Raw genomic sequence first — 144,179 nt, 5'->3', positions numbered from 1 at the left:
CTCTTGTTGTTTAATGGCAAAGGATCAAAGAGGGGAGTGTTCTTTACTTGAAGAGCAAATGCCTTGACTTTTCCTATGATAGGGATTAATGGGGAACAGAATCTTTTGCTAGCAGGCCAGCCTCATTATCAAAAGCACAGTCCAGATAAGAACCAACAAGTGGTCATTTCTGTAACTCTGTTTCTTGTCACATATGTCCATTTTGGCTTACTGTTGGTCATGGTAATAACTCTTGCCACATATTATCACTTGTAATCAGTCACTCTGATGGAGCATTGCTGTATATAGCCCCTGGCAGTAGACGGTACAAAGGAAAAAGCATGCAAAGCTATATAGGAGGAGAGAGTTCTTTCTTCCAGAAGCCTTGTGGGAAGAAAACAAATCTACAGAGAGCATTTTAAATGGAAGCTCTTGACTTGACTTTATAGTCTGTATTCTCTAAAGATTCCCATACAGTTATCTTTAGTTTAGTTCTCAGCTGTGATTATGAGCCCAGACCTGTTCACATCGAAGTCCATGTTAACTTCTTATGTTGAATTTCTTTCAATTGCTTCTATTCAGAGAGAGAAATCAGCCCAGGATCACAGACAGATGCAACACAGGGAGCATCTTTATTGAACTAACACTAAAAAACTAGGCAGGACTGACTGAGCTATCTCCTAATAGTCTAACTCTATTGCTATGGCAACAAGCTAAGCTCTTATGCTGCGGCAACCTAGGCAATTAGGCAAGACACAAAATACACAACATATTCCTCCCCCCTTAATGAAAAGCCCATTTAACAGAACAATCGCTAACCTAGGGAATGAGGGTAGACTGCCTCATTTCCCAGCTAAACCCTGGGGATTATTCTGCCCTGTACTGTGAGTTTTCCCTAGCTAAAGATTCAGCCGTTGAGGAGGCCTTCTCTCTCTAGGTGGATTATAGTGGATTTCTGGTGTTCTTGCACCAGAAGGTGTTATTTCTGAGGGCCTAACAATGGGCTCAGGATTCATACTCGAACAGGTGAGGATGTTGTATCTGCTTGAACAGAGGAGGGGGCTGTATCTGCTGCAGAGGTGGATAGAGAAGGGGAGTCAGGAACAGGTGTTTCTTGACTCGATGATGTCTCACCTGTAATGGTGAGGTCAGGCAGTTCAACTAGAGATGTGTCTTTGGGACATGTATGACCTGGCAACAACTGATCTGCATGCCGCTGCCAGGTGAGATCATTTGCAGTCTGTACAGTGTAGGAAACAGGTCCTGTTTGGACAATGACTGTAGCAGGGACCCAGTTAGCTCCGGAAGCATAGTTCTGAGCTAGGACAGGTTGTCCAGGGACTAAAGGCCCGGTCTTTTGCTCTGTGTGCACATCTGATGACTTGGTTTTGCTGTTGACGTTGCACAACTTGTCGTGCTTTGACGGATTCCAGCAGATCAAAGCAAGTGTGAAGCTGTCGTCCCATCATTAGAAAGGCCGGGGATGCTTTAGTCATAGCATGAGGTGTGTGTCTGTAGGATAGTAAGAAGGTGTCCAGATGCTTTTGAATGGATGAATATCCCCTTGCAGATCTTAAAGCTTGTTTAATGGTCTGCACAAACCTTTCAGATCATCCATTGGTGGATGGATGATATGGTGCTGAGGTGATGTGATGTATCCCATTTGCTTTCATAACATTTTCAAACTCCTGAGAGACGAACTGCAGCCGTTGTCGCTCACAAGTTGTTCTGGCAGACCGAAACGACAAAAGATTTCACGCAGTTTCTGAATAGTACTTCCAGCAGCAGTGGACGGCATTACAGAGACTTCTGGCCATTTAGAGTGGACGTCTACAACCAGTAACATGCTTCCTTCAAATGGGCCAGCAAAATCAACGTGAATACGCTGCCACGGGCTTTCAAGCCAGTCCCATGGGTGAAGGGGCCCCAACTGAGGTGCGTTCCTCACACTCTGACATGAAGTACAAGCTCTTACCTTCTTTTCAAAAAACCTGAGCTATCCCTTAATAATGTAACTCTATTGCTATGGCAACAAGCTAAGCTCTGTTGCTATGGCAACCTAGGCAATTAGGCAAGACACAAAATACATGACATAACTAGTTACAGTTAGTCTCTGATACCCTTACTTGTACTGTGTGGCACCTTATTCCACTAATGATCTGTGAATAAACAATTTCATTCCTTCCAAGCTGTCAGTTTCTCTGGCATTTTTCCACCAGCACCAAATTTATCCACAGAAAAAACATAAGGGTGGAAATACATAAATAAAAAGTAAGTCACAGATGTTTTTGAATTGGTATCTTCCTCATTACTGATTCTGGGAAACAGCAGCACTGGTTCCTGCTTAGACATGACTTTAGTTGCTATGGATAGTGCAAGCTTTCTATGCTTTTACTAATTCAACAATGGGCTTGGAAACTCACACAAACCTCCATTTCCTTTCTTTTATTTGTAAATGGCTTTCCTTTAAGAACACTGTTATTTAATAGATTGGATATGATGTCAAACCCTTTAATAAGCAGTATGCTTTTTCCTCTACGGTTTTTGTTTTTATTCTAACCAAGATTTTTTTTTTCTAAACAGACATGATTCTATGAAAAAAAAACAACCCAAACATGATTAGTGAAGACCTTTTTTGTTATGGAAAAATTATAATGTGACGTTTCTTTTTCTTTTTTTCTCTCTTCCTGTTTTTGGTAAAGAGAGAATTTTTATTGTTCTTACATGGTAATCCTAGCTTTATGTTAAAATTCTGCAAGTTTTTTGGTGTTTATGGGTTGGTTTTTTTTTGTTTTTGGTTTGATTCTCTGGTTTGTAGCCTGACTGGAACTAAACCAAGCATTGAAAAAGCTTGCCACATACTGTCAGAAACGGCATTGCTTTACTTCATATAGCAGTGTGCATAGTACATCAGTTAATCCGTATGCAATGGATACATTAGAATGCATTCCATAAAACCTTTTTACAGTATGTATCTAAATTGTGGGCTAAATTCTGGTTTTGATTATACTGGTGTAAATATGGAGTAATTTCACTGAAATCACAGGAATTACTCCTGATTTACAAGGATGTAAATGAGAGCAGAATTAGTGTACAAAGTGTCGTACACATGTTTATTAAAAAAAGCCCACGGATTGGAAGGTGAATACCGAACTGACACTAGAAATGATCAAAATTTTTCTATCTGAACTTTTGGCTGATAAACAAATGGACTACCTTAAAAATGGAAATTTTTGTGGAAAATTTGTGTATCCTTTGCAATTTTCCATTTTTTTCCAACATATTTATGTTTTTTTGTTTTAATTTTTGTTTTTTTGTGGCAAAACTGGAAAGTTTTGCCCTCTGTTTTTAAGTGAATTTTTCTGCTTCTCTTGAAGTTTTGCACAGGAAATGTTTGCCATTTTCTGACCAGCTTAACTGATACATTGGCTGGTTACAGCTATACATGGTGTTGTCCAAGTTCATCTTCATTTTCCTTCTTCTGCACAAACTGCCCCTTGGATATTTTAGGCTGGGCTTAGTTTGCAAGCTTGTTGGGACCAGGATGGTCTTTTTTTTTTCTGTGTTTGTACAGTGCCTAGAACAGTGGAGGCCTGCCCATGCCTGCTGCTCCTAAGTGTTACCACAATATAAATAAATAATAATAATAAATAATAATAACAATAATAATGTTCAAGGAGTGAAATAGAAATACATGCCCAGATCCTTACACTTCTGTGAAAATCTCAGTCTTAATGAATGAAAACATTAGAATGAAAAAACAAAACAACCCTTCCAAACAAATCACCTAGAGATAACATTTTCCCCACCTTAAGAATTAAAAGGCAATTAGTGACAACACTGGAGAGCAAAAATTTGTGTTCAGTAACTGCAGGGAGCTGTGATTACATATTGCTGAAGCATTATCTTTATCCACAGATAGACACAGTGCTACTCTCCTCGGCAGTTCAAGGGGCACAAAGGTTTGAGGAACAAGCGTTGGTAGATTTCCATTTCACACAATCTCTTAACATTACTCAAATCCCTCCTCCCCGGCTTGTCATGACCAGCTCAGAATATGAACTAAACAGCATGAGGAAAATGGATTGGAGCACTGAAAATTGCTTTTCCATTAGTCTGTACCCGTACATGATAATACCGAGAGGAAACAATTAAAAATAATGTCTTTTTTTATTATAACTGAGAGTAAAGCCTTTCAACACAACGACTCCAGCAAGACTTGGAGAGACATCCAACAGACCAATAAAATAGCCTTAAATTTCAGTTTTGAAAGTTAATTCATTTGGAGCCATACTTTTTTGCCAAAAGAGGAACTATTTTTTTTTTCTGCAAATGTTTGCCGATTTCTTCAAACGAGTGGAATAACGTCACAGCTCCAAAGTCTTCTGGAAGTTGTCAATACCTAATTTGCCACTTTAGCCTTCCCATTCACCCCATAAATGAGCTATGCAAGTAGATCCTTTGTGGTGGGAGAACAGCAAAGCTCGCATGCACAGTCGGAGCTCTTTGGGAAACGGGGTGGAAAGGTTCAGTCTTTTTGCTTCATCTTCTGTTGTTTCTCTCTTCCTCCCCCCCAGACAAATCCATAGCAGCTTTGCTGACTTTCATGACCAACAAACACTTTTAAATCAGCACAAATAACATTTCCAGGGCTCGGTATTTTAGATTGAAAGCATATTTTTCTTGGAGCCTTCTCTCCTGGGTGGGATCTTTTCATGTTTTTTTGCCATTGTGTTAGTGTCTTCCTTGTTTTCTTGCCGAAAGGTCTGAAATGACTTACACTTAAAAAAAATTTTTTTAACAACTTTCTCCTGCTGCTTTGATACCACAAATTTTAAGATTTGGTATGATCACCTACTGCTTCATTCTCATCTTGACAGGTTCCTATTTCCCAGCAGGAACCTTGGACATCGAGGACCAGATCTTTAGCTGATGTATAGAGACGTAGCTCTCCTGACTTCAACAAAGCTGCACCGATTTACACCCGCTGAGGATATGGACAAGGAACACACATGTTCACCCTGGACCAGATTCTGTTCTCAGTTACATTGCTATAAATCAGTAGCTGCTCTTTTGACTTCAGAAGTGTGACTCAGAACTTATACTAATACATCTGAGAACAGAATCTAGTCAATCAACTAAAGGTGATAATGACCAGTCAGTCCATAACTGGAGCTAGGCCCCAACCACAAAATGCTGACCAGATTTTTGAAGTGTGGTAGTCTTGGGATTTGGGAGCCTGGTTTTACCCATTATAGAAATATACCCTAACCATGACCGTCACACATGGGTCTGGGAGAGTTTTGTCTGTCATTTCAGCACCGCATGTTATCCAGATAGCGTATGCACTCCACACTGGCCCACTGACCAAAGGGTTAATACAGGCACTGCAGGCCCTGCGGCTGACTGGAAGCCTCACAGCAGCAGGGAGGATAAAAGGGCTGGGAAGCAGAGGGGGTGGGGTGGCTACCAGAGGAGCGAGCAGGCTGGAGAAAGGAACTCCTGCCAACAAGCTACTAAAGAGCTGCAAGTCCAAGACAGGGAGATCGTGGCAAGCCAAAACCCTGAGGATCCTGCCTTTACAGGGTCCTTTGGTGAGGTGATCTGTTTTCAATGGGGGCAGGAAGGACATATCAAAAAGGATTGCCCAACCATGGAGTGTAATTATGGGGCTGGTTCAACCTCTCCCCGTCTCGAGCAAATGCCAGAAAACCTCAAATTGACCACCACGGTATACATCAGTGGCCTGGAGGGGCAAGCCCTGGTGGACTCGGGTTGCGAGCAGACACTAGTAAGAGAAGACCTGCTGAGGGAGGCAGAGGTCCATTCAGAAGGCACCATGTCCCTGATGTGCTTCCATAGGGATAAGAAGGGCTATCCCTGCGTCAAGATCTGCCTGATGGCCAGTGGGCAAGCAACCACCCCCACGGTAGGCCTAGTACATAAATTGCCTTACCCAGTTCTGTTAGGAGGGACTGGCCCCACTTTAAGATGCTGCTACAGGCCCTGTTACAGGGCCGAACGGAGGCAACTGGAGGAGTCAAACAGACCCTAGGTGACCTCTCTCCTTTCAAGGATGAAAACCTCTTTTTATCCCAGATCAAGGCCTGGAGGATCAGGCACAAGAATTGCACTGCTAGATGTGAAGGTCAAGACTTATGGAAGGTGGGAGTCGGGGCTGTTGCTTAGGCGAAACAGACAATCCCACTGAGACAGAGTCCCCTATGGCCCTGAACCCTGAACAAGACCCATTGGGAGGCTATTGAAATCAACTTGTGGGTCGAACAGCAAAGGGAGGATTCCTTCCAGCAGGTCTATGAGGAAGGCATAGCCCTCATAGACGGGGAAGTGGTGAGACCTGAGATAGCCACCCATTTACCTCGTTTTGAGTTATGGGGGGATCTGCTCTATTACCTGGCACTAGGCCCACTAGAGGGAGAACAATATGCCCATCTCTTCATACCCCATACATTCCGACAAGAGATACTCAAGTTGGCTCATAAGATGCTAATAGCAGGCCACCTGGGCCAGGAGAAAACCTTGGTCTATCTGTTACCCTGCTTCTTTTGGCCAGGCATTCACAAAGAAGTGAAAGGCTATTGTACTTCCTGCTCAGATTGCCAATTGGTAGCCCCTAAACGGCGACCAGTCCCTCTGGTTCCCCTTCCAGTGGTAGAAGTCCCATCTGAGCGGATGGGGTGGACCTTGTAGGACCCATAGAAAGGAGCTCTGCTGGCTACCAGCATATACTGGTTGTCATTGACTATGCCACCCGCTACCCCGAGTCAGTTCCCCTGTGGACAATCATGGCCTTGGTAATGGCTACGGAACTGTTAAAAATCTTTGCAAGGGACAAATTTCACCTCTAAGCTGATAAGAGAGTTAAAGGATGTCTTTTTGGAAGTGCCAGGTCAAATAGCCATGATGTTCCGCTATATTGAGACAGAGCCAAGGAAGGTGGTGGGAGATTCCTTATGGCCCATACCGAAAAAGATGCAAGTAATAGTTAGAGAGGACAAGGAAGCTGAGAGTCATTATGGAGTCTTAAAGCACGTGGTGCAGCCTGACAGTTCTGGTTCCCAAGCCTGATGGTTCGGTCAAGTTTTGTATAGACTTTCACAAAGTGAACAAGATCTTGGACTTGTTGCCTATCCAATGCCTCACGTAGACGACCTCCTCTAGTGACTAGGACAAATACAGTATATAACGACCTTAGAGCTAACCAAGGTGTATTGGCATATCCCCCTGAGAAGAACATCCTGGGACAAGACTGCTTTCTCCATGCCATGGGGACCCTTCCATTTCCGAGCCAGGCCCTTCGACCTGCATGAGGTGGCAGCCACCTTTCAGCACCTAAAGGACAAGATCCGGGAGCCACATAATGATTATGCAGCCGCTTATGTAGGTAACATGGTGATCTTCAGCCAGGACTGGGAGACCTACATACAGCAAGCGATGGCAGTACTACATGCTTTAAAAGCCAGCAGCTTAATAGCAAACCCCGTCAAATGGGCTGTTGGGGAAAGGGAGACACAGAACCTGGGATATCTGCTGGGAGTGGGGAGAGGGATGATCAAACCCTTAGTTGATAAAGAACAAGATTTGAGGGACTGCCCAATCCCTGAGACCAAAAACCAAGTCTGATCCTTTTTTTGCCTAGCCAGCTATTACAGAAAGTATGTGCCTATTGTTTGCAAAGCTGGTGGCACCCCTAACTGAGCTAACGAAGGTCCCAGACCTCCAGAAAGTGTGGTGGACTACTGAATGCCAGGAGGCCTTCCAGGAGAACAAGGAGACCAAACGGTACTGTGAACCTCCGACTTTGAAAGGCCCTTCATACTCCAGAAGTCGCCATAGGCATAGTACTATCCCAGAAACATGACAGCAAAGAACATACAGTATTGTATTTGAGCCACAAGTTGCTCCTCTGTGAAAAAGCAGGTGCCATAATTGAAAAGGAATGCCTTGAGGTGAACTAGGCTATTGAGACACTTTGATATTATCTGCTAGGCAACCACTTCATGCTGGGGACTGACCATGCCCCCCTAAAATGGCTGAATTGCACGAAAAAGAGGAATGCATGATTAATGAGATGGTATCTCAGTCTATAGCCTTATTCTTTTGCAGTAGAACATCACCTTGGCCACCAAAACAGGAGCGCGGGTTTCTTCCCCAGACAAGGGGGAGGGGGCATCGCTTCTGTAGAGAACAATCCTGTTTCTGCCCAAAGAGGGGAAGTCTGTCACGGGGTATATGTACCGCCATGCTGGCTTTGTGACCAAAGGGTTAATACAGGCACTGATGGCTGCGGCTGACTGGAAACCTCACAGTAGCAGGGAGGATAAAAGGGGTGAGAAGCAGAGGGGCGGGGTGGCTACCAAAGCAGTGAGCAGACTGGAGAAAGGAACTCCAGCCAGCAAGCTGCTAAAGAGCTGCCCAGAGGTAACAGCCCAGGAAGGGACGAACTGACCAATAGACTGGAGAGCCTGCAGAGATCCAGGGGAAGGGAGGAAGGAGCTTAGGGCACTGTCAGAGTTGAAGAACCCTGACCCTGCTTACCTAACTGGAGGGCCCTGAGCTGGAAACCCGTGGAGTGGGTGGGCCTGGGTTCCCCGATCAACCTCCTGATGGACTGGGGAGTGGAGAAAGGGTTTCCAAGCTCCTGGGACCAGGAATAGCCTGACAGCCCTCATGTGAGCTCAGGGGCTGTGCCACACTTGGCCTTCGCACCGACACACCACCCCACAGACAGACACTAACTGTGATATTCCAGTCCAAATACAGGTCCAGGTGTCGTATTTCTCAAAATGTGGAGGTTTTCGAGTTCAGGATTCGGGCTCATATGCTATCTCTGTTTATAATACAGCCTAACCCGGGAGTAGCTGGCTCGTAGGCAACTAGTTCATAAGTAGCACGGTGTGCTATGAACCCCATTCAGACAGCACTTCGTCTCTCTCTGCTTTAATATGTATGGGTATTTTCCTGTTGGGGTGTAGTTATTCAGAAAATCAGCACATAAATCACACAGTTTAAAACCCAGGGACAAATCTGAAAATGTGGTATTTTAAAGGTGGTTGTTTTCTTTTTTCTTTTCTTTTTCTTTTTTTTTTTTAAATGAAGGAAAAGCAAGAGGATGGGGTTGGAATTTTATGATGTGCAACAGAGGTTGTAACCACAGAAAAATCTGCAGCCAAAAGCCAAACATTATTCATTTTGGTGGAATGCACTGTTAAAATAGCTCAGCCTTTTAGGAAGAAAAAGACTTATGTAAAGCATCCAATTTACTTCTATCTGGAACAGAGAGAAAGTTTCAAAAGCCTTTTAAAAATGATTGACTATGTATATGTACAGTATCTTCCTTCTTTACTGACATACTTAACAAGGAGCTGTTCTCTTCAATGGACTCATACAGTGTATTAAAGAAAAGACACATTGCTGGAGGTAAGGCTAATAATAGAGGGAAGTCAATTCTTTGTCTCATGCCAATTCACTAATACCATTAATAATAACCAAAGGCTCCAATGTCTTCATAATAATCCAGTACATTTACATAGACTGCAAGAGCTCTGCAAATTTCAGCTGAACGGTGCAGTAAGGACTGAAAGACTGAGACTATCATTTGGCCACTGTTCACTTAATTGAAATGGGAGTTGGTGAAGCTCAGGTTGTAGTCAACAGGTGTCTCCACAAAAAAAAATAAGAGCTCATTGAAATTGCCTGATGAGTGGGTTTTGAAATCATTGCCTTGCTCACCAAAGTTTCACTTTCATATTGTCAGTTGTTTACTGGTTTTAAATTATGGCAATTAACATTTTTGACATCTATTTGGATTTGCAGCATCTGTGTGTGTGTGTGTGTGTATGCCTTAACTAGTAATTTCTTTTTAATATGATTGTATTCATTCACCTCCACCATAAATATATTTTACAGTGGTTCCATCTGCCCACTGTAACCGATATATCCTGTTTATGCAGGAGCATGGGCCCTGTTTAATCTTTACTGAGCTTTCAAAGTCAGTGCGTTTAGCACTTGATTTCCAGATGCTGATAAATCCCAAGAAACCCACAAATGAAAGGCCTTGACTTAGATTGCATGGGTACAGTTTCATTCATGTTTAAGGAACCTCTCTTTATAGATTCTCTTTTCCCCATGGAATCTTCTCCATGGGGCCAAAGGGGGAAGCAGGATGGGGACCACACAGGGAAGATGGCCTGATTGGGGATGCTTTTGTTACTTCTCCCTTCCTCTGCACACATGCCCCGTGAAAAATCCAGCAGACAGCTAATGCATCCTGAGAGTGTGGCCTACAAAACCTCCTATAAGGGGTAACCCCAGGGACAGGAATCACAGGTGCAGTCCCATGGAGCTGCACTGTTGGTGAGCCATAGGAAGGCCAGGAAGTGGAGCTAATGTGGAGGCCCAGGTACTCTCCTGAGCTTTTGTAGATCCCTTGTATTCATGCCTTTTTGGTGCAGAACCTCTGGTCATTGCATGGCAATGGGGGATGCAAACCCCACTCTTCCAGCACAGTGATCCTGGGAAATCTCCATGAGGGCTCCCCTTGGCCCTGGCCTGTGGATATTTTCCCTGGCTTTCTCACTATTGTTCCTGTTGAAAGTAAAGACCTGTAAGACTATATTTTACTGGGCTCAGTTCTGCTCTCACATACCTTAGCATGTCATGCTGTTTTTTTCCCAGAGTGGCTGCCTCTACAACCCTTATTTGCCTTTTCCAGTTGCTGCTTATCACAGCAAAGCTGGTGAGTCTCACTACATTCCTTTGCTGAATCAGAGAGGAGAGATGAGTAGAAAAGATGATTTGACAGATTATGTAGTACCCAGGGGATCTGATTCTCTTCTCAGTAACACTGAGGTAAATTAGGAGCAACTCCACTCATATCAATGGAATTGCACAGGAGTAAAAGTGGTGTCAGGGCAGACTCTGGGTCCACATGTGCTTGAAAGGAAAATTGAGCCCTTAAAGTAAGTCCATTATAATAATTAACATTCATGGAAATTATAATAATTCTATTTTTATATAGTGCTTTTTGTCATTATCTCCATTTGACAGATGGGGAAACTGAGGCAAAAGGAAGGGAAGTACATGCCCAAGGTCACCCAGCAGGCCAGTTGCAGAGCTGGGAATAGATCCCAGGTCTCCTGAGTCTCATTCTGGTGCTCTATTCACTAGGAAATACTGCCTCAAAAGGGACTAAACCAAGTGTTGTCATGACACGCTGTTATTTTCATTGGGGCTTATTCCCCATGTTCCCTCTTCCCTACAGTTGCCCTTATTCAGTCTGACTTACTCAGTGACCAGCCTGTCTCAGAGTTTGCTTCATACACACCCCAAACACAAGAGCGGATCCCGTTGAAAAGCAGATGGACTCATCCTGTACATGCACGTTGTTGTTTGGTTCTCTCTCTCTAGTCCCCTGCTGATCATATACCCCCCCCCCCCAAACAAGAGGTCTCAAACTCATCCATATTTTTAATCATCCAGTCGATCATCCATTTTTTCCATTTAAATAAAAGACTGAAGCTTGGTGATGCTTTACCTGGAACTAATTGTAATTTTCCATAATGCAATTTAATAACTGCCTTGGCTGCGATCAGTGGGGGGAAACAAAATATAAGGGAACAAGTAAGAGAGGGGTAATTGTGTTCAGATGCTCTGGTTATTGTCCATAAAATTTACAGTATGTGAAAACTGTGCGTGTGGCTCTCAAGTCTCTAAAACATACGACTGACTTTTCAAATCTGAATTGGATGGAACTTTTTCTTTCTTTCTTTCTTTCTTTCTTTCTGATTTGTTTCTCTCCCTCTAATGGTAATTCTCTGATGCAGTAAAATGCACAGCTTATTTGTCATGACACTTTCTAATGCCTAAATAAAATAAACCCATGTGACCTAACCCTGTTGGGATTCATCAATTCAGTCCAACCATTGGAGGTCCCAGCTCCATGGTCTCGGGTAGTGTGTCATGCTGGAGTAAAGTCGGGGAGGTGCACACATAAGTAGAACTCATCGATGGTCCAGAAGGAGTGAAAAGGCTTCAGCCATCAGGAGAAGTAGACAGCTCTGTGCTCTTGGAGCTTCCTTATCCAGATCTGTACTTGCCTGACCACATGACATAATGTTTGTAGTGTAGTTGGAGCCGTGTTGGTCCCAGGATATTAGAGAGACAAGGTGGGTGAGGTAATATCTTTTATTGGACCAACTTCTGTAGGTGAGAGAGACATGCTTTCCAGCTTACACAGAGCTCTTCACCTGAAGATCAGTGTGGAAGACCTTGACCTGAATAAGATCTTGGGATGATGGACCCAGAATGGCATTCTCACTCTGCTGTCAGCTTGAATAAAATGGTTTACGAGCAGGGGGATGTTGCCGAAAAATACGAAACATTTTTTTTAAATTACAGAAATGTGAGTTATAATAATCTCTAATAGGAAGCGAACAGCTGCCAGACTTCTGCAGACTGTCTGCTTTGGGGAATATTATTAATTTTGACATTGGAGAAACAAAATACCTTGGATGGATGGATAAGTTTGGAAGTTTGTAACCAATGTGCCTTAGACTTTGTAAATATTTCCCTCTTCTTATGTGCCAAATGATTTCTCCTACTTCCTTCAAGTCCCTCTTAAAACACTTCCTCCTCAAGCCTTCCCAGCAACACTGTCTCCTGAATAACCCTATGGCTTCACATTTCCAGTAGTCCTCAGAGTCTTCAATTTCTTTCATTTGTACTGCTAGTATCTGAATTATATGGAATTATATCTGAATTATATTTCTAGGACAAATGACTATGTCTTATTGGCACATACAGAGCTGGGGTCCAATAGTAATAATAACAATTCATAATCAATACTGAAATATCTTGTTTTGGAGTTGAATCGGTTTTGAACAATCATTTTCACTTTTCCACTTGCTTGGGCCAATACCGGAGCATGATTGAAGCCAATGCTGAAGAACAGAGACATAAGGGATTCTATTTAGCATCAGCCTAATGATCCATTTAGTTCACAATCCTGTCTCTGAGGGCTAGTCTACACTTTGGATAATGCATGCTACAGGGGTGGGATTTCTAAAGCACACTGACATGTTGCATGCCAATTGTTCTGGTAGACCCTGCTGATGCCACTAAAAGTTCCCTAGTGAGCTTTACAGGACTATGTTAATCACGCTTGGGAACCTTTAGTTCACACCATCGGGGTCTACATGGACCTATTAATGTGCGACATTAATTTAGAAATCACCCTCCCCCGCAATATGCGCTACCCCACCGTATAGGCAAGCCCGGACAATCCCAGTTCTAGACGTTTCTGAGGACGATGCAAGAAACCCTGCAGTAGGAAAGTAGAGAAAAACAGGCCCACAGAGGAAGTTTATTCCTAAGCCCCATCAGCTAGTGGTTGTTGTATGCCCCAAAACAAAAAGATTTCCAACCCTTATGTATAATTTGTTTTTAATTCATCTAAGGTGGAAGTTCTTATTATCCATTTATATGAAAGCTGGTTGAAACATGGAGAAAGGGGAGGGGTTTTCATGGCAAATGTAAATGTTGGGCAGAAATTCAAATACTGATGAATTTTGGCTGAAAATGAATAATAACAATTCATCTAACAGCTGAAATTTCAGTTTGGAAATGCTGCCACAGTACCGCATCAGAACTGCAGTTCAAGTATGTCCAGCATCCACTCGCCTCTATATTGAACTCCCATTGCAGATAACGGGTCTTAAACACTACTTTAGCACATGGTTTACTTTAAGTATGTTTCCTGAATCGGGATTGCTGAAAGCATATGGATGTGAACTATAGTGTATGGATAGTTTCTGGCCTCACAGCACGGGCTACAGCTCTCATGATACACCACGGTCTCACTTCTTGGAGAGAGAAGCTGTGCATCATCAGGAATCTCTGGTCCTATTTTGTCATGGGTCATGTACTTTGTCTAGGGAGCCCATCCCATAAAGGAGAATGGGGATATGGGGCAATTGAAATACAACTCCCATAAGACATTTTTCCATGGGAAGCAGGCATTTTTCATGAAAAACTGGATTTACATTCCACTGAAAACCCAATTTGCTGTCAAAAACCAGTTTCAATGGAAAACTTTCAGCCCACCCTCATTTACATATCTAATCCCCATTTGAATTCTGCTAAGCTCTTATGCCAACAGGCTGCAAAGATTAATTGTGCATTGTGTCAAATGCTCACCATTTCTTTTTATCAGTTTGAAAGGCAACAAACCTAAATCACATTGAATAGTAAGAAAGCAGCTGAAAAATTTCAGGTAGTCAGACATGGCAGTTTAAATCCTGAAGGGTCCTTCTACTTGCTCGCACTTTCTCTCTCTCTCACACAAACTATTGATATACTGTGGTCCAAATTCAAGAAAACACACAGGCATATGCTTAAAGCCATCCCTATCCCTATTCAGGAAATTACTTAAACATATACTTAAGTAAATCGTGCTAAAGTCCCATTATCTGCAATGAGACTTAAAGATGTGCTTAAAGTTAAGCACACGCTTAAGGGTGCTTTCCTGAATAAGGATGCTTTTGTGAATCAGAACCTAACCGCTTTACCCTGCAGCCAACTAAATGCAATTATGCTTTGAAAGCCAGCAGTAGTGTGGAGATTAAATATTAATTTATCTCTTTTTGTTCCTTGATTTTTGTCCCATGTGGCTATGGGGGAAAGGACAGGGGAGGGGATGGATGAGAAGCTAAAATAAGATGATTTACTTCACTGTTGAATTCTGGCAAGTTCAAAAGCATTTAAAATAAGGGACAAACTTGCTACTGTGGTTTTCGTGTACTGTGTGTTTTGTGATTTGCATATTTCAGCTTCTCTCACCCCAGCTGCTCTTTATCCCTACGAGTCACATAGTTTTTCATCCCTTTTGATTGTTGCTGAGAAGCGGATGAAATACTATGGCCTCTTTTCTTGGCAAGGAGGAATTACAAGTGTGCAGTAAAGAAAACCCCCTATTATCACCCTAGGAGGTACTCATATGAAGCCCTGCTTTATTGATGGCAAAAGAGAGAATGACAGATCCCTACATAGGTACATTTCTGCATAGTGGGTAAAAGTGATACAGAATTAATGGGCCAGATCCTCAACTGGTGTAAATCAGGATAGCCACTTCGAAGTCAGTGAAGCTATGCTGATTTACACCACCTGGGAAAATGTACATGAAGGGAGAATCAAAAAATATTCAGAAGCTTTTCTAAGGGTCAGTATCAGAAAAAACTTCCTGACTATGAGATGTAACAGGCTGTGAGGAGGGAAGCTATGTAAGTGCACAGGTACAATGGTGATGGACTACCTTACCAAAACCTAGATAGATGGCATTGAAAAGCCGATTGGACAAAACACTGGAGAACAAAAATCAATCCAGCATTGTCAGCGGGATAGACCACCTGATTATACCACCCTGACAAATGCCAAATGGCATGCAAGGATTGCAGTACTGGACTAAACAGAGTAAGGTGCTATTCTGTAACCAGGGCAGAAGCAAGCCACGAACAAGACCCCTTCTAGCTCTAACTTTTCAGATTCCATGAGGCAGATTCAATTTAAGATACAGATATAAGAATTTAGGGGAGAAATCTTGACTGCGTTGATGTCAACAACAACCTCCTCCCATTGACATCAATGGGGCACACCTTCACTCCGGATGGTTTTCTGAGTTGTTTGAACCACATGGTTCTGTGAAGCCGAGCTGGAAATCTCGTATGGAGTAGCTTTTTCTGGCGAGGGTTTTAATTATTCCAAGTTATGGTCCCAGCTGAAAATGATATTTTAATATTTGATATTTATCTTTCTTGTCCTGTCTGGAACTTGGGAGTACAACGAAAGATAAAACAGTTCATCGAACTTGATCAAAGAGCAAAGACAGTTGAAGTAGGGAGAAAGCGTCTCATTTTATCAAATATTTTTGCCTCAATCCTGAGAATCTATAGGCCCAATCCTGCAAGGTTCTGAAGGATTTTGATTTCCATTGGCCGAGCTCCTCACCGGGGGTACGTCAGAGTAGCACCATTCACTTCAGCAGAGCTATGCTGATCTACAGCGGCTGACAATATAACCCATTGGCTTCAATCATAGTTGGAGGGACTTGGCAACTTGCAAGATGAGGAGATTTGTGACTGTGTCTGTAGGCCATTTTGGCACATGTGGGTCCTCCTCCAGCAGACAGTGGATGTTAGCAGTTTTATCACAGGAAAAAGAAGGCCTTTGATAATACAATACCCCATCATTATCTCATTTGGGGGCATTCTATATATTTTCCTAAACAAATTCCATGGAAAAAACTTACGTAGAAAACCATAACTTGTTTCAAACCCACAGATTTAATCTTTTTTTTTTTTCTTTTTTTTCTTAATAGGTCAAAGCAGGGACAAAAAATTACTTAACTGAGACGGGCCTAGCTTGAAAAAGAACAGCTGGATAAAGGAAGAGATTTCCCCCCCTGTTCTGTGTAGGTCTAGGGTAACTTCTTGGAAGAAAAAAGCATTCTTTAAACTCCTCTTCGCCACGAAACCTGGAAAAAAACCTTGGCAATGGTTAGGCAGCAGGTGTGCTCAGACCACTGCTCATCCTGTTGACCAATAATGTCTCACCGTTTCTGTGTGATCCCCTGATGGTCTGTCTGTATCCATCTGTTGTCTCCTCTTATACTTTTCTTGTAGGCCCTTTGGGACAGGGATTGTCTTTTTGTTCTGTTTCTACAACACTTAGCACAATGGGGTCATGGTCTATGACTGGGGCTCCTAAAGTGCTAGTGCAATATAAACAAAGAAAGAGAGAACAAGAAGAGTATACTCCTTCTATCGATATCTGGACATACTTTACATTTCTGTAAATTTTTTAAGGCAAAAGCTGTGCTAATGTTCTTTCGTTTGAATTGTAGCAGGTGTCAAATATTTATTGTTGTCCAGAAATACTGTACAGGGGGTTGTTCTCACTTCTGACCCAACTGAACCACAAAGCACTGAAAATCCATAGTTCAGATAAGTTTCAAGGGGCTGCTAGTCCTGTGTCCCACTGGAGCCACTAACAAAGTTCTTCTGGCTATGTGTACTGACGGGCTGCAATATCTGGAGTGCTTGAAGGTGGTGTTATCCAGAGAACCTTAATACAAGTATTTGCCCAACTCCCGTTGAAGCAGAGTCCCATCAAAACTTAATGGGATTTTGGTTCCTCACTCCCTTTTGCTCCTTAAAAACTTCCATTGAGTTCAACTGGACCAGAATTTCACTTAAGATTTGTGTTGTGTTGAGACATGATATTTCCTTGTGTTCCCACAGGCTAAAGTAAGTTGAAGTGGGTGTATAGCAGCATCTCACACCATGGACGGAGCTTGTATTCATACCAAGGATAACTTAGCATTCACAGTACACAAAAGTTAGCAGCCTGCAACTTGGAACTCTCTGATAACCAGTTCCTAGTGGTTTCTAATTTAGGCTCAGCCTCAACCACAACTAAATTAAAACAAAAAAAGAAACAAAAGAGTGGAAAAAAGTCTTTTACAGCCAACTTTACAGCCATTCATTCTCAACACAGCTGCTCAGTTTAATAATTCCCCTCTCCCACCACTTACACGTTAAATTGTTGGTAAAAGATCCTTATTTAAAATGTAAGGCATCATTTAAAATAGCAAATACTGCCTTATAAAATGTTGTTAAGGATGATCCTAGAAATTAAGGCCCTGATTCAGGAAAACAGCTCTTCTGGAAAGCACTTAGTGGGATTTTCAACAGCATCTTGGCACCCTAACATACATTTTAGATGTCCTAAATACTTTTTAAAATCTGGCTCTTAAGAACTTGCTTAATTTTAAGCACATACTTAAGTTTCAGTAGGGAGGTAAGCATGCAGGTGAGTGTTTTCCTGAATCAGGGCACGATGACCATTACTTTGGTAATTGGAAATGTACTGCAGCTGTTTAGAGCAGATTAATTTTTTTAAATAAACATTTCTGTTGTGACAAAAATTGGCCTTTAAAATATCTACAGAGTGAGGGTTCTTTTTGGATAAACATTTCAATTTTGTTCTCTAAATTTTCTGTTTTCCAAAAAATTTCAAGATGTTAAACCTGTTTGTTTTAGGTCATGTTGGAGTTTTTTGAGTGGTGGGGGAGAAGTTTTATTTTTATTCTTATTTTAGTCTTTCCAATACTGCCAATTTTGATTGGTCAGCTTTTTTCATTAAAAAAATCAGATAATTTGGAAATTGGGCTATAATGATAAACAGTGGACTTGAAATATACTTATGATTTTGCTGAAGTTATAATATATTTTTCTATATTCTGCTATTCTACTGGTGGTGCTCTGCAATCTATGTCTTGTGCATCCATGACTGATAATCATATAGTATATTGTACACTTTCTGCCCCACAAAATTATAGATTTTTTAAAATTAGGATTAATTTAAGTGGCCTTTAAAAAAATAATCACCCACCTCACTCCAAATGCTCACCCATTTCTGAAACTAAATCTGTAATGTAGAGAAAAAATTTCTTATGCCCAGTTTCCATCCAGAAATGGAGCTAGAAATGCCAAAAAAATTAGCACACCAGAGTCTAAAAACTTTGCAACTATCACAGTGTGCTAATGTCACTGCGTTTTAAGGTGATAGTTGAAAATGATTCAAATTTACTCATATATCAGTAATTTAGATCTATTGCTTTAAGTGCATCAATTCTCTTCCCTATGGAATTATTAGCATAATTGCATGGTGTCTGATCTTCTAGAAACCCTTACAAACAATAACCATGAGGATGCTGGCCTTATTTCAGTAGACAGCCACAAATACGGGCCTTTATTTCTTCTTAAAATAAATCAACCCTTGGTGGATTTCCTTGTCCTCCATTGTGTAGTATTTGCCCAACTTCAGTGAACTGTCCACAGTTTCAACTGAATCATTGTGCAGACAGATGGCAGATAATTTAGATCCCATCAATATGTCTGGCACAGATTTGCATTTCCTTGCATGTGCCTATACTGAATTTTCTCTTACAAAGATGTGGATTAATTATTACTTACATTACAATCATCCCCAGCAGCTCCAATATAGATTAGGAGCTAGGCACTGTACAGACAGAAAAAGAGAGAGTCTGTACCCTCATGATCTTATCTTCCACTTCGTTGCTCAATTATCGAGTTTTGGTAGGTGCTTTTGAAGTTCCTCCTTAACACTGAGGTGACTCAGATGTTTCCTTATGTTTAGGGATGGCAGAATTCAATTTTGATCTTTTTATAATTTTGAAGAGAATGTCAATGTTTATTTTAAAGCATTTTTTCAGTTTTTATCAATTTAAATTTTCACAGTTGTGGGAAACTATTGGTGAGATTGTCAGGCATATGAAGGGGTCAGACAATAATTATCAAATGATAGTAGATACTGAGATTCAAAAAGTTAAAGCTTTGTAGCTGTTAAAACACAAATTGTCAACATCAATGTCAAAATATACATACTAAATATGCTTAAATTAAACTCAAAAGTTCTCAAGCCATGTTTTTCTCACTTTGCCTATCTGCACATTTTGATTATTGTCAATGGAAATATTTTTTCATCAGTTTGTGCGTGTCTAGGGAAATCGATGTTTAATGACATTTACCAGTACAAACGTAATCTTTCCAAGCCTTTATTTAGCATGTCAGTTACCTGTGATATCTTTACAGAATAGACAAAGACATGCCACAAAGATCTTACAGTCAAAGTAAGAATGAGACCAACAAGAGGAATGACACAGGAATGGGACATGGAAGGAGAGGGACAAAGATGAGGCCAACATCATTGTATGGACACTTGGTATCCATCCATCCAACCTCTCCTTTCCTCTCACTTGGAAGTCAATGCAGAATTCTAAAGGTTAAAGAGAATCTCTTCCCCTCAAGAACAAGAGAAAAGATCTGAGAAAAGAAGTGCAAAGTGACAATATGTAGTTATTTCATGGAGCCTGAGAACTAGCAGGGACAGCATGGCCTGAAGAACTTTGCTTGGCTATAAGAACATCATCCAGGGATTTATATTTGCCTTGGGTGGAAATAGAGTGCTCCATAGCAGACTGACATTGGGCAAACATTAATTATGCTAATTCAGGCATTAATTGTATTGATATTGATTAGTCAGTGCTAAACTCCCTGCACTGTACGCTACATGTATGGCAAATGAAGAGTGGCCATGGAATACTCAGCTCGTTAGCAAGTTTATTTGGTACATCATGTCCCATCCAGTCCTAGTGACCTAGGCAGCTTTGTACATTATTATATTTCTTTTTTAAAATAAAACCCATTTGCTAAAAGCTATATTGAAAGTCAGCTCTGCAGAAGCCAACACAACTGGCTGTCATTAAGGAATACTTAATTCAAAAAGCATCTTCCAAAGGAAAAAAAAAATGCTAACAGAAGTGCATAAATAGCTTGGTCAGAAGAGGTATGTTTTAAAAAGCTTCCTTCTATTTATGTGTATTTTTCTTCATATTAAAAAGCTCCTTCCTCAATAAGAACATTTAATGAGTTTGGGGTGAGTATAAGGATAATGAGCATCATTTATTGAAAGAACTTTTTGACATCCACATCCCAAACATTTCCCCGTATATTTTTAGCCCACCCATCCTACTGCTCTTTTCTCAGGCAAATATTACTCACAACCGGTGTTTCTGACCATTTTTCAGTCTGGTATAATTGGCTACAAGGTTTCCCATAACAAGATGTGATGACACTGGTTATGGTCATATCTTCTCCATCCCATGGAAAAAACATTCAGATTGTGTGTCTCCTATAAGCTGTTGCATCAGCTCTGCCTCCCAAAATGGCAGTTCCCGCGACAAAGAAAGGACAAAGTCCAGTGTGTTACCGGAGTGCTTTGTACCTGTAAATATGTTAATATTTAATAGATAAAGGGCCAGTAGATGGCAATCACACATATGCCGCATGCTTTCTGGGTTTTGTGGGACAATAAAATTTGTTGTTGTGAACTGCAAATGACTTCCTCTGGTCGCTTTTGACATCAGTTCTTAACATAGCATCAGAAGTAAAACAATTTTAATGTCTTTAATCCTTTGTTGTGGTTAACTGGATGCAGTGAATCACTTCCACAAAGGCTGCAAACAACTTTACACTCCCTGATGTGATGCAAATGCATGAGAATGGCTGTGAAAATGTGCTAGCTTCTGCAGGCCTACAAATGACTTACTCTGGGTAGCTCTTTACATCAACTCTTAACACAGTTACAGAAATCAAAATAATACACTATAGCTGTATTATTAAATAGCTGTAACTAAACCCAGCCAGTTATTGTTCTTCAGTGTTGTTCCATTTGTATTCTGAAGAATTTAATTTACCCTATGGCTTGCCATTCAGACATCAGAATTCAGGTTGCATTTTCTTCGTTGCGATTGGGCACACAAGTCCCATGGTATTTCTGCTCCTGTGATTGTACAGGTATAATGCTTATAAACAGGTCTCTTGCGTGAACATCGGTGGAAAGCAAATTTAAAATTCACTTTTAGAGAGTCTCCAAGTAAACAACCTAACATGCACTTTTTCCTTAAGCAACCATTCTAGTCACACTCTGTCATGTTTTTTCATCAATTCATAGATTCCAAGGCCAGAAGTGACCATTGTGGGGATTAGTCTGACCTCCTGTTTACCACAGGCCAAAATAATTTCCCCAAGATAATTCCTAGCACAGATATTTTAGAGAAACATCCAAACTTGATTTCAAAATTGTCAGTGGTGGAGAATCCACTATGATTCCTGAGTGGTGTTCCAATGGTTAATTATGCTCACAGTTAAAAATTTACACTTTATTTCCAATCTGAATTTATCTAGTTCCAACTTCCAGCCATTGGATCACGTTAGACCTTTCTCTGCAAGATGAAAGAGCCTTTTATTAAATATTTGTTCCCTATGTAGGTACTTATCGACTGTAATCAAGTCATTCCTTAACCTTCCTCTTTGTTGAGCTAAATAGATTGAGCTCTTTGTATCTATCACTGTAAGGCATGTTTTTTAATCCTTCAGTCATTTTCGTGGCTTTTCTCTGAACTAATTTATCAACATCCTTCTTGAACTGTGGCCTCCAGAACTGGACACAATAATCCATCAGCGATTGCACCAGCGCCAAATATAGAGCTACAATCACCTCTCTACTCCTACTTGAGATTCCCTTGTTTATCCATCCCAGGATCACACCAGTTCTTTTGGTGATAATATCCTACCGGGAGCTCATGTTCAGCTAATTATCCACCAGGACTCCCAAATCTCTTTCAAAGTCACAGCTTCCCAGGATAGAGTCCCCCATTGTGTATGTGTGACCTACATGGCCACACATTTTCAGGCCCAAACCAATTTTTTTTTTTTTTTTTTTTTTTTTAAATCTGAAAATAGAAAACTTCTGGTTTTCAGCCAAAATGTGAAAATTCTGTTTTTGGCTGATAATTCAAGGTTTTTTCCAACAAAACTATTTTGTTAAAAAAAAAAAAAAAATTTTTCGTCGGAAACCTTCCCCACCATTTTCTGACCAGCTCTGTCTTTTTGGTATAGTATTTACACAGCTCTAGCCTGGAGTAAATCAGATAATCTGCATTACAAAGCACGGTAGCTGGAGCCATATTTAAAATGATCTTAACATGGTTCCTAAATATGGATAAAAGCCCAGTATAACTGGAAATGATGATAGGGGAGGGTGCGAGTGAAAATAGTATAGCAATATCCAGCCCCAAAGCTACTGTTACCAAGGATTCTTCACTACTGTGCTAATCCATTAAGAAAACTCTGAGGTTTCATAATCAGGATTAATTAGGTCATCATGGTTCATGGTCATTTAATGTTCTATAAATACTTATATGGAAGTGTTTTTCTCTGCTCCTTTTAAAAATCATTATGAAGAAAAGCATCCACTGACTGGTCCCACCTGGATGGGACTAGGATAGCTGTCCAGATCTCCTCCGTTCCAACAGAGGCAATAAAATAAATAAATTCACCTGTGGACAAGGTATTAGTTGTACTCAGATAAAGGGAAATTGTGCTCTTTAAGTAGCTATGGCATAAAGACTTACTGTCAATTTATTATTAACTGTAGTCATAGAAAAACAACCCTATGTACTCATCCTACAAGTATGTGTGTGTGTAGATGTCCCCCACTCTATCCTGTGTGTGTGTGTGTCTGCATTTATGTATGGTAATGCCACACGGATATCCCTTTCTGGACAAGAGAAGAGCTCATTGTGGAGACTGAGACGGATGTTTCCATCCGCTAACAGGACATGGGTAGACTGATTCTCGGAACTCCTTGGTGCAAAGAGGCTACGTTTCTGCTGCTACTCCTGGGACCCTCCATGTGGCTAGCCAACTCCTCAGCATTGGTCATGGTTCCACCTCCATCCCTGTGCTTCCATGGGTGCTGGTACTGCAATTCTGTTTGGCCTGTATGTGGACTACACTAGGGGGTGAAGAGGGGGCCTGTCGGCAATTCCTTAGCACTCCTCTGGCATCAGGTCATGGCATCACAGTGGACTTCATCTCTAATGCCCGCTGTCGACCATTTTCTTGGCTCTGGGATGGCCTGCCTCTATCCAGGCCTTTCATGGCTAAGTTACTTAAAAGTTCAGTCCGCTTCTGGGGTAACAAAAAGTCCAAATGATTGAAATGCACAGTCCCTCTTGGACTATCCTGAAGTTTTCTGCTGTTTTGTCCCTACACTTGCAGAATTTCTGCGAGGCTACTTTTGCCCAGCAGGTTTCCCCCACTGCATCTCCTCCCGAGGATCTCTGGCAGCCTAACTCAGGGCTCCCTGGCACCTGCTCCTTATGGGTCTCTTCCAGCCTAACTTCCCCAGGCCCTTCCTAGAGAGGGAACGCTCCTTGCACCTCTCTTCTGAGTCTCCTCCCGCAGGCTGAATTCACAGTTCCCTTTAAATACTCCTCTCTCTGATCCCCCACAGCTGCAGTCAGTCATCATAATTAAGTGGTCAACACACTCGGCAGGGGGATAGTTGTCTGGTCATTGGCAAGGCTGAGTGTTCCCCCCCAGGCTGTGACAGGGCCGCTTGTGCACCCCCTACCTACTGTACACCTATGTAAGGGCCAGGCAGAATCTGACCCAACAATAGCAATAAATAAAAAAAAGGCTTGGAGGATGAGGGTGATTCTAAGGTCATAGAGTCACATAGGTGAGTGATACATAAATATTGAGTATTACGTGGGAGATGGATTGGGCTGTTTTTTGTTTATTTATCTGTTTAATTCTAGGCTGGAGTTTGTGGGTTTCCTTCCCGTGATGCAGTTTGAGAAGGATAAAGTGCCCGTGTTTGGACCACTACTGGCGAATACTGTCACGTGGCATTTTGTTTAATAAGAGGTACGTTCCCAGGATGAAGTCACACATGATCCTTAGACTGCCCTCCACTTTCCTTCTTGCCTTTCCTTCCAAGTCTTCTCAGGTAATATTCAGTCTCTTCCCAAAACATGTTCTTTCAACTGTGTATTTCAATCAGATTTTTACTGGGACCGGAGTGAACTGTAATCACAGTAAACGGCTAGAGATCACTGCTTTCACCCAATACTTTTAATGCAGAATTCACTGTCGGAAACTATTTTTAATCTATGACTCTTTAATATTTCAACCAGCTCATAAAGCAGCTTTTGGGACATGACGCAAACCGGCAGTTTAAAGCCAGAGATCCTTCTAGTTAATCTATAAGATTAAGCACCTCACACCCACTAGAAAGTGTTCCTTGGAACTACGGTATTATGGGCCCTGGATAAATCTGATTTTATAATCCTGCTTAGTCTACATTGATCTGGATAAACGGAGACTCATCATTTGAGAATGAAGCTCAGAAAGCATGATTTAGGCAAAAGGTGAAGAATATGAACACGCATTTTCAACAAGGACAGGAAAGTTGGCATAGGATATTACACCACATTAACAGACAGCACATAATCACCATTGCCCTTTACAATGACACTTCAAATAGAGTCACCTTACTATCGAAACCTCTGATCAGCCATGAGGATGAGTAAGGGAGGTTGTAATGGTGAGCTGATGGTAGCATGGTAGGAAGGTGGCACAGAGTACTGTGCATCAAGTGGAAAGCCATTATTTGTATATAAGGCAGAGAAACGTCAGCTTTGAACACGGTCCCTGCCAATGCGCCATTTTGAGGGTAACACTGTAGCATACATCACTTTTCAGCATGAGCAGAGGTGAGTGAGCGGTATAAAATTAAATTCATCTGCAAATATTCATTAGAATTTTTAAACAAAATTAAAGTACCCCATGACACCCTTTGTGTGTTCTCCTCGTATGAATGTTTGAGTGCCAGATGTTTAGCTGTCAGAAATATTTGCCCAAAGTGGGTGTCAAAGTCACATGTGCATATGTTCACACTGGAAGTTCTTGCACCCTCATCCAGTCATGAAAAGAGAAACAACGGCATGTGTTTTAGCTGATAAATTTCCAGTGTGTAGATTGTTGTGAATTGTTCCTTTTAAACCTACACTCTTTGTTATTCATGATTAAATCTGTCTGGAAAATCAGAATTCCTATTCCACAGCCTGACATTTGTTTTCATCCTGAAATGGGTTAAAAATGTAAAACACCAAAAGTTTTTGATGGGAAAAAAAACATTCTGAAGAATTTCTATTCAGAAAAGTCATTTGCAAATGTCAGCATTTAAAAAGATTGATTCGAAATGAAACATTTATTTTGAATTTTACCACTGAAAACATCAGAAAGTGTTGTCAAAACTGACATTTTCCTGAGAAAAATGCTGATTTCTATGAAATCTCATATTCCGGTGAGAAAGAATTTCCATTGACAATTTCCCCCAGCTCTCTTTGTGGGTATGAAATTAGGTCACTCACATCAATTGATGGTATTTCTTCTCTGTGACTAGATAACTGTAACTTTTGGAACACAGGAGTAAGGAATGACTGATAGTAAAGAGCATGTGATAGGCACTGAGTAGGAATACATTTGTCAATGCATTGACTACCTTTGGCTGCAGCCAATATGGATGTTCATGCAAACAAAAGCCGTTTCCTTAATATTTATGCAAATAAAAACCAGTTTATGCAAATATTTGTGAATAGTAAATCAAAAGGGGTGAATAAGTCTTAATCAAAACTGGATTTTGTTCTAAAAGGCATGATAGAGCACGAACAGAAGTTATGGGCTTGATGCAAGAATTACTGACTGAGGTTCTCTGGCCTGTGTTATGTAGGAGCTTAGCCTATATTTTTGTAATGCTCTCTATGGCCTTAAATCTATAATTGTCTTTTTGTTATGTGTTTGTACAGGACTAGCACAATGGGGTCCTGGAGTCCTAAGCACTTTAATGATGATCATAGTAATAAATAACAACCTATGAATATTCTGGCACTGAAGAGCCATTTGTACAATAGATAATTATTAGTAAACACAGATTTTGCAGTGTCTGACCAGAGCTAGAAAGCATGGATTTTATTCTTAATAGAGGTTTGTAATTAATCTGTATTGAGTTAATGGTTGTTTGGGGGGTAGAGATAGAGAGCCTGGAAAGACAGTGTGTAGAAAGTTAAATCAGGAGCTCCTATTTCTCCTTAGTCATAATACCACAACAATGGAACCTTCAAAGAACATGAAAAGCATCAAATTTAGAACAGATAAAAGGATTTTTTTTAAAAACAATGCAATCTGTAGAACTCATTGCCACTAGATATTATTTATTGATATCACCATCGTGTCTAGGAGCCCCGGTCATGGTCTGAGCCCTACTATGCTCGGCACTGTAGAAACACAGAAGAAAAATACTGTCCCTGTGTCCAAGAGATTAGCAGGATTAAGGAAAGGATTAGTCACGTATCTGGATAATGAGATACTTTAAATAGAATATTAAAAAATTTTTTTCATGCCACTAGCTAATAGATATTTGGAAGAAAACCACTATGGGCAGATTATATTATATTTATCTTCTACAAAGTGTCTTGCCCTTTTTTCTGAAGAATCTGGTAGGGGTCACTTTCAGAGACAGCCTACTGGACTAGATAGACTGTTCTCATCCAGTATGGCAATTCCTATGCTTCTGCTACAGAGAGAAATACTAAATGGGAAATATAGTAGAAGCACAGAAAGTAGCTCGGGAATCTAAACATAGCAGGATGTCTGTTGGAAAGGATAGTTTGGTTTCAAAATTATAAAAATAATTTCTTTTCAGTTTTATTAGAAATGCTTTTGATATGGACATATGCTAATTAGAAATGTAAAAGACTTCACAGATTCATAGATTCTAAGGCCAAAAAGGAATATTGTGATCATCTAGTCTGATCTAATGTACAGCACAGGCCATAGAGCTTCCCTGAAATAATTCCTAGAACATATCTTTTAGGAAAATATCCAATCTTGATTTAAAAATGATTCATGATGGAGAATCCACCACGACCCTGGGTAAATTGTTTCAGTGGTTAATTACTCTCCCTGTTAAAAATTGTTCTGATGTTTTGAAAATATTTTTGCTTTAAATACACATGACATTATTTTTATCCAATAGATATTTTGGTTGCCTTTTCCAAAGGAAAAGGACATTTTTTTCATTTATGTTTGGCAGTTAAAAAACAAAAAAGCTGGTCTATGCTAAACAAAACAAAAACATAAAATCCAGACTCCGAGTCAACCTGAACGTTTAGAGTTTCAGCTCCTCTCTCAATAATTCCGAGTTCCGTTCTGACACCAGGCTCTTTTCACGCTGAGCAGCATTAACTCACGCAAGTATTTCCATTTCTTTACTCATGTGAGGAAGATCTTATTCAGTGTGAGCCAGTGCAGCAGAATCAGGTGCTTGACTGCCATGGCATTTTGCAATGATGCAATCCTGAAAAGCATGGATGGAGAGGGAACGGGGAAGGACCCTCCTAGCTGGCCATGGGGGGATGAAGGTGTTCTCCTGGCTAGGAGGCCTGTGGTGGGGGGGAAGGGGGCGGTGAAGGAGGTGCCACTCCCGGAGCAAGAGAGGCGAGCCGGGCGCACAGGTGGCATAGGAAGATCTAGCTCCGGTCTGACTCCGGGAGTGCCAGTGACATACTGAAGGGAGAACAGGCCTCCGAGCGCCGGCCTGTGGGGAGGCGCTAGGCCAGCCCTTCCCTGACATACAGGAGGCTCTGAGGGGTGCCCCTCAGTGCCTTCTTCTCCCCCCCCCCTCCACACGCACATCATGAAGGGTCAATCTGCCTCCCCGCCACCCAGACCAGGGTGGGTGAGGCTGCCCTATCTGAGCCAGCACCGGGCTGCAGCGGGAGAGGCAGGCACTGCACGGCGGGTAAGTGCGGGGAGGGGAGGCGGCGGAGCCAAGCCTGAATTTGCGCCCCTGCAGGGGGCAGCACCAGGACCCCTCCTGCCCTGGGCCAGGGTGGGGGGTGTGAGGTCTGGGGGAGGGGCGCAAATGTAGGCTTGGGCCCCAGGCGCCAGAGACCCTCCGTACGCGACTGATCAGGACTGGCATTTGAGTAATGCAGACATGCAAACAAAAGGAAATATCTCAGTATTTGTGTTAATGACTGGACTTTCTTTTTGGCTCAGGTAGCTTACTGTGGGGCCAAAATAATGCGAGATCTGATCTTCTAACATAATCGCCACTATCCAGGCACTGAAATACCAGGGGAGCCCTGCTCTGAAGTCCCCTCGTGTTATGGCAGCACGAATTTGGCCCCATATCTCTCAGCATTTCACCCCCCGGGTTAAAAAGCCCACATTAAATGCAAACACAAATGAACATGCAAATGAATCCAAATCATAGGCGCCCCACCCACTCCTGACCCCACAAGCTACCCGAGTGCCAGACTCTGCCGACCTTGCGATCTCAGTGAGGTTACGTGTGGAGTAAGGCGTGTCATGAGCACAAGTGGCTGACTCCGGCCCATATAATTACTAGAGTCTCCACATTGTTCCACAGATGAATCTGGCCTTAAATCAGAGGATTCTTGCGCTCTGTTTGGGACATACTGGGAGGTTGCACGAGGACAAAGAAAAGAATGAGATGTCATAAAAGCATTAAGTTTCTGAGTGCAGGCAGAACTTGCTGCTTCTCTTGGGTCCAGTGGGGTAGCTAATTGCAATCATTCTGAACTCTGGCACGCAGCTGCTTTTTCACAAGGGTAACATCAATCTCTCTCCAATTAAAAACCACAAGAATGAAATGAAGACGCCGTAAGGAATCTGCTGTCATAGAGCTTCACTCCTTAGCCTGAGTGCTTGTTTCTTAGTACTAAAATACAAACCACCCAGCTGAGTCTCTCTCTTCTTTTGCCTGTATTTTTCGCAGCAACGTAGCCGTTGACACGGTTCCATAGTGGGAGATGGAACTCACCACAAGATGCCAGCAAGGTACAAACATAGAACTTTCAGGAGCCAATCACAAAACCGCATCACTTGAGTGAAAGGAGCTACTTCATTTGCTAGTAGCAACAGTAAGCTATTATCCAATTTGTGAATTAGCCACTAGAGAAAGTTGCAACACACTTTACAGGCATGTTATATCAGCAGCCATAACTATCACTGGCTTCAGTTATAATTGCTCCCCATTCACCCCTGAGGCTGAACGTTGTCAGCTATGAAAGTTGGACCCATTACAAAGATGACATATACAAGAGTATAAATTGCATGTAATCAAGTGGGCGTAAATGAGTGTACTTTACACAGTGAAGGATAGAAAGAGGAACAAGTTACATAACTTAAATTCTCCTCTGAATTTGTGGGAGAGAGAGTTTTAGCAAGGGACTACAGTTCTTAGAGGACAATACAACACAATTCAATTCTAATTTCTTTATCAAATGGATCCCACAGCATGTCATGAAAGAGAAAACAAAAGAAAGACAAAATGTTTTGGCAGAGAGCCAATGAAGTAGGGAGATAAAGACATCTAGCCTGAAAACCAGAATGAAGAAATACCCATGTTCTGCCTTAAAGCTCGATTTCCTCTCCAGCTCGCCCATTCCCAAACACACAGGGAAAAAGCTACAAGTTTTGCTGAATGCCCTTCAACTTTCAGCTATTTTGGATCAAGAGTGGGATGGGACAGAACCACAATTTCCACCTCTGTTCAGGCCGTTTGTCCAGCTCTGAGGGCTCTGTGGTGTCAGAAGGAGAGGCCCTGTTTGTGTTCCACTAACTTTTTACCTTTTGCTCGTTCCCTGTTAGATGGAAATGTTTGGGGTTGTGTTTCTCCCTTCTTTGTTACATTCCATTTTTGGTAGCTTCTTCAGATTGTTGGATGTTTAAACTCTGGAAAAGGACACCCCTCCATCAGCCTCACACCCACATTTACTCCTACAAACACATTGTATAGCAAGAAGGAAAGAACATGTTTTGTGCTAACTTGTTAAATTGAACTAAAAGTAGAAGCTGAATGCTAGGAATTAGCAATCATCAAGAAGAAGGGAACAGTTTCCAAGTCAGCATTCAAGCTGATTTACTCTAGTTTTTTTTTTTTTTAAATCAGCAGGCTGTGTGGCTTCTTTCTGCTCCAACATCTCTTCTTTGAGGCTCTGAAACATTGTTCATTATTATCAGAAGCTGGGAGAGCTAAGCACAATAATAATGCTAAAACAGAGCTGTCTTCTTTCACACACATCCTGGTTAGAACCTTAATACATGAGCCAATTGAAACCAACAGAATGACTTGAATAGTGAGGTACTGCCCAGCGTCAGAGTGGCAGAATTGGGCTCTAAATAAATACTGAGATGCTAGGTTCTAAAGTGCTATGAGGCTTCTCATGTCCTCTGTCAGAGTCCGTGTAGGGATCACACAGTAATTCCATGACGTTTTGAAATTGAGATACATTTTTTCCTTCAGAAAACAAAACTTCTAGTGCATTGTAAAACAACAAAGGGGAGGTGCAGTATCTGCCAATGCACAGTTGTCTTTGGGATTACATTAATGGGTGACTTTTACTGCACTCACAAGGAAGTTGTTATTGTAACTGCTCCAGCATGATAAATTGCTATAAAATTTAGGGATTTGTTTTTATTGAAAACCAGTTAATTGCCTTTATAAAAGTCTATTGCCCTCTATACAGGTAATTTCCTTGTAGACGCAAGTTTTGTGGATGATTCCACATAGACCGTGTATTGTGCTGCTTGCTGGAATGTTGTGGCATTATCCTTTTAGACACTTGGCTGAGCCGGTTGCATTTTAGTTGAAAAAACTTATGATGTCCATTAACTAACTTTACTGGACCTAACTTTATTGGAAGGGTGGTCAAATATAAAGCATGTTGCCAAATGGCAGCAATAGAAACATGTAGATTTAATCAACTCAGGGAATTGAATACATTTCAGAATGCAAGAAATATTAAAGCACACAGTCACAAGCCAGCAGTTAATCAGTCAATAGCAGGAAAACTAAATCAAATCATTAAAAATTGAGCAAGCATAATTTTCCTAGGAAAACTAAATCAAACCATTAAAAACCAAACAAACAAAGAACAAGAGCAGGTGCTGATGGAGAATCTGAAAGAGATACAGGCGTGAGGACAAGGCACTTGTAATGATCATTGTAACCAGAAGGAAGGTGAAATGTATTTAAATAAATCTAATCCTTGCTGATTGAATGGGAAATCTTTCCACTGATTTTAGAGGGCTTCAGAACAGGTGCCCTATTTGGAGAAAGTTCTAAGAGAATAAATGTGCACCTGGTCTGTGGTTTTATAAAATTCAGTATCATTATCAATCAATCAATATTATATTCTATTATATTCTGTTACATTCTATTATACTCAGAGTGACTCAGATGACTTTCTTATCTGGAGAGCACTTCATTTGATCACGTACTCCTCATTTCACCCACTGATTTGAATACCTGATAAGAGATGGGAGGATGGATGAGAGGGAAATTACTATATCATTTACTTCCGATCATTATTTCTCTTGGCCCTGCAGAAAAGAATTATGGTTCATCTAGATGAATTGAAGCAGTCTACTAGGTATCAATTTAGTTTATTGATGAAAGGATATCATTGGCCTCCCAAGGTGAGACATTTTTGAAGTGCCTAAACCGGATTCTTCAAGATTTCCTTCTCATCACTTAGTATTATGAATGTTAAATAGATGTATAAGTATAAATGTGAGAAGAAAGAGAAAGGGAAATGTGGGCATAGTATTAGAAAGGAATAAGGACACATTGTCTACCAGAAATTTGTGATAGAAATCATTAGTGATCCCAGAACACCTTGACTTGCTGTACATCATAGTTTAAAACATGATCTTATTGGTAATGGGATAACCACATACAGGATGAAATTCACCCCTAGTGGAAATGCACCATTAAGTTCTACTTAAACCCGATATTGATGGCTTATTTGATGCACAGGTTTTGTGCTAGCTCACTGTACAGAGGTGAATGTCATCCAAAGAAAAGAGTTCAGTTTGGGAACATATCCAGAAGATTGGACTCTTAATAAAAGCTTATCTCAACTATTCTACCCAAACCTCCTGGGTCTACACAATGGGCTGAAATGTCTCATGAGAACAGGTTCCCTTGTGGTTTCAACTCTACTGACACCAGTCCTGGCTGGTTGTCCTAAGGGGGGAAAAGTGAAAAACTAAAGTTATTTCAACTTTTCATGCAAGTTCACATCCAAAACTGAGCCAGAGAAGAGAGATTCTTATTGTGTTAGAGTAGTTGGTCAATCCCTAGATTTTAGAGAGAAGAGAAGAGTTTTTAAACCTCAGGGAGAGCAAAAAAAGGAGGGGCTGGAAGAAGGAAGAATAAAAGGAAACAAAAGACATTTATTTAAGAATAACCTTTCATAGTGCTGCATTATGTGTGTGTGTGTTTGTCTGTTGGTAGATACAGATTCATAGGATACATTATTTTCCTCTATTTTATTCTATTTGACTCATATTCGGACTAAAATATTCTTGAATAAACCTCAGTTAAGATTCTTCAACTGAAATGTATTTTGTTGCTTCCTGGAAAATGTCAGATAAGTACAATATTAGGTGAGCAAGCTTTCTCTTCTCCCACTTTCTGTTGTTTGCTTTTTGGCTCTGAGCACATATCCCTAACTTTTTTCCATCTTTATTTTTAAAGTTGAATCATCCTGTGGATGATTCTGCTGGAGGAAAATACATTTTGCCAGGAGACCCAGGCAATCTGCTGCCTTTGGGGAAAACAGGGTTGAAGCTCCGCTTGGTTTAAATGAAAATGGACAAGAGATGCCTTTGAATTTCTTTAGCAAATCATGAAAGAGACAAAATTTTGAGACAAATTCTTTCTTGGAAAGGAAGAGAGACACTTTGCTTAAATCTAGGGCCTGATTGTACTCCCATAGAATTCAATGGCAAAACTCGCATAGACTTCAATGGGACCAGGACTGAAAACTTTAGCATCAATTCATGTTAAGCTAAGTAAGTGCTAAACACTATTAAATCATAGAAGAAAGATTCCTCAGTGGTTAGGGCACTCACCAAGAATTTAGGAGACCTGGCTTCAAGTCCCTGTTCTGCCACAGACTTCCTGTGTGACCATGAACAAGTTACGTAGCATCTCTGCATCTTTAAACTGGGGATAATAGCACTGTCTTATCTCATAGGGGTCCTGTGAGGCTATACACTAACAATTACAAGGATCTCAATGTACCAATATATTTTAATGGGGATCAGAATTCATCTACAATGTTTAAAAATTCTTACCATGCCGGCTGGAGGCTGGGGAGGGAGAGGAGGGCGAAGGAAAGGAATTTGGCAGTTTTTGAAGAAGTCTGACGATTTGCATTTCTGCCTGGGATGTTTGTATTTTCTAGCCAAAGAAAAAGTAATAATTACAAATGAAAAGTTTTCATTTCGATGAGAAAATATGCCAAGTTTATGTGTGGATATGGCTAGTGTTTGCCCGTTGGGTGAAATTTGACAATTTTCCCTGGGAAAAAAAATAAAGGAAACACTGCTTTTGCTGGTCGAAATTTGACATTTTCCTTTAAATTAAATTAACAGTTTCTCAGAAACACTCATGGAAATATTAGATTTTGCAAGAGATAGCTGGCAGATGTCAACACACTTGGCCTCCTACTCCAAAAAGAATTGACCTTGGTCAGTTTTTCTAATGTAGCCTTTTCTTTTCCTGTAGTAACTGCTTTTACTTTCTCTTACATTGAGCATTGACGGTACCTCAGTGTCACAGACAGCTGAAAATGCCAAATGTCATTATTACTTAAAATGTTTTTAGACACATTTCAGAGTTTTATTGGTGGTGAGTTCGTAACCCCCCTCAGCTCTTTCACTTCAGAGAGTGAGAGTTCTTGTACATTTTGAGCTGAAAACAGCTGTTTTGACACAATACTGATTGGCAAAAACTATCAAAAGGTTTGTTTTCATTCCAATGCAAAACAAAAACGAATTCTGAAACCTCCAAAACTGGCAGAAAATGGAACTGTTGTGTTCCGACCAGCTCTATTCCCGGGTTTGTAGAAATGGTAAAACTCACAGTTGGGCACTGCAGATGGCTTGCTTTGGGCAGCTGTTTGCGCAGAGCTCTTAACACAGTTCCTCAGTTTCCCTCAGAAGTTAGAAAAGACTGTGCACAAAGAATCAAAGCCCATTGGTCCCAAGATGGGCCATTGAGTCACTTATGAGGGAAGAACACACAGGGTCTACCACTCATGGGTAGCATGGGTGCTCGAGGAGGGTATTACATATACTATGAGTAAGAATACACAGGTATAGTTAGGCTGAGCAAAGCACATGGCATTTTGCTTGAAGCTTTTGAATTTTAATAAAGGAACATTATTTTAAGCAAAATAGAAAGGAATTTCAGTCTAGTGCGGAGCCGTTCTAACCTGGCACTGGGTAAAAATGTAATGAGAGGCTGTGAGTGTGTGTGCGTGTGTGTATGTGTGAGGAAAAATTGATGCTGCCACCCCAAACTAACAATTCCAGCTGCTCTTAAAGTCAGTAAAGGGACTGCTGAGAAAGGAGGAAATATCTATGGGAACTATCAAGATGTTCTTCTGATAAGTACAATAAAAAATCAAATCAGCATGAAAATGGAGTCAGGTTTTTTGGGGCAAGCAGGTTCTTCTCACTTTTTCAAGGGGATTCATACTCTAATCTAACCTCAAAAGCTCTGATATTAAGACCTTTAAAGAGCACATTGATTATTTTTATATAGAGATGTGCAAAATATTCACAACCCAATCCAAAGATATCAACAGTTCCATGTCTTTCTTTTGCATGTTATTAACTCCAAATAATCATATTTCTATGGAAAAACCCCTCTAACTATGCATATTTTATGTACAAAATCAGGTCCAAAGAAAAAGTTTTGAGCAAACATGAGCACAATCATGAGTATATATTGATCCACTCCAATGTAAAAACGGCTTTGTACTAATAATGTGGACATTTGCATTTTATTATCTTTTCAACATGAAAAATAATAATTTTGCTGAAATTTTTCACAAAGTGCCATTTGGCTGGTGTAAAATAGAGCAAAACAATGTGACAACATTTTTCTCATTGAATTCTCTGAAACAAATATTTTGAATTTCACACAGCAATAATTTTAAGCACTTTTTCCTCATATCCCTTGCAGATTTCAAATCTCATTCTAGATTACATAAGAAAATCTAAACCTTTCTCCAATATATATCTTACCATGCTTCTGTTTTTTTATTTCTTGGTTTGGCAGATGGATTCTTGTATTTTTTCTTCACAGATCAAATCAAATAAAAAACTGCAAATACAGAGCCCATTTCTACTACACTTACCCCGAGTAGTAACTTACTCCACAAGTAGTCCCCGTGATTTAACAAATAAAACAAAGATAATATGGTATTCAGGACACATTTGTTTAAGGATTTGCCAGCGACAGTGAGAACTTTGGGCTTGCCAGAGGCTGGGACAAATTCTGCTCACAGATAGGCATGTGCAATTTCACACAGATTGTGATCCACACTGTCACTTTTGTAAGTGATTCACTGCACAGGGCATGGGAACAGGAATCAAGGGGCCTTGGGCTGGATTCGCCTTGCATGTAAGTCATCGGAGCTCCTTTCCCTGGTGCTATCCCAATTTATACCAGCTGAGGATCCAGGCCCAAAGTTCTATTCAAGGCTTGGCTAGTGACACACTGTAGTAGCGACCTTCATTAGGTCAGCTTTAACCTCGTGGGGCCTCAGTTTCCCTATCTGTGAAATAGGAATTATGATATTTGCTTTTCTTTGCAAAGCACTCGATTTCCGCAGCTGAAAGGAGCTATATAAACGCTAGGTGAAGGTTGCTTAGTTTTGCTTGTCGTTTGATGTGTAAGATATGTTGCAATACACTTTTACAATGGAAATGAGAATATCAGGCTTGACATGGTTCTGTATAGGCAGGCCCTCTCTCTGTCTGAAAGGGAAGTTTCCCAAGGGGTATTATTTATGTGTTAGAGCCTGATACTAACTGGCAAGTTTAATCATGCCCTAGAAGCTTGCACTTTGAATTGGCTCTAGAATGACTTTTTAAGAATCCTTTAACTATAGCCTGGATCCTGCAAAGACTTACATGTATGCTGAACTTTACACATGGGAGTAGCCTCCATTGACTTGAATGGGACAACTCATGTGCAAAGTTAACGGCAGGCACTTAAGCGCTTGCAGCGTCAAGGCACATGTTTGTAAATAAACCTGTGATCTTTCACTAAATGTGTTTTCAATGGGAAAGACTGGAGAAGAGAAAGGGAGGGTACAGGAATAGAAACAGTGGTCTCCTGCCAATGTTACAGTACAGTCTGTGCTACATGTGTAAGTCAGCTGGGACAAAGAGCAAGCACGGTCAATTGTTTTCCTGCATTTTTCTAGAAGAGTCACATTGAACAACAAATCTTGTCAAGAAGTCCAAACATCCTCAGTTTGCGAGGAGCACAATTTTGCCTTTGTGATGTTTTTTGTTATTTCTGCTGAGGCGCTCAATGATTTACCTTTACCATATTTTTTATCTTTAGCAGTAATCTTATTTTCATAGAGTCACAGATTTTAAGACCAGAAGGGACTATCTCAACTGGCCTCCTGTGTAGCATAGGCCACTAAACACCGCCCAGCACCGACATGTGAAGCCCAATAACCAGACTTAGACCAAAATCATTACAGCTCTCAGGAGACTGAGGCCTGTTCTATACTTATGGGGAAATTCGGCAGCAGTCGATGGGAGTTACACTAGCTACAGAGAGTAGCTTGCATAACTTGCATCGACTTCCTAAATTCTCTTCCGCACGCTGTCTCCACTACGCTGTGCTGACGGAAAATGCTACGCCTTTTGGGGAGGTGGTTTTATTAAATTGACTTCTGGTTCAATTGAGCGGGTCTTCACTTCTGCTCAATTGATCCGGATAAATCAATCTGACAGCGGTACATACCCTAAACTATTGTGTGTCACAGGGGGAGAACAGGAGGGGCTAATATGAATCAATGCCTGAGGCCCCTGCTGAGACAGGGAATTGATTAAGGGTACGTTTACACTGACAGCGGCAAAGTTGCCAACATCAGATCAATCTTTCTGGATTGATTGAGCGGTCAGTGAAGACCCGCTCAATCGATTAGGAAGCCGACCTAGTAAAACCACCTCCTCAAGCGGCGTAGTGCTGCATCGACACAGTTCCTGTCAGCGCAATGCAGTGAAGATGCCGTGCAGAATGGAAATACAGCAGTCAATGGGAGTTATGCCAGCTACTCTGTGTAGCTTGCGTAACTCCTGTCGACTGCCGCCGAATTTCCAGGTAAGTGTAGACCAGGCCTAAGTGAGATTGATCCTGGCAAGTGACCTGCTTGTCATGTTGCAGAGGAATGCAAAAAATCTTGGCGCTTCTTGGCATGATCTGCTCTCAGACTGGTGTAAATAAGAAGTCAGTCCTGGACCCTGTGGAATTACACTAGTGTAAAACTGATGGCCTTCTCATTTATGGAAATTGTAGGTCATAACATGATTAATATTATCAATGACAGTCATAATGCATCATTTGTTACCATTTAATTACATGGTAAGAACATCCTGATTAGTTAATATCTTAGATTGGTTAATAATTAAATCACACAGTGTTCAATATCCTGTGCTGCAAAGAGCCGCAGGAAACACATTAAAGAGCCACTTGTGACTTGTGAGTATCAATCTGAGTATCACTGATCCAGGTAATCCCAGGTGTCTTTAGTTCCAATCCACTAGACCATGATAATTAGATAATTTCCATAATACAGGGCTTCCCTCTCCACCCCGACTAAATATTGGTTGGTAGATTGTTAGCTCCTCCACAGATTTCACTGCAGTCCTTGAAAGTTATTCTACCTTATCAGGACTATTGTGTTTCTTAGTTGATTTGTTAATATTTGACTCCATCTGTTACTGCACATCTGATCAGACCAAAATTAACTTGATGTTTCAGCATGTACATACGGTGCATGACACATTGGCTTGTTGCTTTTTTCTTTCCTTTTTTTTTTTTTAAACTTCCTTTGTACATCAATCTCAACTGGTCATTAAGGTTGTGCCTTTATTCCAGTAAAGTTATTTAAGTTTTTGGCGTCATCTTTCAAGGTGAACAGTACTTTGCACTGGACTATTTACTCTTGTGTAGTAAATCTGCCTGCTGCTTTCTATAAAAACAGGAAAACAGCTGCAAGTTTTATAGGTGAGAATGAAGGTTTGTCCCTGCAGGACATACTGTCACTAGGAAGTTAAAGGTAATCTCGGAAGGAAAGAGAAAAAGCACTCACGTGGCATTACTTGCTTGAATTTTATCTTTATTCCTCCAGCTGATTTTAAACAAAATGGATCAAAGCCAGTGAGACATTTTATTTATCATTATTTATTACTTGTTTGATTGTTGCATACAAAGGAAGAAATAATCCTTGCCTCGTGAAACTTACCATTAATTTCTAGGTGGTGATTTCACTTTAATATGTTTCATTAAATAGCCAATCTTATATACATTCCCTTTGGTTCTTAGCCTTTTAGATATAATAACCATATCCTCATGTGGTAAAAAGTTGGTGTTTCTTCATTGAAGCCAATGGAATTATGCCCAATATAGGACACAAAATATCTATCTAGCTCTTACTGCAGTGTTGCCAACTTTTATGATTTTATCATAAGCCTCATGATATTGAGTGTTATTCTTAAAGCAGACAGGTAATTACGTGAAAATCACAGCTTTCATTGAAACAAAAATGTTTTTAAGTCTGATCCTTTAAGGTTCATATTTTCAGACTTTTCTCCACAACTGACAAAGACAAAAAGCACATAAAAAGAAACCCACATTTATTATTGTTTTAATATTGTGATTCTTCAGCTAATCTCATGATTTTGGGGAGCCTGAGACATGATTTTGGAACACTTGGGGTTGGCATTATTGCATCGTTTGCAGTGGTTTCCGAGTGTCTCCCTCTCTCCAATGCAGTAGTGCTGCATATAATACAATTAAATATGTGTTTTAGTACATATGTTTGCACGTAGGCATATATTCATGCATGTGCATGCATGTTCAGTGCAGGTATTTTGTTTGGACTTGTGTTTAAAAAGAAACATGTTATTTGGCATATAATCAAGCCTTTGACTATCCCACAATGTTTTAGGGGAACTCATGATTCCATATCTGTTTTCAGTTTTAAGTATTTATTGTAACTGTCTCATCCCCATCCACTGGCATCCAAAATGAAACGTGTGAATTAGCAAATAAAGGCCTACTGGGCGGAAGTCTGGGACAATGTGTGTCATTAATTCCCTTGTAAAAATGATTGTTGCATGATATTTCTCCACCATCTCTGTCTGGTATAGAGAGAGCAGATGCATATTTCTCAGGTCATCTACATTATTAAATATTTCCCATTATCAATGCCAGCTCGGACTTTTGAGAACTTCAAGTTAAATTCCATCTTTGCTTTTCTGTTAGCCATCCAATTGCCCAATCCTTGTTATCAAACAGCCTTTGATGAATTTTGGCTCCACTCTTAAGAATGGGTAATTTCTTAGACATACATTTCTTTGTTCTAAATCTCAACCTTAAAAACCAGATTGTGCCTGGCCTTACATGGATAGCCTCTGCGCCTTTGTGGGGTAGACATACAGAACCTCCTTCCCTTTCTTCCCCACATTTCTACATGGCTCACATAGGGACCAGACAGAATCACCCCCTCTTCACTCTGAAGCGTGTGGGGCTGCTCCATCTCTAATTCCCTCAGAACACAGAATAGCCCAAGGGGCCATGGCCCCACCCTATGTCCTAGCTATGGTGTGGGGAAATAAGCTGCACCTGAGAGACAGGTGTGACAGTGACAGACAGCTGCTGCATGCCTGTGAGATGCAGGAAGCACCCTTCCCAAGGAAGGGCCATGCCTAAATGGGACAATTCGTGGCCTAAATGACTTTCAATTTTGCTAACACATGGACACAAACATTTTAAAACATGAATGCCTAAAGTTAGGCACCTGAGCAAGGGGCCTCTTCTTCAGAGGTGCTGAGACTCAAGCTCGTATTGAATATTTCTGGCCATGGAAGTAGATGCCTAAATATGGACATAGGGTGCTTGGCTTTAGGTACCTACATCTGACACCTCTGGGCCATCATAATTTGCCAATTCTGCAGTTAGATGAAGACACAGAGACAACTCGTGTGGTGTTTTGGCCTTGAGTCCTCTCCTCGGAGAGCTGTAATGTGCGTGAGCCAGCCTGCCACATTTTGTATTGAATGCCACCAATGCTCAGGGTGCAGAAAGCAGCTACATGTTTGTTGACTGATCAGCTGTTGACTGATTACACAGAACTGGTGTGCTGCCATGCAGGGCAGTCCAAACTCAGCCACCCGGGGGGGCTAGGAGCGCTGCAAAAACAACATGCAAAAATTTACCATGTACATAAAACACACCATGAGTCACATGCACTGAGGGTATGATTACAATAAAGAACGGGTCATGTCTGGGTTTAATAGTTTTCTTTGCATTTGCCATGCCAGGACTGGTTTGGTATAGAGGATTTCCAGACACCGTTCTTGATAGAGACAGTTATTACTAAAATGTGTATCTAATTAGCACTAGAAATAGGATAAATATTTTTAGTTGTGGTTTTTTTTTTTCTTTTCCTTTTGGAAATGTGAATGATGCAGCTAAAAAAACAAACAAACAAAAAAAGCTGTACATGCTATTTACACTTACCCCTTACGCAAGGCAATATGGCATTTGTAAATAACACACATTTCCTTCCAAGTGCCTCCAGCACTTAATGCACTTAGCATATTGATGCTTTCGGTCAGCTGAAAAGACGTTCCGAATGGCCGATTTCTTTGTTTATGCAGAAAGTTCTGACCATCAGGATCTATCTTTCTATTTGTATTGATGCTCATGAATGAAAATCCCTTGCTCAGCCAGAGGAGAATTAGTACTTTAGATCCTATCTATCAATCCATCCAGATTTTTATACTGTGCCTTCACTGTGGTATCTGAACACTTAGAAGAACAGCCTGTAGTCCCATGCTAATAGCTACAGTGTGAATGTGATTTTCAGTGAGGCCACCTGTTCAGACTCCCATGCTTCAAATTAAAGATCTGAAATCAGATTCTTTGGATGTCCAGCCACCACGCTCTGCACCACTCCTGTTGTATAAAATGGCTGCAGATGGCCAGGAGAATTCTTGCTTAGGAAGCTATGCATAATTTAAAGCTGCTTTGGAGCCAACCTACTGCTCAGAATCAGCAAGCCATAGTCATCCTCCTGCTGCCCACATACTCTCTTCTGCACCAGGCAGAGATCTGATGGGAGAGAAAATCTCCTCCATTTCCATTTTTTAGCCAGAGTCCCTTCAGAGTTTCATTGACTCACCACAGATTTTTCTTGATGATCATATAGCATCCTTAAGGTACTTGGATTCTGCATCCCAGAAGCACCTATAAACCCCACTGTCCTCAAGTGGTGGGAAAACACATGGGAAGAGGCAGTCCCTGCCCTGAAGAGCTTAGAATCTAAATAGACAAGCAGACAAAGAATGGGAAACAGGCGGCATTAATATCCCCATTTTCACAGGAGAGGAACTGAAGCATAGAAAGACTAAGGGCTAGATTCACAATAGGATTTAGGTGCCACTTCAAGTGCCTAAATCTCAGGATCAGGCACCACTCGGATTCACAAACCCTTCACTCAGCTGCCGCTGAATGTGGTAGGCACCTAAAACATACTGCAAAAACATGGGTAAGAGTTTTCTAGGTGCCCATGTTTCTGCCTCTGAGCAGGAGCCCTGCAGCCCCAGCAGGGCCCAAGCATAATTTTTTCTGGCCCAGTACAAACGTGTAACATAGGCCCCCTCCCACACACATACCACAGTCCCTCATCCCACACATACAATCTCATGAGCCAGGAAAGAAGTTTGAATTCTGAAATTACGGTTATATATTCAACATTTCTGAAAAATGGCCCCTCCCCTTTGCTATTTTGTTGAACATAACACCCAGCCTGAGACTCCTACAAGTTTGCTGACTATTTTGTAACTTTTTGGTCATTATAAAGGTATTACATCCTGTCAGTGTCTTGATTTTTTTATTCTAATGGACCAATGTGACTGCAAACATTTTATAATTAGGCCAATTAACTTTAAAGCTTTATTTTTCTGGCCTTTTTCATTGCAAAATCATGAAGTAGCCCCCCAAAGTCAATTTCTCTTGCAAGTTTACACTCAATAGACAAGATAGCTAGGTGGCTTAACTGCTCTTGCCCCATTGTAAAACGCCTACATTTTTTGATGAGTGCTAGCTTGCTGAAGCTTTTTTCAACTTCTGCCACAGTCATTGGCAGTGTGCAAAAAAAAAAAAAAAAAAAAGTGATGCATGTTCTGGCAGCTTTTCTTTGTCATCAATTGCAAGTGCCACAGACACAGTCTCTACATTAAAATCATTTTCATCTTGATTTTGTTCATCTGCTTCCCTAGTTAGTATATTCCTGACTACAGAAAGGCCTCGTCTGGTTTGAAAAACTGGAGGATAGATTGATGTCCTTTAGCTTCTTTCAGTTCCCTTTCTTTTACCTCCTTACGTTTCTGGCTGCCTGATTTGTATTTATAGCCACCACCAGACATGGCAGTATGGGGTGGGTGTGTGACGGTGAGCGAATTAGAGACATTTACTCACATATATTTTAGGCCTGCAAACCTTACCAGAAGAAGCAGCAGCCCTGGCTCCCACTCTCTTATAGTGCTTTGCTTTGCCCCTCCCACCAGCTGTCCCTCCCTCCTGCCTATGCACAAGGAACTCTGGGACTGGTAGTTCTTGATCTTGATATGCTAGACCGTGTCACAGAGAGGAGCACAAATCTCTCTGTCTCTCAGTCTCAAACTACAAGTCCTAGTTTAACTGCACAAGAGCACACTCGCTATTCTAGAGAAGGGCCTGGGCTGGGCCAGGACGTCCAGCAACTCAATGGCTGGAAAGTTGCTTGAGACTGCTCTAACACTGCTTCTGATTGGCTCCAGCGAATCTCACAAGATCTGGACAATAAATGCAGGGAAATAAGTTTCTATAAATATCCTCAGGCATGATCTACAATTTAGCCTCAATTTTTTCCTTATGGTAATGGGGGTTGCAGCCTGGGCCGGGCCCCCCAAGGCTTCCAGTAAAGTGGGCCCTGAGTTCCACACCAGGCATCCAGACACCTAAGCCACAGTGCAATTCACAAACCAAGGGAAGATAGGTGTTCCTCTGCCAAACTCACCGTCTGATCAGGATGCTCAGACCTTGCCTATCAGATTGGGCCCTATGGGCGAGCTTATACAGAACAGCTGTGGAAGAAAGCATCCCTCATAACATTTAGGCCATTGGTTAGAGATGTTGGAGACCCCCACCTTAAATCCACACACTGCATGAGAAGGGAGAAAGGATTTGGACAAGGACTTGCCCCCTTTCAGCTGCAGGCCCTAACCACTCAACGATGGGCTATTCTGATTTGGGAATTTCTCAGTCTCTCCTATTGAAACGGTCTTTCCCCACAAAGTGGAAGGGGATAGTTAGAGACCAGCTAAACAAGGGAAGGGTGAACTTGTTTGGAACAGCCCGAAAATTTGCTCAGGTCCAGCGGTTCTCAAACCCGCAGCCTGCCCAATCAGCACACAGCTGACTCCATGTGACATCCTCAGGCCTATACAGGTAGTATATATATTGTGTGGATGTGGCCCACATAACACAGAGAGAGCTGCGTACACAGACCACAATGGTAAATAGGTTGAGAACCATGGCTCTAGTCCTATGTAGCGTGGAGAGCTGAGCTTCATTACAAGTTCTCTGTGTGGGAAAGCTTGCACATCACTCACCTTTTTTAAGATTCTTCTTTTTTAATGATAGGTGCGCTAATACATTGTAACCAAAGGCATTCTCATATGATTTCCCTGATGAAATGTGGCGATTGCCATGTGTACATCTGCCCTATATACACTGTAATGTGTGTGTGTGCGCTTAGATAAAGAACATTTGGAAAAGAAAGGTTAGTTTGTACTGCTTTCTGTAGCTAGGCTGACACTCTAAATCTTGTCCATCTTGCTATACATTGAGAATGGATACATACTACAGGAGCATTGAATAGGCTTTAGAATTCGCCTCTGTATTAGCAGCACAGCAATGGAACGGTCACCTGAGACACGTATTTGAAGCATTTTCCTTCAGCAAATATGTCCTTGTGGGGGGGAGATCCATTAGTAACTGAGTGGCTGTGTCTTGTCAGAACCGGATTTTAATGGCTGTTTGAATTTTAACTATTGTTTGCTAGCAATTCCTGTTCAAACCAACACTGACTGTCGTAAAGATCCATTAAGTAGCAAGTAACTGGCTCCAAATGTAGCTTTAGGGCATAACCTTGAGTCGGATCTTAATTTATGTGCTATAAGGCAATAAAACAATGTTACCAGCAAAGACTACTGCGTCCCTTGTAACCTCTCAAGATGAAAGCAAATGTTGTTCACAGAAAGCTGCCTAGAACAAGGGACAATGATATAATTACACTTCAGCTCCTTTGGAAAAGACCATGGGCAGCTTGAAAGTAATTTGACGAATTGTAGCCCTATCTCTGCTTTTTACACATTGAAGAAAGAGGCCATAAGGTATTTGGCCCTGTCTTTATACAGAATATTGGACACAATGTAATACAGTTGTTCAAATCAGTGGAAAAAGCATGCTGTGTACAAGGGCACTGTTTTCTTTTTAAATAACATCGAAAATGGAACACATCCCGAAAAATAATAATGATGTTCTTGCCAGATGTCATGCATGAACAGGGTAGATGAGTAGAACTGAACGCTGGATCCTTCTGTCCTCTCAAGATTCCTATTATTATTATCATTTATATCTTGTAATTGAGATCAGGGGCCTAGTTTGGTAGGCACTGTATAAACATATCCCTCCCTCAGTTAGTTTGCAATCTAAATAGACAAGACAGACAGATGTCAGGAGAAAGAAAGTATTATTATCCCAGTTTTACAGATGGGGAACTGAGGCAGAGAGTAATTAAATGACTCATCCAAGGCTTCACAGGGACTGAGCTTAGATGAATCCAGATACCATGAGTCACCATCTTCTTTCCTTTCAAAACCACTGTACATAACAATCTCTTTCTGCCTTCCCCCATGCATTCAATTGTTGTTTCCCAATCAGCGTTTATCATGGTAATAGATTAGCACATAGGCCAAATGTTCATGTATAATGGTGTAATAGCTCAGTATACAAAAGACTCATGGCATAGGCTGATTAATTCAGTAGATAAAATATTGCTCAGATATCACCCGTGAGTGCCTGTGCTGGAATCTACCATCCAGACAAGGCAGGCAGTAGGGCACAAAAAGTGTGCAGTCAGGTGTATGAATATAAAATTGTTTGCATACCAGTAGAAGCCAGAGTGTAGTGAATTCCCTTTGAAATTCAAGCTTCTGCGCTGCCATACTGTTAACAGACTTTTTACAAAGGTCTAGGCTCCTACCTGACCAGTAGCACTCTTTATACTTATGCAAGAGATGAGAGTTATAAGAATTTGTTGTATTGTTAATTGCTATTTTTGAGCACCCAAAATATGGTAGAAACTGTACAGAGACAAGCAGAGACATTGTCTCTAGCCCAAGGAGCTTGCAATCTAAATTCAGATGTGATGTAACAGGTGAGGATATAAATAAATGCAGAGAAGGAGAGAGACAGGACAAAGGTTATGATAATGAAATTACTCAGTTACTCACTTATGACCTGATCTAAAGCCGTTGAAGTAAATGGAAAGTCTCCCATTGAATTCAGTGGGTTTGGATCATGCTGTTAAGGCAGTTGCACATCTTAATGATTGTTGATGTGCCCAGTACAGAACACAGAGTAAAAATAAACATCTCCTTAACTCAGATTGACCACAATAGGGAGCTCTCACAATAATTGCTCCATGCAAAGTCCTCAATACACACAAACAAACCTAAAAAAAACCTCTTGGCTAGAAAGACGAACTTTCCACTATGTTCTAAATGGTACCAAAGCCAGGAGAAGCTCCACAGCGGGAGACTGTAAGGGACCTAGGATTTTTAGGAAAAGCATGCTCTGTTGACGAGTAGTGCTTCCTTTTTTGCAGAACACTGAAAATGGAACATATTATCCCACAAAATAGCATTGAACTACACCAATTGAAACCAGCACAGGAGCTAGACCACATTATTTAGCTCAATATCACATAGAAGCCACTATCCAGTGGCTTTAGGTATTTTTGTAGACAGTTATCAGCAAGACAGGAAGTAAGCTAAGGTTTCCTTCCAACACTTCTTTGTTTTTACGTACATTAGCTATCATATTCACTATAACACCATAATGTTATGTAATTACATGCAACCAAAAACCTAACAATAACATGGGAAAGTCCTAACAAGCTCACAGAAAACTAGTTTTGTTTCTGTGATTGAGTAAAGTGAGCTAGTTCTCATTTAATCCAAGGAAAGCATTGGATGGTAGCTAATCACAGCTACTCAGCAGTGGTTTTCACAGAATTATATTAAAGTGCCTGAGTGACAAGACTAATTTGCTTCTAACCATGTTTCTTTTTATTAGACTCAGTACAAAAGGTTGTATGATTTCAGTGATCTTTGATGGGGATTAGTCTAAACTGAAAATATGTTTTCTATTTAAGCAAGTGAGACACAACAGGGAGTACAGTGCTGAGGATTATTGAAAGCCTTGGGTGGTGTGATGAGGCCAAAGGCCGAGTGACTTCATCATTCATTGAAGTGCAATAATCCCCTAGAAATGCAAGGTCTGGTGTGTTTTATTGCAATTATGGAATGGAAATTGTAATATAATTCTGACCTGTGTATTATTTACTGTGTATCGTTAACATGGGTATGACCTAATTGACAGGCTGTCAAACAGCTCCAGTTGAGTCCGGAATGAATTAAAAAATAATTTGCACTATTTAGTCTAATTTTTCCTACTTCATTACACTGGGCTGTCTCTTATTGAGCTCAATAGCAGCGTAACCATAGTGAGGGGTAGGGAAAGCAATTGTCAAACTTATTCTTTGCTTCATGGGAGGTTACTCATTTTTTTCCCCACCACAGAATATTTACACTGTAAATTATTATAACAAAGGGCTGCTATTTGGAGGATTAGAGAGGCTAAACTGTTAATAGTTTTTGGTGATCGTGTGGAATATGCTGAATTTTTATGGACCTATTAAAGGCTTGTTAGCAAGAGAGTGCATGGGACTGCTATTGTATTCTTTTCATTGTTTTCTAAAGCAAAGTATTGTTGCACTTGCTACCAAAGATTTTGTTCTTGTTGCATTGTTTGCCTTGCTTGGTGTGTCAGCAGGTAGATGGATGGACACTCAGCAAGCCAATGTTTGTCCACGTACCATTTGTACAGCATTACCTGAGTACATTTGACACTCTTGAGACAACACCTTTTCATGCCATCCATGAAAGGACTCATTGTTTGCCCTGCCATAACCATGCTTTTCATTTTTGCCATGGGTACCATGATTACACACTATTAATGATAAAATATCCATGTTCACATTGACACATATCATTTTATACTATTTGCTAGTTGCAGTGGATTTGAAGGTCAAAGTGACCTTCTGAAAGCATTAACTTCATTATTAAACAGATAATAAACAGTTCCGTAAACAATGACTTTCCTCACCTGAAATTCTTGAAATATTTTCCACTAGTAATAATTCTTGTATGAGCATAAGATCTCTCTCTCATTTATATACTGAATAAATATCATAGGGACACATATGTAAGCGTAATATTTTGGCGCCAAATAACTTGTGTATAAAACACATAGAAGTAATTGTGGAACTATCAGTGCAGTATATACCTGGCGTATCCTCATCTCAGGCCAGCTGGATTACTCCCTAAGCATTAGAGAAGTTCAGATTTAGATAGGAAACTGAACTTTTTCAAATTCACCAGCTTGTTATGGAGATGGAGACAGATGTTAAGCTCTGAACTAGGAGTTATATATTCAAAAAACGGAAGGGGTTTTTGCATCCACAGTTTTTCCACCCTATTTCTAATCAAAATCAACATCCCTCGGTGACAGAGCCTTTGGCTGTTTTACACCTCTAGGCAGTGAAATATGTATTTAAGAATACTTTGCAGTCTTTATGCCTCAATCTGTGGTTATTTCCATGCATAGTCAAACCATCCACTCCAGTTAATGCACATGCTCCCTCCCCATGCATGGTTCTGGCTCTTATTGTGTTTTTTTTTCTTCTTATGTGAATACATTACTCTGCAATAAGATGACTATAAAACTGATGCTGATTGTCATGCTGTGTAAACTCTGTGACACAAGATGGTTTTATAATGACTTCTGCAGGTGGCAATCTCTGCCAGTTTGTTAGGAACCACTTTAATCATAAAACATTATAATTACCAGAGGTTACTTTGTACATGGATGTTTTCAGAATGCTACTTGTTTTTGCCTGTTAGCATTATTGAGAACATAAGGTTAAGGCAAAGTGCAGTTTGGAGAACAAGGCTTGTTCGTGTCTACTTGAAATTCTTATAAATGTGCGCAGTAATGTGGAGTTATATTTCCATAAAAATAAAGTATCAGGAGTTCTTCAGGCCCTTACTTGAGACTTTCAGACACAGGGCATGTCTTCACTGCAAAAAAGCTGCGTTCCTAACTGGGGTTAAAATAGCAATGAAGACTTGGCAACCTAGCTTTTAACTGGTTAGCAGCTTGAATTAAAGCCTATAGGGGTGCTTCCAGTTGAATTTAAGCCACTAACAGTTAAAAGCACATTTTATTTGCATTGAAATAAAATCAATAGTCCTGATAATTCATAGAAATCATGCACAAATAGCCACTGTTTTGAGAATATAGGAGTAACACTGGACTACAAATTAGATGCGAGTTTGCAGTGCTGTATGGCAATTAAGAGGCCACTGCAATTTTTAGATGCCTACCCAGGGGTATTTCATCATGGCCCATAGACTAAATAGTCTTTCTGCCTGTGACACTGAAATACTGACATATTGCATTTAGTTCTTAGCAACGTTGTGCCAGAATGGTACTGACAAATTGGGAAGCATTCAGAAATGGTCAACATAAGCGAACAGGAGTTGCAGGGACCGATTTATAAGGAAAGATTAGGAGTTTAGTTTAGCTGACGCTAGTTTGGCTAAGTGATGACTAAAGGAGGAACATGGTAACTGACATCAACGATAGAAAGTGATCATTTAGTGTGGCACATGGAGGAATAACTACAAACAATGGGATGAAATTAAGACGAGGAAGATTTAGGCTGGATAGCAGGGAAAGCTTCCTGACAGTGAGATCTATTAGGCTGCAAAATAGTCTGCCAAAGGAAGTGGTGGAAGCCACATCACTTGGAACATTTAAAACTAGCCTAAGCAAAGCACTGGCAATTGTAGTGTAGGGAACAATCCCGACTTGGCAAGGAAAAGGGTGAGATGACTAAATAGGTCTTTTCTAGTGCTGTGGAGGGGCTGTTGCAGGGGGAAGAAACTATTAGTGTCTTTCACTACAAGCGTTCAATGACTCTATTATTTCCCAGTTGCCCATGCATAAGAGGTAAATGTTTCCTGTGGAGTAAAATCTATTCTCCAAAACGAAGAACCAACTGGAGAAAAATGCTGGTGTTACATTCCAGTGCTTCACTCTTTATTGTACTTGGCATGTCGCTTCCTCTGTTCTACACAATAATTGGTCCATAGCAGGAGTAAACCGAACTAGACTGCTCTGCTGAATAAAATTTTATTGCTTTGCTTTTCAAAGGAACAACTCCTATCCTGGCACTTTGAAAACCCAGGCACACAGGCATGAAAAAAAATACACACAACTCATTAAGGTAATTGGACTAGTTCCTTAAGAAAGCCCAATAATAAAGCAGGATTTATTATTTCAATTTTAGCCAACTGATTTTTCATGGAAAAAAACCCCCAGACTGTTTCATTTGGATGAAACTGAAATATAGAAATAATTAAATCGTATTATCTGTTTAACAAGCCAACCCGTTTCATTTTTTCAATGAACTTCTCAGATTCGCTTTTTTTTTTTCCTGCCTGTTCTGCTTGGTTAAATTCCAGTTAGGAGGAAGAGAGGAACTGGTAAAGCCACCATGTTCCCTAGCATTGCAAGAACCTGAGGCTGATTTTTTTCCTGGATGTCAGTAACACTTGTACAGTCTTGGCCCTTTGAAAACCCGCTCTACCACTGACTGAGTCTGTGCCATTTTTGATGAGGCTGATTTTTAGAATCAGATCAGTGACTTTGGATTTCCACTTTGGATTTAGACTAAGCACGAACAGAATATGGGTACGAATTTCTCTCTGTCACTAACAAACTGCAGGGACTATTCACCATAACCTGGCTGTAATTTCAGGTTAAGAAATCGAAATTATTTCTAAACAGATTCAATTTTGAGTCAGGGTGACTTTAAAGTTTTGGAGAAGGACACTGCAATGGCTCTATGAAGTCACCAACATGCTCCCCAAACAGCTGCCCAAGACTGATCTTTGTGCCCTGCAAAGCCTCTGACTATGTGGTCGACATTAAATGTCAGTGTTAATTGGAGTTTCTCACTCAAGTGATTGCAACCTTCAAAATATAAACTAATTGCTAGGGCTGAAAATTTGGGATGGTGGTTCTCCCTCACCTAAAAATCACAGGACTCCAACACTTTTTTGAACTTTAACTCTGAGGACCCCGGAGTGTGTCCAGTGATTTCTTAAACTAGAGACATGCAGCATGAAGTGAAGACATTTATTAGAATAATGAACAGGTTGTTCGGCTAATTCCTGAGGATACGTTAGTGTTTTCTGCATAGTCAAGCTCTTGTAAAATTGTGTCTGTTTGAACACATAGCGGGTTCTAACAAGGAATAGCGAAACATGCAGTATAATGTAACCTTCACTCTGTTGCTGACTCTCATTCTACCTGTGTAGTCCACCCCAGATACTTCTGTCCTAGTCATTTTTTTTATACTTTATTTCCATTTGTTTTCTACGTACATTGCACAGTATAGATATTTAGGGCAGGGGACAGCAATGGAGGCTAGATTAAAGCCCACTATGGGACAAAATACATTTGTTCCTCTGATACATTCCTTTAAAGAAAGAGTGAAAGCTCCTTTCTGTGGGACACATGGCATATGTCTTTCATTAATCTATACTTTCACCCACAAGATCTACCGATTGCTGAACCTTCTCTGTAATGTTTATCATAATTATTCATGGCTCGATTGTCCTTGGGTCTAGTGTAGTTGTGCAGACAAGGAGGACTCATTAGAATAGCGTATTGAATCACAGGCCATAAGACGGTGTGGTGCCATGCCTCCCAAGTCAGCTTTGGGAGGTAGAACCGCCCATGCGCTCAAGAGAGTACAGAGAACAGGCACTAGTGTTCCTCATCTTCCTGCTGTCAGTGTGTGGCTGCTGCCTCAGTTTCTTCAGCTTCATCAGCAGTGAGGTCTGGTTAAGCAGGCAAAGCTGTAAAAAGCAGGGCTTTGTTAAACATGCGGAGAGGCCAGGGTTACACGCTCTGCAGTTCATCTTTTCATCTAGTACTGGCTATTGTTAGAAACACGATTCTGGACTAAATGGACCTGAGAGCTGATCTAATCGGACAATTCCTCTGTTCCTAGCAGTGAGCCCAGGCTTTCATTCCTGAGCCTCTGGACACCTCAGCAAATTACATCTCTCCTGAAGCCTGACCTTCTTCCTCCAAGTTCCACTCATCCTATCATATCCCTCCTCCCACACACCCATATTTTGAAGCTCAAAACCAAAATCTTCCCTCTTCGGGTCTCATTTCTTAATATGGGAATTCTAGTCCAACTCTTGTACAAGACAGCCTCCCATTCCGGGCCGCCAGGCTTGGATTCCCCCCTCAGCGCCGTGGAGTTGAATTGAATTCACAGAGTTCTCCGCTCTCCAGTTATCAGAATAGACTAGAGTAGATTGCAAGAGAAACTTCATAAAAGCAATCCGGCCAGGAGGTTGTTCTCTCTAGCTCTCTGCTAAAGCATTTAGTGTCTGGTGTCTCTCAGCTCACACTACAGGCTCCTTCCCATCAAGACACTTGATTCCCCAAAGCCATAAACCTTTCCTGTCAGGCTTCCCAAACGCCTCTCACTAAGTCAGTCCATTTTATTTATACCTAAGTTTCCCAACAATTATTTTGACCCTCAGCTGCAGGGCTCTCCAGAATTTACCTCAGGCTGCCCCTGTCCCTTTCACTAGCTCCTAGATATAACCCCTCTGAGGCTCCTCTGCCAGCTGTTCCCAAGAATGACCTAACAGCTGCAGGCTTTCCTAGGGAATAACTCCTAAACAGCCCCGGCTTGCTCACAGGCCTGTTCCCAAAAGGGGCACAAGACCTGCCTTTTATGTCTTGCTTTGCCCTCAGCCTGGTCATGTGATCAGTCACATGATCCTCCTGGAGACTACAGCTCCCCAAACCCTAGCTTTAAAGGTTCGAGGTCTCAAAACAAGCCTGCAGGGCTTGTCCGTCAAGAGCCAGCACACAGCATCATAGGGGCATGCACTGTACACAAGTCCCTTAGAATGGGGCAGCTGGCAAACTCTGGGGGTTTAGGGATGGGAGAACTGGAGGGCCCAAGACTTTCCCTGTCTCTGCTGAGACATGCTGCGCACCTAGGATACAAGCTTCTCAGTCCCTCCCCACACACCCACACTACAGCCACGGACAATCAGTCCATAAATAATAATAATTACAGACGGGGTTCAGCGGGTCTTTGGTGATGAAATACACATTACAGAAAGACTTATGTATCCCACTGACAGGAGATTTCACTCTTTCTTTAAAGGGATATATCAGAATAACAACTACATTTTGTCCCATGGTAGACGTCAGTATAGTCTACACTGCTGCCCCTTGTCCAACCCGCCTTTCCTCCCCTGCTTGAGCCTATATTCCATCCCACACTCTAGTCCTCATTGATTGACTAATTGATTATAAATACTTACGGAGAAATGCAGTTATGGTTGTGCACAGCTGTCTTCCTTGAGACACTTGTTTTTAAGCCACCAATTCAGATTGTCAGCCATTTTTAAGATACAACAAAATATTAATCTGAATCAAGAGAATTGTATTAAACAAAGTCATTCTTCACAGTCCATTCTTTAGACTTCAAGCCATTTTTTCTGTGTTGCATAATATAGGAATCGAGCGATTAAATTTGTTGAGCTTATTAGTAATTCTTTTTATTTAGTATTACAAAAATATTGCTTGTTTCTCCTTTCACCCCAGGCCTCCGCCAACACAGAAAACCCAAGGCTCCTGGGAATGGAAGAAAATGTTGATGAGATGCTTTTAAAACCAGCACTTCAAAAAATAACAGAGACCAGCTACGTTTAATTACTTCTCTCCGCTCTGAGCTAAATATGGTTTGCTCTTGCTATATCAACAGACCGCACGCTCATCTGCATTTTTTGTTCCTCTCATCCCATTTGCCATATTTTTGGGGCTTGCACAGATGGGGGAAGGGGCAAGGGCCCAGATCCTTAGAGGTATTTAGACATGTAAATGGAAGTTAGGAGCCTAACTTCCTTCCTTCCCCTGGGTGACTGTGTAGAAGAGACAGGGGCAGTCACAGTCTATGCATTTAGGGGGTCATAGAGACTATGCCGTGCTTCCCCAGAGCCCCAGGGGGATTGAAGAAGTAGAAGAGACCACTGCTGGGTGAAGTACCACATGCACCCTTAAACGATGGCTCGTGACCACTGCATACTGCTCCCTGAGGCACAATCCCTCTGCGAGCTCCCCCTGTGCCAGTGCTTCTCCCCAGCACCTCCACTTCCTGGCTGTGGTGCTGGAGTGAGGGGTGCTGAGGGCGTTGCTGCCCTGCCTCGCTTGAAGTAATAATCCCAAATGCCAAATACATGGTTTCCATCATCACCATCCCCGCTACTGTTCCAGCACCCCTGCTTCCTGGTGGGCACTAAGAAGCACAATCTAGCCCTGTGCATTTGCCCACACTCCTACGGTTGCTTTGTGTTGTCTCTTGCATGTCCCCTTTCTTCAGAGGTATTCTGTTAACTCTGAAAAGAATTCCGTTTAAAAGAAAAGAAAAGCAATGCAGTCTTAATAGCGCCATTGGCTCCCTCACTGCCTCCCCAGCCATTCGCTTCTAAGCACTACAGTTATAAATAACTGGGAACAAGAGTGCAGAAGAAAGTTATATACGTTTTGTAAACAAAGCTCGGAGACACATCCAGGTTTGGGGATCATTGACATCAATGGTGGCCTAGAACTTTCCTCCGTGTGTAGCTCATTATGGTATGGAATGAAGTAATAAGAAAAATACAGATACCCCTGAACTTCATGTCTCTGAGCCATGAGATGGGAGACAGTTTCTTCATAGACACCCTGCCTTGGGATTGCTTTCTGTAATTATGTTTTGCCAGCAGGGCACTGGTTCTCACTCTGAAGTCTGACATGATATAGAAGGAGAAAAGGGAAGAATCACCAAGACGTGACGGGCTGGAATCTGATCTCACATTCATTGGCATCAGTCAGGGGTAGTCAACAGTCACACCCATAAAAAACCGGTGTAAGCACAATCAGAATCAGGGCCGAAGGCTACAACTCATAGTCATACAGTCATAGTCACAGGCGTTGAGGCTGGAAGGAACCACCAGATCATCGTGTCTGACTTCCTGTATATCACTGGCCACCAACACCACCCAGCACCCCCAAACTAAACCTGACAACTGAAATTAGACCAAAATAGTACAGCCCTCAGGAGACTAGACTATTATGTGCTACAGGGAGAACATAGGAGGGACTGAGGTGCACCAGTGCCTGAGGCCTCTGTAATGGCAGGGAAATGATTAAGTGAGACATACCCAGATAAATTTGGTAAGCGACCTGCACCCACACGCAGCAAAGGAAGACAAAAACCCCTGCCAGTCTGACCTGGGGTAAAATGTCTTCCAAACCCCATATATGATGACGATAGATCTGTAAGCAGGTAACGTCTCAAATAAAAAGCTCAGGAAGAAAAGCATTATTTAGCAGCACTATGTATTTGCTAACCAAAGTGGGTTAGGAACTAAGGTATGATCCTTGTCCCCAAAAGCTTAAAATCTAAGGGCTTGATTGTGTAATCACTTAGGCCCTGACCCTCAAAGGTATTCAGGAACCTAAGTTCTATTGATTTAAATGGGAGTTAAGTGCCCAAAAACTTTTGAGCACCTGGGCATGACCGTATTTTCTACCATGACTAATCCTATCCAAATCAATTGCACTGATCACGGTAGTGTGTACAGTGACCAGTAGCAAGTGTCTGCAAGATTGGGACCTATATATAAAATAATACAATCATAAATACATAGGGAAAGGTATGGCATAGTAAGGGAGTGGGTAAAGGGACTACTTGAGTACACAGATGATACAGATACAGAGCCTCAGCTGCTGTGAGTAATTGGCATAGGGCCCTTGAGGTCAATGGAACGACACTGATTTACGCTAACTGAGGATTTGGACTTATGAAACCAGACAGTGTCTTGAGGGTAGGATTTGTGCGTGTGCATTTAAAAGTCAATAGAATTAACGCCATTGTTTTGTATTTCATTGTGTTTGATCTTTATGGGGGAGGGGGGCTGATTTAGTAAAGTGCTCAAACACGTGCCTACATTTAAGCACAAGTGGTTCCATTGAAGTCAGTAAGACTGCTCACAGTCTTCAGGTAAGGCAGGTGCCTTGTTGAATTGGGACCTTAATGAGGAGTGGGGAGGGGAACAGCAGAAAGAGGAGGAGTTAACAAGAGCCAAACAGTGAAGGAAACCTTTGTGGGAAACTCTAGTAGCGTGGAAGAATAGTCCAGGGGTGAGGGGGCTAGCCCGAGATTCTGGAGATTAGGATCAATTCCCTGCTCTGCCACAGATTTCCTGTGTGACCTTGGGCAACTCACTTTGTCTCTCTGCACTTCAGAGTCCGTAAAACAGGGGTAATAGCTCTTCCCAATCTCAGGCTCTGTCAACACGTACGGTGGTGTGTAGGTAGAGTACACACAGTTCACGCCCCCTTAGCTCGGGTATAAATAGCAGTGAAGACGAGAAGGCACTGCTGAGGCAAGTAGAGTAAAAACATGCCAGAGTCTCAGGGTATATACATGATCTGGCCTTCAACATGCCCAATCAGTGCTTCCCAGGTCTACACTGCCACAGGGAAAGCCTCCAACAGGGGGAAAGGCTCTGGCAGTGGGGAGCTGTCAGAACCTTTCCCGTTACCCTCTGCCGTGTGAACATAGACTGCATTTCACTGTGGTATGTAGCTACACGTACCCTACATGCCACCCCCAGTGTAGATAAGGACTCACAGGGGTGCTGTGAAGATAAATACATTAAAGTTATGGGGCCCTCAGATACTATGGTATTGGGGATCATATATATATATATCTAAGGTAGCAAGACTAGATCCTAGTAGAGAATGTGTACATTTTCATGGCTTTTATGAACCACTCTTTAAAATTTAATGGAAGGTCCTACTATTGAATTCTATGGGATAGTTTAAAAAAACCCAGTAGAAAAAATCCTACTCTCTATTAAATTGTTTGAACGTCTAGAATACAGAACCCTATGACATTTCTATAGCACACCATTGGCTCATGCCCATTAAGCTCATAGGCTTTCTCCTTAAGGACATGATTGACGAGGGAGGGGAACAAAAGGGAGTGGTGGATGGAAAAAGAAAGGGTCGAGGAGGGAGGGAGAGCTGAAATGGAGCATAAAGGTCAAAGAGAGTAAGGCAGGGACCAGACAGCGAGTGGCAGAGGTGGGGAGGGGTGAAGGATGTCAGACAAGCAATCATCCTGCTTCATTTCCAAAGAAATGTGTTCTATAAATGCTGCTAAACCACTCTCCAGTTTTGAAATGGGGACAATCGTCTGCAGGAGAATAAGATTCTATTTTCCTTACTTCAATATAATCTTGTTTTTCTTTTTATCTTGCATGTGTTATCAGCCCCTGCTTTGTAGTCGTGCAATCTCATCTTTCCTACAGGCATGATAGTGCTAGTGAGAAGCACCCAGCAATACACGGTAATTAAAGCCTTTGTAGCCAATGCATATTTTAATAATTACTTGTTTTAATGTAAAAAGGCTGCCCACATGAGACAGAGGCTTACGTTCCATGTGGGCCTGAATTAAGGGCCAACACAATCCTTTAGAGCCCCAAATATTAAACAGACATTAATTTGTTTTGAGAATAGTATGTTTCAGATGCATATAAATCTAATCGTATAGTGGAAAAGAATCTCCTCTGTATGTTGAAAAGCTGAAACAAGGCACTAACACTAAGTGATAAAAAGTGTCGGCTGCAATAAAAGATGATTAAATTATTAGTTTAGCATTATGCAGAATACAACTGTACCTCATCTTCGTTAAAGCAAAGCAAGGGCTGGGTTTTTCACTGCTGAGGTCTCTGTGTTTCAGCTGAATTCCCTGTTGGGCTTCTAAAGTTCTCAGGTTCCGACTTACACAATGGTAAAGTCTAAGCACAGTCAAGTTTTTCATCAGTGAGAAGGAAGCTGAATAACACTTATCTACAGTAGACAAAACAAGAGGATGCATAGACTAACTGCAAACATCTAGCGTTTAAAATTACCTGACAGAGAAGAAGAAAAAAAAAATCACAGAAGTCCAGGAATGAAATATTCCTTCCCTGTGCTTTCTGTTTTCTGTTATGCTAACCAAGGTAGGATAAGCTTTCTACTGCCAAAAGAAATAATATTTGTAGATTGTGTGTATGTGTGCGGGAAGCGAAGTAGAGAGATTTAGGACTTCTTTTCCAAACTTCATTCACTTTTTGTGCAGCAGTGCAAGGGAGACCCAAATACAACTATTGTTATGGGCAGAAGAGCCCATAAGCTCCAGCTAAGATTGGGGCCCAGTTGTGTGAGGTGTTATACAAATACATAGTGAGAGACAGTCCTTGCCTCAAAGATTTTACATTCAGATAGACAACATGGGCAAAGGGTGAGAGAAGAAAGAGCAGATCAGTGGTAAAGTGGGGAACAGCACTCAGGTCCTATCCACTGGAGGGCAATGCTTAACCCCAGAGTCTTCATCAGAAGGAAACACAGTCTGCTTTTTTGCATTCTGAACATTGGTCAGGTTAGCATCCATCACTGGTTGCATGAATCTCCTTTGTGAGTACAAGGAGACACAGCCCAAACCACAGTTCATGTACATGAAACCTCAATGAGTTGTGTTTCTTTGGATACTCGTCTGCAGGGGCTAGGAGGAAGGGGCAAGAGGGAGCTTTTCAAAAATCCTCCAAGCTTTTCAGAGTGCTCCAAAAACACATGGAGAATTACTGTCCTGAACTCTCCACTCCGGGTACTGCTGCTGCCAGTGCCAACTCACTAGGAAAATCATAAGAGACTTTCAGTGGGAAGTAGGTACCTAACCTGCTTAGGAACTTCTGGAAATCCCACTAGGCATCTATCTGCAGCTTTCGGTGCCTCCGTACTTCTGTAAATCTGGCCCCGAGAGCTAGAGATGAGGGAAGGAATGCCTGCAACTCTAATGACTCTTATTGTTTTTGTGGTATTACTTTTGGGGTTCCTCCAAGCTTAGTATCTCTTGCTGCTTCAGCTTCCTCGGTGGTGCTATTAATTGTGGAACTGAGCTGGACCTCGTAATTAAGGGACTGAGACCACAGTTTTCAAACTTGGGTGTCTAAATCCATGTCTACGTGAGCTGGTTTGCAGAGGCATTGAAGTCAATGACAGACATGCGTGCTCGGCAGCATCCAGATAATTGATTTAAGGGCCTAAATATGGATTTGGGGCCATAATTTTAAATATCTAATTCTGAAGTTGTGGCTTTAACTTCTAGCCACCCTCCACTGTCCTCTGAGGTCTCCTTTCATAGGATCACGCTCCTCCGTCTGCTGTGATGAACCTCATGAGCCCCTCTGTGCCCTTTCCAGCTTTCTTTCATTTTAATTTAATGTTCATGTTGATTTAGCACTGTTAAGTGAACCTTGCACTAGTACTGAATGGGCGGTATGGAAGCAGTGCCTTGAGCAGCAGGCAGTCTAAAGGAACAAGTCAGTACAGTGAAGAGGGATAGTGTAACAAAGAAACACAGAATGGAGTGTGTCTACCACAGTGTGACTGTTTCACGGGCTTTCAGAGGCCTTTTTTGAAGGAGGCAAGAGGCCGAGTGGTGGGCTTTAATTGGGAAGCTAACGTAATCAGGAAGGGTGATGCAAAAGGAGGCGCAAAGTCAGGAGTAGGGAAAAAAGGAGCAATCCAGAGTCCAGCCTCGGTGGGTTGTAAGCAGGTCAGTGTGTATTGGAGAGGAGGTCGGGGATATAGGCAGAGGTGGAATTTTGCAGAGTCATGGTGGGCAGGATGAGGCACTTGGATGTGACGACTGTGGCAAATTGAGGCTAGTGAAGGAATTCAAGAACTGGGGAGACACGGTCACAGCACAGGGAGAGTAACTTGGTCAGCTGCCACTGGAATGCAGAGGTGATGGAAACAAAAATCCAGCAAACGTTTTTCAATGTCTAGAAAAGGTCCCAACGTGAAGAGAAGGGGAGTGTGTGTGTGTGTGTGTGTGTGTAAGGGGTGAAGGGCTGCATTTTTGATCATCTCCTGAAACATTTTGCACACCTATAACTTGTTCCGATCCACATGTAACACCATGCAATATGTAACCAGCCTGTCTGAAGGAAGGTTAGTCCACATTCTGGTACGCATTTGAAATGCCACCTTACCCTTGGAACAAAAGACTCTAAAGAAGGCAACACAGGAGCTTTATGTGCCTTAGTCCTAAAATAACATTTCAGCAGGTACTTGTCAACCAACCTTGCCTGTAAACATTTGAAATATCACTTCTATTGTGAATGGTATTTCTTACACAGAAAATCTTCCTCCTTTATGCTGTTGAAATCCTAGCCTGGCTGTGCTTCAATGACCTTAGCATTCTGTAGCGTGTGTTTGAATAGCAGACAGGGAAGTAACCAGGCATGTTGCTGAGTGGCCGTCACCTGTTTCTCAAGATGCCAGCAGCTAGCTAAGCAGATCCCCAGGATTAGAGTGTAGGAGCAAATTGGGGTAAATGTTTAACTTGAATCTTTGGAGTTTGTGGCTTTTGCCTTTCTTTATTAACTCAACATGGGTTTTTCTTTACAGTTGCACGACTGCAGATGCGCAGATACCAAAGGGACACTTGATATAACTTGCTTATGGGAGAATGAACAAAGGTAAGGTGCTTTTACGTTTATAGTTTTACACCTATAAATTGGCGAGAAGTTTCAAGCTTCTATTTTGGCTTTTTCTATAGGGGAAGCACAGCATGTAGAAAGTAATATCAATATTGTGTCAGATAGAAACAGCAGAATATCCAACTAGTGTTAAAATTTTCAGAATGAAGGAAATTTTATATGGCTCTGATGATATTTTCTATCTTTTGAGCAAGATGGCCCATGTACCTTTAAGTCTTGTCACAATGTTGCTAGCAAGATCTCACTTGCAAAGCCAAAGAGACAGGAAGAAATGCTGTTCAGAGTTACCAATTTTTGTCCCTGAAATCGTGTGGGTAGAGCTGGTTGGAAATTTTCTGACAAAATTCTCATGGGCTGGGAACTCCCCCCCCCCCAATCCTATTTGTGGTAGTATCCCATTGAAAGTCCTTTGGCTTCTTCCCTTTTTTACATCAAATCATGGGATAGATCAACCTGTTTTAATACTAATATGATATAAATTGAATTAGCATGAAAAGTGATTAGTGACAATGAACTCTTTAAAGGTCAGACTAGATGATCACTGTAGTCTCTTCTGGCCTTATGATCTATGAATATCATAATATACACAATCATACACATGAATACATTCACATTACAGAAACTATGCACAGATTTCTCGTGCCCCCATTTCCCTGTCCACCAGGGTTCTCTGTACCCTGCATCTTCCTTTCTCTGTTTCTCTTGCTATTATCTTAATTGCTTTTAGTACTACTCTCATCTCCCCATTCAAATAGATGGCCTTATTATTTCTGTTGTATTATGGTCTAAGGTTTTCATCAGACCCTTTGAAAAGCTCAATATAGCCTAATTATGCTACTCACTCCAAATAATTGTGTCCTTCTTGCATTTTACTTCTTTCTGTGAAGTTGTAAGTGTGGGAAGACTGGTTCTTTGTGAGGAAGCCAGTTGTTGATTCATCTGCAGAGTACACAAAGCAGTAATGGAGCTTGATCTTTGGTGCAATACAAGCATTCATTTTGTATTACCTGGGTGTATGGTACAGAGCAGCTCAGAGTGACTGTGTAGCTGAGCTCTGCCTTCATGCTCACTGAGATGATTTCAAGTGGGAAAGGATTCAGAGGGCTCTTTGCCAAAATTAAGTCCCCAGAGAACATTCAGGTAACAACCAAAGGGCTGGAGTTTTGTTTAGTTTAGTTTTAATGGAAGGCAATTTTAAAAAAAAATTAAAGTAAAAGAAATTAAAGCCATTACGGAGACATTGTCTATTCCATTGTTTCTAGAATCCATTGTAAATATTAGATAAGATCTGGTGCATTATGTATAATAATAATATAACAAAAAAGTTGTTTGCAAACATTAATTAATTAATGAAGAGCCAGATTATTCCACTCTGACTCACTTTGCATAGGACTTTACTCCAGGAGTAATGCTATTCATGGAATGGAATAAGCAATAGATTTTATGGATGGGGAAACTGAGGCACAGAGGCGGTGTCAAATGATTGGGTCAAATTCACACAACTAGTCAGGGGTAAGTTGAGAATAGAACTCAGCCTCTAATTCTTACCCCTAAACAGTGTCTCATTCCTGATTTACATATCCTTCAAAGATGGATCAGGAAAGAGTCTCCCCTCATCACCCATGCCTACCATTGTACACTCAGGTATGTGCTGCATTATGGGGATGAGTTACCTTTCTCTTACGCTATTAGGCACTGCTGGTGAGAAGATCATTATTATGATTTATTCGTATGACAACAGCACCCACAACTTGCTAAGCACTGCCCATACACACCAAAGAGATTGTCCCTGTCCAGAAGAGATAAATTATTGGTCTGATCCTAAATTCCTATATTCCTAGGAAGTAAAACCAGAGGGCAGAAATAGTCTTTTTGTTCTGTTTGTACAGTATCTTGCACAATGGGGTCCTAGTCCATGACTGGGGTTCCGAGGTGCTACGGTAATGCAAATATATAAATAAATAAGAGTGATTTCTAGCTGCTTGAGAACATGGTGAGCAAAGGTCCACAAACACATTATAAAATATAAAAGTGGCACATTGCAATAAGCACTATAGCCCATGGAAGTTCACAATATACATATGCCTTGGAGGCAAATTATAAATGACAATTTAGGAGCTATTTATGCATCTCTTGCTCCTGTAAACATGAAAAATCACTCTGGACTCATTCACCCTTGGCCATCCTAGGTGCACTGACCTATTTTTCTATGCTTGCAAGACAGAAAGTACAATTGCTATGAAGTCCAGGATCTAGTTTAGGCCAGACAGAAAATTGCTTTTACCCGTGCAAAGCAAGCAACCTAAGGAGCTGGGAATGGGATTTCATGCCAGTCCCTGTTCTGATCAGAGCTAATAGTTTAGTCAGCAGTAAGAATGGTCATGCTCAGGGGGAGAGGATAATGTGCAGTTGCTATGGTGAATAACAGATGTTGAACTAATTCCTAACAATGCCATGTAGGGCCAGGTTCTGTGACTCTTACTCATGCTGAATAGCGTTGAAATGACTGGGGGTGCTTTTGGACAGTAAGCATTATCTGTAAGGAATCAGAATCTGGCCCATAAGAAGGAGAAAAGTAAATGAGGAATGACATTCTTGAAAATTAAACTCATGGATTTATCATGAATTTAGCTTATTCCTCGTCTGTTTACGAAATAAGTAGAAAGACAATTGCAGAGCAATGGACAACAAAACGGCACCTGTTGTAAAGTAGCTGAACCCAGATGTTGCAATCCTCAGAGAGGTTACAAAATCAAACCAAGCTCTCTGGGAGAGTGTGAGGCTTGACAAAAGGATAAGGAACCTTCAATCTGTTCAAATACACTCTAGGTCTGTATAGGCTAAAGTGCTTTATTATTTGGCAGGTGCTTGATATATGATATGAGTCAGTGGAGCTCAGTCTGTTTCCTGGTGATTTTCTGCAACCTGGCAATTCAACAAAGCACCTGAGCATGTGCTGAACTTTAAGCAGGGATGCCTTCCTACTAAAATACACACAAACAATGGGACGTAGCGCATGCTTTCCTGATTGGCTGAATAGCGGCCCCAATCTCAGCCAAGGGACAGATGGTTTATTCAGAACTTGAATTTCCATCCTGACCCTTAAGTGTGTAATTTCTCTGAGTCAGTGGAGAGACAACAGCAGAGCATTGTGGGAAATTTTGCACTGCTGCTGCCTGGACTGTACTAGGTGTGTGGGTAACAATTAACTCTGTACTTATAGGCCAGGTGTACATTAGGGAATTTGAGGAAAACATTCCCACCGGTGCCAGCCCCAGCTCTGCTTTACCAGTGGGAGCCTTGGTATAGACAATGCTCCCGTGACATCTGATCTTTTTATTGCTATGTAAATTCCATGTGTTCGGCAACAGTATAAATAACAACCTCAGAGGGTGACATTCTCCGCACCATTAATCCATCACAGCTCATTGGCATTCATTTGACTAATAGAGGGGAAAAAATTAAACAACTCTTTCTTTACGTGTTTCAAGGGTCTGACTTCTCACATGCTCTCAGCACATGAGTCCATTGGACAGTAGTACCTTGCAGTGGTGAAATATAATAATAATAATTATTATTATTATACCACCCCCAAAATGTAAGGGTTTCTTTTACAGAAATATGTTGATGTGAAAATAAATGGAATTACAATCATTTTCATTTTTTTTTAAAGCTAGTAAATTCCAAAAGAGGATTTATCCGGTTTCTACAATGTGCTTAAGGACTTATAGCACACAATCAAATGCAGATTTATTAGGGGCTTGAGGGGTTGGCATACGGCATCCTCTGGCTAAAGCTGTTCAGTGTTGCTTTGCTCTGGTCAATGAGGATTTTTCATCTTAATCATTATTCCTGGGACCATATGTGGCCCTGTGTTTTAGTTTTATTACACAGAAGGGGCGGATTAGCACTTCTTGCTGGTTCATTTTGATAACGACAATGGGGAAGAATGATCTTGTAGTGAAGTCATTGGGCTGTGACTCTGGAGGCCTGGGTTAAAAAACTATTGCACTAACAGTTTTGCAAAATATTGTTTTCATTGCTCCTCAAAATGTTTCAGCTGAAATTTTCTGATGAACTCTAGTGTCATGGCCTTCATCATCATGTCTCCTTTTTAGGGCTTTTACCTACCTTGAAGGCACAGCCTGCCCATCGATATAGCAGTATAGAACTATGCCTGGGGAAGTATTGGGAGAATGCATGATACTATATCACTTTATGGGGGTTGAGCTCACTTTCCCAGCTGTGCTGGTCCTACTCCTAGTCTGAAGGTTTAAGTGGTATCTAGGAGTATAGGACTCATGCTGGCCCTGGGCATGGGGCTGAATTTCACACTAACAAGGAAGATGTCAAAAATCTTACCACTAGAGCTGTGTGAGTTACTGATTTTTTGGTTGCTGGCCAAAATGAAAAAATGGAAAAAAAATTGTGTCCAATTTACCCATAATGTCATTTTTTTTACTTTCTTTTTGGCAAACTGAAAAAGTAAGAAAAAAAAAGTAATTTTATGTTGGACAAAGCATTTAATTTGACCTGAAACAAAATGTTGCTTGACTGCCATCATAGCGGAACCCATTGACTTATTTCCTGGAGAGGTTTATTCCCTGGATGGCATTTCTGCCATTACCTTTCATAATTTCACATTTCAACTATTTAGATAATAAACATTCTGGTAGCGTACATCCTTCAATAATCTGTACTGAGTGGTTTGACAACCATCCTGTATAATTTCTCTCTGTGGAACCTATGGGGCAGAGCTCTCACATGCTCCTTCTTACCTCAAAACCTTTGGCTGAGAACCTGAGACCTGGTCCTTCCATTCTCCCCTCCCATCGGATTTCTAGCGAGTGTGTAAGACGTCCCTGCATCCCTCAAGAGGTTGGCTGCACCAATGATGGGTTGAGGTTCATTCCCCCCTCCCTCCGGAAGTATCACAAGCAGCAATTTTTTGGACTGAAGGGAGAATTAAGGTAGGACTGCCTCCCTGTGAAGCAGCTCTCAGCCATGCACTGCTTTTAACAGCAGAGGGTTTGGGCGAGAGAGAGATTCTTCAAAGCTCACCCATAGCCAAATTCCTTTCTCTGCCCCACATCCCCAGAGGTCAGGACCCGAAGACCTCAGTGGACTAACCTTAGCTCCTCTGCGGGGAGAGGAAGGAGAATTGATTCCCACACTTCTGGAGTGGCCTTTTGTTCCCCCCACATTGGGTTGAGGTGAGCAGAATATAGTCCTTTGAACTTCCAGATCTTACATCTGTCACGTCTTCCCCCTCAAGGGGTTACCTACAATCCTGGCCTACAATAACACATTAACCATTCGTTTAATACAATGGAACCCACCTATATGTAAACTTAATTCAGTAAGGTCTCCCAAGGTTCTGACAGGGGAAAGGGCACAGAGGGCACTCACTGAAGTCAATGAAATGATGGGCTTCAATTGGCCCTGGATTAAGTTCCACTGACCCTGTAAATTCTCCACTCTGTTGGCAACTGATTCAACTCTCATTGAGCCAGAGGAGATGGCTCAGCTTTCAGTCTTCTTGAGAGGAACTGATCCCTTGAGATGTCAGATAGCGAAGTTTGTCAAACCATTTCATACCAGTCAGAGCATGGAAAGTCTCAGAAAGCTCAGGGGCAATGGAAAATAGGAAAATCAAACACAGATTAGAGAGGGCCAACTCAACAATATTCCGCAATGTATTCTTCTGAGTTGTATCTATTTACCTTTTAATAATGATCAGAGCTAAGCACACAGGCATGGCTTGATAACACGTTTTCGAGGAGATAGCATGTATGTTTTGAACATGAGTAGCAGGCACTTACTAGGAGGCACCACACACTTTTATGAGACTTCATTTGATAACCCAAATCAATTTCCAGCACTAAGCAAACACAGCATAATATTGTTCTTATATTTTGAAACTTAAAGTAAATAACACACAAAGCAGCAAACTGCAGATAAGATTAAATCGCAAGCTTTTTGAAAGCCCTTCTAATCTGCAAGTATAAAACTCTGGCCCAGGGATGCATGATAACTGCTTTCCAGAACCGCACAATCTTGATCTCCAAAATTATGTTCTGTATGCTGAGGGAGCTCAGGACATAGGTACTGGAATTATGAGTGGGGCGGAGGGGGTACTGCTGCAGCCCCTGGTTTGAAGTCGTTTCCATTATATACAGAGTTTATAGTTTGGTTCAATGGTTCTCAGCACCCCCACTATAAAAAATTTTCCAACATCCCTGCTCAGGCTATTTTCTATGATTAGTTTTTGTCTAAAATGTGTAGATATGTGTGTGTGAGAGAGAGAGAAAGAGAGGGAGAGACAGAGACGGAGAGGTTCATGTGACTGGAAAACTTTTGTTCCCTTTGATAAACTCAGAGAACACCTTTTTAAAAGTAGAGATTACATTTATTTATTTTTTTAAATCTTACTCTGCTCTGCAAAATAGTACACTGGACCAAATACAAAGACACAGAAGTTGCCAAATTAAAATAAGGTGGAAGAGGAATCTAGTCCTTTAAATAAACTTCTCCATGAGAGTTTAGGATTCTTTTTTTAAATAAGACACTGTGTTCCTTTTCATGCCTTTCAGAAAGGATGGTCCTTCTGACCACATGTGAATATATTCTAAATAATAACTTTAGAGAAAATGGGGATTATATCTAGGTCTTCATTTTCATCTGGGCCTTGGCTGGCTGCTTTTTTTGCAGAATAAATTTTGCACCTGCAAATAATCATACTCACATATTTTGTGAGCATAGCCTGATGTACAATTCTAATACTTCTGACTGTGATGAACTGTGGGTACGATAAAGCAGGCTCAACTAATTATCTGCAGTCACAGAAAAATTGTTCCTATAGAAATGGAGGCTGACTTGATACTCAGCTGAAAATTGGACCCCTAACATTCAAAGGAGCGTCAGATGTTTCCTGTTCTCTACATACCAAGAAGAAATTAAGGGGCCAATCCTGATGTACTTCAATGGGAGTTTTGCCTGAACTGCAGAATTATGTCCCCAGACTAGACTAGGTTTGTTCAACTTAGTTATTTCTGTCTGCAGTGAATTCCATTAGATAAAGGGGAGAAAACATAATCAACATTTTTATAATAACAAAGCCATTTCTTAACTAATATTAACAAAATCAAGAAAAAGCAAAATGTTGTATTTTATTTTGCATATAATCTTTCATAAGTAACAAAAGAAGTGGCTAGTTTTTGCTATTTCACTGAAAAAGGTTTATAATTTGGGAACTTTCCCCCATTTCTTTTTCTGCAGCAAACTGCATTTGCTGCTAGGATTAAAGATGTTTAATTGAAGATCAAATTTGCAAGAGGCCTCCAGTGTATTTGTTTTCAATGCAAATTCATGTGAAACTTGTATCTGGAAAATGTTTATTCTTCTTCTCAGCTTTAGAATAAGGATATACTCCTGGTCAGTATGAAGGAACAACACAAAGCAATAAACAGCCGAACAAAATGGACTTAGCTTGTATGTTTAAGATTAAGGGTAAAGCAGGTGTGTTTTAAAACTAACAGTAAGTGATATTGACTAGGATGAGAAGCTTGCAGAATTTCCTTGTTATTAGCTTGTGGCTTCATCTGCAAGGTCACAGTGTTCCAGGCTGAAAAGAGACCTACATTTTCTGAACAATCCTGTTTTATTTGTCTTTGCTCATGCAGTGCTTTTGTGGTGCTGAATGGATAGCGCCCACTCAAACACAACAGTTAGGTCCCTTTCTATCTTAATGAGGCCCAGCACTTAGAAGCAACTGAACTTTGTGCTTGTTAAACCATAATGACTATTTAGCTTATCCAGAGGGATGCAAACAGAAAACATCTCTATTAGTACCCCTCCTGATATTCAGCTCTGTCTTTCCCAGGACATGTAAAACTGAGATCCTGAGCACATGCGGTCATTGAAGCTTCCAGGCGCTTTTCTAAAAGCAAAGTTGTTGAAACAGTCATGAAGTACATGGAGGGAAGGCACAGGTCCTCCTGAAAGCAAAGGCTGTTGCTGACTGGCACTCGCAGCAGCATTGACCACCCAAAAGGTGTGTGTGTATGGGGCGGGGGGAGATGGCCCCTTCCCAAGTACTCTTCGGTCAGTGCAGTGGACTGGATGCAGAAGGAAGGAGCATACGCTGAAGTCTCTGAAGAGGTGTACAAGAGGCTACACTCCCCTCTGTGCACTGGTGAGCTCTGGGAGACACCGGGGGAGATTTCAGAGCACAGCTCCCAGGGAAACCCAGTATGACTAGTGCTCCTTAGCTCCCTGAGGTACCCTGGAGAAAGTCTCCCTTATTATGTCTCCCTGAGAACTGATGCCTCCTGGAACGCCAGGAAGTGGCTCTGGGATTTGTCCGGGTTGGTTTCTGTCTGTTCTTCAGAGATCAAATTTGAATTCTCTTCCCAACAATTAAATATTTTGAAATTACAGTTCCTGCACCAGTGTTAAAGCCAGACTGACCTGCGTCTACTGATAGTGGGACACAGGATGTAAACTACAGAACTACAGGGAGTGGGGAGAAGGATTCCTATTTCGAGCAACTAGAATAAACTGAAAACCTCAGGCGTGGCTGAATGTATTCAAGCAATCACATTCTCTTTCCAAGGCTAATGCACATGAATACTGTGTTAGCAAAGTGAATCAATAGGGATTCCATTTCAATGAACATATATAATGTCCCAGCCCAGAAGACTAACATTTAATTGATGAGCGGCTTTATGTCTACAGAGTATTTATAGCAGAGACAAGGTTTGCTTTAAATGAGAGATTTTGGCCATACTATCTAGCTGCTTGGTTGTTTAAGAAAGCTGTTGCTTTATGGGCAAGAAAGAATGAGAGCACATTTATTCCACTGTGACATGTTGCTTTCCATTTTCTGTAAACATCCCTTCAATGAAGCCAACTCAACAATCACAAAGTGGTTATCTGTAGTTAGATATGTACATTAATTTACTCAAGTGTAACATAGATGCTGGTTTTTTTAAAGCAGGCATTTTAAAGCAGTTCTTGTTCCACTTCTTAGGTGTTAATTGATCTTACCATCAGATGACTGTTTGGTGGCCTATGTAAAATGAAGAAGGGTTCAACCTATACCCCATAGAAATCATTAAGTGTCTTTCTACTCATTTCAATCAGACCTGGATTTCGGTATCCCCATTACGGTAATATATGAGCACTCCAGAAATACTAGAGGGGTAGCTGTGTTAGTCTTTAAAGAGCCACAGGACTCTCCTTGTTTTGCTAAAAGCAGACTAACAAATGTATTTGGGCACAAGCGTTCACGAGCAGAAACCCACTTCATCAGATGCAATACTAGTTCATTTGATCCTCACAACACCCCTTGGAGATAGCGTAACATTACTATTCCTATTTTACAGTGGGGGAAGGGAGAATGGGAACTTGCTCAAGGTCACGCTGTGGTACAGCCAGTGTTTGAGCCCAGCTCACCTCGATGCCAGTCCAGCGCCTTAACCAATTTCAGTCTTATTTCCATAGAAAGGTTCATTAAGGCAGTGGAAGTAGCGTGCAGCGGATCAAGTGTAAGAACTGGCAAGACTAGAGCCTGGAACTAGGAGGTGCCTGACTTCTGACAATGCTACATCACCACCAGAAGCTCTAGCTAGGCTCCTGCCGGGGGACCCTGTGAGCTAGGCATTGCAGGAAGTATCGCCCCAGCAGGGCCTGAGTCATGTCCTGCAGGAGCCCACTCATTGGGCTGGGCTGGTATAGAAATCAGGAAGCTGTCACAAGGAACTGCCTGAGCAATAAAAACGAGAGTCCTGTAGCACTTTAAAGACGAACAAATTTAACTTCTGCAGGCATAAGTTTTCGTGGGCTGTGACCCACTTTGTCAGATGGGTTACAGCCCACGAAAGCTTATGCCTGGAGAAATTAAATGTGTCAGTCTTTAAAGTGCTGCAGGACTCTCGTTGTTTTTGCTGTATGCAGACTAACACGGCTACCCCTCAGGCACTTTTCAACATGCCTAAGCAATGTTGCTGACCAGTTGCTTGCTTCCGCTCCAGACCTTGTCTTGCTGTGAACCCTAGGCCCCAGCTCCTGACCCCGGTTCATCCCTGACTCCACTACTCATCTCTTGATTGATAACTGACACACGTCAGCTGCCCACGGCCCAACCCTGAGCGGTACCGTGGGGTGCCCTCAGAGAACAAGCTGGCAGAGGAAGTCTTAACACACAAGAGACGTTGCAAAGAACGAAAGAATTATTTAAAGCGCTTCAGGAAGCGGATCATGAAAATGAGACATTCAAAAGTGCATAAAGAGGGACAAGGTGGGTGAGGTTGTATCTTTTATTGGACCAACCTCTGTTGGTGGAAGAGACAAGCTTTTGAGTTGCAGAGAGCTCTTCTTCAGGGCTGGAGAAGGTACAATATCACAGCTAAATACAAGGTGGAACAGATTGTTTAGCATAAGCAGTTAACACATAGTCTAAGAGACTGAAATGTCACGAGAGAAGTTAAATCAGAAGAAAGAATTTGTGACCTTGGGAAGTGCATGTAGTGCCATCAGAGCGAGCTCTGAAGAACTGAAAAGAAGAACCCAATATGCAGGGGGTTGCAGTGAAATGGTGGCAGGAGTACTGTGGGACCAGGAATTAAGTGACAAATTGAAAGGAAAAGTGTACTTGCTGCATGTGTTTGTCCTGGCCTGCTCGATGCTTTGAAGAGAGTGGGTTTTAGGGAGATGGAAGAAAAGAAAATACAGGTAGTAGAAAACAATATAATGAGATGAATGGCAGGCAAACGCAGGGTAGACAGAGTGCGCATGGAAGAAATGAGGTGGAAGATGAAATTTGGACTTTCAGTGACAGATAGGCTGAAGATCACAGGTTTGAGGTGGGCTGGACATGGGATGAGAATAGGAGAAGAAAGAAAAGGAAAGAAAGCATGGGAGGAAAAGACAAAAAGAAAGAACATGGAAGACTTAGGATACAATGGAAACTCTGTCCAGAGAAGTCTGAAGAGAAAAGGACCAGAGCTTCCAGACCTACAAACTCACGCCATGGACCAAAAGGAGTGGCGAAGAATTGTGAGCACCTCAGACACCATGGAAACAGGAAAAGAAGTCAAGAAGTGAAGTGTTCCATGGAAACCACCACTACAGCCGGCACTACCTGGCACCTGTTGGCACTATTCTTAGAGAGTGTATTTGAAAACTGAACTACGTTCATATTTATATTTGGGCTCACAGCTATTCAGACCACGGGGATGTGTGTGGTGGTGGGGAGGGGGGTAGCTTACAACTGCTTTGTTTGCAAAACTTACTTCAACTCTCTTTCAACGTTTTTAAGGAATCAAAAATGTGCCCATTATAATCTTTCTTTATAAATATGAAATAAGGATATTAGGTTAGGCTGACCCTGGGGCTCCTTACAAGTATAGTAGACGGGAATGCAAAAAAATCCCTTATTCACTTAGATATTCTTACATGTCAAATCAAAGTCCAGGTGCTGCACAAGCCCATTTCCGTCCTTCAGTGTTTTATTTTTCCCAAGCCTATAATTCCCCCATGGGAAACTAGGAGAAATGTTAATTTCTTTTTTTTTTTCTTTTATTAAAGTAACAGCTCTGGTCATTTAAACAATCAAGCACCTGTTCTTGTGCTGTCTGCACCTTCTGCTCTCCATAAAAGGTGATGTGGGTAAGAAAAACTGTGAAGGAAAGTAAGGAAATGACATTAAACTTTTCCATCTGATAAATAAGGGCTCTATTCAGCTGCAATAATCCACATCCTTCCCCTGAGATCCAGTTAATTTAATACCTAAGGGCACAGTTCATTTAAAATTATTTCCACACTGGCCAGCAGATTTCTTGGTGAATTATTCAAGTCCAAGACTGAAGTATTCTCCCTGTGCATCAGTGGATGAGGAAACTGGTCTTCTCGATTTCCCAGTAACATGATTGTCCTGCTAGTAGAGACTGAGGGCTTCATCAGGCTTGCACAGGATTTATGACCAGCAGTTGTGCCCATTGAAGACAGTGGGAGCAGGATCAGCTTGTTCATCCCATTTGCTGTCCTTGTCTACAGCGAATGCTTCTCCCTTTGCAACCATGATGCACCAGCAGTTTATGGAAAGGAAGGGGGAAAGGAAGCCTGGAGTGGGTGGAAAGTGATAATGTTTGTGGCCGTGACCTGTGCAAATGTGGGTGTACAGGTGTCCTTGTGTTAAAAGAAACAGTCACTTTCAGGACAAGGGATGGTGAGAGGATGGATATCGGGTAATGACTCATCACTGCTGCAGTCTTTCTACCCACCCCACAGTGGCCTCATGTTCTTAGCTGCTAAAATGTATCCCTGCACCAGAAAAGATGGGATCCAACTTTTTTTTTCTTGCAGCATATAGATTGCTCTGTTCAGGCTGGTGCCTGCTCAAACATATAAACAATGAACAGAAAAAGAAAGGGCTCTATGTATTTGTTTATATATACACTGAGATTTTCAAAGGATTCTAAGGCAGTTAGACATGAAAATCCCATTGAAAATAAATGGGAACTGGAACTCTAACACTACTGGGCTCCTTTGAAAATCACAACCTTGATGCAATTCTTGTACATGTATCTAGGGCCTGACCCAAAGCCCATTGAAATGAAGGAGACTCTCCCTTGACTTCAAAGGCCTCTAGATCACTGGATCAGGCCCCTAGATCAGGCCCCTAGACCACTGGATATGTGCATTAAAAAGAAATAAATAAAACAAACTAATTAAGAGCTCGAAACCCAGGTTTCAAGCACTTTGCAGCTTTGCCCCTGCTGGAATGATCCAGATCCCGTGGGTGCATTATTCGATTGCATTGAACTTATTAGCAAACAGGAGAAACGTTTAGGTAGAAATAAGAATTCAGACCTCCGTGAGTCATTTACATTATTAGTGGGTTGATTTTAAAATCCCACAGCAGCTCTGTTTTCAAACAATTCTGGGCCAGATCCTCAGCTGGTGTAATTGACATGGAGCAGTTAATGGAGCTATGTAAGGATCTGGCCCTCTACTTGTAAATCCTATAGTGTCAAGGTTGACTGAGCCTCCAACGCTGTAATTAATTCGGTATATTTTCTCTTTTCACATCTATATTAGAAATTCAGGCAGAACATGAGACTGTTAACACCTTACAACCTTTGGAATACTCTCGCACACCATGTACCCTCTAGTTAAACACTGGTGCATTAAGCTCTGATTCATTATCTCTTAACCTTGGAGCTGCTGGTGACCAGTTCTGGCTGGATTTTGTTAGCGTGTTCACCAACACAAAGACTTCCAAGCATTTGCATTATGTCACTTAGCATCTAAAGTAGGAACACTGACCATGATTCAGAAGAGTCGCCCTTGATGGAAAAAGAAAATGAAGGAAAAAAAATTCATCTGGTGACAGGAATGGAAATAAAATCTTGAATAAGCAGAAAAGGTAGGGTGTATATGAAAGGTTCTTAGCTGATGAAGAAGTGAGCTGAATTGCGTCATATATAATGCTGTATTGCTTTTATGTGTGACGCAGTAAGTTCATATTGACGCTAGCTCATAATGATATCAAATATAATAGACTTTTTTTCCTAAGTAGCTAATCATTTGTGGCTTTGCTGATCTGCTGCTTATCCATAACACATACTGTATATTTGTAATGTAAATCAGTAGGGCCAGATCCTCATCTGGTGTAAAACGAAGTCAATAAAGCCACACTAATTTAAAATAGCTGAGGATCTGGCCCTTAATACACAATATATGCCCAGCATATTCTGTTCAAAAGTTAATGATCAGCGTTGATGCAGAGATATGTAAAGTATCTGACAGAGAGAAGGAATGAAAGAAAAAAAAAGATAGAGAATGAAGATTGTGGCCAGGTCATGGAGACTGTAAAGATTCAGGCCACTTAATGTCTTCTTAATAACGCACACAAATATTACAGTATGAAAGATACCTGCTGTTTAGCTCTTTTGATGACCCACACTTGAGAACAGTTGAATTGAGGCTTAGGAACTTAAGGTTTCCTTGTTAAAAACTATTAGTTGGGTTTTAACACAGGGGTTATTGCCAGGGACATTCCCAGGAATCAAAACTCCACTGATATGCAGAGAAGTATAGCGCACACAGCAGTACTGTCCAGTTGTGTGAGCAGCACAAGCCAATGCATCTGAGCCCTGAGCTGGATGGACTTTGCTGGGAAGAGAGGTTAATTTAGCCCTACCATGAGGGCTATGTTGTGGCTGCGTACACACTGAGCCCATAATGGGTTGAGTGAAGTTCTCCACAGCAGTGGAAGTTCCCAGAGGCATATACTGGTTGAATTAGCCAGAATGCCTCTAGAGATGCTGTGGAAAAATAAATCAGAATGGGCAAGGAGTGTTTGGTACCACATAGGCTTCCTTTTGCGCTGACTTGGCTTTTCTGGCAGGTATGGAAGGGCTATGTGAGCAGGTCCCAATTCCCTTTGGGAAGTGTAGAGCTGGTGGGAATACTTTGGTTCAGAATTCAGGTGCCTGTGGATGGAGGTCTAGTCCTCCACCAGCTGGGCCTGGTTCCTCTGTCAACAGTCCCTTTCTGCAGAGAAGTTAAGGATAGAACGGGCCAGATAATTAAAATATTGCACTCCCTGTATAAGATTAAAATTAAGGCATGAAGGCTGAGACATGCTAGCATCTGAAGAGTAAGGTGAAGGCATGCTAGCAGCAGCAATGGGGAGAAGCTTGCACATGGGTAAAAGAGACAAGGAAGAGAATACTTCAGCTTGTGGAACTGCCTGGCTAACAGCTTTCACCCCTACAGTGTTCGTGGGGTGGAACTATGCTGGAATGCTGAATGCACACTGAGAACCTCTGATCCTCTTGGAAGGACTGATGATGCCTGAGCTGTGTGTGTGTGTGTAGCACTTTCTATCCCGATAAAAGACAACTTGAAAATTATCACGCTTAATTATAGCAATATTGGAAAGGATACGAAGCCTCATGCTTCAGGGTCTAAACTGATCTCTAACTACTAGAGACCAAGATGAGAGCTAAGATGGGGACAGATTATCCTTCATCTGCCTGCTGAAGGGGTTCTTACCTCTACCTCTGAAACATCTGGTGTCAGCCCATGGCAGAGGCAGGATACTGGGCTAGCTGGATCTTGGGTCTGATCTCGTCCGGGAAATTCTATGTTACTGCCTGTCCATTTCTGAGGTGGCTTATCCAGCTTGTCCTTCCTAAAGGCGGAACAAAGCTAAGGTGAAGCAGAACTGCTAACATGATTCCTTAAGGTAGGAGGGCAGATGGATAGTGATGCTGTTACTGAGGAAACTGAAGGATACAAATTGTGAGCAAAGTGGGCTGAAAGGACCAGGAGGCCGAAGAATCAGTCTGGCTTATATCTGTTTCTAGACACCAATGAACTGATTTTCTTAGATAAGTAGAAAGGGACCTGGCAGTGGAATATACAGGAATTGGTGCATTTCTGCTGGAAGATGTGTTTGTGTGTGAGTGCGCGCATGTGTGTGGGGGGGGGGGGCAGTGGGATTGTTGACTTCCCTGTGTGTCACAAGACTGTGCTCTTTAGAGATCTCCAAGAGCCCAGAAGACAAGGTGAGCTAAGAAAGGAGCAAATGTGCAGATCCATCAAGCATCCTCCCCATTTCTGTGTGTGTGTGTGTCCGTCCACAGGCTGAAGACACAGCTACAGCCCCAACGCTGTCAAATGGCTACATTGCTGCTGTGAAACCTGTTAGAGTGGAAGGGTCGGGTGTATCTCCTCTCATGCCATTCCCTCCCCTTCTCTATAATACCCCTGCCTGCATTAAGCCTGGTTGGATGGGGTTGGAATGGGGGCGGGAGAATATTTCCCCCCAAAGACAATAGAGCTCTTTGTTTATCAAGCACTCAGAAGGGCTGGAAGGTAACATACAATGTCTTTCCTGACCGGATGTGCTCTCTAAGAAGCATGGGATTTCCTTTCCTCCCCCTTTGTTTACTGTTTGCGCTTGGGCTGCATCACTAAGCCTGGGGGTGGGAGAAAGAGGAGCAGCGCAGTTCTCAAAGAAGGCAGAAGAAGTCGAATGCCGGAGCAGGGGTCTCAAACGGTGGCCTGCCAAGCACTCTGCGGCCAGACTGTGGAGTGCAGGCTGATCACATGGGGCTGGCTCCACCTCCCTGGTTTCCAGCTACTCAGCTGCATTAAAAGGCACTAAAAACACCACACGCTTTCCTCAGGGAACTCTTCCATCTAGTGGCCACCGGGGTGGTAGGAGATTGGGAAGGAGAGGAGAGGTGATCGGGGTCATCGCAAATCCAGGAACAGGCCCCAAAGATAATCCCTCCACTAAAATGTGGTCCACAGCGTGGCAAGGTAGCACGGGATGATTCTCCCGTTTCCTCTGTGCGGTAATCTTGTCTTCTGGAGACCTCCAGCTGCTGTCATCACCCACTGATGCCTCCACTAGTTGGGGGGTGACCTGCAGTGTCAAGCCAATGGAGTTTATTTCATAGATGACGCTCTTCAGAGTGTTACTAAAAGTTTTCCTATCTGAGGGAGGGCAGAGAGGCAAGCACTTATACAGGGATGAGGAGCAGAAGAAGAGAAAGCTGCAGTTCGCCCCTCTGAAAGACTTTCCTGCTGGCTAGCTACAATGGGAGGAAGCCTTTCCTTCCACCCTCCTCCACTTTTTCACTGGCTTCTTTTATTCAGATGTCTCCTTTATGCTTATTAGATACAGGCCCTGAATTCCAAGGGTGTAAATCAGGAATAACTCTGCTGGAGCCCGTGGAATTGCACTGACCTAAAAACAGTGTGACTATAATACTACAACGGAGAGCACGTGGGTGGGCTGATACACCAATGTGGAACCACATTAAGGCCAATGGGGCTCACTGTAAGTACAGCAATTCATTTGTGTGTTGTCTGCCACAGGATCAAAGCCTTGGGTACCATGGTGGTAGGTGCCTGAGAAATGCCTCAGATCAGTGATATTCAGACTATGGATCGCAAGCCGCAAGAGGCTCTTTAATGTCTCTTCTGCAGTTCTTTGCAGCACATGATATTAAAACACTGTGTGATTTAATTATTAACCCATCTAAGTTATTAATCAATCGGGATGCTTTTACTATGTATTAACCAGTTAAGTTATCAACTTGCACTAAGTTAACTTATTAGCTATGGAAATAATTATATATATATAAACTAAATATTTCCCTGTCACTGTTTACATATGAATACTATACTATGGTAAATGAAACAATGAATTCATGCTACTGTGGCTCGTTTGGGTAATGCTGATTGCTAATTTGGCTTCTAAATCACTGCAGTTTGAATATCATTACCTTAGATGGACAGACCAAGTCCTTCACCTCTTTGCCTACAGTTCCACATTTGTGAGACGGTAACAAATGAACAACCAACCAACCAAGAGAACTCCCTATTTCATATGGGGGTTATGAAGATTCATTCACTAATGTTTGAAAAAGTATTTTGAGATTCTTCAGTGGAAAGGCAAATAAATCATCATCATCATCAATCACCATCCTGCAATAGCTAGCCAGTATGTGCAGTCTGAAGCTCATAAGAAATCCATCAGGACAGACCTGTATAACCCAGTTCAGCAGAGTACTTAAGCACGCATGTAAATCCATCCCTATTCAGAAAAGCATACGCTTAACTTTAACTTCATTGTCCTCAATGTGCCTTAAGCTTGAACTTTAGGTTAACCATGTGCTGAAGGACTTTGCTGATTCAGGGTCTAAATGTGTGATCGAGGAAAACATTTTTGGGAATGGAACATGTACAGCTTCATTCAAGTTTCCAGTGGCTTATTCTGCAAGTAAATAGCAATGGGGAAATACAGAAAACCAAAGAACAATCCTCTGCTGGTTGCCTTTTAAACTTGGGTAACAGCTTGATCTGATGCTCCTTCTTTTCTTTCCTGTTTCAGAAGCAAACTAGTTGAACTTGCTGGCTGGCAGGAAGGAATCACATAGTGTTGCCCAAAAGACCACGGTGTAGCTTCACCTTTTGTTTCCATCATGCTACTAAAATGAATTTCATTTCTAAACCAGTTAATGGAAGGATTGCTTTAAGAGTGCAGACAAGACAGACTATGTTTCAGCTACTAAAATGTTATTTGCGGTCACTTGCTGGACAGGAGCATTGGAACAGTGGGGTGATCTCAGCCTTTCATTTCCTGTGGAAAGATCCAATCATGAAACCATTTGATTTTTTATTTTCTCTTTGCTGTCAGCTGGGGGGCAGGGCAATGCTAGTCAGACAAGAACCCTAAACTGATGATGGAGAGAGAAAAGAATCCAACTCCTAACCCATGGGCAGGGCATAAGATGGTTTTTCATTCCCTGCAGCCATTATTCAGTTTCCTAAGCAGGGTCTGGGGAATCAGAGTCTCTGTGTCCTGCCTTTTCTATGCTGGCCGGAAGTATAACTGGGTTAAAAAAAAGAACTGGGTAAGTTCATGGAGGATACGTCCATTAATACATATTAGCCAACACAACCCAATGCTTGGGTTGACCCTAAACCTCTATCAGAAGCCAGGAGTGACACGCAGGGTTGGAGCACTCCACAATTGCCCTGTTCTGTGTGCTCCCCCTGAAGCTCTGGTACAGGCCACTGTCAAAGACAGCATATTGGACAAGATGGACCATGTTCTGACCCAGTGTGGCAGCTCTTATGTTCTTATGAGGTGTAATGATGGTACAGAGCCCTACATCACTGTGTGCAAGGAGTGTAATGCTCTGTCTAGCTCTTGATAGCCTGTTCTATCTACCAAAGGGGTTTACAGAAAATCCATCATCACAGAGCGAAATCCTGGCACCACTGAAATCAAGGGTGTTGTGCCATTGACTTAAATGAAGCCAAGATTTCACCCACAGTATCTAAGTGCGTAGCACATCTGCCTTCCCCATACTTGCACTGTGTTGGGGTCAGTTTACAGTCCCTCCGCCCTTGACATATACACCAGATATGTAACAATATCAGAGATGGTCTGAGTCCAGAGCACTGAGATTCTAACCACCCCAATTTTGGAGGAGGAATATATATTTGAAATACATGGTGGCTTAACCCAGCTTTAATTATTAAATTATTATCTTTTTATCCCACATGCCTCCCCAGATGGCTCACAAACCAAAGAAACACAGTTACTTCTAGGAAACAGTACACTATACACAAGAGTGGGAGAAGGGATTTTTTCCCCCTAAGAACACCAGGGAAAACTCTATACTCTTAAAAAAAAAAATCCCTCAAAATACCAATACAAACCAAACAAGCAGGGGCTTTGAGGTCCTTGTGGAGAAATTAGCTCTTCTGTTTTAGCTACACCAGGAGCACAAAAGGCTGCATTTGCCTCTTCTGGAATGTGAACCTATGCATCTAGGGAGTTAGGTATTCCAAACACAGGGCCCAACCCACTATTAGGCATCTAGTGTGAGTAAGGAATAGCATAAGTGGGCCCTTTTGGGTCACATATTGCCGAACATGCCCTTGAATCTTCTAGCAGAAACTTTTATTTTAGGCAGATGGAGCAGTGTTCCTCTTTCATTTTGGCTTGATCTAAAAAGCAGATCCTCCTAATCCTGAGTCCCTGGCATGCATTTTCCTTTTATTGTTGATATGAGACTCCCATTACAATTAAGCTTCAAGCTAGTAGCAACAGATGGTGTTCCTCTCCTTGAGATCAATATGCAATTAAGAAGAACAACTGAGGCGGACAATAATCCAACCTGCTTCAGTCTTCCTCAGTGGGAAATGGGTTTCGAGTTTTGCAAGGGTGTTCATAAACAACCATGGGAGTGTGAGGAGGACAATGACCTCAAAGCTGAGTTTTACACTGGAGAACAAAGAGATTTGAACTCCTGATTTGAAAAACACCCAAGGACCGAATTAATGCCATAATGTCATAAATGTCGACATGCGTCACAATGTTGTTTGATTCCACTTGTTGTCACTTCTTTGACACACCAAATTCCTCTGCTAATTGCTACACAGCTGTCAAGCTTCTTAAATGATGTTTGTGTCAACAATTAGTTCCAAGATAACTTCATCCCTCTAGTATTCGTGTGGGCTGAAGATTCATCCTTTTTTCTTTCCTCAGGATACCTTCTGACGTCACCATTCCCTGATTGTTATTCCATTGTTACAGTGTTTTTGGCGCCCCTCCAAACTGCTTTCTAGTCTCCCATTATCTGTGTTTCCTGCACTGAACACTAACTGTAATCAAATGACAGTGGCCCCTAACCCGAGGAATTTCAAACTCAGCAAACCCTTGCTCTCTCAGCTTGCTTCTTCTGTGAGAATGCACCACTTCAGGGCCTCTGCAGGTTCCATTCCTTAGGAACTTAAAACCCTTTTCACTATGGAATGAATACAAACCAGAGTTGTGCAAAATGTTTTCTGCTACCACGCAGAACTTGGTTCTAAGCTTTTGCTAGGCCTTGAAACCGGTCGTCGGGTTAGTGAAAGGTTCACTAAATGCTTCATTAATATTTCGAGTGACCTTAAGCTGATTTAAGACTTTGTGTTAAAAGCAAGTGAAACTCAGGTGTTTCTCTTTTGCTTTTGGGATTTATTCATCTACAAAAGTCAAAGGAAACCTGTAGGACTACATAGATTGATAGCAAAGAATGGGGAACTGAGACAGAGATAAAGGGTAAAAGTTCCGACTAATATTGTTTGTATGCAACTCTCATTGATGTCCATTGACATCGCAAATTTTGTCCAGTATTCATTCAGTTCTAGACTAATCTTAAACAGAGTTTAGCTGTATTCAAAATACATTAAAAATAACACTATTAGAAACTGAAATGATATAAAGGCCAGAACAATATGCAATAGCATGCTATAGCCACTTGTGGTGATACACTGGAAAGTTAATCTGTAATAGGCTAAACAGTGATAGATTAACTTTTATAGGTCATCTGTACCTATAAGGAGAACAGGAGGAGCTGGTTCCCAACACATTCCTGAGGAGTTGCTTTGTCAATAAAACCAACTTTACTGCAGTTTCTACTGATTGTCTCACAAGTGTTGACTTTTCTAATGTAACAGATTTTTATCTGATGTATTTTAGTTAACATATTGATAAGATCTGTTCACTTTGTTTGCCTTTGAAGAATGAAATGAGAAAAGCATGGCTGCGTGAATAGATTAATGACTAACATCTCAAAATTAGCTGAGCCTCCCTACTGGAGCTCACTTGACAAAACTGCTAAGTGAAACTCTTCCAAGCAAAGATTAACATTGGGGTCATATAGCGTGGGCACAAAAAGAGGCATATCCAGCATCTATTTAATACCTGGCACAAACACACTCTCTCACTTTTATTTTTAAAGGCAACATCGACTTGCTTTTCAAAATAGGCACGGTCACTTTTGGAAACAGTTAGTTATTTTGGACAGAAAATAACATCTTAGCTTTTACAGAGACGGCTGCATGATATGCTGCTTCAAGGGCCTCATTATGATAGGGCCGGGAGATAGGACAGCTGAATTGCTCCACTGATTCACTGTAAGACCTTCAGCAAGTATTTAACCTTGCTGGCCCTGGTTTGGGAAAAGCATTTAAGTTTGTTCATCGTTATTATGTGCTTAAAGTTAAGCACATGCTTATGTGCTTTCTTGAATTAGTGCCCAGTGTCTTAGTTCATTCATCTTCCTCACCTCACTATATATTGATGTGTTCTGCATAGGTCAAACCATTAAGAGAACAAAACTGGTGCAGAATGCCTGCTTACGGAGCTGACCACTGCGATAGGAGCACATGACATCAGTGCTTTGGTATCTGCCTTGGATGCCCATTGGGCTCAGAGTTTAAGGTGTGGGTTATGACCTATAAAACCCTAAAAAGGCCTAGCCCCAGCCTATCTGAGGGATCCCCTCTCTCCCTGTGCCATTCTGCCACGGCTATGGTTAGAAGAGGTGCCTGAGTTGGATCCTCCTTATTACAAAAGAGAAGGGGCAGCTGGCCCAGCCTTGTCTGTGAGAGCTCCAGGACTCTGTTACTCTCTCTCTGTGGATTGAAATGATCTGAACTGGGTTGGCTTTTCAGGCATGCTACAAAAGACATCTTTTTTTTACAGGGCTTTTGGAGAAGGCTGAAGGTATGTTTCTCAGAGGAAAGTGGGTAGGTGGCTGACTGGCTGAATTCCTGTGGAACTGATGTTCTTAATGCTCTGGAGATTTAATTTAATTGTATTTATTGTATAATTAATTATGTCAGGGCACCAAGAGCCTTAGATAGGTGTCTATAGGAATAAATAAAGATTCTGTGACTGGATCGTATGCTTGGTTTTGGAACATAGCTGTCGCTAAAGCATGTAATTTTTTTCTTGTCTGGGTGGACAGTGCTTTCAATCCCTCCTACCCTAACCATACTTGGAGAACCATATTTAAACCCTGGCAGATAATTAGATGAAAACTGTAGATTTGTAAGGTTATTTCTACACAGGGATAAAACACCCGTGACTGGCTCAATTCAGCTGATTCGGGCTCTTGGGCATCGGGCACTGGGCTGAAAAATCGCTATGTAGACGTTCAGGCATACACAGTGATTTTTAGCCTGGTAGCCTGAGTTCTGTGAGACCAAGTCAGCTGACTCAGGCCAGCTGCTGCCATGCTGCAGGTCTTTTATCTCTGTGTAGACATGGCTTATCACATGGCTGTTTTGTTTTGCTTTTTAAATCCACAGAGACAATAAAACTGCTCATGTCATTACAGGGTTTGTCCTATAACCCTCTTTAAACATAGTTATTTTTATAGCGTGGGCAAGGCCTGCAGTTGAGTATTCAAGGAAATATCACTGCTGGTATGAATCAGGCTTGCAAATTACACAGTCTGAAGAAAATGTAACAAACTACACGTTGGAGGAGCAACAGTGTGTTTACTGTACCGATCTGTCAAGCATTCAAGGAGTTACCAGCTCAATACAAACACATCACCAGTAACTCAGTGTTGTGTTGATCTGTAGTGCAGGCTATCAACATCACTCCTGGTGGAAAATATTATGGCTGCACGAGCCGGGAAAGAGAGAAGAGAAATCTCGATTTTGACATGGGACATTTATACACTGGGCGATCTGGCGCAAGCCTGCCCCCTGGAAAATTCCCACATCTCTGCATCGTACTAGATCAACGGTGCTTTGCATCAACTTGCAATGAGGGTTGATAGTGTATGGCACGGGGCATGGACCACTGACTGGGCAACCATTTGTAAGGCTTTTGCTCAGATGACTGCATTTGTTAGCTGATTTGTGGGATAGGTTTTGACAACCTATTTATGGCATTGGCCACAGTAACTATTTGTACAGCTAGCATGCCTCCCTGCTACAAAGTAGAAGATCCCTTTCAGAGCAGGGTTCTGTCTTTATGCTTTTTTTCCTGAGATCAAAAAGTCCAACGAGTCAAATTTCCCTGTTGGATCCCGAACATAAGAATGGCCATATTGGATAAGCCCAATGGTCCATCTAACCCAGTATCCTGTTTTCTGATAGTGGCCAGGTGGTTCAGAGGGAATGAACAGAAAAGGGCAATTTTTGAGCGGTCCATTCCCCATCATCCAGTCCCAGCTTCTGGCAGTCAGAGATTTGGGGAGACCCAGAGCATGGGGTTGCTCCCTGACCATCTTGGCTAATAGCCATTTATATATTTATCCTCCATGAACTTATCTAATTCTTTTTTGAACCCAGTTATGCTTTTGGCCTTCACAACATTCCCTGGCAATGAGTTCCACAAGTTGACTGTGCGTTGTTTGAAGTTCTTCCTTTTGTTTGTTTTAAACCTGCTGCCTATTGATGTCAAGGTGACCCCTGGTTCTTGTGTTATGAGAAGGGGGTAAATAACACTTCCTTATTCACTTTCTCCACACCATTCACGATTTTTATCGACCTCTATCATATCCCCTTTTAGTTGTCTCTTTTCCTAGCTGAAAAGTCCCAGTTTTTTCAATCCTTCCTCATATGGAAACTATTCCATACCCCTAATCATTTTTGTTGCCCTTCTCTGTACTTTTTGCAATTCTAATACATCTTTTATGAGAGGGGGCGATCAGAACTGCATGCAGTATTCAAGGTGTGGGTGTACCATGGACTTACATAGAGGCAGAATGATCATTCTTGTCTTATTATCTATCCCTTTCCTAATGGTTTGTAACGTTCTGTTAGGTTTTTTGACTGCCACTGCATATTGAGCAGATGTTTTCAGAGAACTATCCACCATGACTCCAAGATCTCTTTCTTGAGTGGTAACAGCTAATTTAGACCCTGCTTAGATGACAGAATCAAAGAGGTCTCCAGTCAGCTCTTTGCTCACCTGCCAAGGCATTTTTATCCATTTAATTGATGCAGCATCTCTTATTAAAAAAGCCCTATACAATTTAATAGAGAATGGTAATTTTTCTGTACAGTGTTTAAACCATCCTATAGAAATCTGTAGCCAAGAGATAATTTTCTGGTTGGTGTACAAATTCTGTAGAAGGGATTTTCATTTTCTATATACATTGTGGGCCACATCTTCATATGGTGTAAATGGGTATAGGTTCATTGAGGTTTATATGTTTTTAATGTATAGAACCCAATAGCCTTATTGGTTCAATGTATATAATTCTATTGGACTTTTCTTTAAGAAGTGAAGAAAGAAAAACTGTTGTTGTGAAGGAAAGAACCTTTTTTTAAAAGTAAGAAATATCTAGGAGAAGTTGACATAAAATATTCTGTGAAAAGCACAGAAATCAAATACACAGAGAGTGAAATAAGGATAATTGATGTTAAATAAGGACACGTTACATTTTTCCATTGTGAAAGTCTCTCATTCTAAAATGCACGAGAGGAACTTTTGTTTCTAATTGGAAATACCAAGTTCAGTGCCTCAGAGGAATGTGTGACATGATGATAAAAGCAGCAACACAGTGAGAGAAAGATGTCCCAAAAGAGATCTCCAAAGACAAGCTGAGATGTAAAACTAGGAAAAGGGAGACATTAAGAGTGGAGAGGTAGATCTATGAGCCACTGGTGCAGAGACAGTAGTTAAAGCCAAAGGGTTTGGACATCAATATGAATAACACAAAGATCCAAGGTTATTATGGTTAATGCTGACATAAATGTTGGAAGAGATATTAAACTTTGTGCTTCAGGGGTTAAGCCAATCTGTGACTCAAGAGATCAGCAGAAGACCTAATGGGGAGGCCAGATTATCCCACATCTGCCTAATATAGAGTTTCTTGCACCTTCCTCTGAAGTATCTGTTGCTGGCCATTGTTAGAGACAAGCTACAGGATTATATGGACCTCACATCTGATCTAGTCTGGCAATTCCTACCTTCTGATTGGTGGATGAGATGGCCCAGTGGGATGGTGTAAAGGAAGAGGAGTAGGGGGCAAAAGAGGAGTCTCTCCATCCTTCTCAAAACCATCAGATTTATTGTCATGTTAATATCTAAGTCTTACGGGTGTAAATTGGGTGCTGACATACTGCAGTGAGACGTGTGGCATACGAACGTCCATAGAACAGAATAGAACTCATGAAACCCACACACAAGGATGGAACTAAGGTTCTGTAAGCGTACAGTTCAAACACACACACACACACACACGACTTTCCCCTTACTGATTATTTTAATTATCTGCCTCTCAAAACACCAGCACATTGTAAATTAGAGTACTGGACTCAGGAGGAAAATGACAATTGAAAACAACAGCTGTGACCGGCCACTTGCTGAGCGCAAGACTTGGAACAAGCAGCTGCTGAGACTCCAAGTAAGCTGCCTTTCCAGGTCAATTGTGGCCTTTCTGGGAGACTGACCCTCCTATGGAAGTACAGGCAGTAGGACAACATCACAAGACGCTGAGGGCCTCCTGTGAGGTGTGGATCCCAGTCCTGTGCTTCCTAGGCACTAAGGTCCCATTGACACTATTGAGATCTGAGCACCCTGTCAGGGAATCCCAAAGCTCCATGGAATGAAGCTTGAGGACTGGAAGACTTGCAGATCTGTTTGTGTGTGTGTGTGTGTGTGTGTGTGTGGGGGGGGGGGGGTAATCAAACTTAAAAGAAAACTTTTGCCCCATGAAAGCAATTGCTGTAATTCCAGCCAGCCAGACCTATAAATCAAACCGGGATGCTGTCTGCTTGAGAAATCCAATGACGTGGACCTGATCCAAATCCAATTGGAGTCAATGAGAGTCTTTGCATTGGGCTTGGGATCAGGCCCTTCATACCAGACACTGCTTACTGTATTTCAAAAGCTGATAAAAAGCTGTGACAAAGGAACCCCCAAAAGGTTTGGAGGCTCCTTTCATTTTTGGACAAAGCATCTAAAACTTGGGGTGAGCCACAGTACTACAGGAGTTGCTTGACCAGATCAGACCATAGACCCATAGGCTCCATTTTGCCATCTATGATGCTCAGGGCAGCATCCTGTCCCAATATCTCAGAGAAAGACATCAGCCTTATCCCTACTAATGTACAAAAGGGGAAATTCAGCTCTGTGCTAAAGGTCAATGCTCCACTTTATTCTCACTGAAGCCCTTGAAATAGGTCTCAATTGAAACCCCTTGGTGTTTTTTCACCTTCCTCTGCAGCATGGGAAACAGAACACCTCTAGGGACCATCTGTGCACATCTCACCTAATCGAATCCCTGTCTCTACAGAGGCCTTGGGCATTGATGACACTTCAATCTCTCCACTTCTCTGCCTGTAGCACACAACAATTTAGCTTCTTGAGGACTGAAATGCTTTAGTCTAACTCAATTTATTGGTCTTAATATAGGCGTTTTTGGGTGTAATTTAATGGCCTATGTTATAAAGGAGGTCAGACTTGATGATCTAATGGTACTTTCTGGCTCAAAACTATGAAACAGAGACCTCTGCACAGGTGTGAATACCCAAAGCCTATAATGCAAGGTTGTACATGGGAGGAAAATATCTTCCTGGCCCTTGTAGTGACTGATAAGTTGACATCCAGGAACATAAGATCTGATCACCCTCATTTTAGCTTGCATAACTACGTGTTAATATCGGTCAGAAAATCATCCAACTCTTTCCCTTAAAAAAACCAAATACATTGTTTGACTCGAGACTGAGCCAGCACTTATCTCAACCTCTTTGATCAGGGAATTCGACTGAAAAGCTTAGACAACAGGTTTTCTGGTGAGATTTCCTGAAAAATTATGTCAGCATGGATGGATTAGTTTTATTTACCTGTTTTATTTTTAGTTTTTTCTCTCTCCCTTTTTCTCCACCCTTCCATTTGCTCCCTGACGTGAAGTAATATGATATTTTTACAACTCCACCCGATTTTGGTTTTGAAAATCTGAAGGCTATACTAAGTCCATTGGCATCTCACAATATTTTATTAGGTGGGACTGGAAAGCATCTGGGAATTGTAATGAGATTCCCATCAAGGTCATTGATCTGTGAAACCAAGATCGGTAGTAACCAAACATTGTTGCCCTCTGCAGCTGCCTGGTGATCCATGGAAATGAGTGCTTGGTCACAGTTCTCCTTTTAGTGAACTTCTCAAAAAGGCATTGGGCAAGATTTTCAGAAATGACTAGTGATGTTTGGCTACCCCGCCTGAGACAACAAAAAGGGGCCTAGTATTCAGAGAAAACCTGGCCCCTTGAAGGTCTTTCAAGTTGGGCACCCAAAAATGGAGGCCCCCCCAAATCAAGCCCTTTTGAAAATCTTGACCACTGTTGCAAAACAACATGCTTGTTGGCAGAAAGATGACAGATTTACGACCTGGAGAATGGCTCCTAAAAGTATCCCGTTCAGAAACGGTTAAGCCTAGAGCTCTGTGAAATGTTTACGGTGATGCATGAAACCACAGGACACTGGCTTGGTTTCAGGTTTCATTACAAACTCAGTCCAGGTCATGAACCACTGGTGCAAAACCTTGGCCCTGGTTTGATTTATTGCTTTGTGAACTGGACTTGTGTGAAATTCAGCAGCTCTGACTAGGCTTGAGGCTTTTGTTGGAGACAGAAAGGCCAGATTCAGACCTTGTGTTGTGAACATGTACAAATCCAGTTAGGTCAAGGGAATGCACTTGTTTACACCAGGTCTGAGCCCCACCTAGCAGGTGTAAACCCACAACATACTTGCTTGAACCCCTGTGAACCAAACTCATTGAATTTTGCAGTTCTCAGTAAGGGGCATGGATAGAGCAGGGCCAGGGGAAGCTTGCTCTGATGCTGGCCTTGTGGTACCTGTTCTACAGATAATTGGAGGAGTTCAGTTAATACCCCCTAATACGTGATCTGGGCCATGGGAGTCCTAAAATCACTTATTTCATTTAAATCAATCCCTGATATATATGCTGTAAGAGGTCATATTGCTTAATTTTTCCCCATGAAGGCTCTTATTGGTTCAAGATGACTGTCATGCTGCACCAACATATCCCCATCAGCATTAATGCTCTGATTTTGATTTATTTTAACCACTGCCAGAATACTTGTGTGCTCACCCTAGACCTCACCCCTCACCCTCCCTAGCAACAAAACGACCCACCATTGCTATAGAATGGCACCAGCTCTGCTGCTTGAAAAACCTGCAATCCTGTGGAGGTAGGGGCTAGAGTTGTCCCTTATAGTCTGTAAGCATACGGGCCGTATCCTCAACTCAATTAAGTCACTGAGCTAGACCGTTGGCTTCAGTGGAGCAAGGCCGATTTACAGCTGTGGGTCAGCCCCAGAGAACCTGGGGTACTCAGAGTTCAAGCCACATTCTTATGATGGATTTTTAATTTTATTTTGCTTTCAGGGCTCGAGAGACCCATCATTTAAATGTAATATTGTGCGTGAAACCTTCTGTGTTCTACATGTGCACACAGTGACGTTTGGATACGGTTGAAGCAAATGGAGATTTCCATGAGGAGAGAACTCTGCCCACCCCTCATTACTCCTTGGCAAGGGAAGAGCAAATAGTCTACCAAGGGGGGCAAAAGTCCCCTGAGAATGGAAGGGCAGAGGGATAGGAGGGGAACAGAGGGGAGGAACTAAGATTCAGCAGGGGGAAGGGGATGGATAGAGGGGGCAACTGACTGCAGGCTAGGAAGAATGATCCTGCAGGTTCCTACCTGATCCTGGGCCTATCTTTGAGTCCTGCTCTTGCCCCTGGACATGCACGAATTTACATGTAGGGGCATAGCCTGCACAATATTTCCACTGAAGGGGTGCCAGCCACCCTCCCCCGCATTTCCCCAGTTCCATGGTCCCTGCGGTCTAACACCTGGAATTAATGTGGAGCCTATTTTCTTGCTGTGAGTAAAATTGCAGCAACTGCCTTTTGCTGAATTCCCATAAGATCCTGGGAGTCGTTCACTCCAGAGCTCGCATCACATAATCTTTTAGCTGTCACCTCTGCTCCATTAAGAATGTGGCATCTTTCTGGAGGTTGTGTGCATAAGTCGGCTGGCCATGCTTATATTTCAGAGTAAAGAGGTTGGGACAGACCATAGAAGCATCATTTGTCTGGCAGAAAAAGGATTAGATAATGTGATAAATGGTATTATCATGTTAATAGGATCAGATCTCTTTTCTTCTGGGTGTTAGTTGATAACCACTCTAGGTAGGCATTTCTCTTACATATAAAAGATTGCGCAGTTGGGTAGCTGAAATAGGGGTTTATTAACCTTCCTCTACAATATCAGATATTAGTCACAGATGAAGGGTGCCGGACTAGATAAACCTCTAAAGTGTAAATTCAGCTGGTGTAAATTAGCGTGACTTCATTGAAATCCAATTTATAGCAGCTGAGGATATGGCCCATAATGTTCAGTAACCTATTTCTGCTCACCTGTTTTTTGTTTTTAATCACAGTGGTATTTGTATTGTGTTTACAAGTACAGCACAATGATTAATAATAAAAATATTATAAACACCTCTGTACTGCCTGTCTCCTCCTCCAAGCCTGCTCTGCACAGGTGAATGAAGAGGCATCCCCAAACCCATTTCCTTAAGCTGGATGAGATCAGTTCAACAGAGGAGTGTGTGGTGAGGAGTCTGCCCCACTAAAGAGGATGAAGAGATTATTTATTCTTGCTCTAACTAAACTGCATCCATTACCCTGATACCTGAATGCCTAGTGTCTGACCCAAAACCCATTTGAAACAATCAGGGTCTTTCCTTTGACTTCAGTGGATTTTTACATCAAACCTCTAGTGAACTAGAATTACCAAAGGTGCTGCATAGTCAGCTGGCAGGATTCCTATGGGCACAAGAGATCCATTCAGTCACAACTATCCAAGACTTCCTCCTCTCCACTTTTTATACATCTATATGTGCAGTGGAGCATATAGGAATCACACTCCCCACACCAAGCTGCAGTCACTAACCCACCATTATGAAGACTATTCTGGAATATTTCTCCACCTTTCCTACTCCACAGCCAAGCTTTAGTAAAGGGCAGAACTGGAAAGACAGGGCCGCATGGGGCACGATCATTTGCTAGGATTATCTGGCTATATCTCACTTAATCAATTCCCTGCTGCTACAGGATCTCAGGCGTTAGTACGCCTGAGTCCCTCTGGTTCTCTGCCTGTGGATCACAGTAGTTTAGTCTTCTGGGGGCTGCAATACTTTAAATCCAACAACCAGAATTAGACCAATGTGCAGGTACTGGGTGGTGTTGGGTGGCCTGTGATATTCAGGAGGTCAGACTCAAAGATCTGCTGGTTTCTTCTGGTCTTAGACACAGTGGCTCTGCGAAACTGGCACTGAATGCTCGTATTTCAGCCTTGCCATCGTTACTTATTATTCAAACATTTGGTGCATGCCAGCAATGTGCTTGGTGCTGTCCAGTGTGTAAAGGGAGGTATGTTCTCTGCCTCAAGGAACTGTAGCTATAATCTCACAAATCGATGTAATGTGAAACAAGAATGCCTTGATATTAAAGATCTGGCTTTAGACTATCCAATGACATTACAGAACCAGCCCCGCCGAGCCCCCAAATCTACACACTAATAATAACTAGTCACTTTTGGAGAGCAGATATGGCATCACTGAAACACTGCAAATAACGGGATTGAGGGTGTTGGCTCTGTTAGCTTAAAGTGGCCAGCATTATCTAATCTGATCCTATCATTGTTCTATCACTGCTCCTGACCTGCTGTTTACCTTGTTGAATATATTTTTATATTACATCATGTCCTATTTAGAGCTGCAACAAACTGTTCTACTGTTCTTGGCCAGCAAGATCTGGTGGAAAAGTCCCTCAAAGCTTGGGGAGGGTTTTTCTAAGCCTCCATAGGCTGAATAAATAATCCATGAGACTCGCTGTGTGGAGAAATCTGGAGAGACAATCAAACCTAAGTTTATAAACCAGCAGAGCTGCTGAAATTAACCTTCCCCATGCTCAGAATGGAGATCCAGCATGTCAGTGTTGGAGAGGAGGAGGAAGAAGGGAAGAGAGAAGGAAATCAGACTCAGCACGCACACTCGTATTTAACTTCTTCTCACCTAAGATGGATTAAGAGCCAGAGCCTGCTTCCACTGAAGTCAGCGAGAGGTTTGCAGTGACTTCCACGGGGAATGAGATCAGACAAACATCTCTGCCTATTGCCTCATGCCTATTATGTCCAGCAAACCTTTAGGGATGTGCCATGTGCCAAGCACACCATCTTTGAAGTGCTGATGCTCCAGTGGCCTGGCAAGACGCAGGGACCCTTCCAGCTATTTAAAGGGCATTCTGATACTTGCATCCCAAGGCTGCCTCTGGCTGCTACTGCACATAAGCTGCTGAGGTCATGCCCTATCTGTCTGGGTTCTTACATGCCCCCCTTTAAAGGCACTTAAAAGCAGAAAGTGGGAATCCTCAAAATAACATTTTAGCTTCTTTGCCTCCCCAAATTGTCCAAGGGACTGAGAATGGTAGCGAGCTCCAAAACCATGAGTTTCAAGTTGCCAGCGCTTTCCATTTCTCTAGGTATTTCAATATTTCCACTGCTTGGTCCTGGCTGAAGCCAGGCGGTGCAAAGGGTTAAAATAAGATTAAAATATTTCCAAACCTCACTACAGATCTGGTGAGTTAGTCTGAGTTTTGGACAAAGCTATGGGTCATTCCTTTAACTCTGAACCTGTCTGAGTAAGTTACCAAGTGAAATCAACTTCCAGGGCCTCTTCTGTCAATCTTCAGTGGTCAAATGCCTTCTTGCTCTCTCTCTTTTTAAACAAGATCTGGTTTCACTTAGATGAATTAAATGTCAATATATGTGTTGCTGTGAGTTGTTCCAGTGCTGATTACAGCACCATTGCATGACTTTAAAGTCTGTGCAACCGTCTGCTGCTCTGTGCTATTTATGTCTATCTTTTAAAATGTTTAATAAGCACTTCCATATTAATATTTTAAGTCTTCTCTCTCTTACTGAGGTTTGGGATATGTAGTCCAAGAAGGATTTTTTTTCTTCTGCCCAACTCAGAGCCCAACCTATTCAACGCTTGTTTTTATTTCTTCAGTTGGATTTTTTTTAAAGAACAGTCTTTAAATATGTAAAATCATGTAGGAAAAACGCATGGCTTATAAGACGCTGCTGCTAGAACTGATACAAATCTCCGATCAAATACTTGTTCAGCACAATACCATTGCCAGTTGGTATATTGCAGCCTTACCATCCTGGGTTGACTCTGATCCAACCTTCCAAGCTGAAGAGATCAAAATGAGGAAACAGAATTTGTATTAAAGAGAAACAAAAGTAATTTTATTTTAAAAAAACTTCCTTCCATTGACTTTAAAGGAATTATTCTGGATTCAAACCTTTGACTATATCTCATTGCTATGGTCCCGATCCTACTCCCCCTGATAGCAGTGTTAAAACACACATTGACTTCATTGATGCAGGACCAGATGTTTAAACTGTGATCCTAGCAAAGAACTTAATCGCATGAGTAGTTCCACTGAAATCAATGTGAGTACTCACATGCTTAAAGTTAATCACCTGCTTAACTTGATAGGATCCTTAATGCAGATCACACATTTGAGGACTCTGTCACTGGCTGGGACTTGAGCCATGGTGGAGAATTTTGGATATAAAAGGAATCATGCTAGAGAAGCAGATGATGGTGGGTGTAATGGTAACCATGAAGTCTCAGCCCTGAAAGGGCAAAACCATCAGACACTATTTGAAACTGGGAATAGTGTAGACTCTCTCAGTCTGTAAAGGAGTGGAGGAGACAGGTTGAGTAAGACTAAATACCCTCGGACCAGCAAAGGGATGCTTTGGAAGCTATGGAAAAGTAGTGTGAGGAATTAGTGGGATAATAGCCTACCAAAGCAGGTCAATAGATGAAAACTTTCAGACAGCCAAGAGACCATCTCAGTACCTTCCTGTGCTGGGAGAAGTAAGTGTCCCCTTAGCAGAAGAATAATCAAGGAAAAGGCCTCATTTTAGATTCTTCAACCTATAATAGATTTGTTGATGTGTTTTTTTTTTTAAAAGAGGAACTAGTGTATGAATCAGTTCCAAAACAGTTCTAAACATTTTAGCTCTTCACATTTCTTGTCTCTGAACTGAAAGTCTTCCAAGGTTACACAAGAATATACAAAGCTGGAAAACGTTCACATCCCCCTCCAATTTGTGGTGGGAAAGTGTGACGCGATTGCTAAACCAATGCTAGAGTGAGATTCATTGAATGCATCAGGGATTAGAGGGAGAGTACCCAATTTCATTTGCAGGTTTTGGAGTGTTTTCTTTTTGATTTAATCTGATTCTCAGAACAGACTTATTTTGGAACAACGCTTTTCACATTGTTTTGCTTAATATTTTACAACCAGACTGTTGACTGACGTATCACTGAACAAAAATTCTCCCCTACTAGTTTGCATAATGATGGGGAAATAGCTTCATGATGGGTGTAACAGCAACTAACAGGGTATTAGGTGAAGGTGCTACAATAAGATTGATTTAAAGTGACACTGTCACATGCAATAAACTCAAAATTACATGATTTAGTTGGAACCGACATTTCCTGTGAGTCTCCAAAGACTAAGTTGGATGCTCAGCGCTCCAAAGCTCTTGCTTCTTTGAGCAAGTCGACAAAATTCAAATCGGAGTTCAGGTCTCATTCACATCGGAATGGGAAATGGCCAAAATGGGTTCAGATACAATTAGACCCCTCAGACCTTCATCCAACATCGAACAAAATTGGCGCTATTTTGAGATATGAAAAAGTGTATCCATTTTCCCCCTTTGTCTGCTTTTTTATACTTCTCTTCTGACTTGGGTTCCATTCAAAAGAAGAGGTGAAAATAATAAAATATACGAGACAATGTTGTTTTTTCTTAAGTTTGCATTATTCAAGATTCTGCTTGGAAGTCAGAAGACCTGGCTTTATGCTTGGCTCCACCAATGACCTCTGTGTGACCTTGGAGAAGTTATTTCACCTCTGTGTCTGACTCCCCCTCCTGCCTTTTGTCTTCCTTGTTAATTTAGGATAGTGTGACCAGATAGCAAGTGGGAAAAATCGAGACAGGGAGTGGGGGGCAATAAGAAAAAGCCCCAAATATCAGGACTGTCCGTATAAAATCGGGACATCTGGTCACCCTAATTTAGGGGGAGATTTTCAAATGCATCATTATGAGGTAGGTGTCCAGTTCCTATCATCACAACTCTTTTGGACAGGGGCTGTCTCTCAAAGTTGGGCCCTGATCTTGGCTCAAATAATTATTAAGAGACTTCTGATCTCCAGCCTGATTTCCAGGGGTTTATATATAAGTTTTGGAGCAACCTCTGAAGCCCTGGGTGTTTATCCCCATGGAATCTCTATGCCTTCTGAAATTTGCCCATTGTTATGCCCCTTCCTACCCTGCTCAGCCTTACTGTTCCATTTTTAGCAGAAACCAGTTTTACTTCTTTCTTTCAAATACAATTGCAAGAAGTAAATCTGCTCAGCAATATTCTTGTAAATTTCAACACATTTCCTGCTCTGATGAAGAGAGCACAGTAGTTGGAGAGGAAAGAGGAGGAGTGGAAAAGAAGAAGAGGATCATGATGTTCATGATCAAGGCCAGGAACAAAAAAAGAGCTAGTGTGTTAGCAAAAAAATGCTCCTTGGCAATATCTGAGATTCATTTGCAGCAACTGATCCATGAGCTTTAGTGAGAGGAGCATATCTCAGAATCAATTCATTTTCTATTACTCTTTCCCAGAGAAGAAAACCTTTAGCCCAGTTCATAGAATTTCATGTGGATTTTCAGACAAGGGCTCAGAGATTTCATCCATTCCTTTTAGGAGAAGAATTTTACATAGAAATCATAGGATCATGGAAATGTAGGGCTGGCAGGGACCTCAGTAGGTCATTGAATCCATCCCCTCATGCTGAGGCAGGGACCAAAACAGAAGTGCTTTATAGATTTAGGAGCACACAAGTTCCATTGTAGGTCAATGGGATGTATGCTCCTAACTCCCTTGGGTTCTTTTGAAAATCTCTCCAGTAAAAGGCAAATAATAATAGTCCTCAGATTGTTCTCCAAAATGCATAATGACACAATGGATTTAGCCCAGAACTAGGATCCAACAATATCTGAGTTCAGAGTCCAGCTCTTCTAGGGATTTATTATAGGAAAGCCATGTGATTTTTTTGTATCTCAGTTTCCCCATTGATAAAAAGAGGATTAAAATACTGATCCATCTATTTCAGGGTATTAACTGGTCAACCTAAAAATGTTCAGATTTGTTCCATATCATTGGCTTGGCTTCTGTTTAATTACATATCCAAAACAGATGGCAAGAAATTCGAGAACACCTAAATGATTTAGGACCCTAGACTGCAAGACTTTCAGTGGAATTTGAGCTGCGAAGTCACATAGGTGCTTTTAAAATTTTACCCACAGTTTTGTTTAATGTATTCATGATCATGCCAAAAATACTTACTTACAACTATTCATGAATGTATAGATATTACTATTTGTAACACAGGAGTACCCAGAGGCCTGAACTGAACTCAAAGTCCCATTGTGCTATGCATTGTCCAAGCATATGTTCAAATATTGTTCCTGGCATCTCACATGTTATTGTAAAATCAAAGCTCTCCCTACCACTGGGCATTATGTGTAGTATAAAGTGCTTCAGAAGAAAACTGTTGCCAGCACCTTTAGAATTTAAGATGGTGCCAATGGAATGCCATTTTTAAAACACAGTGATTTTCTGTTGGAAGCAGTAGAGAGCAAAATCGACTCAGTAGCCGTTGATTTATGAACTGTTTTGTTGCTCTCAGAATCCCATGATGTTTGTGGTTTCTTAAGGAACTATTGTTTGAACCAGTCAACAAGAAAAACAATTATAACCCTAAACATGTTTTTTATTTGAAATTATATTGGCCTTTGATCATATTTTGCCTCATTTTCACACCTCACATTACAGAGTTCTTAAAAATAATAAAACTGTTTCCAATTTTTGTTTGTTTTCAAAGACAACTTACTAAATGTTAGGTCAAGAGTCTGCAATGGATGACACTACAATGGATATTTAAAGCCATGAGTAAAGCCAGTCATATGAATGCTTCCAAAGACTGTATTCCAAGAAGTATTTTTGGAAACCTTCATGTTGTGCTTTTTAATGAAGGCCACATTCTGAGGATACGACACCATATGTCACATTCATTCTTGTACCAAAAAGAAAAAAGAAAAAGAAAAGGAAACTATGTTTGGCTTTTAAGTGTTTTTGGAATAGTGTCTAAGCATGCCGGTCATTGTTCCTCAGATGCAAGAAGAATTTTTGGTCTGTTAATTTAGCTTATCCAGTATATATCATTCGCTGTGGGACAGATTCTTCATTACTTGAATCTGGTGTGGTCATTTACACCCATGCACAATGACTATAGATTTGGTGAAAACTACCTGAGCTGGTTGGCCAATTTATTTTTCTTTCCACAGAAAAGTTTGACTTTTCATTGGAAAACCTAAAGCTAAAAATTTTAGCTGAAAACTAAAATACAGGAGTGGGGGGTGGGGAGGAACATTGTTTTTTGGTTGAAAAATCTGATTTTTTCTGAGGAGAGTAGACACCTTAAATGAAGAATGTTGTTCAGTTGAAAAACCAATTTTATGTCAAAAAAAGTTTTGATTAAAATTTTTCAGCCAGCCCTACAGCCAACTTTGATTTGTCACTGTTTCAAACCCACTGTGCATGGGCATAAATGACCATGAAAGATGCCATGCATTGGTTAATCAGTACGTCAGTCTCTCTTTTATTATATGTTGCAATGTGACATGATTACAGGCCCCTGTTCTCAGTTTTACACCAGTCTAATCCTACTAAAGTCGGAGGAGTTACCCTTGATTTACAGCAATGTGAGAGGAGAATCTGATGCACTGACTTCATGTACAAGACATGCTCTGACTTCATGTGTATTCTAGGATTTTTTCAGTTACAGATGTATATTCTAGGATTCTTCATGTATATTGTAGGATTTTTTCAGTTACACAGTTATAAATCCAAAGTACGTCTTTTGACTTCAACTGAGTTTCTCGGGATTTGCAGCGGTGTCACTGAGAGCAGCATTTGGCCCTCCGAGCCAAATTTTGAAATTTAGGCACTTAAGTTCTTGTTCAATGGATTGCTGCAGTTGAATGTCAGTCTGGTACCAGTGTGCCTATGAGCCCCACTGAGTGCCTCAGTCTGTAATTGGCCAACCAAATTTAGGTTTCCAAGCGTGGCAACTGGGTCGATCATTTCAAGAGGCTCTCTTCTTGTTTATGTCGGCTCTTGCGCTGAGCTCGCCTTGGCTAGCTTGAATGGTATTTTTTCGCCAGTAAGCACAGTGCACCCTCTTCAGGCTATACCTCAGCCTGCGTACCTTGCAAGGTGTGCACGAGGCTTTCTGCTCCAAGAGAAAAGGAAAACCAGATGATCTGGGTCATATCAAAGCAGGGCAACTGTTAGAAAAGGCGCTTCAACTTCTCCTGAGATTCCAAGATTAAAGAGTGAAAAAGATTAGGCTCTCACTCCAATTCTCAGAGCACACATTAAAATCCCCAACCCTTCCTCCCCAAAAGAACAGTGACCCTAAATAAGGCCCTTTCTGGCACTATCATCCTAGAGACCAAGGACTGAATGGGCACAGAGACTAAGCTATCCTCTGACTCACACTGTAAATTCTTTGGAGCAGGGATAATCATATTGATGGAAAAGATATTTGTTTGATCAGGTTTTTGGAAACAGCTGAGGGAATGCTTCCCCCACTGACAAAGGAGTGGAAAGGAATTTCTGTAGGTGACTGGCTAGCTAAGTGCCTGTTGAAAGGGTTTGTCAGAGACTGGGATGCGGGCAGTCATGCCTAGTGGTCAGAGCATGAGTTAGTAGCCAGGAATCAGAGTCCAGGTCAGAACCAAAGGCAGAGGCCAGGGGTCAGAGAAGGGGTCAGAGCCGGAGTTAGGAGCCAGGCGTCGGTGCCATAGTCAGAATCCAGATGCTGGAGTTAAGGGTCAGAGCCAAAGTTGGAGATCAGGGGTAGGAGCCGAGGGTCAGAACCAAGTTATCTGGAGCGAGGCAAATCAGGACAAGGCTGGGGCCAAGGCAGGTGCAGGAGCAATCACAGCCTGGGGGAATGTCTGAGCAGCCCCTGCATTGCTAGTTAATGATATTTTCCGAGACAAGAGACAAGAGGCATAATTAATACTCAGCACTCTGCTACAGGACTCTCGTTGTTTTTAATTAATACTCAGTATCTGTACATCTTAACAGCTGTCACTGAAACCATACAATGGATGTGCTTAGTTTAGGTGTCATGGAAAGTCCATTATAGGAAATCAGAAGAAAACTTTCTTCTCCTTTTTCTTTTGTAGATTTCAAATGAGGAGAGAGAGAACCACAGCTGTGTCCACTGAGCTGAAGCCACTGAGCAGATGCAAGAAGCATGACTGAGCATCGGGATCTCTAGAGGCTTGTAAACATGCAGGGAAATAAGCTCAGCTACCAAAACTCTTACCAAGAATGCAGCAAAGTGGGGGCAAAAAGAATGCAGAAGAGATTTCTCCACAAGGATGGCAGCTGCAATGTGTATTTCAAACACATCTTTGGAGAATGGGAGAGCTACATGGCTGATATTTTCACCACATTAGTGGACATCAAATGGCGCCATATGTTTGTGATATTCTCTTTGTCTTACATTCTTTCTTGGCTCTTCTTTGGCTTGGTCTTTTGGCTTATAGCAGTCCAACATGGAGATCTAGTGCATGGTGAAGACATAACCCCTTGTATTGCTAAGGTGCATAGCTTCACGGCAGCATTCTTATTCTCGCTTGAAACCCAAACGACCATAGGTTATGGCTTTCGCTGTGTTACCGAAGAATGCTCCGTAGCAATCCTCGTGATGATTCTCCAGTCAGTATTAAGCTGTATTATTGACACATTCATCATTGGAGCCGCCTTGGCTAAAATGGCCACGGCTCGAAAGAGGGCTCAGACCATCCGCTTCAGCTACTATGCCATTGTAGGCCTAAGAGATGAGAAACTTTGCCTCCTGTGGCGCATTGGTGATTTCCGGCCAAACCACATGGTGGAAGGCACTGTAAGAGCTCAACTTCTGCGCTACATGGAAGATAAGGAAGGGAGAATGACGATGGAATACAAGGACTTGAAGTTACTAAATGACCAGATCATACTTGTTACACCAGTGACTATCGTACATGAAATTGACCGTGACAGCCCTTTATACGGTCTAGATCGGAAAGCTTTGGCCAAGGACAATTTTGAAATCTTGGTTACATTTGTCTACACTGGAGATTCAACTGGAACTTCACACCAGTCGAGAAGTTCATATGTGCCTCGAGAAATCCTTTGGGGACACAGGTTCAACAGTGTCTTGCAGGTGAGGAAAAAATACTACAATGTGGACTGCCTACAGTTTGAGGAAACCACAGAATTTTATGCTCCTTATTGCAGTGCAAAGCTACTGGATAGGAAGGAACAAGAATGGAACAGAATTGAGAAAACATTGGACAGCGGAACAAGTACATCAATGTTGGAGGTCAGAGACAGATCATTTAAGGCAGTTGCCCTCATCAGCAGCCCTGAAGATCCAGAAGATGTAATGAAAGCTGTCAACCAAGATTCTAGAGAACTACCTTATCAGAAAGATTCAGAGTCCCAGATCTAGCTATTAATTGCTATAAAATTGCCTCAACTATTCCCTAAGCAGCCTCTAAAACATAAACAATGTTGAATTCATACACAAATCTAATAGATACACAAATCACAAATATATACATAATAAACCTAGTTCTAAGTGCATATTCATCGAATCAGAGAATGAAAACAATATAATGTACCCTGTAGGTAGAATTTTCAAAGTTACCTAATTAATTTGGACAGCCAATTTTCAAATGAATGAGATCTGGGTATCCATAATTTCAGTGTGGCTTTGAAAATCCCACCCAATTTCTCCAATCAAAACCTGAACACGTATTGCATTTTGAATCTCAGAATGTTAGATGAAAATACTTCAAAGATTTTTTTTTTTTAAATTTTGGGGAACTTTTGTTGCTTTAAAATCAATATATACAGTGGTAGAATGTTTTGAAAATTCATGTTTTTGAAGAAAAATTCATAATATGGTAGTGAGAACACAGCTGAGGTTATGTACACAGTGATGAACTCTGACAAGATGATTTGCAAAGCTCAGGAAGTGAAATCCAGGAGCTGTAACATAAAACAGTATTGCTGCCTACTTTTGTTAGTTGTTCCCCACCCACTTTGGTATTCCGGATCCCGTTCTGAACCCTTAATATAGATCCCTTTGTTAATCTGGTTTTTACAGCAGTTCACCTGTAATCCTCCTCTGTAATCTATCTATAGTGCACGCCTGTTGCAGTATATACAATTCCTTGCATGGAGCAACTTCACAACAAGAGAAGGTGCCTCTAGAAACTGAACTCTTGAGCTATACACTTTGCAGATGCATTACAACCATTTGGGGATTTTTTATTCTCTAGTGTCCGGTCTGGCAAACACCTACATGAGTAGATTTAGCCTTGTAATAAAGCTACTTGTGTGAGTAAGTGTTCATGGAAGTGGGCTCTATAAGTGGAGTTTCACTGAATACAAGTTCACAATAAGCAGGTTCCCTTTTTCTGGAATTGCCTAGTGCTAGTCAAATCCAGAATATATTCAGATGGTTCCTGCTGTAGATACAGATATGGATGTGTGAGTATGTACAAGAATGTATATTTTGGGGGGCATAAGTCAACTGATGTGGGCTAGGAAGAAACTTCTTCCATGGCCAGGTTAATTCATAACAGTCCCCTATAGCAATTCTTGTAGTTTTATGTAAAGCTAGCCTTGTCCTACGAAGAGAGGACGGATCCATTATCAAAATTGCACTCCACTGGAAACCAGATGGGAAGAGAAAGAGAGGAAGACCAAAGACAACCTGGCGCCGAACAGGAGAACAAGAATTAAAAGACCACCACCACACGTGGGGAACAATAGGCGCTCTGGCCAGCGACCGGCAGAAGTGGAAGGACTTTGTTGCTGCCCTATGCGCCACTGGCGTCACGGGCAGTAAGTAAGTAAAGTAAGCCTTGTCCGAGACAGGACTACGGATGAATTACTGGTCTGATCCAGTCTGGATGTCCCCTGTGTGCACTGGTTTTATTGCATTTATCATAGTATATAAAATGATGTATAATTAAGGCAGGGAAAGCATGCAATGGCTTTTTAAAAATGAAGACACAGAAATAAAGAAATACATTAAGGGAGAGTGTATGCTTCTGCCACACACACTCCTCCCCCCCCCCCCCCCCCCCGGTGGCATGTCGTAACCCACATCCGATCTGAGTTACAGCATTTGCAGCTTCCATGTCTCCTGCACGGAAGATATCATGGGAAGGTTTTCAGGGCGCAAGGTGGGTATGGCTGCAGGACAAGAAAACCCTCAACGCTATAAATACATTCAAGGGAAGCTTCTGCTTAAGCAGTCAGCTCATTTCACAGAACAATCCAGCCACAACCATATGCTAAAGATGACTTTGATAGTGGAAGTCATGGGGTTCCACTTCATAAGACAGAGGAGTAGATAAAGACATGCATGGGATATAGAACCTCCATCCAGCATGGAATCCCACTCCCTGCAAGCTTCCTGTATGATGTCATGCAACGGGTGGGCGTGGCTGGCTCCTCTTTGAATCCTCCCTCCTCCCTCCCGCAACGGGACTATGCAAACTCCTGCGGTGACTGCTGCAGTGTCTTCAGCTGAATGGCACTGCAGCCTGGGGGTGGGGGAGAAGTGGGTCTTTCTGCTCTGTATATCATGCCCATGCCAGGCTGGGCACTAGATGGAGCAAGCACACAGCTTTTCCGCACTCATCCCTAAAGCAAAGTTGTGCAAAAAAAAAAAAAAATCACTCAGCAGCAGAAAAATGGGCCTAGGGTCTGCACCAAAACCTGCTGAAGTTAGCGGGAGTCTTTTCACCCAGTGATCAGGCCCACAAAGTGTTAGGCTGTGCCTTTCAGGTCTGGCCCGGCATTGGGGGCAGGTGGTATTGGTTACTCAATGAGAACTCCACAAGGCAATCAGCCAGACTTTTGCAGAGCTCTGGAGAAAGGATTGGAGTGGTGGGGAAGGTCGCTGCTACGCAGCCGTTTGCAAGGTTGCAGCACAAGCTCCTTGTACAAAGGCAGCTCTGCAGATCTGTACAGAAGGACCAAGGATCATAGTTCAGCCTTTTCCTGCCACCATGGAGAGTATGGGACTAGCACTTCTGTCTGCTCTAGCAGAGAGTGGATTCTGCTTTGAACTGAGCAACCAGTTTGTCTCTTCTCTTTATCCCAATCATTTTACTGCAGCAAAACATGCCTGATGATGTGAATTGTTGACTATAAAGTACAAAGCTGTGCGCAATGTCCCTATGTATCATCCATACAGGCGGCATCTCACTTATTTTCTCCTCAAGCTCAGAACTATTGTTCTGAAGTCAAGGTTAGTTTATGAAACAGGGAATATAATAACTGTTTTATTATTAAAAAAAACATTTTTCCAGATCCACCCATCCCCATTCATTCAGCCAGTTGGCATTTCCTTCCCCATTATAATATATCATTTAGCGCATGTTTTCTGTGAAGTCAGTTTTTAGATGTGGAACATAATGTGAAATCCCTTTGTTTACTGCTCAGATCTAAACACTGTGCGGGAGGGCTGAGTCTGGCTGTTTACCTAACCTGAAGCATTAAGCTCTACAGTCATTTCAGCAAGTCACAGGTGCGTGCTGTGCACTGAAGGTGTATTGATAGGAATGAAACCTGGTTGTAAACACTTTATGGACATTTTAAAAAAGTTTCTGCTGTTCCTAATCTGGGAGAATGCAGACAGAATGGGGTTGAGAGCAGGGGGATCATCTCAGGAAGCCCATTTAGGCTAACTCATTTTCAAACCATCTAGAAAGCAAATGAGGGAACATGCAGGGTAAGGACAAGTCAGGAGGCTGCAGGAGTGAAGCAATCCATGTATAGATATTAGGGACAAGGTGGAAAATTTGGATCTGGATTTTGTTCAAACCCACTCATCCCCCTCCAAAAATGGATCGAGATTCTAGTTCCAACAAATTGGGGTCTGCTTAGAAAGTCAAATCCTAGTTCTGTTGGAGTTGAACGGGAGTGAATCAAAGAAGCAGCATGTGGAGTTGGTACTCAATTGGAAAATTCAGATCCGGATTTGGATCACTGACAAATTCAGAACTGATTTCTCATTCCTGCATATCTCTAGAACTGGAGTGTTTGTCTTTTTTTGCAAATGTGATATTTACGTTGTCACCCATGCTTACTTCCGTGCACAACGTTTGCAACGGAACTCCAAACCACCTCAGAACTCATTCCGGTTCCTTTTCAAACTCAGATCTCACTCGGAGCTTGTCAAAAAGTTCCAGGAGATTCCCAAGCCTGCAAACGGGCCCAGAATGGAATCAAACTGGGACGATTGAGATTCTGGCGTAAATATCAGTTGGGCTTTATGGTTTTCAGGTAAAAACCAGCCCCTTCACTTTGGTTCTGTTTCAGTCTGCACACAGTTTTCCTTTGAGTGAAACCAGCATTTCAAAGTTTTGCACAAACTTACGTGAAGCAAGACAAGTGAATTTCATAGAGCTCTTGCAGCACCTCGCACAACTACTGAAAATTAGGTAGGTGCCCGGTTTATGGCAGACATCCAGGGCTAGTAGACCTTTGTTTCCATTTACAGACAAGGGAAGTAAGCACTCAAATCCCTTGGGTTTGCTCTTTGGCACTGGCACGCTGTAAAGATGAAGGGTTTGACACACACAAAAGTAATCATCTGATATTAGCTCAGTCATAGCCAGCAAGAATATTTTTGGTCATCCGTCCGCCACCTTGTGGCCATAAAAGGATACAGGCCTGAGTAGTCCATGAGTTTTGCTGGCCCCAATTTGTTTCATGACTGATGAGGCATTTAATGACACATTTCTTTGTAAAGCACCTACTAGCAGAAAAGGGCTATAGATTATAAAAATCATTCCTAATGCTCAGCCCAGAGAATACATCCCTTCTCTTTCTGTCTATCTTAGATATTTCCCTCCTGCCCATCCCTACAAGATCTGACCACCACAGCAGCATCTGTTTGCCAATATTAAAATGTAGGACAATAGAATCCTTTAAATATTCAAAGCACTGTACAAGCATCAATGAATTTATTGTCATGGTATGCCAGTGCATGACATTAAAACAGTGTTGTTATAACAATATCACAAATGGGGAAGCTATGACAGAGCAATTAAGCGGTATTGACCAAATACAGGATTAGAACTCAGGACTTCCTAAACCTGAACTGTATGCTCAGTCCTTTAGACTTCACTACCTCATTGCAATAAATCAAGACTCAGTGAATAAATGATGTTGCTATAAATGTTGATTCTACACATGTTCAGTCCCTCTGATTTATAATGTATCATTCCTCTTATACGTAGAAGCAGAGCCCGGGGGTTGCTTGATTTGCCTGCTTTAGCCAGTCAAAACTGGCTACCCCCCACCAGGGACCTTTCCAGTGGAGCAACAATCTATTTGTGGCCAAAGATATTTACTTCAGTGGGTATCAGTGACCAGAAGCTAAATGTTGCTAGTCTGTCTGGATCTGCCTGTGTGTAGCCAAGAGCTATAATGATACTTCAGTAAATACAACCATAAAATATAACTATATGCACCTAACTATAAATAATACAGAAGAATAAGCAGATTATAAAATGGAGATGCCTTAATAATCACTTCACACCCAAAGCTCTCTTCACTGTGCGTCCCTGAACACAAATTTTCAAACAAGCACCTTTGTGCTTTCCAGGCGGTATGGGAGGAACTCTCTGTAAACATTTGCAGTGCAACTTCATTGCTTTCCTTCAGATTCCTCCTTAAAACTTTCCTTTACCATGGTGCCTACAGAAAACATGACAATAGTCACTGGTTTTCACGCTGAGCTGGATTGTCTCATTGTTTCCCTGTGTACCCTCTGTCTGTTGTATTTGTCTGTTGCCTCTCCTCATTTACTTAGATTGTAGGCTCCTTGAGGCAGGGAGCATCTTTTTGTTATGCATTTGTACAGCACCTAGCACAATGGGGCTTTGGGCCTATGACTGGTGTCTCCAAGTGCTACCACAATACAAAAATTAACAACAGCACAAAGACAGGCATGCCAAAGTCACACTCATGTCACCAACGTATGCAGCAGCTGCAGGAAAATCAGCATGTCAGATATGACCAGCACTCATTCCAGCCATTGTTTTTATATAAGCCGCCTGTTTAGGGTGTGCTGGAGCAGTGGTTCTCAACCTTTCAAGACTACTGTACCCCTTTCAGGAGTCTGAATCCCGAGCCCCGCCACCCAGGGCTGAAGCACGTAAATTAGCTTCGCGGGACCCCTTGTGATGTGGGCTGGGGCAATTGCCACCCTCTAACACCAGCCCTGCATTTGCGACCCCCTAAACCCATCCCACAGCCCCCAAGTTGAGAAATACTGATCTAGATAAGTTGACGAACCCCCTGGAAGACCTCTGAGTACCCCAGGTTGAGAACCACTGTGCAAAAGGATTTTAAGTTTTGCATGAAATACTGCTAGTTTCAATGGCTGTAAAAGCTCCCAGAGCCAAGGGATAGGCATGAAAACCAGAACATATAAGTAAATGGATAAAGCCTTGCTCAGGGAGCGAAGCCAGGAAAGATTCTTATCAATACATCTGACGGGAAACTTCCTTCTCAGCCCAAATTTAGAGCTAGATTTTGCTCTCCTTATTCATGCAGAGTAAAAGTGGCCGCATTGATTTCAATGGGACTGCTCCCAGGGTTGGGGGCAGTAATATGTGAGCAGGGAGGCAGATTCTGGTAAACAGCTCACCAGTTAATCACCATGGCTGTAGAGTAAAAACTCTTCTCTCTCTTTGGCTAGACACCTGCCTGTTTGCAGAGATAGGAATCTCCGCCCCACTGGGTTTTGTTTTGTATCTTTGTGGGTGTAACAGTGTGTTGAGCCCCACTAAGACCCAGGAGAGCAGCACCTGCTCTTGAGGGACCAAGCATTGATTTTTCTGTCCTCTCTCCTCCTCCTCCTCCTTGCAGGCAGGTCATAAGAAAGGCACTGGTGCTGAAGGGAACAGGCTTCCATTAGGAGAGTCAATGCAAAAGATGCACCAGGATAATTTTCAAAACAGTTCATCATATCTGCCATTTCAGGATGTGGGTACAATGCTGCAGGAGATGCAGTCATCTTAGATGGGAAGCAGTGTGTGTAGGTGGGGGGAGGTCAGAGAGAAAGAGAGAGAGAGAGAGAAATAGCCCCTGCCCTTAAGTTGCTGTTATAAAAACAGAACAGAGAGGGCTAAATTAACCTCAAGTTTCACTCCCATGAAATACATGCTGTTTCAACAGCCGTGAATTTGGTCCAGTGTAATTAGCGTACTGCTAATTTTACCAGAGCTGATGAGAGCACTGGAACAGCATAACCATATAAAGAGCAGAGTCACATACAGCTGATCTGTAATTATGGATCCTTTTCTGAGCACAGGAAGAATAGAGAACAGAAGAACTCTTCTGTCGACCTAGCTGCAGCTATGCTGGGGGTTAGCTCTGTTTAACTACGACACTCAGGGGTGAGGCTTTTTTTTCATACCCCTGAGTGACGTAGCTAGGTCAAACTAATTTTTAACTGTAGACCAGGCCTGACTCCCTCTTTGGGCTGTGTTTCCTGCTTCTCTTTCACCGGGAAGCAATATCCAGCAAAGCCATCTTACCCACATACTTCTAATTTCTGGGCGGTCTCACACACCCCTTTGTCCAGGTGGAAGCTGCTATAAAAAAGCCTGTTTCCCACAACCATCCTAAAGGAAGGGCAGTGGCCACACCCACCATCCTAATGATGCTTCACCCCGCCCACAACATGTATCTGATGATGTGACTCATGTGTCAGCTTTGATTTGTTCTCTGTCTCTTGACCTTTCTCCTTTGTCTATGATTGGGGCCACTATCTGGTGTCCTACAGTATTTGTTAAATCAGAATAGCCTGAATTTCAGATTTGGAGTTCTGCATATTCACTCTTCCAGGCCCGAATACAGGAAAGCACTTAAGCACGTGAATAAATCCATCCCATTTCTGGACAATACTTAACCCATGTGCTTAAGTGTGGTGCTGAATAAGGATGGTTTCCTAAATCAAGGCCCCAGTAAAGGAACAGGAAGTTAGACTATGACCTATTTTATCAAATTAACCCAGCTCTTGAATACTGGCAAAGATTTTCACTCACGAATTGCCGAAGCTTTTCCCAGAAGAAAAATGTGAATGAACAACTAACTGGGGGAAATCACGACCTGTTCACACCCAGCCTGCAAGAAATAAAAGAGAGGAAATTTGCCTGCTAAGATTCTTCTCTCTGAAGCACTCAGTCACAGCTGGAAAGCGCAAACACCAGCCCTCTGAAAAATGAGACATTCCACTTTTGTGATGGTTAGATTTCAGGGCCTGTGTAGAAAGCCATGAGCTGAGTTGCTTCACGCTGCCACAACCAGCTGTGGGCTGGAATGAGTGTAACTTTCTTAGAATTTCCTTGCTGATTTGTGTGTGTGTACCTGATAAGAAAATGGCATAATCCTTTTCTCTCTGACCTTCCCAATGGTGTTTGCTTAATAGGGTTTGGACATTTGGCTCAAATAATATTAGAGGCTCAAAGCCAACTTTTAAAGTATTAGGGAGATTATAAAGTAAAGGCTGAAATGCGCCTGCTGGGAACAGCCAGAGTAAAGTGCAGTGGCCATAGGAGAGTCATTCGCTGTGGAGAAGGGTTCAGAGCTCCTCTGGGTACAAGGGTTGCCGCCCTGCTTGAGTCTTATGCAGGATGGGTGCTCAGAGTCCCCACACTGTGTCCACAGAAAGAGCGAGCAGAATCTGCTCTCAGGCACTAACTGGCAGAAGAAAGGAAACTGATCAACACAGAAATCTGAGAGCGCGGGAAAGGAAAAAGTGACATATTATTTACTGAAGACTGTTGCCTCTCCATCCATGTATTTTGCTAAGCACAGAGTTGGTTCACTGGGTGAGTGAACCACTCTAGATAGTCAATCAGAAATGATCCCAAGAAGTTCACTGAACAATTTTGACCCATCGGTTTGGTTTGAGTTTTGAGGGAAATTCAAGAAGCAGTCTGTTTATTTAATCCACTTGGCCCCTCCCCATTGCACAGGAGCTTAGTTTGATCAGTCTCTAAAAAAATCAGACTTTGTAAACAATTTGGCTTTCGTATCCACTGGGCCTGTCTCCTGCCCATCTTAGAGCTGCCTGTTTGAACATACTCTCCTTTAAATCCAGTTAAATCCAAAACCAGCTACTGATATGTTAGTTGGCTTAGAAAACTACCATGGAGTTTGATCCTGATCCAGTGCTTAATTTGTAACGACAGAGGTGCAGAAGCTTAAGCAATTAGGTGCCAGGGCTCAAGAATTTTTTTTTACTTTCATAACTGATGCGGTAAGCAGAGAGATGCCGGGGCTCTGAACTGCCAAGCCTAGAGGTGTCGGGGCTCAGCCCTGGCAGAAATCAAACACTATTCGGATCATGTCACTGAAGTCAATGGGGAATTTTGAGTTTGACGCTAACGGGGCAGGTTCGATGAAGCTGTACGTTATTTTCTGCAATATCAAGAGCAGCAAAGAACTTCCAAAAACTTGAACCAACTGGAAAAGTGGCAGGAGTGGCACTAATAGAAAAATACGAATTTTTAACACAGGCACCACGTCTGTCCTCCTTCACAGAGCAGCGTCGTGGGATCGACGTCAGAAATTGAAGGTTTTCTGCAGGCCTTTACTTGGGAATGAGTTGATCTTCTTATCAGAGTCCACTGGCGAGAGTTGCTTGCAACATCAGACGTTCTAAATAGAACGAACCAAGCTAAAGCATCAAACATGGTAAGAAGATGACGATGGACATATTTAGGATATGCTTCAAGGATGCCACTAACCAGACTTTCACCTCGATTAATAATACGGACACCGCCTGGAAAGTGAAAATGAGAGTGACCTATAGAAAACGTTACGCAGAACAATAAAGAAGCCCAATCCATCAACACAACACTCAAAAGCCTGAAAAGATCAGCACGAGACCAAAATAAATGGTGGAAACTGGTTGATGCCCCATGCTCCTGAGGGTGTGGGAGAATAAAGAAAGAACAGATTCCTTTATAACAACAAGGCAAGATTCAGGATCCTAATGATCTTTATTCCTAGTAGACTGCTTTGTTTTCTAGGAAAGAAACAACACAATACTGGATATTTTTATTTGCTTTATGGCCATGACTTACAAACAATGTCTTAGGACGGTATTGTTCTGGTACAGATTGGATCTAGGGCACTGAGGCAAATTTGACCTAATTTATTCAAGACGCAGCTGTGGGTAACCCACCTCTTTTTCTGTTTAAACCATTGGGGTTTTCAGCACAGTCCCAACAGGCATCAGCATCGTTCTGCAGATGATTGGGTGACTTAAATCACAAGGGATCACAAGTCAAAGGGATCACGAGTGAGAATAGCCTGTTTTTTTCTGGAATTTCAGATGGGATTTGGTATATGGGGGAATTTCCCTTTTACACAGAACAGTGTTACTCAGTCCCCATTTTGTATTATGCTAGATGTAGTATGTTGTAAGTACCACAGCAGTGCTGGACAACACAGTGGTAAAAAAACAAAACAAAATTATGAAATACCTGAATCCTACCAGTACAACAACCTTCACCATTGCTACTATTGCTGGAATGGCGACTATGGTGAATTAAGTGCCCTACATTGTAACTGAGGACTCAGCCCAATTAGGGAGCTCAGTTATGCATTTGGGAACTCAGATCAGAACCCAGACATCTATAACAGGTATCCTGGAGTATATTGGATGAAGAAAATTAGGCAATTCTGCCATGACATGGGGAGATAATCTAGATGACCCAAAGGATCTACTTAAGTTGCAACCCATATGATTATCCATGATTCTTAAGTGTGAAGGTAGCCAAGAGAGCATTAAGGTAGTATCACTACAGAAGGTAATGAACAAATGCAGGGATGGTCACTTATTCCAAGGGATGATGCAGTCTGTAGTACTGTAAAAATGCAAACTTCACCCTAAAGAACACAATTTCTGGGAGCTTGAGCCTGTGAAGTGATGAGCATCTACTGAGACTTGAGGATGCTCAGTGCTTACCTCTTGCAAGGTCAGGACCTCAAATGTAAGGTGCATAAGGAATGCAAGAGAATGATCCCAATCAGGTAGATGGACATACTCAATATGCTGTGGAAAGGAAGTTTCTCTTTGTATTAAGCACTGTCTCCATTATTAGGGTCTCTCTTGCCTTCACTGTTCAATTGTTTGTTTTGACTCATTATTTCAACCTTTTTTCGCCTGTCTTGTTGCATTTACAGTCTGTTTTGCCCAGATTTTGTGTGCAGGGAGCAGAAAATGCAGATTCACTTTTAATATTGTGAAATAATGTTGTTGCTTGGTGAGTTTTTTCCATTGGGTTTCAGGTAATACAGCCCTCGGTAGTCTTCAGCAGTCTTTACATCCCCAACAAAGCAGAATAGTGAATAGGAAAGGCAGAGAAAACTCCCTAGTGTCAGGAATGTAAAACTATTACATTTCCTAGGTCACATTTCTTCCTTTTATGAACAAAACAGGTTTGAAACTCATTATCACCGTGTCACTGGCTGTACGTGTGCACACCCTACCTGCTTGCAAAATATGTAACACATTTGTTCGCGCTTTTAAGTCCTTCATCAAAACTCACTGTATTTAATTGCCTCTACTTACCGAATTCAATCGCCTTGCTCCAGAGACTGAGAAAAGGCAGAGGAGGAAGGAAAGTGTACAGCACACTGGCCAGCAGTTGGGCTCTCTCTAAGCAACCACCTCTCACATATGTGGAAAAATCTGTAGAGCATAAATTGGACTTCTCAGCCATCTTAAGTCTCATCAATGACTTTCCCCCTGGAAGATATCATCCCCATAGGGATGACCTCTCCGCCACCTCTGCCACCTTACAGGATGCATTACTGAATTATATATTGCTTATTTTATTATTTCTATTGCAATTATGGCTTCATTTTTCTTACAGGACCCAAGCATTGGATCTCTTTAACACCTCAACAGGAACAGCTCAATCTCAAGATTTTATTGTAAATAGGATAAACAACTTTATTTGATGATTTTTTTTCTCGCTGACCTAACAGTTAGAGGAGAAAGGCTAACTTCTGTTAGTTTATATGCAGGGAAATGGAGATGCAAGCAAAAAGCAATCTTTAAAGCATAATTTCTGGTCTTGCATGAACCCAGCAAACCAATTGTAACAAGTGAATAAAAGACCAGGGTCCCATTGTAAGTGTAATGTTAGAGTCAATATATTTTCAGCTGGAAATAAAAACCCTGGGAACTAAAATGTATTTGGCCAATTCAAGACAGGGAGATGCTATAATCATTAGGGAATTCCACCACTCAGACATAGAGGGCAATTTATTCACAGCTACAAAGCAATGTGCCTCTGGATCCCTCCTTTCCTTGGGAAGACCTTCTCCATTAGGGCGCTGCTGTGTTCTGCAAAGTTTGGGGGAAGGAATGGCTGAGGGTGGGGAAGGTGAGAGCCAGGCTGGGCTGGCGAATGGCTAACTTACTTAGGGGAGAGGAGTACCCATTCTTTATGCCAGTGTGGTTTCATGTGTATGACTGAAATTTTGTCTCTGGAAGGATTGAGACTCTCATGTTCTCACAGTGCATGCACAATCTCAGACGCACTGATCATATTAGCCCTTGGCTCACTGTCCCCCCTGCTCTTTGGTAGCATTGCTCCTGCAGATCGAGCATTGGGAGAATCTCCCAGGGGAATCTCTCCAAAGGAGAAAGCAGTTCTCAGATGTTATGCTGAAGAAAGAAAGAAAATGTTCTTTCTTGAGGGCTGTGGGCAGGGAATATGCTGCAAAAACTGACTATTCTCCCCGCTCAACCCAGTCTATTAGCTCCTGCTGTGCAGTCACTGGGGTCCAGATAAGGGCTAGGAAAGGGGAAAAAGCAAAGTAGAAAATATTTATAGTGGCAACTATTTATAGCTTATATTTATAAAACAAAATTTAAAAGCAAAATTAACCCTTTTAATGGAAAAAAGGACTTTAAGTACAATGGAGATGGTGCTTAGATGGGTGCTGTAGACAACCGATGTGAGAGAGAAAGAGATAACATCATGCCAGAGAACCATTTCTGGCTAGGAAGAAAACAAACCTCACTTGCTTTCTAGGGTTAAATTTTCAACTGCATCTAACCCTCTTCATCCCATTTTTCGAGAAGAGATTTGCAACAGGAAAGGGTTTTTTAGAAACATTTCATGTAACTTCAACTTCCCTGTGCGTAGGTCATTTAGGAAGCATTTGTCTTTCTGCCACTCACAAAGGCCAGAGATGAATTTGTCAAGAGTAGCAGAAACAAACAATCATTTGAAATTGATGTTTCATTGCTAGAAAGGGTTTTCTGGGCATAGCTGTGGCTACCTAAAGAAGATTGCAAAGAATCTAGCAGCAGTAGAATGTCATTTTCTGCTTTTCCAATATCTTGTTCAATATAAAACACTACATGACCTGATCCTGCAAAGTTTCACTCCCTGTGAGTAATTCTTAATTCATCCCAGTTATCGCAGACTTCCTTGGGTCTTTTTTGCATAAGTACAAAGTCTTTAGTAAGAGTTTGCAGGGTCATGCTTATTCTGTAATGTATTGGGTACATTGTGCAATGCATTGTAGAACTCACAATTGGTCTTCTAAATAATGTTCCACCATTGTTTCATTCAGTTGCATATAATTACCTCCACTTGAAATATATTTTCATCAACACAGATCAAAATGTTACCATCCCCAATTTGCAGGTTTATTTATTTTAATTGTTATGTTTATTTTAATATTAAAAATAAACAGGGACTTGGGAGAACTAAATTAGGCTTTTCCCCCTAATGCTAATATAGGTGCAGAAATTCAGTAGTGTTTTTCTCTAATCACATATATTCAGTTTTTTCAAAATCATACTAAAGAATGACTATCAGTCATTCTTACTACAGAACTTGATTTTTACCATGCAAAGGAAATGTGTATTAATTAATGGAACAACTGCTTCTTATTTTATTATTAAAGAAGTATTAGATAGAAAGTGACCCAAGGTTTTTATGATTCATAAGCTAGACAGTTGCATGATATATACACATATTCATAAATGATCTGGAAAAAGGGGTAAACAGTGAGGTGGCAAGGTTTGCAGACAATACAAAATTACTCAAGATAGTTAAGTCCAAAACTGACTGGAAAGAGTTGCAATGGGATCTCATAAAACTAGATGCCTGGAAATGCCAGATGAAATTCAAAGTTGATAAATGCAAATAAATGTACATTGGAAAAAATAATCTCAACTATACATACGAAAGGATGTGGTCTAAATTTAGCTGACACCAACTCAAGAATGAGATTTTGGAGTTATTGTGGAGAGTTCTCTGAAAACGACTGCTTGATGTGCTAATGGAATGTTCATAACCATTAGAAAAGGAATGGTAATAAGACAAAAAATATCATACTGCCGTATTATAAATCTGTTACGCTCACAACCTTGAATACTGTGTGGAGATCTGGTTGCCCCATCTCAAAAAAATAATTAGAATTGGAAAAACTACAGAGAAGTACAAAAATGATCAGGGATATGGAACAGCTTCCTTATGAGAAGAGATGAAGAAGACTGGGACAGTTCAACTTAGAAGAGAGATGGCTAAGGGGGGATGTGAGAGAGGTCTATAAAATTATGAATGGTGTAGAGAAAGTGAATAAGGGAGTGTTTTTCACCCCTTTGCATAACACAGAACCAGGGATCTCCCAATGAAATTAATAGACTATTAATTTAACACAAACACTTCTTCACAGACCACACAGTCAACCTGTGGAACTTGTTGCCAGGGGATGTTGTGAAGGCCAAAAGTATAACTGGGTTCAGAAAAGAATTAGACAGGGTCATGGGGTACAGGACCATCAATGGCTATTAGTCAAGATGGTCAGTGACACAATCTCATGCTCTGGGCGTCCCTGAGCCTCTTACTGCCAGAAGCAGGGACTGGATGACTGGGGATGGATCACTTAATAATATCCATCAGAAGACAGGATACTGGGCTAGATGGACCATTGGTCTGAGCCAGGATGGCCATTCTCATGTCCTGACTTTCTCTCCCTCTCACCCCGATGTAACATATAGTTTGTATATCCTGAAAACAATAACAGATAGGGTGGAGATTTTTAAAAACTTCCATTCACTGCATTTCGCCATTTTACTAGCTGTTGCAATATTTGTGGTACTTCTCCATTCCGAGTACCGGGAACTCTTCAAATACCATAAATATCAGTAGAAGTGGTAAGTGGCAGTTTTTTAAGCGCACTCGCATGTATAAATGTGGGACAAGTTAGAGTCTCTAGGCTTACTGCTTTATCATAAACCCATTTTCATTCCATGGTCACATCTCACTATGAACCTGGGCAAAGCCTGGACATTACGAGAGATGTTTTTTGTAAAACATTTTCAACTAGCTGCTTACAACAGGCTAACGTCATGGTGTTCCTACTGCGTGGGAGCAGGAATGGAGCATGCACCTTCCCATGGAGTTTGGGGGCAGCACATATGCTGGGGATCTACTCTAGCAATTGTGGGGCATAGCCTCCATAGTTCCCCACACTGCCTTGCGCGGAGAACTCCACTCCTCCCACCTCTGACCAGCAGATGGCCCAGTTGCTGGGCCAAAGATCTGCTTGCCCCTCAGCGCTCACAGCACCTGTTCACCATGTGTTGCAATGGCTACCATTTCAGTCCTGGGTGCAATTCAAGGTGCTACCGATAATCTCTAAAGCCCTGTGTAGTCTGTGACCCCTTTCATTTAACAGGCTGCCTTCTTCCATATTTTTCCATCACAACATAGGAGGCTCTCCGATGCATTTCAGCTGTTACTGCCAAGAACTCAGCTTTCTGAGGGCACCTGCCTCTGAAACTAAACCCCCCTGACTGTCCGTCACAGCCAGAGTTCAGCAAACTTCAGCTCGTGATTACAAAACTTTTTATTTTATTTTATTCCTATAGGGTTTTTATGGCTGAACACGTCACTGCTTTTTCATTGGGTATTTTAGGCCAAAGACGCTTTAGGAATGGCATAGGATTTTGGGATAATTTTTTATATTTGCATGTTTTTAAATAATAGTTGGACAGTACGCTGGTCCGTCTGCCACAGGTGGTATGTAAAACAAATAAATGGGGCCTAGATATTATGGTGATGGGCAAACTCTCACTGCTTCCTCTGTTGGTCCAAAATAGCCTCATTTGCTGATCTTCAAGGCACACTGCAAACCTCATTTTTGGGCATGTTATATTGAAATGCACTGTAGCGCTCCGGGTAGTATGTGTGATATCTTTTTAAGATTATACCATTGGTGATCAGAGTGCCTGGTTAGGTACCCTTTCTTAGTATTGCTATCAACATAAATACATTAATATTGGACATTGCTACAGCCGAGAGAAATAAAAGACTTCTTTTCAGTACTACCTGGGACTTAAAACATAACTGCCCTCACGTACAAAAGAGACAGAATTGAAGAAATAGAGATTAGATTGACCACACCAAAAAGTCCTGCAGATTTCCCAATAAAGTTTGGCAGATTTCCCAGAAAAATTAAATGGAAATTAATTTCCTCTTCCCAGGATGGTTCTTAATGGAAGATGGATCCCATGGGTTCCATAAATGTAGGAAAGTTGCTTTGATATGTTATATCTGACACTGTTGCATGTAGTGTACTTGTAGCCGTGTTGGCCCCAGGATATTAGAGAGATAAAGTGAGTGAGGTAATATCCCAGACCTGAAAAAGAGCTTTGTGTGGCTAGAAAGCTTGTCTCTCTCACCAACAGAATTTGGTCCAATAAGAGATATTACTTCACCCACCTTGTCTCTGCATTAAAGGACACAGGGAATATGGTTAACAGGTGTTCTCCAGGCCATGAAGAAGTTACAGAGGTATAAGGACCTAGATTGAAATCCCTCCCTAACTGGAGAGCACAATTTACTAACGTCTTTACTCACATTGTTTGTTATCTCTGGCATGGACAGTCTTTTCTGTTTTGTGTTGCGATACCCTAGCACAATGAGGTCTCTGGCTGTGACTAGAGTATTTAGGTGCTATTGCAGTACAAATAATAATGAAAATCTTGGATCCACTTGAAGAGCATGAGAACCAGTGCCCTTCAGCCTAGGAATTAATCTGGGAAGTGTTTTACAGCCAGCTGGGCTAGAAGCATGGCATAGCATATGTCTATACTGCATGATAAACTCAGGTCCCAGACTTCTGGACTCAGTGTTTTCAAGTCAACACTTTGAGAGTCCACACAGCATTGTAAACCTGAGCTTTCTATTGCTAGACGCTTGATGGATCACTTGATGGTGACCTGTTCTGTTCATTCCCTCTGAAGCCCCTGGCATTGGCCACTGTCGGAAGACAGGATACGGGGCTAGATGGACCATTGGTCTGACCCAATATGGCCATTCTTATGTCCTTAGACCCAGGTCTCACCGTTGTACTAACATGTCCATACTGCACCATGCAGACCTTCTGTCTCCGGTCTGTGGTTTGAGCTGCGTTCAGACTGCATAAAGACAGGACTCGGACCCAAGTCACAGCAGGACTCAGGCTTTGACCCACCCCCGTAGCAGGGTCCTAGGATTTGGGTCCTGCGTGCTTGCTGACCCGCATCGGACGGATGTGTGTGTGAATAGAAGGAGGGCTTGGGCTTAAACCTGAGTTGGAACCTGAGCTTACTGTGCAGCGCAGACATCCCCTGAGAGAGCATCTTCTCGTTTGCACCGGACAGACAATTCAAGCCCCGAGATTCCCCCCTTGGCCAACTCCAGACCAGCTGTACGGACAGCAGCTGCCTATTGAATGCGGATGCGATGATCACCCCGGACATTGCACCGAAATGCGCCCCCCCCCCCGACCAGCCTCTCTCCCTCCCTTCATAACCCACTCCCCCACTCCCCCCCGGATCTCTCTCCTCTCCAGGCAGCCCCCACTCACCCTATCCCCTCCAACCCTTCTCTAACCCCCCCTTCAAACCTCCTCCCCCACTTTCCCTGCCCCCACTCGTCTCTCCAGCCCCTGAAAAGCCTCCTGCTCCCCGAGAACCGACACAGCCCCCCCCCCCAGTCTCCTTTCCATCTCTCCCCACCTCTGCGCTCCCTGCAGCCACTTCCCTCCCCAGCTGTCCTCGCCAGGTGCGTCCTCCCGCCGCGCACCCCTACCGCTTGTGTGTCCCCCCCGCCCCCCCAAAAATGGCCAGGGGCTCCGGGCTGCTCTCCCTCCCTAACCCGGCGGCTCCCGGCCAGGCAGCCAGCAGCGCTCCCGGCCTCAGGCGGGGACGGCTCGCAGGGCGCACGGGGCAGCCGCGGGGGCCGCTTGGCGAGGTGCGCCCTGGAGATCTTGGAGCCCGGAGCGCGGGCGAGCGGCGCAGGCGAGCCAAGCCGCTGCGCCCCGCCAGCTGCGGCGGCGTCCCCCCCTTTGCCCGGGGCCAGGCGAGAGCAGGTCCCCGCTGCACGCCGGGCGGGGCAAGGCCGGGGACGCTCTTCGCTCGTTGCAAAACCAAGCGAGGCAAAGCGCCTCGGCGCAGCTCCGCCAGCTGCTGCGCCCCGGCTCCGGGAATCCCGGCTCTGGGCAGGACCAGGCGCTCCAGCCGAGACCCAGCCAGGGCTGAGCCGGCCTCTCTTCTCCCATTGGTCCGGGGCAGCCCGGGAGGGCGGAGACTGCCGAGCCGGTATTAAAAATCACATGGCCGCCCTCAAAAGAGAGGCAGTAGTGTGTGAGTTGCAAACAGTGCAGCGGGCTAGGGAGTGTGGGATTGGTTTGCTGATTCCCCCTACCCACTGGATCTTACACTCTCTTAAGTATAGACAGCCCCAGCTTAAATCCACTGACAGGTAAGGAGCGCTTTATTTTAACCTACCTCTTTCTGTAGTGAAGTCTGCCACACAGTCCCCTCTGAAATGCCACCCTTGAATGTCTGTGCCGGGGGGCGGAGGGGAGTCTGTCTATATGTCTGTGTGCTTTACCGTCAGGTTTATTGATTGCACTTTTCTGCCTAGCCCCATTGAAGGGAGAGCGTTGCCATTTCTCAGACACTATACAAACCGTCTAATCTCACCAGCTAAAATAATTAGCTAGCTAGGACTGGAACATGGGAGCATCTGTTTGCAGCATCTGTTTGTGCTCATAACTTTCCAGGCACTAGCTGCCACTGAGGGATATTGTATTTGGGGGGAGGGTTGACATTAACACGAGAACTCTCCTGGACGGTGGACTGGAGTATTGCTCCATCCTTTTCTTTTTGCCTGGTATTTCAAGGATTCTACAACAGAGGGAAAAGGTCAAAGCATGCAGACGTCCAGAGCCGAGACACATTTTTAAAAATGAACGTCCGAACACATCTTGCACAACACCATGGCATCTATTCATAACACCACACATTGACTGTAGTCTATGGAAGATGCATCAAAGCAACTTGTGGAATTCTTTTCTTAATGGGGCTGGCAAAAAGGAGAAGTAAGAAAAAGCCATTGTGGTTTGAGTGACTGTGGAGAGATTGCGTCATTTTAACTTGATTCATGACAGATGAAAAAAATATATATATATAGGAAATGGCAGACTTATTTATGGCTGTGTTGTACAAGCTTTGCCATTTTAACCAGGCAAGTGCTTCCAATGAATTTTGGAGCTTGTCTCTAGACAGTAGTTGCGGAACACACTTGAAATCTATTCTGGGTGTTAAAAGGATGTATCACTGCCCCATCCTTTATCTAGTTATGTATTCTTTTCTGGATTCTGTGCCTTACCTTTACACTTCTTTGCTTTTCCATCCCCATGGCCAGCACATCAACTACACCCCTGGGTGCTGAGTATTTCATTTGTAGTTTGTTATCATCTAGAAATATCCTAAAAAATCTGCAGAGGAACCGGATCTCAGATGACAAAGCCACTTATCTTTTCCCTTTTTCTCCATACACATTTGACTGCATCACCTGCTTTCCTTTTCTCTAATGCCTTCATTGTTTTATGAAGGAAAATCTGGCATGATTCAAGTTCCTTTAGCATTAAATACCTAATATTCCTGGAGTCCTCTAGCCAAAGCAAGTAGGGAATTGAGGGGAGTCTGGACTAACAACTTTTAAATAACATATGGGACTGGGAAAAGGTCACTAAGCCTTTACACCTGAACGTTTCTGACCAATAAAGTCAGAGAGCATGGACTTTTGGTTTTGCTATATCTCTTGGCAGGCAGCTCTCATGTTCTGTTTACTGAAGACAGAGGAAGGAGCTTCACTAAGGTAGCGGTTGTGCTCACTTAGCAACATGTGCCCTGCACACACAAAGCAGGGCAGTGTGGTGTCAGCTTGGGAATAACTGCCCGGAACGCTCATTAGCAATCTCTCAACTCTCATTTCTATCTCTGCTCAGTCTGAAACCCTCCTGCACGTTTCTCTTCCACTTGATCAATGCAAATTATAGTCCTCCCATAGCCTTATTTTTCCTTGTGAGCTCTTAGAGGTTTTGTTGCTGTTGCTGAATTAGGGTTTGTCCAGAAATGCTTCATTAATATTGAAGTCCCCTTCACTTCCCCTCTTCCAAGCCTGCCCTTGTAACAAAATAGCCATTTGAAATTCTGATTCCATCCTTCCTACCTCACTGTAGTGAATCTGTACCTGTGCCACCAACTGCTTTCAGAACTTCTCTAAGTTTTTCATGTTGTTTTTTTTCCAGAGAGAGCTGATTACAATAAGATAAACTAAATCATGTCTGACTACCTGTGTCATAATGTAATGGGCCCAGTCCTACAGACAATCCCCCCACTGCTCCCGAAGGCTGCAGGATTGGCCCCCTCTTTGTACTCCGTGATAACATGATATAACGTTTGGAAAAATTAAACTTGCATTACAACTGAGCAGCAGGTGGATTATCAAAGCGAGGCATCACATTCGATTTTTATTCCATGTCTGTGCATTTTTAGCTTCAGACACACTTTTTGTATAGGGCCTGATCCTGTATTCCTTGCAATCCCCAAAACTCCCTCTGCAGCCAGTTGGCAGAGTTTATGATACACAAAGTTCAGATCCCAACACTGGTGGATTTACTGATTCCCCCCCCCCCCCCCCACCAAATAGTTACAAGCCTAATCTTGGAATTCAGTGGGAGTTTTGCCACTGACTTGAGTGGGGGCAGGATCAGGCCCATTGTGTTTCACCAGCTGTGAGTCAGACTGCTGAATTATTCAAAGGTTTGTTTCCCCCCCACCCCTGGTATCCTAGCTACTCAAAGCACACAAGGATAAGAGGCTGTTAAAAGACAGTAGACAGCTATCCAATGATCAGCACTGTAACATGTGCAGTGTGCCAGGGTTTTGTTGTATAAACGTCAAGAAACTGACTATAAACATAAAAAAGAGATGCCCCAAGGCTGCACTTCAGTGCTTCAGGATCATTTAAGCCAGAGTAGGTGTAGTTTTTGCTTCCAAAGGCACGTGCAGAGTTACAACTATTAACTAATAATACAGTGCAGATGTACAGTAGGTGGAACAAATGCTATCATTAGCAATGGAAATATGACTATGACAATGATAGGTGCCCATTGCTATTTCCAGGGTTCTAAATATGACCAGCTATTTGTAGGAAGCTGGCATTGTGGTTTCAGTGATTTGTGGAATTCAAACAAATGTCTTGGGGTCAAGATTTGTGTGTGTGTGTGTGTGTGTGTGTGTGTGGAAAGTTGCACATTGAGGTTCTTTAGATGCACAGCTGTCCCTTCCCTACTCCTACCCTCTCGAAATCCAAGAGACAATGCAGAAAAATTACTTTAAATTATTTCCTTGTCAATATATTTCCATCAACTTGGAGCAAAACCTGCTTAGAACATGGAAGTTTGACATGATCATGATTCTAGGATGTGGTTTATAAAAGCGATTAATCTGCAAACCAATGCAATGATTTTGCAATGAGCTATTCTTTTCATGGAACATATAAATAGTAATTTGGCTTTTGCTCTTGTATTTGGTTTTAGATGCATTTTCAAGCCAACAGAAAATATCTCAAACTGAATGTTAGAAGCATTCCTTCGCTTTCGAGAGCTATATATTGGCAAGAATGAGAAACTCCATTCTTATCACCCTCCTTGTCAAAAAAAAAATAAATTAAAAGTGGGAACTGTACACAATGCAGACATAATATTCAGACAGGTGTAAGAGTAACAGCACCATATGATCTTTATACATTAATATGAAAGCTATATTCAAACTGGGTGATTTGAATGTTGAAAGCTGCCAAAATGTATCACGCACTGCAGGAGTCACAGATGACTAATCTCAGGAAATATGTGTTGGGCCACATTCTTGTATAGTGATTTGAAGTGTGTATGTGTGTGTGTGTGTGTGTGTTTAAAGCAAATGATGAAGTAGATTTTAGGGAAAAATGTTGTATGTACATCTGTAAAGATGACATACTTTTTGCTTGTCACCTGCTGGTTTTTTGGTTTTTTTTACAAACATCTGCTTACCTGAGTCCTTGTGATGCAGTTGGTAGATGTAGGGGAAAGGAGGAATTAAAAGACCATTTGGAATCTCTGGAGTTCAACATTTCTGTCCAAGGTTTTAACCCTGTTATTGGACCATGGGTAGTTTCTATCTAGAGTACGACTTTTTAACCTCGCTGTACCCAGGTCAGGAAGAACAGCCAGAGTGTGTGCAAACTTATTCTTTGGTTGATACAGTTGTGTCAGTTCCTAGAACTGAGTTGGATTAATGTTGTTAATATCAGTTAATGAAAGACATCTGAGTGTACTCTCCCATTAACGTGATTGGTGCTTAGCTGTCTGGCTCTATGGCAAAGCCAGAGCAGACATTATTTTAAAACCAGTTACGACTTCCTTTTTCTCCTTTAGTAGTGAGAGTGCAAGGGCGATTATTAAAATTCATATGTTTTGCCTCCTCTGCAGTATTTCAGTTAAATCTCTTGTTATACAGTAGGTGATTTAAGGATGATGCACTTGTTATAAGCAAACACTGGGTCTAAGCCAGACCTCCATGAAATGAGTTTGGTGCCCGCCAGTCTCAGCAAACACATCTTATGCTAAGCCCTAACCATTGACATTCAAGACACAAGGGCAACTCAGGACCATTCTCCTTTTAGAGATGGAATCCTCTTTATTTCCAGAGAGGAAAGTGCCTCGTAGCCACCATGAAAGGTATTGCAGAGAAGCCAGTTCCGCTTTCTGTTAAAGCCATTTGCTAATAACTTTAGTGGGAGCAGGATGGGGCCTCATTTGGTTTGTGTGATGATTGCCTGCTGTGAATGTAGTAATTGTATGCAGCCCATCAAATTGCTGTGGCTTTCGTTTCAATTATTGCCAACACAGCCTGTATGGTTTTATTCCTATTGCTGGCAAAGACACAGGTGTAATTAATGGAAGTTAGTGGAGAATCACCAGAGGTAAATTTGGCCCAAGGAGCTTATTATTGTCATCATGCACTTGTTCCTTTAATTAACACACACCTGTATCTTGGTTAGAATAGACCTAGAGACGCAGACTTCTATGTCATTGTAAATCAACTTGAGATTTGAACAGACGCGTGTTCAAGTCAATTCACCATTCCAAAGTAAACCAAAAGTGCAGGTGTACGTACTAGATAGACACTTGTATTTCCTGCTTTTAAGTGAATAATGCTTGCAGACCTGTAAGACATGTTCACTTCAGTGCTTGCTGCAGAAAGAGTGATGACTTCTTTGTATTAATGATGTCAGTTTTGTCAATCCATAACCACAAACAGAGAATCTCTGTGCCCCAGGACAATTCCAGGAACAAAAGGGAATAGATTGCAAAATGCATCATGTGGATTTGAAGGCGGGGGTCTTTATTGATGCAGCTGTGATTCATTGTTCTGTCCCTTCAAGTTCTAACATGCACTTTGTCTTTCTCTTGCAGACCATGCGCACTCTATGAAGAATGTTCAATTGCTAAGCTAACTCTGCATGTCGGAAGACTCTCCTTGGTAGAGCCAAGGGTTGTTGGAAACTCCAACCTGTACACCTTTTTTCTGCGTGTGTGTTCCTCTAGAACTTTCAAAACTGTTTCTCCAAAGGGTTTTGCAGAAACTCAGACTGTTTTCTAAAGCAGAAGCACCTCAGTCCACAGCAGTAGTGATGGGCAGCGTGCGAACCAACCGCTATAGCATCGTTTCCTCCGAAGAGGATGGCATGAAGCTGGCAACCATGGCAGTTGCCAATGGCTTCGGGAACGGGAAGAGCAAGGTACACACCAGGCAGCAGTGTAGGAGCCGCTTCGTCAAGAAAGATGGCCACTGCAACGTCCAATTCATTAATGTGGGCGAGAAAGGACAACGTTACCTGGCAGACATCTTTACCACCTGCGTGGATATTCGCTGGAGATGGATGCTCGTTATCTTCTGCCTGGCTTTCATCCTCTCATGGCTTTTTTTTGGCTGTGTGTTTTGGCTGATTGCTCTGTTGCATGGGGATCTGGAGGGGCCAGCAACCTACAAAGTGTGTGTCTCCAACGTGAACAGCTTCACTGCAGCCTTCCTCTTTTCCATCGAAACCCAGACAACAATTGGGTATGGTTTTAGGTGTGTCACGGATGAGTGCCCCATTGCAATCTTCATGGTGGTTTTTCAGTCTATCGTAGGCTGCATCATTGATGCCTTCATCATTGGGGCTGTCATGGCAAAGATGGCTAAGCCGAAAAAGAGAAACGAAACTCTAGTCTTCAGCCACAATGCTGTTGTGGGCCTGAGGGACGGGAAGCTGTGCTTAATGTGGCGTGTTGGAAACCTAAGGAAAAGCCACTTGGTGGAGGCACACGTGAGGGCCCAGCTCCTTAAATCTAGGGTTACCTCCGAAGGAGAATACATCCCCTTGGATCAAATAGACATCAATGTTGGGTTTGACAGTGGGATAGACCGCATATTCCTGGTCTCCCCAATTACAATAGTCCATGAAATAGATGAACAAAGTCCCTTGTATGACTACAGTAAGCAAGACATGGACAATGCGGACTTTGAAATTGTAGTAATATTAGAAGGCATGGTGGAAGCTACTGCCATGACTACCCAGTGTCGTAGTTCATATCTGGCAAACGAAATCCTCTGGGGCCACCGTTATGAGCCTGTACTCTTTGAAGAGAAAAACTACTACAAAGTGGACTACTCTAGGTTCCACAAAACGTACGAAGTGCCCAACACACCCCTTTGTAGTGCCAGAGACTTAGCAGAAAAGAAATATATTCTCTCCAATGCAAATTCCTTTTGCTACGAGAACGAAGTGGCCCTCACCAGCAAAGAAGAGGATGAGAGTGACAATGGGGTGCCTGAAAGCATGAGCACAGACACTCATCCAGACATGGACCATCATAACCAAGCTGGGGTGCCACTAGAACCTAGGCCGTTAAGGCGGGAATCTGAAATATGACTGACTTACTTTTTCTCTGTTATCTTTTGGTTTGAAAGAAAAATCTGTCGGTCAAAGGCACAATAAGCTGAGAGTTGGCCCAAAGCAGTTTTCAGATGACGGTACTGTTGAAGAAAGGTGTGAAGACAAGCGGTCCTGAGGAACCTAAGCCAGTTTTAGGGCTGTCTTTAGAGGACAGACAGCTGAAAATGAACTTATACATGAAGCACTAAACATGTCTAAGCATGACCAGAAGGCACATATTTGTTGTAGAATAAATTATGTATATATTTTTTTACAAAACTTGAACTTGCAGGCAAGCTTTGGTTGGGTTATTATTTTTTTTTCAACTTTTTCCAGAATGCTTCTTTCTAGGGAACAAGAATGTTTTTAATGGCATAACAAAGGCAAGAATCTGCCTTATTATTATTATTATTATTATTATTTTATTATTTTAAGAAAGCTGCTGCTAACTACATGAACACAAATTGTAATTTTTTGTGGCAGTGTAGTTTTTTTCTTTTTCTTTCGTGTAATTTAAAAAAAAAAAAAAAAAAAAAAGAAATAAGCATTGAACTTCGTGGGTTGAAAAGCTCGTAATCACGCTTCCAAGAGGCGAATGCCGCCGGATAGTCTGGACTTCTTTTGAAGCCAGAAGTTTGATAGCTAGAATCAATGTCTCTCTCTTTCCAGTTACATAAGGGGTATTATGTAACACAAGGCCAATTGGTAGCCTCCAGCAAACCTTTTTTTTTTTTGGGGGGGGGGGGGTGGGAGGAGAGTTTAATTCTCTATCTAAAAATTAAGTTAAAACTACCTAAATGGATACCAAAGAAAATGCACAGTTTTGCACAGTGGAGTTTATTTAAATGAAACAGGCTGCTTTAAACAAACAAATTTTGAACCTCAGACTTCTTTCTTTTTAAAGGGCCTCATTTTGCACCTTATTCAGAAAACAGATTATAAGACTCAGATTTAAGTACGTAAGACATTTTCCCCCCTCTGTGGGAAAATGAGCTCCCTTTCTTTCTTTTTATAAGAAGGAAAAGGGGGGGGAGGGGAGGGAACAAACATCTGTTCTTTCCTGTTAGCAAAACACCAGCAGGGCTACAGCAGAAGGTCAAGTGTTATTCTATACACATTCCAAAACTGCTTCTAGAACTTAGAGCCCTCTTCGAGCTGACCCAGCGTTCTGAGAACTGAGCCATCAGACATGCTGCAGGCTGGCATTCCGTTTCTAGTTAAACTATGCTAGAGACATGCAAAGCTGCTGATCTGCACTCGAGGCTCACTCCGTTGGAGCCGGCATTTAGGCACAGGTGAGCCGAGCAACATGTAAATCCCTGGAGAGGAGGAGGAAAAAATGGCAAGGGGAGGGAAGTTGTAATAGAGCAATCTGAAACAGCACAGGGGTGTGAAGGCTTCAGGAAAACATTCTCTTTGGCAGGGCATGGGGGTCAGACGAGGTGTAATAATGTGCTCTAGATCATTTGAAAAGGGATTATTTGAAGAAAATAATACTGTAAAAGAGCTCCATCTCCCACCTCCTTTTTACCTGTAAACATCACTTGAGTGATCAGTGGATGTAATATGTCATCAAGCCTTTGAATAGATCTTGTAACCTTATGTGAAGCCATGGCTCTAATGGTATTTTGGCTCCCCTGCCAAGAATGCTTTAATGTTTTCTGTGCCTCTGAGATCAAAGATATAACTTAGCTGCACTTGACGGTTCCTCGCCTGTGAATCTTTCTCAAGGAATAGGTGGGGAGGGACAATAGATCCTAGTCAACTCTTTTACAGTATTCCATCACTGTATGCCATTAAAAAACAGCTTGTTCTAAGTCCAATGTCTTCTGCAAATGGACATCTGTGAAGGCCTTTGGCCACTTTCAGCCCTGCCTGAAGGAAATGCCTGCAATGACATGGTGGTTTCTGAGAAGATGGTATTCACAGTAACCTGAGTAGGTGGGTCCGAAAAGTGTGGAAATTTTACATTGTAAAGGTAGCTCTGGATACTAAAGAGGGCAGATGTTATTTAAATACAAGTACTAAGACTATTTATGGAGGGCGGGGGGAAAAGGGAGTTAAACCCACATGGCAACTTGAATACAGTTTCTGGGTCATAGCCAGTGAAGGCAACTGAACGCTACTTGTGCTGCTATTGTGATATTCTTGTAAAGGAAAACAACTAAACCAAAGAGTATTCAATGAAATATAAAACAAATGAAGATGAAATGGGAGAGGGGGTGAGATAGAGAAAAGGTTAGATTACTCCAAAACACACAGTCCCCCCACTTAGGAGACTTGAAACATCAGGGTAAGAGACAGGAGATAAGGGAAAATAAAAAGCTTCAGTTTGTTTCTTTAAGAAAAAAGGAAAAAACCCTGAAATTTCTGGTGCACAGTTTTTTTTCAAGTCACAGTTTTTCAGAAATGTTTTAAAAATGTACATTTTATAAAGTATATCAAGTATTTTCATATTTAAAGCCAAATGTAAATAGAAGTCTGTAAAAGAGAAGAAGAAAAAAATGAAAAATTAAAGAACTCCATAGAAAGTATAAATTCAGTTCAGCAGTTTCTGCTAGCTAGTACCTAGATGCTACCGGTTAGCATGGTCTTAGCAAATACTTGCAGCCTTATAGGGTTCCTAATGCTATGAACTTCTGTTATTTATTTAAGCATGGACTTTTAATTTGAAAATATTTTCTAGCTACTGGCATTTTTAAAAGTTACAAGCTTTCAGATTGCTAGTCTTGAGAGTGGTTGAGAGTGTAATTCATTGCACTCTCTGCTGGATTTATTTTATTTTTAAATAACCCTTTGTCTCTACCGACTGAATCTAGCATTGTAGATTTTCAGTCAACTTCTGGCTTGTGGAAGCTGCTAGGAAAGAGACCTGACCTGCAATCTATATTTCACGGTACCCTCCCCACTCCTTGTTCATCTCTCAAATGGGTTTATATACATTTTTGAGCATGCCTTGGTCAGCCCAACACAGATTGGACTGGTGTAGCACTGTTCGGCAGCTGCAAATGGGTTTGGTCAATTCTTTCTTTCTTTTTTTGTTTTGTTTTTTCAAAAGGCATGCATAGTGACTGACAGCATCCATACTGTGATGCTGAGCCAAATTCATGCCTCATTTATGGCCTGATCCAAATGCCTGTCGAAGCTGATGGGTGTCTTTCTGCTGGCTTCAAAGGGTTTTGGATCAGGCCCTCACTCGATGCCATGACCCCAAGGAGGAAGTAGGCTCAGTGTCTTTAGTGTCTCGCACAGGTGGTTTATGTATTTTGCTTGGGGAGTTGGGAGAGTTAGTTATTTCTGCCGTTCCCTGAAAATACTTGAATAAGACTTATTGTCTGAAACATAATACTGCCTGCAATGACAAAAGGCATTTCTGAGGCAGGTTGGGCTATCTTGTTTTTTTCCTCTGTCTCTTAGGTGCAACTTGTTTTTTGGATGAGTAGCAAGGGTGGAAATCACTACATTTGAGTTGTGTTTAATGATACATTCTCCCCATCATGATAAATTTATGTGTTGTTAACTTAGCACATGTTCTCTCTTGGCAAAGACAAAGGGTTTGTATGTTTTATTTGGTCTCTTAGGTCCTCTTTTTTTTTTTCCATATTGGATTACAAGGTAAAACTGAGAAGTACTGTAATGTCTTTAAACTATGGCTGCTGGTGACCATTTTAAGGCAGAAGGGTGCTGCAGAGTTGCCATCCCACCGCCAACCAGAAATTTATTTTGCAATGACTTTTGGCCTGCAGCTATTGTAAGGTGAACAATCGAGACATCTGACAATTGTCCATTACTATTTTCCTGTTTGCAGCCTTTTTGTATCAAAGTCTTCCTAATGTACTGCACAAATCATGGATTGTACAGATTTTTATATATTATGTCTTATTTTATTATTTCTAAATAATAATAAAAAAACCCCAACATCTGCTGTCTGTATCTTCTGTGCGCGAGGGGCGGGCTCAGAACATTACTATTTAATTGTATTGCAGTAATGCTCACAGACCAAGACTGGGGCCCTGTAAAGTGCCTCCCACAGTAATACATAGTAAGAGACAGTTCCTGCCCTCAGAAGCTTGTAATATTGGTAGACAAAGGGTAGGAGGAAAGGTGATATTGTTCTCATTTTGCAGATCAGGAACTGAGGCACACAGCCTGATTGTCTCCTATGGCAATTTACACCAGAGGTGGATCTGCCCTAGAGTGATTAAAAGACTTTCTTAAAGTCGCACAGGAAGTCTGTAGAGTTGAGAATTAAGGGTCCTACCCCAGAGCCTTAACCACATGACCATCCTTCTCTTAAGTACAAAGTGTTTGTACACAAAACAGAGATCACGTTTATCAAAAGGGTGATGAGATAACAGATTACAAGAGGCCTTGAAAGGAGGTTGCATGTATTCAACAAGAAATATACCATAGCAGATGGGAAAATGGATACTCAGGGCATAAACGGACCACTTGTGATGTTCCGGCAGGGATTTGAAAATAAAATGGGAGTCACAGCTCCAAATCCTTCTGTACCATCCCTCTCCACTCTCCATCTTAAAGGCGTGTTCTACATTTACCTCTGTTCCAAACAGACTTGGTTTAATTATCTTAAACTTCTTAGATCATGCATTCTGCATCACAAACCTGATGTCAGAAAAGATAGGCCAATTTCTGTCCGTGTGTGTGTGTGTGTCCTTCAGTCTGATTTCTATTCTGAGCTCTGCCACTCAACTCCCTATGTGGCCTCGCGCACATAGCTTCAACTCTCCATGCATCAGTTCTCGGGTCTATGATATGAGGACAAAAATCTGTGCCAATTTTTGTAAAGCAAGGTACAAGATCTGATTTGGTCTTTGTCCTGCATTCAATCATTTAGGGTTGAGAGATGATTTGAAAACGCACTGATTTGAAAACTTAAATTCAATGGTACAGTGGATGTCTAATCGACAGCACTATCGTGATAGCCTCTCATTTTGCCGTAATGCTAAGGCTGAGCAAGCAAATTCAGTTTTTGTGACTCCATATGCAAGGAGCCGGAAAAAGTGGAAGGTTTTACAAACTACCCAGTACCGCAGGCATAAGCGCTGCAGAACTTCTACTCAGCTCAAGAAGCTTAGGCCAAAATAATCAAGATCTCAATATGTTGTAATGTCCAGGCATGTTATGAGGAATATCAAATTGAGTTTTGACCTGTGCACTGAACTTCTGGCTCTTTCTGGTCCTTAATGCTATATAAATGAATCTCTAGTATAATGCTTCAAAACAGAACCTTGCCCTCTATAAATTTAACTTCTCTTTCCAAAATCTAACAGTCTCTTAGCAAGTTAGTTGATGTGATGCATTGCAGCTCATGCATATCTGTGGTTTTGGTTTGTTTTTAAACGGGGCCAAATTCACAGCTAAGCATAATGGGGTGTTAGCTGGACCACCTTGCTGTTACCCAAAGTTAAATTCTTTTAGAGCTACTTACACCAACTTATTGATTTGTCTAGCCCGTGTTATCTACACATAGAAGGTCAGCAGAAAGTGTGTGTGAAAGAGCCAGACAATGGAGACATTCTGATATACACCAAGTGAGAATCTGTCTCAAAGTATGGAGAAGCTTATTTAAAGTGACACTTTCGCCTATCTTCCTCTTGTTTGCTTCTCTTATTGTGCTGCCCTCTTCTGGTCCTGTGGTGTGTATTATAGACGCCCATAGATTTAGTTAGACTCAGTAGGACACATTCCGGGATGAAATGGGGAAGCAACAGCAACAGCGTTCCCAGCAGTCATGACAGAGTCGCACAATACATAGACCTCATGGTTGTGGAGTAAAGCCTGAACATATGACTTGAGTGTAAACGAAAGGCTCAAAAGCCAGAAGCGAACTAAAAAGAAGCCAAACTTATTAAAAAAACAACAACAAAAAAAAAAAACACAAACAAAACAAACAAACAAACAAACAAACAAACAACCGTCAGCATTTTTAAGCCAGTCTCATGTTTGCAGAGGGTCTGATCCAGGACTTTTGAACATTTTGGGGTTGACAAAGCTGAGGTCAGTTTCACATTAGGAAATGGGTCTGAGCATTTCTCAAAGGACATGCCAAGAATAGTGAATTTGCACTGCTGTAACTATTTAGACTATAAGCTCTTTGAGGGCTCTTCTTGGTTTTGCACAGCACCTAGCGCAATGGAGTCCTGGTCCAGGCCTGAGGCTCCTAGGTGTCACTGCAATGCCAATAATACATAATCAATAGTAATAATAAATACAGTGATATGGCTAGAATGGCACAAACTGCAATGTAGATGCACTACACCAGGGAGACTTATCCCAGTAACATACCAGTTTAAATCACATCAGGGAAAGCCTGGTCTTACCACAGTGAAGGTTTGCACTACTGTAAAAACCCCAGTGTACAATAAACTGGAGTCTAAGTTGAAATAAAACATATGTTTGAGAAGGGGGAGGAAGGGGCATAGCAACCGTTAAGTTACACTAATTGTCTTTCACAATGTACTTCAACTCCCAGCTGATTTTGGTGATCAGTGCATACGGGGTTTTCTACACTCGCTAAGATGCTATTGTTTATTTAACCTCTGTAGCTGTAGAATTTCTTGCACAGAGGAATCAGAGTTACCCGACTGGCTGAAGATCTGTCTCCAGTGGCTGGTAGGTTGCATGGGATTTGGAAGCATTTCAAACTTTTCCAGTTAATTGTACTTACGCTAAAGTTTAGACCTGTATTTAGTTAAAAAAACATAGCAACGTGGGACCAAACAAAACGGCCAGTGCTACAGAATATAGCTACATTCTAACTGGAGAAGTCAGCTCCAGAAAAAGATAGTAGGAGTCTTTCAGAACTTACTAAACAACAAAATGTTTACAGTCAGAGGACCAAATGCTCATCTCTCCCACACTGGTATAAATCCAAAGTAACTCAGTTGAAGTCAGAGGATAAGTAAAATCAATAGAGGTACTCTCAATTTACAGCAAGGTGGCTGAGATCAGAATCTGGCTTGGGATGAATGAGCTTGAGGAATCTCCTATAAAGTACTTAGGACAGTGTCTCTTTGTGTATTGAGAATGCTGGGGGAACTACTCCGTATGAGACGGGGGAGAGTCACTCACGTAGATCACAGGCCATGCAAACCTATATTTTTCCCATTAGGAAAACAGGAAGGAATGTTCTAATGGGTGTAATGTTGCCAGGGGAACATCAGAGGTATTATGTGAACTATTCATATCACATGCAGCATGGTTGTCAGAAGAGAGACATGCAACATAGGCTAGAACAGTAAACAAAGACCAGCGGCAGGTTTTTCTGTGTATTTGGCAATTCTTCAGTAGGAGACTAAATCCATTCCTAAATCTCTACGTTTCTCTTGCACGGATGGTAGATTTTCTTTTGTAAACGCTTGCCATTACCTAAAATCCAGCACATTCATCTTAATGCAAGTTCTTGGGGAGTGAGGATTTGTGATTCCTCCCATTTGCACTTTTGCTTACTGCTAAACAAGTTTTGGTGCCTTCCTTCGGCTTTTTCTTTTTCTGCAGTGGATGGATAATAACGCTCTATCTTGAAACGTGGATGGTTATTTGCAGATGTTGGTGTGTGTGCGTTGGGGGAGGCAGGAGGGCAGAGAACACAAAAGAAAAAAAATGAATATTGCAGAAAGTTCAATGGTATAAAAATAAAATACAAGCCATGAAGTAAATGGCAATTCTTCTTCCCAGGGTTTCTCTAAAGAATTGTCTTCATTCCAAGACCACAGTTTATAGTCAAACCAAAGGTGCAAATCCAACTTATCATCTGTCAAGCAAACTGTATTTTGTAGGGCTGTGCAGGCTGGGGAAAAAACCACTTATTTGAGTAAGTCATAGGTTTTATTCTTTAAAAAATAAGGTCCCTAAGCTTGTGGGCTCAAATACAGTCAGTGAGGAAGGACAGGGATAAAGCAATAAGCTCTTGAAAGAGCTTTGTTGAGACTCATACAAGTTACGTGCAGCGAATTATGAAACAGCTGCTGGGTTGCTGTGCTGGTGGGCATTTTATCGCCCATTTCATGCCTCTTCTGCTTTCTTTCTGGAGAGACAAAAACCCCACTTAGGGCCTCATCCTGAATGACTCAGGCAAAATAAAGTGGGTTTTGCATCAATTGTGACTCTGGGCTGAGAAAGAACTGGAGGATCAGGCTCTTAGAGAGATAATGGCGGGAAAAAAGGTGTGATCCTCTGGGTTTTAATGTAGGACTGTACAGAAGAAAGTCACGATCTCTAATCCGGGCTTTGACATAAGAACATAGAAACATAAGAGCTGCCATACTGGGTCAGACCATGCTCCGTGTTGCCCACCATTTTGTCTCTTAAGGTGATCCATACCAGAGATTCAGGTGTGTATGTGTTGAAAACAGGACAATTTTGGAGTGATCCACTTCTGTCTTCCACTCCCGGCTTCTGGTAGTCAGAGGTTTAGTGTTACCTCAAGTATGGGGTTGCATCCCTGACCATCTTGGCTAATAGTCATTGATAGACCTATCCTCCTTGAACTTATCTAGTTTTTTTTTTAACCCAGTTATGCTTGTGGCCACCACAGCATCCCATGGCAATGAGTTCCACTGGTTAGTTGTGTGTTGTGTGAAAAGGTACTTCCTCTTTTTTGTATTAAAACTGTTACCTATTAATTTCATTGGGTGACACCTGGTTTTTGTATTGTTTGAAAGGGTAAATAACATTTCTCTGTTCACTTTTTCCATACCAGTCATGGTTTTATAGACCCCATCATATTCCCCCTCTCCCACCCTTAGTTGTCTCTTTCCTAAGCTAAACTGCCCTAATCTTTTAAGTTTTTCTCTGTATGGAAGCCATTCCATACCCTTCATCATCTTTGTTGCCTTTTCCGGTTCCATTATATCCTTTCTGAGTTGGGGTGACCAGAACTGGGCAAACTATTTATGTGCTCTCCTCCGAGTTACTTAGGGCCAGATGAGGAGAGACCATTGCATAGGGTTAAACGGGGTGAGCAAGATGCTCCCTTTACCTTTATTGTGCAGCAAGTCACACAATAGCAGACCCTCTGCTCCTGGAAAGACTTCTTCTACCACAGGAAGCAGGATGTGGAAAAGTGGTAGATGAAGAGTAGGGAAGAGGTGGGGCTATAGCCCTGTCCCACTCCACTCTGCACAACCTGGTGCATCAAAGGGACCAATGGGGCAAGAAGCTGGCCTGGCAGAGATAGTGCCTCTCTGAGGAACTGCTGTCATGCATGAAGGCCTCTCTATGACTAGCAAGGGTTTGGTTTGCTCTGATTGCGCAGTGATCCTCCCCCAAAGGGGTGCAGAGGTTGCTACATGGTTGTGGGAATATGATTCCTGTATGCATAGTATGGGATCCCTTGGGCTGACAGGTGCTATAGAAATGTAACATACAGTATTGCATCTCTTGAGGGAAAGGGATTGTGCTGTCTCTCCAGATCCCCTGACACGTAGGACCTGAGAAGGGACTGAAGGGGGAGCTGAGAATGGGCAGAATTTGAAAAAAAGACAGGAATGGGGGAGACTAATGAGGAGTAAGGAAAACTGGGGGCTGCTGACTCATATCCTAAACCTTCCACTTGCCCCAAGCTCTCACTACCCCGTCCTTGTTAATCCCAAAGGGAATTGCCCCTCCTCCTTCTCCCAGATTAGTAGTGAAGCATGCTGGCAGGACACCGTACTATCTAAACTCCAAGTTTAAGACAGCTGCCTTAGATAAATCCTGAACATCAGACAGCCAGAAAAAGAGCTTTGGTGGAGGACAAAACAGAAACTGGAGGAAATAACTGAACAACATAACAAGACAAGCGCTGGACTGGAATCCCCAGGGCAGGAGACAACTAGGTAGACCAAATGCACAACAGAAGCAGAACTGAAAAGTAATCAAAATGACCTGGGAAGAAGCTAAGACTGCAGCAGGAGATCGCCCAAGATGGAAGGCAGTGATGAAGAGCCGGTATGATGCATGGAATAAAGAGGCATAAGTCAAATAAGTCAAGCCAAGTCCTGTAGGGCTTTATTCGTCAGGGTTGTCAAATAGGCCTTCACCAACATGCAATTGTTTTAAGGTGAAATGTATGGTTCTGTGCAAATCCTGTTTGAATATGCAAATTAGTTCATTAAATATTTTGCAGTCTGGGTTTCATACATGCGCTGGGGCCGTTGGCAGCACGGTGTACTGGAATAGTTCAGTGTATGGCTCATATGGTTACCGTGGAAACCAGGAAGCGCCACCAACATGGCTATCAAGCTCTAAATAAAGTTGTTCAAATGAACATAGAGAAAAAAAAATTAAACCAGTGTGCTTAGAGGTAATTATCCAACAAGCTGTGCTTTCGTGATTAAGTTGCTATAAAAATGTGCAGTTTTTACCTGCATCTGAGGCCAACAATAAATTGCAATATATTTCTTCAACCTAAATCATTATCAGTCCTGATCTGGGCTTTAATTTTATTGTTATACAATAGGCTGATACCAGCAAAGGCTGAATGTAAAGGCTACAGGTCAAAAACATGGGACATTTACGTACATGGATTAAAGTCACCCATGGCCAATGCAGTGCTTACGCTTATTTTTGCGGCCTTTAGTCATTCTCTCAAGTGATGTACAGGTCTTGATCCAGTGGCAGGGGTGAAGTTCAGTCTACAGCTACATGTAATTCATACCTTCAAGTCTTTGCGGCTTTATACATTTATGATCCCTTTGTACGATTTGGGTAATAGCATACCCACAAAAATCCAAGGAGAATTAAAGAGACAGGGCCAATAAATCACGTTTTCATGTTGATACCTGTAGTGACTTTACCTTTATAGGGAAGGCAGAACAAGTAGTTCAAAAACTGGTATTGTCTCTGTTTACACCTGAGGCAAAAATGCTTTGGCTGCACCAAGTTTATTTAAGGCACTGCTGTGCTCTACAAATGGAAAAGGATGGATTCATCTCTTTATTCGCAGAGATAAATTGGTGGATCCTCTCCCATTAATCAGCTCAGCAAAGAATTCCAGAAGGGAAAGCTAAATAAATATGACTGACATTACGGAACAGATGAAATGCATGTAGCACAGTTCAAACTGAAATCCCTATTTGCATAGATTAGGCAGAGGGAAATGCTGGGGAGGCTAAGAAATGTACATGCTGATCATGACTTGCACAAGTGCCCCACCCACAGGCTACCTGTACATTGCTGCATATATTAGGGGCAATTGCTATAGCAACAGCTGGAGAAGGGAAATAATTTAATTAAAGAGAGGAAACCACTATGTGTCATTTGCGTCTTGCTTTGCTGAATCTACATTGATTGTAGTAGGTGCTATCACGGATGAGCAAGCCCTTGGAGCACTTCCTGGTTCTTTACTTCAATAACTGGCCCACCAGCAAATCTGGTATTACATTTAAGATTGTGCACCAAAACTATAACATGCTTATGGCCAATATCTCTGCTCAGGGATTTGCTTAGCTGTGCCACGCACGCTGAACTATGCCTTTTGAGCTTGTACACAGAGGTTTACATTTACAAAGGAGTCTAAGGGAATTAACGCAGTGGGAGTTTGAAAATTCCATCCTTATCTATCTCAGCACTAAAGCCATTCAGCTTGTGTTTTCAAAAGCAGTTCACCACAAATCTGAGATCTATTTCCCCTCACCCCCACCCCCCAATAAAAAATAAACACATAAATAAATAATTCCACAATTCTGACATGGGCTCAGATCTCAAGAGTCCAGTGAGATTCATGGCCCTTTGGTTGGACTTTAAAATTCTACCAGTTTAACCTAACAGAGAGTTTCCATAGTATTTTAGTTTAGGGCTATTTTGGTATACAGCTGCTAGGCAGATTTGGGGAGTTAACCTATCATGATACTAAACCTTTCTCATACAAAATCTTTCTCCATTAGTTTATGACCGTTAGATGGACTCTGGTTCAAAGCTGAAATGATTTCATGGTTGTCACACTTATAGGGTACCTGCATATCTGAACCCTTCTCTGGTCTCTCTGTGTGTGTCTACATTGCAATGAAAGTCCAAGGTTAGTAGAACTTGAGTTAGCAGACCCTGGGTTTGTTAACCTAGGTCTTGAATATCTACATTCATTTGTAACCATAGGTTAGGAATTGTTGAACACTGGGTTCCAACCTCAGGCTCCAGGATCTACACTTCATTATGTGGGCCCGACTCCAACCAGTCATACTCCCAGACTTCCTAGCATCCTTCCAAAATGTGGCCACTCTCATCCTTTGTTTGTGGGAAAACTTGACTGTCCAGAGAACAAAGAAAGTTGACCCTTGGGATTGTGTGATACATTTGGTGGATTCCCAGAACATGAATTCAGTGGGGCTGTGTCTACACTGCAAAGCAATAGGGCTTGAACCGTGGGTCCCGGCTTGACTCAGACTCGAACATTCTACCCTTGTGGCGTTCTGGGACGCTGGGTCCAATCCCTGGGTTAGCACTATTTGTGTGCACACAGAAGGGGGTTAGTCTTGAGCCAGAGTTCGAACTGTGGGCATACATTACAGTGTAGACATACACTCTGAATGCACCTTCAGAGGTCCCATGCTTTTACTTCTCGGGGAGGGAATCTTGTGATCCTCACACACTTAGACCAGGCCCTGTGCATTAACTAAACTTACCTACCAGATCCAACTGTATTTGGCACCTGTAGTTCTTTCCTTTGGGGGCTATGATTAACGGTAAGTACAGTGACCAGATGGCCTTTTCAAACCAAAATATTGTTTAATCTTAACAAAGCATAAAAGAAAAGAAAAAGGATTGTTAAAATAACAAAAGGCTGCATGCCTGTCTATCTTATCTAGAGCCTCACCATCCTCCTGATGGGCGACCTTGGTAAGTCTAACTTCCCAAACACCCTTGGTCTCTGTGTGTACCTATGGATGTGGTTGTGCTTATAAAAAATCATCCCAATTCAGGACGATTAGAAATCTTGCCAAGTGAGTCCATGTTTTGCTTTGTAAACTGATAACATTATTATAGCTGGACAGGAAACAGTTTTCCCATCCCATGGAAATTCTGAGGATTTTCATTTCAAGTCAATCAAAACAAGTTTCAATAATTTCAAAATGTTATGATTTGACCTTTTGTCTTTTTTTTTTTTTTAACCTTTTTTTAGTCTAAATATACTAAAATTTCTAAATGAAAAGTCATTTCAGCTTGAAAAAACACCACTTTCTGATTTTAAAATGTCAAAGTGGAACTTTTAGATAATTTCAGTAAAAACAATTTCAAAAATGTTTTGAGTGGAGACTCAGAGAAACTGACCATGTTTCGTGAACAGTTTCGGTTTGACAAATTGTCATTTTTTTGGTGAACAAAGAGTTCATCGAAACATTCTCGGGCAGCTCTGTAAGATATCATTATCTCTGTGGGCTTTTATAACTGCCAGTGTAGGCTTTTTCCTGGTGACAAGGTTTTACTAATGCCATCAGATATTGTCCATTAGACTCTGTATAGGCACAAATCTTCTACCTGCTATAGGTATTTCCATACAGCGAGGAGATCCAGAATATGGACTTCTATCACCTACACCATCTACTGATTACAACCGGCAGTCTCCTGAATAGTGGAATAACCCTAGAACTATTCTTTAGGGGATTATCATCCCTGCACTTGTCTAACTGGACACATGTTTGTCCCTATCCAAAATGGGAGACTTAGATGCAGCCTTGAGAATTTCGTGTTCTTTTCTTAGTTTCAGCTGCTACAAATTTCAAAAATGGTAACAAACAGACATAATTTATACCACAGGGAGCAGAGAGAACTGCTTCTCTTTTTCTTGGCAGGCTTAATTCATTTTGGAATTATGCAACTTTTCATCTCTGTATTCTAAGGAAAAGGATAACATGCAGTATAAAAGTAGCATGATAAATTGTGGAAAAATATCCTCAGGGCTTTCATAAGAAAATCTCTCCCCCCACCCTCTCCGCTCACTGTGCTTATTCTAGTGCCCCAGAATTCAGTGGTTAGAATGCGTACAGCACTGGTATATATTACGACACCTTTGGGATGTGTTAGTCATAGGACCAGAGCTACTGTTGTTTTACAGGCATATTTTAAATTTGGCTCCCATGTGTGTGCTCTGACACATTCGTGCTGTCTGCATGTCTGGGTAACATTTGCTTGTGGATGTCTCCTGAGACTCCTTTCAGTTCAAGGAAGGAAAAACATAATTTATATTTTCCAAGATATGTGTGTGGGGCCCCTCTGATATATCGGCTCTGGGGTAACTTGTGATGGAAGCGAGAATAACAGGGTCGCTGAGCTACGCTGCCACCTCTGACCACCAGCTTCCGTGCTGTGGTGTTCAACAGCAGTTCTGTCCCTTCACCTCCTAGCACTGCAAACTTGCTAACCGGAGTTGAGAAAGGGCCTGTGTTTGGACAGTCTTGCTCCTGAGCCCCCAGAGTATCATTTATCCCCGCTGTAATGTATTGGGAACGTTTGCCCGTATCTTTCTCAGGCTGAGGCGGAAGCCCGCCTGTACGCGCTGGCCTCTTGGCACGTTGACCACTGCAATGCTCTCCTTGTGATGCTTCCTTCCCTTATGATCAACAGGCTTCAGAGACTGAACAAATACTGCCGCCAGTAGTTTGACTTGGCACCAAGCGAAATCATAATAGCTGTCTTAGCCGAACGGCTGTTGTGAAGTACCACATTGCCTGTGTGCTTCTGCGCTCTGTATAAAAGAGATGAAATGGACTTGACCCGGGCAATGGTTCTGGTTTTTAAAAATCCATTCATACCTTTATCATTAGATTTAATAGGTGATCAGGTTTAATTAGTTACTATTTATAGAGAACTTTGGAGATGAAAGCACTATATAAGTGCTCAGCCTTATTGTTATTATGGAGCTCTCTCCTGGAGATAGGCTCACCAGATTCCCTGGCCCAAAATCTGATTTCACACAGGATTAAATCTGGAGCAGCTTCAGTGATTCCACATTTACACCCATATAGGTAGGATCAGAACCTGGCACCCTGGCTACTTTACTTACAAGCCGTGATGTAAGCCCCGTTTACTTCAGCAGGTTTATCGTTGGCTCCATTTTGGAGAGCCCTCTTGTACTTCTTTTTAGATTAGATCCTTACATGGTATAATCAACATAGACTCTACTTCAAATGGGTTATTCTGATTTATACCCATTGAAGATCCAGCTCTAACTCTCCATATTAGACCCTCAAAGACTTTCAATCAAGCATGGTGCCTTCTACAATGAGCAAATTCACTGAAGTCAACAAGACTACGCACAATCGTCAGCTCTGTTACGAATATTAAGTCTTTCCACAGTCAGGTGCTAAGACATCAGATGAAATTTGGTAGGCAACTGTGATCATTTGTATTTTATACAAAACAAGGGACAAACATTACAAAATAAATGGTTTCTGCTCTGTCTGGCATTCGGTGCTCTCGGGATAAGGAAATTGCAGTGCTGTGGAGAGCATTTTTTTCCTGTTTAACATGAATGATTAGATGGAGATTTGATGTGCAAGTAGAAGACGACAAATATGTGAACATGGCAAAATCTTCATGGCCTCTAGCATGGGTTTTGGCAGCTTCAATGTCACCTTTAAATTTTTCCTTTAGGGAACAGCAGGAAACTTTCTGTTCATCAGCCACACTTTGGAGACACCATCCCAAAAGGTCCTGACTTGACCTGTAATAAAAATGTCACAGCAAAGAGAATGTGTTTTGTACTGGGGAAGCTCAGTAGAAAGCTATCAACAATTTGGAGTTTAAGTGAAAATTTGTTTAGGCATCTTTGCTCTAAAACAATCTGGGATGGATGTTGGTTAGCTGAGGATTAGAGAATTTATATAATTAACAAGAACCAGGGGTCGTCCAATGAAATTAAGAGGCAGAAGGTTTAAGGCAAATGTAAGGAAGTACTTTTTTATACAATGCACAGTCAACCTGTGGAACTTATTGCCAGGGGATGTTGTGAAGACCAAAAGTATAACTGGGTTCAAAAAAGAATTAAATGAATTCACCGAGGATTGGTCCATCAATGGCTATTAGCCAAGATGGTCAGGGGCACAACTCCATGCTCTGGATATCCTTAAACCTCTGACTGTCAGAAGCCGGACTGGATCTTGGGATAGTTAACTTGATAATTGCCCTGTTCTGTTCATGCCTTCTGAAGCACCTGGCACCAGCCACTGTCAGAAAACAGGATACTGGGCTCGATGGACCATTGGTCTGACCCAGTATGGCCATTCTTATGTTCTTAAGAAGAGTCTGCAATGTCAAGGAAGCTGGCCTGAAGCCATAACCTCTTGTATAGTGCTCCAGTTGAGTATCTCAAGCTATATAGGTTTGGGATGGGTCACTGATTGGACTGAAATCCCCACCCATTTGGACAACTTAAAACTGGACTGGAGAAAACATTTGCAAATGTACAGGGAATCATGGAAGGATGGAAGCTCTTAAGAACTCTGCAAGAGGTCTTTTCTCTCAGTAATTTCTCTGATTTTATGAATTAGAGATTGTTTTGCATTTGAAGATGCATGGAATTATTTAGATCTCACATACACAAGTTTCACATTGCTGAAAATCCATTGATTTACACTGATTTGCAATGAAATAAGACTCCCAAAAGTGTCACATAAGTTTTCCACATCATCACCATCATTAGATTTTTCTCCAACTCTGATATAAATCATCTAATAATAATTTCTTTATGAACCGTGTCATCAGTGACATGATCTTGAGTTCTAGGTTGGTTGTCAATGAGACAAATTGATGTAAATGATGTAAATCTAGAGTGGCTGCATTTACTTCAGTTATAGTTGCCACTGATTTACATTCATGAAGTCAAGTGCAGAATTCTTTTCAATTGCATTGTGGTGCACCTCTTTTCCTGAGGAGTACAGGTTTTTTGGCAGTAGTTGGGCTTTATTTGATTGATACCTATGTATAATTTCTTGATTTTGACCTGCTATAGCTGCTCCATGCATAGAACTCCTGCAGACTTCAGAGGGAGTTCTGTATGCTGAGCAGCTGCTATATCAGCCCCTTTAATCTCTAAAGAAAAGCTTTACCAAGTGGATTTGAGCACAAGGTTAAATAAAATGTTGAAATGGTCACTCATTTAGATGACAAGTGGGTAGCCCAGTGGATGGGGGAATGCTTCCCCACTAAGTTAGCACAGCTCTGATCATGATTACACACTATTAAAGTTGTTTACAAAAGAAAATTGCAAACTACAGCTAAGAGATGCAGGAAAGCTCTTGAACACACATTAGTCCTATACCCAGAATATCTGTTCTCTTAAGAGGCTTATGGATATAATTTTAATAATATTTTCCAGATAATACATTGGATTTGCCTGTAACATTTTCAGCCACTTGGTACTTCGGCAGGTTTAATTGCATTGTTGTGGGAGGGTGTCTTTCTTTCTTTTCTTACTGAGTTATTTTGCTGTTGTGCTGTATTCCCCAGAGAGCTGTATGGCTAAAAGTTCATTTCCAATTAAAATCTGGGGATCCCTGGATAGTGTAAATCACTGTAGCTCCACTGATTTCAACAGAATGTCATTGATTTACACCAGCTGAGCACCTGGTCCCCAGTAGTAAAACAATTGCCAGTGTGTTATGTCCTGCAGAGCACTGCCAGAGATGTCTGTTCAAATTCCTGTATGGCTTTTTTTTATTGCTAGAAGAGCTCAGACAGCCCAATGGCTCCAACCCACCTATGTTCGACGTATGTCGGTTTTCAGGGCTTCAGTGGGACTTACATGATGCATAGATCTTGTTCTGGCTTTATTCAGTTGTGTGCAGACTAATGCTTCCATTAATTTCAATGTCATTTTTTAAATCATTATTAGGATGCATGAATTTTCCATACAAGCATTAGCAAATCTTATTTATAACCTGAATTCGTTGCATTTAAAAGACCCAGTGGTGTTTGATCAACCCCTTATCATTAACTGTGTATTTATTCTGTTCAAATTCAAAAAAAAAAAAAAAAAAAAAAGGTAACCATACTGTAGCAAGGGGGCATGGCCTTCCTCAAAGATGGACAGGGAGAAACCCTCGCCCACCCCCTAGTGGATGGCTCCAGGACAGCCACGCCCTCCCCATCAGAAGCAGAAGGATGGGACAGGAAGAGGACGTATAAAAAGAGAGTCCCCTTGCTCAGTTGGGCTGGAGCCACTGGAAGAGAAGGACATCACTCCCCTGTCCTTGGTGCCCAAGCCTGATCACTGCAGCGCTGAGAACCTGGAAGAACTGCCAGAACTGCCTGGGACCCTGAGGAGCAGCCGGAGCTGCCTGCAGCTTGGGATGCCAAGGAGATGTGGGGATTGCCACTCACTATCTACTCCAGGGAGATGAGCACCCGAGGTCCAGGTACCCCAGGGAGGGAGTGTAGGAAGCTGCCCAGGGAAGCTAAACAATAGTCTGGTTGTGGCCAGATTCTAGGTCAGTGTGTTTTGGTGGGGACCCCGCT

The 144,179-nt window shown here is 42.0% G+C and overlaps 2 protein-coding genes across 5 annotated transcripts; both read left to right on the top strand.

Moving 5' to 3' along the window:
- Positions 1–60,434: 60,434 nt before the first annotated feature.
- Positions 60,435–102,413, top strand: KCNJ16 (potassium inwardly rectifying channel subfamily J member 16). Of its 4 annotated transcripts, none has more exons than XM_067547302.1 (4): positions 60,435–60,552; positions 60,631–60,701; positions 82,792–82,812; positions 99,480–102,413. In XM_067547302.1, exon 4 carries the CDS (start codon positions 99,587–99,589, stop codon positions 100,790–100,792), a length of 1,206 nt encoding a protein of 401 aa, XP_067403403.1. In that variant the 5' UTR covers positions 60,435–60,552; positions 60,631–60,701; positions 82,792–82,812; positions 99,480–99,586; the 3' UTR covers positions 100,793–102,413. The 4 variants fall into 4 exon arrangements, with proteins under 4 accessions (XP_067403403.1, XP_067403402.1, XP_067403400.1 ...); XM_067547301.1 differs by having other exon boundaries at positions 82,792–82,835; XM_067547299.1 differs by lacking the exon at positions 82,792–82,812.
- Positions 102,414–124,436: 22,023 nt separating this feature from the next.
- KCNJ2 (potassium inwardly rectifying channel subfamily J member 2) lies at positions 124,437–126,132 on the top strand. Its single transcript, XM_067547803.1, has one exon. It carries the CDS (start codon positions 124,437–124,439, stop codon positions 125,718–125,720), a length of 1,284 nt encoding a protein of 427 aa, XP_067403904.1. The 3' UTR covers positions 125,721–126,132.
- Positions 126,133–144,179: the final 18,047 nt, after the last annotated feature.

This window comes from Emydura macquarii, unplaced genomic scaffold, assembly GCF_026122565.2.
Source record: "Emydura macquarii macquarii isolate MOO-44397 ecotype Brisbane River unplaced genomic scaffold, CSIRO-AGI_Emac_v2 contig_1230, whole genome shotgun sequence".
Taxonomy (NCBI): Eukaryota; Metazoa; Chordata; order Testudines; family Chelidae; genus Emydura; species Emydura macquarii.
This window is presented reverse-complemented; position numbering and strand designations above follow the sequence as displayed.

Bases quoted from the DNA above. Each gene is read 5' to 3' on its own strand.
- KCNJ16 (XM_067547299.1), top strand. From the start codon at position 99,587: ATGCAGGGAAATAAGCTCAGCTACCAAAACTCTTACCAAGAATGCAGC.
- KCNJ2 (XM_067547803.1), top strand. From the start codon at position 124,437: ATGGGCAGCGTGCGAACCAACCGCTATAGCATCGTTTCCTCCGAAGAG.